We start from the raw sequence: 138598 nt of genomic DNA, 5'->3' as shown, positions 1-138598 counted from the left end.
TCAAAGGCTTTGGCATAGTCAATAAAGCAGAAGTAGATGTTTTTCTGGAACTTTCTTGCTATTTTGATGATCCAGTGGATGTTGGCAATTTGATCTCTGGTTCCTCTGAAGCCAGCTTGACTGTCTGGAAGTTCACAGTTCACGTATTGTTGAAGCCTGGCTTGGAGAATTTTGAACATTACTTTGCTAGCATGTGAGATGAGTGCAATTGTGCAGTAGTTTGAACATTCTTTGACATTGCCTTTCTTTGGGATTGAAATGAAAACTGACCTTTTCCAGTCCTGTGGCCACTGCTGAGTTTTCCAAATTTGCTGATATATTGAGTGCAGCACGTTCACAGCATCATCTTTTAGGGTTTGTCATTTAACTCCTACCAATTAAGGAATGGCTATGTGACCAATTAAAATGTGTCCCTTCTACATGGAAGTGTGAGAAGCTAGCATATGCTGTGCTTTTCCACATTCTCCCCCTCTACAATGGCAAATGGCGATGTTCTAAGTAGTGGCTGCTCTGTCATCCTTAGGGGTTTCCCAGGTGGTGCTAGTGATAAAGAACCTGCCTGCCAGTGCAAGAGACATAAGAGATGCCAGTTCGATCCCTGGGTCAGGAAGATCCCCTGGAGGAGGGCATGGAAACCCACTCCAGTATTCTTGCCTGGAGAATTCCACAGACAGAGGAGCCTGGCGGGCTACAGTCCACAGGGTTGCAAAGAGTCAGACATGACTGAAGTTACTTAGCATGCACATGCTGTCATCCTGGGCCCTGAGGTTAGGCAATGATGGCTCAGAGCAGAGCCTCAGTCAACCCATCGTTGATAAGTGGGTTGTATAAATGCAATAGATAAATCTTTGTTGTGAAAAACCACTGAGATTTTGAGCTTCTTTGTGACAGAAGCATAACCTAGCTTCTTTGAATGACATGCCATGCTATATGCTTATTACTAAGATTATATGAAATAAAACATGTGGGACTTCTGGACACATAATAAGGATTGATTTCCTTTGTTTCAAAATCTCCTTCTTCCTTTCTGAGGAGTCATGAGCCCAGGGAAGCTCTTTTTTTTTTTTTTTTTTCAGGGAAGCTCTTAAACAGCCCAGAATGCTTGATAAGAGGTAAGAGAACAGAGACCACCACTCCACCACTCAAGCACAAATGGAAGATGAAAGGAAAAGAATACAAAGCAGCAAAGGGTCTAGATATATGACACAGAACAAGGAAGAGAAACAAGGTATTAAGGAAGGAGAGGCCAAGCATAAGGGCAGGGAAAAGAGATAGCTACAGAGGGTGCCTGAGACAGAGACAGGGGTGATTCTGAGAAAAATAGTGGCTGAGGAAAATGGAAACTATCTGTTCCAAGATGTTCATTTCAACCCCAGCAAACAGCATCATCTGTTAAAGCAGCTGAATGAGGGAATTTCCTGGAGGTCCAGTGGCTAGGATTCCATGCTCTCACTGCCATGGCCCAGGTTCAGTCCCTGGCGGATTCCACAAGTCATGCAGCCGGGCCAAAGCGAACTGGTGCTCTGTTAGTTCCTGGTCATCCATTCATCAGTCTTTCCACTCAACCATTACTGATCACCTACTGTGTGCCTGGCACTGCACTCCTGCTGAGTTTACTGAGATGAGCAAGACCCAGTGCTGGCCTTTCCTTTCAAGGATCCCCCAGGCTGGTGTGAAGCAGTCACCTGAACAGTTAGGGCACAGTTTGGCCTGTGCAGTGATGGAAGTGCCTACTAGGAACACAGGAGAAGGGGCACCCAGCTCTGCTCAGGAGAGTCAGAAAGGGCCTTCTGGGAGACATGAATCTGAGAGTCCTAAAGGGCCACCAGGGAAGCCCAAAAGGTAACTAGGAGTTGGCAAGGCAGGGCTGGTGAAGGCAAGCTGGACCAGCTAGTGGAGGTGAGCAGTGCCAGGCAGTCTGGTGTTGCTGGACCCTTGATCAGAGGCAGCAGGCAAGGGGAGATGTTGGAGAGGGCTCAAGGGCCTATCACCAGGGCTTGGTGTCTACCTGGGTGCGAGAGTGGGGCTGGGGTAGATTTGGGTGGTGAAACAGGGAAGTGACTCGGTCAGATTTCAGTTAAAGAGCTCTGCCTGCTGTGTGGACTGTGGGTGGAGGTAGAATCCCCCTCATTTTGGGGGGAGGAGCCCATGCCAAGAGGCTGGCAGGATCTTAGTTCCCCGACCAGGGGTTGACCTTGAGCCCTTGGCAGTGAAAGCATGGAGTCCTAACCACTGAGCAGTCAGGGTATTCCCAGGATCTCTTTTCATGAGATCTCCTGGGATTGGACTGAACACCCAGGTCAGGGCCTGCAGGTGCAAAAGATGGCCTAGGGGAGGATTATCCGGCTAAGTCTTAGTGAGCACTGCCACAGCTGGGCAATGATCTATGTGCTGCAAGTGGAGTAGGTACTTCACCCTCCCGACAAGCCTGTGATGAGGTTGGTATTCGTATCATTCCCCCATTGTGACCACGAGGTAACTGGGCACAGAGAGTTTAAATTATGTGTCTCAGCTGCACATTCTGGTGTAGGCTACCTGGCTTCTGGATCAGCCTGCCTCCTCAGGGTCTGCTGCCCTCTGGAAGGCAGAATGATGATGTATTGACATCCTGCTTCAAGTTTATGAAATCTTTCACATGGATGACCTCATTCCAGACATGCAACAGTAGCTTCTGTGAGTAGGTATTATTACTCACAGCTCAGAAAAGCTACCGAGATGATTTGTCAAAGGTTAGAATTTAGGTGGCAGAGACCCAGACTTGAGTCTTCTGACCCTGAGTCCAGTGTCGGGTCTCACATTCATTTGTCAGTCAATGCCACGGCCAGCCTCATGGTCAACAGGCCACGTGATTCAAAGGCCAGGGCATTTTCCACTCCTACTCAGCTACTTCCTGTTGAGGAAAATGCTTTTCTGAATGGAGGAAGACAGTCACAGAGAAATGTGTTGCCGGCATCAATTTCCTCTGATTGGGCAATGGTGTCCGCCATCTGGACCAGGTGACGTCAGCCGTCTGGATTTCAGCCAGTGTTCTCCCACCCAGGAAACTGACTTCCGGCCAGACTCCTAGCCGGCCAGCTCTGGCCTCCTGGAAGAGCAGACCTCTCTGTTTGCAAAGTGAGAGGCTTTAAATCAGATCTCAAGGAGGGTTTGGTATAGGGAAGGAGATAAAAATGGGGAAGAGGAGTTTAGAGGACACTGGCTAGGAATAGGCAAGGGCCCCCTCTGTGTGGGGTCTGGGGTCTTTCTTGGGGCTGATTCAGAGGATCCAGGGATTTGATGGGGAGGTTTAAAATTTTGTGACTAATGGACTTAACCAAATTGAGTGGCAGTGGGGGAGAAAGGTAAGCAAAGCTGACGAAATCTGGAAAAAGTTACACAGAAGGTCAAACAAGAGTCAAGAATAGAATGTTGTTCTCAATCCTCATGCACTTCTCTGTGGATGTTAAGTCTTGAATAAATCAGTAACACAGGAATAAGCAGCTCTTTAGTGCTTTACTTTTTGAATTACAAAAATGTACCAGTTTAAAAATCTAAACAATAGATAAATAAAGTACAAAGCTTAAGTGTCCCTCCCCCATTCCAAACACCTCTCTCCAGGCCTGGTTGATAAATGATGTTGTTTTAGCTATTCCATCAGCCAAAGTTCATCTCATTTACTGTTCACAATGACCCTATGAGGTAAGAACTATTATTATGCTTTGATTTTTATTTATTTATTTACCTGGCTGTGTCGAGTCTTAGTTGAAGGCACTCGGGACCTTTGTTGCGTCACGCAGGGTATTTTGTTAGAGCTCACCGGCTTCGTGGCTCGTTGGTTTAGTTGCCTGTGGCATGTGGGATCTTAGCTCCCCGACCACGGGTGGAATACAATGGCCCAGTATTGGAAAGTGGATTCCTAACCACTGGACCCCCCGGGGGAAGCCCCTCCAATCTGTTTTTTGATTCTAGCTATTTTAGAGGGTATAAAGTGGTATCTCATTGTGGGTTTATGTAAGTGTTTTTTTAATGGCTAAAGATGTTGAGAATCTTTTTATGTGGTTATTGGTTATTTGTATATCTTTGGAGAAATGTTGATACAGATCCTTTGCCTATTTTTAAATTGGTTTGTCTTTTTATTACCGAATTGTAAGAATTCTTTGTATATCCTACTAGATACAACCCCCTTAACAGATCAATGACTTACAAGTATTTTCATCTCATTCTGTGGGTTATCTTTTCACTTTTTTTAAAAAAAAAAGGTTATACTCCATTTACAGTTATTATAAAATGTTGGTTATATGCCCTGTGCTGTATGTCTTTATAATTTATTTTATATGTAATAGTTTGTACCTCTTAAACCCTTGTCCTTATATTCTCTCTTCCTAACTCCCTCTCCCCATTGGCAACCACTTATTTGTTCTCTGTATCTGTGAGTCTGCTTCTTTTTTGTTACATTCACTAGTTTGTTGTATTTTTTAGATTTCACAGGTTAATGATATCTAGTATTTATCTTTCTCTGCCTGACTTACTTCACTTAGCTTAATGCCCTCCAAGCCCATCCATGTTGCTGTAAATGGCAAAATTTCACTCTTTTTATGGCTGAGTAATATTCCATTGTATATACATACCATATTTTCTTTATCCATTCATCTGTTGATGGACACTTAGGTTGCTGCCATTTCATATCTTGGCATCTTTTCACTTTTTTGATGGTGTCCTTTGAAGCACAAAAGTTTTAAATTTTGGTGAAGTCCAATTTATCTGTATTATCTTTTGTTACTTGTGCATTTGGTTTCATAGCCAAGACAGCATTACCTAATCCACAATCACAAAGATTTGAGCCTATGCTTTTTTCCAAGAGCTTAATAGATTTAGCTTTCACTTTTAGATTTTTCATTCATTCTGAGTTAATTTTCTTATATGGTGTGAGATAGGGATCCAGATTCATTCTTTTTCACATGGATATCCAGTCATCCCAGTGTTACTACATCTGTTTTGCTTTGTTTTGTTTGACCAAGCTGCATGGCTTGTGGGATTTTAATTCCTCCACCAGGGATTGAACCTGAGCCCTCAGGAGTAAGAGCTCAGAGTCCTAACCACTGGTTGTTGTTCAGTAGCTCAGTCGTGTCCGATTCTTTGCAACCCCATGGAATGCAGCACACCAGGCTTCCCTGTCCTTCACTATCTCCTGGAGTTTGCTCAAACTCATGTCCATTGAGTCGGTGATGCCATCCAACCATCTCATCCTCTGTTGTCCCTTTCTCCTCCTGCCTTCAATCTTTCCCAGCATCAGGGTCTTTTCCAAGGAGTCAGTTCTTCGCATCAGATGGCCAAAGTATTAGAGCTTCAGCTTCAGCATCAGTCCTTCCAATGAATATTCAGGATTGATTTCCTTCAGGATTGACTCGTTTGATCTCCTTGCAGTCCAAGGGACTCAAGAGTCTTCTCCAACACCACAGTTCAAAAGCATCAGTTCTTCAGCATTCAGCCTTCTTTCTAGTCCAGCTCTCACATCTATACATGACTACTGGAAAAACCATAGCCTTTACTAGATGGACCTTTGTTGGCAAAGTAATGTCTCTGTTTTTTAATATGCTCTCTAGGTTGGTCATAGATTCTCTTGCAAGGAGCAAGTGTCTTTTAATTTCATGGCTGCAGTCATCATCTGCAGTGATTTTGGAGCCCAAGAAAATAAAGTCTGTCACTGTTTCCATTGTCTCCCTATCTATTTGCCATGAAATGATGGGACTGGATGCCACGATTTTCTTTTTTTGAATGTTGAGTTTTAGGCCAGCTTTTTCACTCTCCTCTTTCACCTTCATCAAGAGGCTCCTTAGTTCCTCTTCACTTTCTGCAGTAAGGGTGGTGTCATCTGGACCACCAGATAATTCCCAGTATGCCTTTTTACAGATGAATAAATTGTAAGCCCCATGAAAAAAAAAGTCCTTAATTTTGCCCACCTTAGTCCCCTCAGGATTCACTTAACCCCATACCTGATGTACATACAAGATGCTCAATAAATAATAGGGTGAGTCAATAAATATATTCATGGTTGAGTCTCAACAAGGTTAAATAACTTGTGTAGGTCAGTCAGCTGGAAACTGCCACACATTGTTCAATTCCAAGACTTTTCTTCGTTTCTAATGAAGAGTTTTTGTACGTCAAAGTTTCTGAAAGTTTCTCAGGCTACCAAAAGCTCTTTACCACCAGATTTCCTCAAAGTTTCATTTGCTGTCTCTCCCTGTAGCATTCCAATAACTCCAGTGTTTGTGAGCAGCCGAACTTCTTATATCTAGAGAGCCTCAGGCCCCCTCTGCCTCTGCCTTCCCTCCCCTAGCTAGAGCCAAAGACTCCACTTCCTTATAAATTTGTTTTATAGTTGGAAAGTTTTTCTAGCTATCTAACCACACCCTTCTGCTGCACAATTTTAGCATAAATCTTCATGAGTGTTTGATGTTTGGTATATTATGGGACCTGGTTTGATGCAGGAGGCACGTTGGTTGTGCAGGAAGCTCTGTGTGCTCTACTGTGTGGAGACCAGCCTTAGGGAAGCCCATTGTCCTTGTTCTGGTCCTGATGTGGAGCCCCCATTGTGGACTGTGGTTTTTGATTCTGGGTGTAGCTTGCCACCCAGAACGAAGCCAGCTGGCATAAACACCAGTATGGAACATTTAAATGGACTCACTTCTTTGGGGATGAGGACAAGGGTGAGCCCTGAAGAGAGAAAGAGGTATGCCCTTCAAAGTTTTCGAAGTTAAACTCAAACTGTAGTGAGAGTTGGGTTGAATTAGCAGCCCCCACTCTGACAGTGTTGAGTTTGGGCTCCCCCTGTTGGACCCTTTGAAAAATAATTATTTGAACTGGGGCTTCCCTGGTGGCTCAGCGGTAAACAATCCGCCTGCAAGGCAGGAGCCACAGGAGATGTGGGTTTGATTCCTGGGTCAGGAAGATCCCCTGGAGGAGGGCATGGCAACCCACTCCATTATTCTTGCCTGGAGAATCCCATGGACAGAGGAGCCTGGCAGGCTACAGTCAACTGGGTTGCTAAGAGTTGGACACGACTTGAAAAATAGTTACTAGAACTAATAATACAGGCAAAATTAAGACAAAGATAGGGGAACAAAAGAAAGGACATTTGAGAGCTTGCTATACATTAAGCATTTTGTTTGGGCCTCTCATTTCATTCTCAAAGTGATCCTTCAGGGAGTTTTTTTATCAATCCTAATTTGCAGAGTTGGAAGCTGAAACTTGCCCAAAGTCACACAAGTTTTTGAACCCAGAGCTCTCCTGACTCCCTAAAGTCATCCTCTTTCCAGGGCTCTGAGCCAAGGGAGCCGGAGCACACGAAGTCTTCTCCTTATCTTTACTTCCACCAGGTCTGTTTGCTCACTTTGTCAAGACTTCTCAGGGGCCCAGAGACACACTGGAAATCCTCCTGAATTGGTGTTTTGCTGGAGCCAGCTCAGACTGGCTGGTGAGAATGTTAAATATTCAGGAGTTTTCCAAGCTAATTGTTAAACCATTGGTAGTTGGAAATCAGTCATGGTAGAAGGGAGCATTTACACCATGGACCCCCCAGTATAGATTTACCAATATACCACTGTAACTAGACTCTCTTCTGAGGTTGTCAAAGACCCAACAGAGCATTAACTTTAAGTCCCAGACTGAGGGCTGAGGACAACAGGGTCTGCCCTCGGTGGTCACAAATTCCAGCTGTAGACTGAGGAAGATTGACAATGGATTGGAAAATGAGGGACTGCGGGCACATGGGAGAGACTTGTGAGGCTGTAGAATGTTGGTTATTCACACATGGGAAAAGTACCACTTTTTTTTTTAACTGAAACTGAAATTTTAATTAACTTATTTTTTATTTACTACTTAAAAAAAAAAGATAATTGACCTACAACCTGAAGTCAGGGGACTTCCTTCACTGGCTCAGATGCTGCAAAGAAATAGACATCTCCCGTAATAAGAAGAGATACATCCTCTGAGGGGAGGCAGTGGGAGGGAGCATCTCCATGGGGAGAGGAAGGGACTTCCCAGCCCTGCCACGGCCCCAGAAGTCTCCCTGTCCTTGTCCCTTTGTGCTTCTGAGCAACCACAGCTGAAGTCATCAGCACCACGGAGACTTTAAACAATTAAGCAGAACTTCTGTAAAGGCATAGAGTTAAGAGAGGGGAAAGCAAAGAACTGAGCAGCAGGTAACCCGATAATCTGATTCACCAGACAGACTCAGCTGATTCATCTTGTGCCCACAACCCATGGCAGGGATCTCTGCTCCCTGGCTCCTGACCTGCTGCCTCCGTCCCAAAGAAATGTCCAAGTCTTGAGGGAAACATGGAAGTTCCCACCCCTGCCTGCACAAGGTTCCCTTTCTTTCTTTTTTATTTTATTTATTTTTGGTTGTGCTGGGTCTTTGCTGCTGTGTGGGCTTTTCTCTAGATACGGGGAAGCGGGGACCACTCCCCAGTTGTAGGGTGTGAGCTTCTCACCGCGATGGTTTCTCTTGTTATGGAGCACAGGCTCTAGGGCCCTCAGGCTTCAGTAGCTGCGGGGCAAGGGCTCACTCCTTGCAGCTCCTGGGCTCCAGAGCACAGGCTCAATAGTTGCGGTGCACGGGTTTAGCTTCTCCACAGCAGGTGAGATCTTCCTGGATCAGGGATTGAGTCTATGTCTTCTGCATTGGCAGGCAGATTCTTTACCACTGAGCTACAAGGGAAGCCCTCAAGGCTCCCTTTCTGAGTTCTAAGCTCCACCCTGAGGGCCCCCTCACCTATGCCTATCGGTGCCAGACTGTTCATCTCTTTCAGACACCACGTTACTGCCAGGTGTATGATCTTGTCCTACAGGGCACAGAAAACCAGGTCTCCAGTTAATCCCCACACAGCCAGGGGTGGAGTGGGGTGTGGTCATTCCTTCCAGGAGTTGTTGACTCTCTTGAGGTTCAACCCAGGACCAGAGATTGTGATCAAAGGGATACCCAGATTGGATGGGTGTGCACAAGGCAAAATCTGTGAGCCTGACTTGAGAGTTAGGATTAATCAGTCCTTTCTGCAGGGCAGGCTTCCACCCGCTGGTACAGCTCCCAGGCGAGGCGAGCCTGGGCAGACCTCACGGCAAGGCAGACACCGGAAGAGGTGTGCAGTGGGAGGGAGACTGCTAGTTTCTGTTGAGAAGAGGTTGGCATCCATGAAGCTGACAGTCAGCTAACTGCTAGCTGGCGCACCACCTTCTCGAACCTTTGAGAGAACCTGCTCCCAATGCCTATTCACATCCGTTCATTCAACAAATATTTACTAAATTTCTCTTAGGCACCAGGTGCTACTGGTTAGGGCAAGAACAGGACAACTGTCTCACCTCCAAGGAGGTCACAGGACAGAGGAATGAAAGGCAGTGAAGTCATTAAAGGGAGATGGGTGTTATGAAGGAGAAGTCCAAGAAGAGTATAATGAAGTACCTAATTAAGTCTGGGGTGACAAGGGGTATCTACTGAAGGAGGTATCATTTAAGACACACCCGAGGAATCAGTAGGAGTGAAAATAGAAGCTCCATGAAGACGGGGACCATGCCTGACTTATGTACTCGTGCCTGTCTCTGGCATGGAGTAGGCATGGATACCTCTAGTTGAGAGGATGAAGGAATCCAGCCACATAAAGGGATTGTGTGTGTGTGTGTGTGTGTGTAGTTAACCCTGCTTTAGTTCTGCTTTGTAAACAGCTTTTATAAAGCTGCTGATGCTCTGTGTGATTAATGATAGATCAGAAAGGGATATTAATGAGATGTACACCATTAGAAGCAACTTAGTAATAGAACAAGCCCTGACATAGATTCCTTCCCATTTGGGTTTGAATCCTGAATCTACCACTTACTAGCTATGACAATGTGAGCTAGTTGCCCGCCACTCTGGTGCCTTGTTTTTTTGTAAATTTTATCTTCCAGTATTGCGAGGATGAAAGATAATGTATATAAATTGGAATGTTATTGTATACTATAACATTAATACTATATAACTGTTACTATAGTATAACTAATATAGATATTACGCTATAGATCATATATAGAATAATTTTATATATATTTCACATATAGTATGGTATAACAACAACTATTAATATAATTAATAACTATAATACTTGGTAGTTACCTTTGTTGTTTATATATACCAAAAGTGAAAGTGTTAGTCACTCAGTCGTAGCCGACTCTTTGCAACCCCATGGACTGTAGCCCACCAGGCTCCAAGCTTATATCCGAAAGAATATTGATAGCTATGAGATATAAACATGGTAAACCTGGATATTGTTTAACGAGAGTAAAATAACAAATCAAGTAGAGAGGGAAGTGAGGATGAGTATGCAGTGTTGGATAATATATGTGTAGAAAGAGGATGAGCCCTTGGAAGAGAAACCAGAAGCCTTTTCTAATGGGAAAGGGCTGCTATTCGAGGCACACTGGCTGCTTTTACCCACCTCCCTCCCCATGAGAAAAATCTTGTTTCAGGGAGTTCAGAATTTTTCAACCTCTAAGGCACGTTTGTAGCACATTTTGGGTGAGGGATACTGAAATGAAAAGATGGATGTGTATTCATCCATTGGCCATGCTTACAGAAAGAAGAGCAAACCCTTTTGACCTTTACAGAGATCTTCATATGTCTCCAAATTTGATGATCCATAAGTACTTCCCCAGATTTTCTGGGTCTTTCTGAATCCTATTTACATGGAGAGGCTGCTGATTCCTGCTATAGACTCTTACCACAAGTTAACCGCTGCTCTTTCACTTAAGTTTTGTATCTTACTCTGTGTAAGATTTTTGAGATGCCTGAAAACATTTCCTGAAATGGTTTCTCAAGTCTCTTTTCAAACATCTGCAATTATGTGGATTAAGAAAGCTAAAGTGCCATCAAGATCAAAACACCCATCTTTAATTTATCCCAAATTACATTTCTGAAAAACCATTAATTTTTCACAACTCTTCACATCTTCATTACTTCCAGCAACAGTGTTAATGATTAGTTTTTTCTTTCATGTGTGGGTGTGTGCATGGTTGGGTGGTGGTGGTGGCAATATATGCAAAGACACAAAGTTTTTTGTTTCGTTTTTGGCCTTGTCCAGTGGCTTGGGGAATTTTAGTTCCCCAACCAGGGGTCCAACCAGGGCTGCTGGCAGTGAGAGCGTGAGTCCTAACTACTGGACCGCCAGGGAATTCCCAGAAACAGTTTTTAAGGTCGTTTTATTTTCTGGTAGGTTTCTGCCTACTGGACCACTTGCTGAGAAACACAAAGCTGTTTTGGGAAGCCGGCTGGTCTGCTCTCTTCTCTCAGCTACACCCAGCTGGGTGGTTCCATTCCTGCCCGTATCTCAGCAAAGCTGCGCGTTCCCACGCTGTCAGGGGTCTTTACTGACGACTGAAGCAACCAGCATGATAAATCTGCAGATGCCACATGTTTACTGTACCGAATATTCATATCAAGGGACACAAACAAGTGATAAAGCCATGTGCTCCATTATTACTTCACTGATTCACTAAAATAATTCTAGATATGATGAATTGTAGCTACAGAGTGAAGCCCCATCGTTAAGTGTGTTTTGGTGGTTTGGGGTGGGGGGCAGATTAATGGGAACACATTTCAAATGTTGCTCCTTCACCGAGGAGAGACAGAACTCACATAACACAGTTTGCATCTTTGCCTCTTATGTAAATTCCTCTCCTTTTTCTGTCATTGCATCACTGTTGAATCTTCAAGGCATGACCCTTGTTAGGAAATTATGGAAAACATGCAATGACTCTATCATCACCAGTTACACTGTGCCTTCTTGCTTGTAAATGCACCCAACTTTCAGTCTCATTTGCTGATGATAAAATTGTTACAGGTCCAACAGCCTTTGTTCAGCTGGTGGATTTCCTGGAAAAGGATCCAAAATCGTAGATGGCCAGATGACTCGCTGTGAAGGGAGCAATGGCTTGTCACAGGTCACGTCAAAGACAAAGCCCTGACTGGAAGAGTTTGGCATCTTTTGGACATTTTTTCTTTACAAAGATGACAAATTTCTTTAGATAGGCTTCCTTTTAAACATTGCATGAAAGAAGCTTTGTTGATTGTGTCAGGGAGGTCTTTGACCCTCCAGAAACCTCAACCCCCCCATATTGGACTGAGGCTGTCCCTCCAGCATCTTTGCTATACAAATGAAACTGCAGCGATTACATGTAACTGCCAGGTGTTTGAAACAGGAAATAGGTAAGAGATGTATGTGTTCCTGAGAAGAAGGAATTAGGCTGCACTTGAGAGGAGGAGGTTGAGAGCATTATCTATTAGGTTTCTGAGCATATGAAAAGGCATGATGCATGAAAAGGACCTAGCCCAGAGTTGGCATATGATCCAGCAATCCCTCTCCTGGGCATATATCCAGACAAATCTATAATTTGCGAAGATACATGCACCCCAGTGTTCATAGCAGTTCTATTTACAATAGTCAAGACATGAAAATAACCTAAATGTGCATCAATAGAGGAATGGATAAAGAAGATGTGGTATATATACACAGTGGAATACTACTCAGCCATAAAAAAGAGTGACATAGTGCCATTTGCAACAACATGGATAGACCTAGAGATTATTATACTAAGCAAAACAAGTAAGAAAGACAAATACCATATGATATCACTTATGTGTGGAATAAAAAATGTAACACAAATGAACATGTCTGCAAGATAGAAACAAACTCACAGATATGAAGAATGGACTTGTGTTTGCCAAGGAGGAAGAGAGTAGAGAGGGAAGGATTGGGAGTTGGGGATTAGCAGATGAACACTATTCTATATAGGATGGATAAACAACAAGGTCCTACTGTTTAGCACAGGAAACTATATTAAATATACTGTGACAAACCATGGAAAAGAATATGGAAAAGATATATATATCTGAGTATATAAGTATATATATAACTGAATCATTTTGCTGTACAGCAGAAATTAACATAACATTGCAAATCAACTATACTTTAATAAAATTTAAAAAAGAAAAAAGAGAAAAGGACTTAGCCCAGCACCTTGCAGATAGAACTCAATAAATATAAAATTATTATTTACTTAGCAGTTTGGGCACTTTTGACTTCATGTGCCAGCAACACTTCCTGACTTGCTCATTTCCTGCCCTTCCTTGGGTCCTTTTGCTTGTCTTAAGATCTTCTCTCCCCTAAAATAATGAGTGTCTTCTCTACGTCACATCTGGGGTTTCAGAGCTTGGAGCAGTGAGGGACCTCATGGGTAGGTGTAGTAATAGATGGGGATAGTGGCTAACTCCCAAGCCTTCTGATTTAAGAGCATTCAGGCTCTGGGGACAGGGTTTACCTTTTTCGAAATGGAATCCTGTACATATTGCATTTGATGCTTTTGAATTGTGCTGGAAAAGACTCTTGAGAGTCCCTTGGACTGCAAGGGGATCAAACCAGTCAATCCTAAAGGAAATCGACCCTGGATATTCATTGGAAGGACTGATGCTGAAGCTCCAATACTTTGGCCATCTGATGTGAAGAGCTGACTCGTTGGAAAAGACCCTGATGCTGGGAAAGATTGAAGGCAAGAGGAGAAGGGGGTGACAGAGGATGAGATAGTTGGATAGCATCACCAACTCAATGGACATGAATTTGAGCAAACTCTGAGAGATGGTGAAGGACAAGGAAGCCAGGTGTGCTGCAGTCTATGGGGTCCCAGAGAGTTGGACATGACTTAGCAACTGAAAAATAGCAAAAACAACAATGTATTGTTTAGTTTACAGTTACTCCCATCTGCAGCGATACTGGTAGTGGTATTTGGTGGAGCATCCCAACTACCTCCGTTTCCAAAACACAGACCCAGTCGAATCAGGGACATCAGCTCACTTCACACAAGCAGAACGTGTTCATTTGGCATAGCCCGAATCATGCCAAAAGCCATGCCCCAGGTGGGCAAGAGCCTGAATGAGAACCACCCCAAAAGAATCGCCTGCCTGGGACCTTTGGACTCATTCTGAGTAGTTGAAAGTTCTACCTCCTGGTTCTCTCCTCTGTGGTGGGTCGGCCTGGGACTGGGGTGGAGGGTGCGGGAGTCTGCTGGGCTGGAGGGAATGGAGAAGTGGCTTTGTCTGTCGGACTCTTACTATGACACATACAGAGCCACTGGAGGAGTTGTCCCAGCCCTGTGGTTCTGGGCTCTGAAGTGGTTTTCACTTATAATAGCAGCAATGCTCAGGCTCAGGCCAGTGGGAATATAGGCTGGAATCTAGGAGCCTCTGACTTTTTTTTTCAGATTCCCCCAAATGTCTCATATCTTTCTTATGAGTTTACCTTTTCTGAATCAGGATTGAAATAAAGTCCGTATATTACATTGGTTGCTATGTTTTCTTGTTTCTTTTAATGTGTAGGTTCTCTCTTGCATTCTTTTTTTTTCTCTCTCTCTTGAAAGGTATTTGTTGAGGAAACTGTGTGTGGTGGAGGAAAGTGGGGGAGGCAGTTTCCTGTAGTTTCCCACCATCTGGTTTTGGCTGATTAGCTCCTCTGTCCAACAAATTCCCTGTAAATTGGTGATTTCATTGGTGATTTCCTGACTCAGAGTTCATATTTGCAGGACTCCTCAGAGAATGCTCAGAACTTCCAACAGAATGTATATAGTATCCGCTTGTCTTTCTTTCGGTGATGTTATCAGTTATCAGTCATTATTGACTAATCCATGATTTCACTGGGGGTTGCAAAATGGTGATATTGAAATTCTATCATTCTGCTCATTTACGACTGGATTATTTCTGTTAAGAGGAATTCCCTTATCAATCATGTGGTCATGTATGGTTCCTACAGGAAAGGCAGGATAAGTGTTGATTTCTCTTCAATCAGATCAGGTCAGATCAGACCAGATCAGTCGCTCAGTTGTGTCCGACTCTTTACGACCCCACGAATCGCAGCACGCCAGGCCTCCCTGTCCATCACCAACTCCCGGAGTTCACTCAGACTCATGTCCATCGAGTCAGTGATGCCATCCAGCCATCTCATCCTCTGTCGTCCCCTTCTCCTCCTGCCCCCAATCCCTCCCAGCATCAGAGTCTTTTCCAATGAGTCAACTCTTCGCATGAGGTGGCCAAAGTACTGGAGTTTCAGCTTTAGCATCATTCCTTCCAAAGAAATCCCAGAATTACTATTCTTATAAATACTTAAACTGTCCCGTGTTTGCCAGCATCACCTCCTTCTGATGTAGTCTCAAAAGATTTTGATAGTTCCTGAATTTCTGATACAACAAATATCCAAGCACAACTTGTGCATTTCCTTTTCCAGGTTGAGAACCAAACATTTCTTCAAGGTTTCTATTGATGCAAATGACAACTAGAGACCGTAGCCAGGGAGCAAGGGATGCTCATTGCTACTGGGTTGGTCTTTGTTTCTAGAGCCTTCTAATGGAAAGGAAATACATACACATATATTTAAAGATATCATCCTTTGTGTACACTAGTACTTTCAATTCCAAATAGAGAGTCTCATTGGGACTTCCCTGGCAGTCCAGTGGTTAAGACTTGGCACTGGCACTATACGGGGGGCACAGGTTTGATCACTGGTTGGGGAACTAAGATCCTGCATGCCTCACTATGTGGCCAAAAAAAAAAAAATAGAGACTCTTACTGTCTTATGTAACTTCATTTATCTTACATCTGTTCTTTCTCCCAACCAAATATCTCAGTTCCCAAACGCGCCATTTGCCTTATCTCTCAACATTGTCACCATTAATTGATTCAGTATATCTCACTATGGATATCCAGTCAAATTACTGTGGTTTAAAGTTGTTTGAAACAGTTCTGTCTGTGATTATACCACTAACTCACTGTGCACATAGATTCTTCTATTTTGCTCTTGAGTTTTAGGAAATGCTTTTTCAAGTTAATTTCATTTGTACTTAAGTAAAATATTTACACAATTCTAAATTCAGATCTACAAAACAAGATATATCAGAGAAACTTAGTTTCTATCCCAATCTCGTCTATTCTATTTCCTCCTTCCCCCATAGGTAGCCATTTAAAAAAAATTTTGGCTTCTGTTTCCATTGTGTGTGTATGTGTATATATATATATATATATATTCTTAGATATGTAGTAGCATAGTACTAGTGGTTCCTCCCACTTTTCATTTTAAAAGTATTATTTTTTTATATTTATTTATTTATTTGGCAGCATCAGGTCTTAGTTGCGGCATGTGGGATATTTGATCTTTGCTGTGGCATGTGAGATCTAGTTTCCTGACCAGGGATTGAACCCCAGGCCCCCTGCATTGGAAGGCAAAGTCCTAACCACTGGAGCACCAGGGAAGTCCCCCAAAGTATTATTTTTTTAAGGTGAGCTGTTTACATAGTTTCACTTTGCTTCTTTCTATTTCAAAAATGTGTGCTGGCCAGCACTCCATGGCAGTATATATATATTTTTTCATTCCTTTTTTATGCTCCTCAGTACTTGATACTTAATTTAACCAGCCTCTTACTGTGGGACATTTGGGTTATTTCTAGTCTTTTGCCATCACAAACAGGGCTGCAATAAATAACTTTATGCAAACACTTTTTTGTATATTTGTCAGTGATTTTCTGGGATAGTTTCCAAGAAGTGGTATAGATGGGCCAAAAAGGAAGTGTGTATGTAACTTTGCTAGTTGCTGCCAACCAAATTCCCTTCGAGAGACGTGGTCTCATTTTGCACTCCCACCAACAGTGTACTTGTTCCCTAGAGGTTGGCCAACAAAGTGTGTTGACAAGCTTTTGGATTTTTGCCAATCTGAGAGGTAAAAAATTATGAACTTAGTACAGTTTTGATTTGTATTTTTCTTACTGGAAGCAAGGTTGAACATCTTTTTATACAATATGGAGTGAGTGAAGTCGCTCAGTCGTGTCCGACTCTTTGCGACCCCATGGAGTCCTTTATATTTCCTTCTGTAACTGTTCATGCCTCTTGCAATTTTTAAGTTGAGTTTGTGGGAGTGGAAAAAAATTTCCTTTCTAGGTTCTTTAGCTGGTCTAATAATTAACCTGACATAGACAGGTTAATAAGAGAAAAACAGCCCCATAAAGATATAAGAGCCCCATAAAAATAAGAAACACAAAGGCAGTCACGCGACTGAGGCTTATATGCCATCCTGAGCTAAGGAATGAGATGGGGCCTGGGGCTTGAAGGGTAGATGGTCAATTCACAGGAGGATAAGAAGGGTAGATGTCTGGTGATTAGATGTTTGCCCTGCCAAGCAGGTAAGTCTTTCACATGAAAACTATCCCTGGTTTTAGCTCTCTCTCTGGGCCAGATCCCCTGCCTAAATTATTTAGGAAGTTAAGGGAAAGGTAAAAGCCTTTTCCTAAGTCTGCTGGGTCTTGATCACCTTCAGGTCAATGGTCCATATACCACAGTTGCACATTTTGGAGTGGCCTATTTTTCTCCCCTTCAACTGGTTGGTTCTTTTCCCTCCATTTTTGGAAGCTCTTTGTATATTAAGGATGTTAGCCATTTGTCTGTGAAATGTTTGTCATTTTACTTTGCTTGTGATAATGTTTTCTCTTGTAAAATTTTTTGCTGTTACATTTTTATGTAGCCAAACTTATCAATCTTTTCCCTCAATAGCAGCTGGATTTTTAGTCCTAGTTATGAAAGTATTCTCCACTCCCAAATAATAGAGAAATTCACCCATTTCCCCCTCCACTACCCTGTACTTAAATGGTTTCACTTAAAAAAAAATTCTATATGGAATTTATCCTTTTGTATGCTATGATAAATGAACCTTGACTTTTTTTTCATATATAATCTCAAATTTGATCTTATTAGCTCCCTCCCCCAGTCACCCTTCAGCTTGCCCTTTCCTGGACGTTTTATTCTTTTTGAGATTTGCCAAAACTGGACATGGATCAAAATAAACATCTTTTCAGCTCTCTGCATTTGTTTTCATTTTGCTGTCTGTTTTTCTTTCCTGGACTCTGTGATTTCTGCCCAGTGTTTTTCCAGCAATTCAAGGGATTTATGATCTTTTGGGCTTCAGGAAGAAAGAGTAGACTAAAGACCTGTTCAGAGAGTGGTTCAAGCTGGAGAGGTTGTGCAGACGCCCAGGAGGGCAGGCTCTGCTCGGAGGTGGGGTAGAAAATGACTTCCGGGGTTGGGTAGGGGTGGAAAGGTGTGAAGCATTCAGTAACTCAGTTTTTGTTGATGATCCATGTTCCTTGTTTCTACCATCTTTGGTCTTTCTTTTCCATCCCTCCGCTTCCTTACCTACTTTCACACAGCTCCTTGCTTTTCCCCTACTTCTCTTTGCAACAGCTTCTTATCCCAACCATTCAGCAAGCTCGAGGGTGCCAGCTGATGGCCTGCTGCCTGAATGCCTGTAGAAACATGCAATTTGCTAACAGCGTTTTTACAAAAAATATTGAACGCATTCCCAGCATTTAAAAGTGGGAGATTGCACATAAAAATCCAGATTTCAGGATTTTAAAAATTCAGGCTATCTGGCATGAAAGGGCCCACATTCATTGCTGGTAACAATTGAGCTGCCCGTTTCGGGTCACCAGAGTCTACCCGGTGTCCCCTGGCCTCCCTAACACCGAGGGAAAATGTCAGCTGGCATTTACCATTTAGCTTGAGCAGCTGTTTTCCCTCTAGCAGAAAAATTTCAGTCCTTACCCACTTGTTTACTCCAGAGTGGGAAAACAAAGAAACAGCAGGAGCCTTGTTTTTCTCAGCCTAGGAATGCTTTGTCATCATTTGCATTTCCTGCTTTGACCCTGAGGAGGCTGAGCTTGCAACCTTGGCTGTAACAAGGACTCAGGTCTCCTGCTCGCTTTCTCTCCCTCTCTTCCTTTTTCTTTCTCCATTGTACACTCTCCTCCCACCTTTTGTTCATATGAAGATTAGTATTTAATGCACTGCTATGACATTGAATAACTTCAGGACCACTACTGAAACTGTTCTGATTGTCAATCTTTAGAAACGGTCTTCAGAAATGGTTTTCAAAACCATTGTGTTTCTGCAATAGCTTCATGTGTGAAAGAAAATGAGAGCAGTAACTTTATCAAGAATCTAGCTGGCACAACACTGTATATCAATTATATTTCAGTTTAAGAAAACATAAGAATTTATTTGTATCATCAGCTAACAAGCTATTCATATGGGTGAAATCTGAGAAACTCGCTGAGCCAGGCCAAAGAGCCTTCTTTTAGGGTTATTATCAGCTGGGGGATGGCAATCGGAGGGTAGTAGCAGAAACCTGAAAAACAATGACAAATTAAGGGTTCTATTTTTCTGCATTTAAAATAACTCTTGGGATTCCCCTGGTGGTCCAGTGGTTAAGAATCTGGCTTGCAACCCAGGGGATTTGGGTTGGAGGTCTAAGAACTAAGATACCACATGCTGCGAAGCAACTAAGCTCCCACACCGCAACTAGAGAGTCCGTGCACCTCACTGAAAGATCCCGCGTGAAGCAACGGAGATCCCGCAACTGAGACGTGATGCAGCCAAATAAATGAAATAAATATAATACAAGTTTTAAATAACTGTCAAGGGGAGAACAGGTCTCCTACTAGGGACTTGGCTTCCTCTAGTTTCCTGAGCCACCATCTACAAGGCTGACTCTGTCCTATATTTAGTACATTTCTTAACTTATTTTCCTTTTTGACACTTAGACATCCTGACTATTTGTTTACAATCTGTCTCCCCTAGCAGACTGTAAGTTCACTGGGGGTCCAGACCGATGTCAGTTTTCTTCATTCTGAATCCCCAGCGTGGAAAACAGTGAGTGTTTGTTGAGTAAATGAATAAATGCTCTCAGCGTGGCTGTTGGAACTCAGGTCACCCCCTGAGTTTGTGTTTCTGGAAGGAAGAAGTGGGAGAGTAAAGGGCAAAAGAGGACCAAAGCCTGGAGTGTCAGCTCCAGAAGAACTCTTCTGCAGGTCCATTTCGTGACTTAGACTAACACTCCCTTAGCCAGAACTGTCACACGGTCACTCCTGCTGAATGGCAGGTTGATAAAAAAATTTTTTTTTGTTTATAGCACAGGAATATTAATAAGCAAAATAAAACTAGGATCTCTAGAAGGAGGAATGGGAAAACGGATCCCTCTCTGAATGCTAGGAGCTCCAGAGACATGGGACTCTTCACCATGACCCTTGGCCTTAGACTTTCTACTTTATTTACTCTTATGAGTAACATCAGCTTCCTTGAACTTCACCACATGGTGATTCCTTAATTTTGTACTTACTGATTATTTGTTGAGTTTCTAAGATGTGCTACTACTGCTGCTAAGTCGCTTCAGTCGTGTCTGACTCTGTGCGACCCCACAGACGGCAGCCCACCAGGCTTCCCCATCCCTGGGATTCTCCAGGCAAGAACACTGGAGTGGGTTGCCATTCCCTTCTCCAATGCATGAAAGTGAAAAGTGAAAGGGAATTTGCTCAGTCGTGTCCGACTCTTAGTGACCCCATGGACTGCAGCCTACCAGGCTCCTCCGCCCATGGGATTTTCCAGGCAAGAGTACTGGAGTGGGGTGCCATTGCCTTCTCCAAGATGTAATTACACATAATTCCAGGTAGTATGAGTAGTAAGAACCCCCTCCCCCAAATTTGTCAGTTGTTCTATTTTTAGGCACCCTTGGCTCAGCTAGTAAAGAATCTGCCTGCAATTCGGGAGACCTGGGTTCTATCTCTGGGTTGGGAAGATCCCCTGGAGAAGGGAAAGGCTACCCACTCCAGTATTCTGGCCTGGAGAGTTATAAAGACTGTGTAGTCCGTGGGGTCACAAAGAGTCAGACCCGACTCAGAGACGTTCACTTTCACTTATTCTTTTGAAACATTCGGCCGCTTAAGCTCTGCCCTACAGGTCCCTGGCTGGGTATGTGCGTACAAGTGTGCACGTGTGAGTGCACAAACCTGTGTCCACACGTCACAAAAAAGAGGAGGGTGTTAGCCCCTCCATTCTCCTTTCCTAGGGGGATGTTGTTGGAAACTGAAAACTCTTTGCCGTGCAAAAGGCAGGCATGTGCACCCCAATAGGGAACTGGAGGTGTGCACAGAGTTGGGGGTCCCAGCCTGTGAGCTCACAAAGGTGATGAGGAGGGCTGAATTCCAGCCTGGGCTCTGCTCTCTTGGTCTCTCACCCTGGCACAGGGCTTGGGCTGCTTGCCCAGAAGGGTCCCTTTTTCTGGTTTATGCCAAATGTGCCCTTCATTGCCATGGGTGTATGCTTATCAGCTGCCTGTGCCCAGAGGAAGGGCCCTTTCCTATTGAGGAGGAGTCTTTAAAATGTACCCAAAGTCTCCCTGTGGGCTGGCTGCAGCCTCCTCTCCTGTACCAAGGTCAGTAGATTTTGCCCCTGCTTGTTCTGAAAGCCAGAGAGATGGGTGAGTTGTCACTGTCCACCGCTCACCCCTTCTCTCCCCTCTTTCCTCTACTGAGTCAGTGTTGGACGCTGCCCTCAGCAAAATGCAGCCGAGCTCACGTGGGGTGCCGCCTGTGCTGTGCTCCACTGGAGGTCAAGGAATATCCCAGTCTAGCTCACAGCTCATTTCCAAATCGCCTCGCGGGTGTCTGACCTCAGCCTCCCTCATCTTAATTCTGTTTTAGAGAGTGACACCTGCTGATGTTAGCACCAAACTGGGGTGAGCTGTTTCTGGAGCCCCGTGTGCACGGGCCACACCTTCCAACTTGGAGAACTTGTGAATGTATGAAATAATCAGCTTTCAAAATGCTCAGTGAATAAGGAGAGTACAGAATATTAATAGTTACGGAGCAGACTGTTTTATTTTTTAAATGACAGATTAGCCTGTGTGTCAAATTAAATCTCAGAGAGAAGTTTTCTGTATAACAAAAATGTGAAAGGGGAGAGTCTCTGGGTGAGGAGGGTGGAGGAGAGGAGCCCTGCCCAGGGTGTACCTGCCTAGATACTCATCAGAGCCCCTTCAGGCACCTCCCTGTCTCTCTAAGGGTCTGTGGAACATGGTTTGCGTGAGTGCAGGGCAGTGGAAAGAACCCAGGCTTGGAGCTGGGAAATGGCATGAGTTCTTGCTTTTCTACTAATACTTTGAGAGGCCTGGGGCGAGTGAAACAACTCAGTCTCTCGTGTCATCCTCATGACACCCACGGCAACACAGAACAAGTCATGCAGTTGCCTGGAGCTTAAATGGGGAATTACTTCAAAAGATCTCCTCCTCACCTACTCGGAATGTCCTTTTTCAGCAGCCTCCTCCATCTCTTCATTTGCCCATGGATCTTGATATACTCTGGGGCGGGGCGGGGGTGGCGGTGGTGGGCAGAGCTGATTGCCACTTCAAACTCCATTATCCTCCTCTCCTTCTGCAATGGGGCCTCAATTTTACCTGGGTGTCAGTATGCTTAAAAACATTTCCTTAGACTCCCTTGCTTCTAGGGGTAGCCACATGGCTACTTGACTAATAAATCATTAGAAATGTGCTTTCAGGAATTTAGTTGCTTCTCTGATTGACTTTTTTTAAATGGTAGGGAAAAAAAATTTTAAAGTAGATTCAGGTGTGACATGCCTTTTGTCCTTTTCTCTTCCTTTCTGCCTGAAATGTGGAGGTGATGCCTGAGGGTGGAGCAGCCACCTTGCACCCATGATGCAGAAAGATAGACAGAGGGACGTGTAGCAGGAGAATGGATTCTCGGTGACTTTAAAAAAAAAAATTATTTACTTTAATTAAAGGCTAATTACTTTACAATATTGTGGTGATTTTTGCCATACATTGACATGACTCAGCCACGGGTGTACATGTGTCTCCCCGTCCTGAACCCCCCTCTCACTCCCCTCCCCATCCCATCCCTCTGGGTTGTCTCAGTGCACAAGTTCCATGCATCAAACTTGGACTGGTCATCTATTTCACATATGGTAATATACATGTTTCAGTGCTATTCTCTAATCATCCCACCCTCACCTTTTCCCACAAAGGCCAAAAGTCTGTTCTTTACATCTGTGTCTCTTTTGCTGTCTTGCATATAGGGTCATCGTTACTATCTTTCTAAATTCTATATATATGCGTTAATATACTGTATTCACGTTTTTCTTTTTTGTTTGTTTGGTTTTAATTAATTTATTTGTTTAGTTAGAGGCTAATTACTTTACAATATTGTGGTGGTTTTTGCCATACATTGACATGAATCAGCCATGAGTATTGCTGTTTTTCTTTCTGACTTACTTCACTCTGTATAATAGGCTCTAGTTTAATCCACCTCATTAGAACTGACTCAAATGCGTTCTTTTTTATAACTGAGTAATATTCCACTGTGTATATGTACCATAAGTTTCTTATTCATTTGTCTGCCGGTGGACATCTAGGTTGCTTCCATGTCCTGACTATTGTAAACAGTGCTGCAATGAACACTGGGGTACATGTGTCTCTTTCAATTCTGGTTTCCTCAGTGTGTATGCCCAGGAATAGGATTGCTGGGTCATAAGGCAGTTCTATTTCCAGTTTTTTAAGGAATCTCCACACTGTTCTCCATAGGGGCTGTACTAGTTTGCATTCCCACCAACAGTGTTAGAGGGTTCCCTTTTCTCCACACCCTCTCCAGCATTTATTGTTTGTAGACTTTTTAATGGCAGCCATTCTGACTGGCGTGAGATGGTACCTCATAGTGGTTTTGATTTGCATTTCTCTGATAATGAGTGATTATCTAATAATGAATTTTCATTCCAATCACAAAAAAAGGCAATGCCAAAGAATGCTCAAACTACCGCACAATTGCACTCATGTCACATGCTAGCAAAGTAATGCTCAAAATTCTCCAAGCCAGGTTTCAACAGTAGGTGAACCGTGACCTTCTAGATGTTCAAGCTGGATTTAGAAAAGGCAGAGGAACCAGAGATCAAATTGCCAACATCCATTGGATCATCGAAAAAGCAAGAGAATTCCAGAAAAATTTCTGCTTTATTGACTATGTCAAAGCCTTTGACTGTGTGGATCACAGCAAACTGTGGAAAATTCTTAAAGAGATGGGAATACTAGACCACCTGACCTGCCTCCTGAGAAATCTGTATGCAGGTCAAGAAGCAACAGCTAGAACTGGACATGGAACAACAGACTGGTTCCAAATCAGGAAAGGAGTACATCAAGGCTGTATATTGTCACCCTGCTTATTTAACTTATATGCAGAGTACATCATGCAAAATGCTGGGCTGGATGAAGCACAAGCTGGAATCAAGATTGCCAGGAGAAATATCAATAACCTCAGATATGCAGATGACACCACACTTATGGCAGAAAGAGAAGAACTAAAGAGCCTCTTGATGAAAGTGAAAGAGAAGAATGAAAGGTTGGTTTGAAATTCAACATTCAGAAAACTAAGATCATGGCATCTGGTCCCATCACTTCATAGCAAATAGATGGGGAAACAATGGAAACAGTGACAGACTTTACTTTTTTGGGCTCCAAAATTGCTGCAGATGGTCACTGCAGCCATGAAGTTAAAAGACACTTGCTTCTTGGAAGAAAAGTTATGACAAACATAGCATATTAAAAGGCAGAGATATTACTTTGCCAACAAAGGTCCATCTACTTAAAGCTTTGGTTTTCCCATTGTCATGTATGGATATGAGAGTTGGACTATAAAGAAAGCTGAGTGCCGAAGCATTGATGCTTTTGAACTGTGGTGTTGGAGAAGACTCTTGAGAGTCCCTTGGACTGCAAGGAGATCCAACCAGTCCATCCTCAAGGAAATCAGTCCTGAATATTCATTGGAAGGACTGATGCTGAAGCTGAAACTCCAATACTTTGGCCACCTGATGTGAAGAACTGACTCATTTGAAAAGACCCTGATGCTGGGTAAGATTGAAGGCGGGAGGAGAAGGGGATGACAGAGAATGAGATGGTTTGATGGCATCACTGACTCAATGGACATGAGTTTGAGTAAGCTCTGGGAGTTGGTGATGGACAACTGAGAAGCCTGGTGTACTGCAGTCCATGGGGTAGCAAAGAGAACACGACTGAGCGACTGAACTGAACTGAACTGATAATGAGTGATGTTGAACATCTTTTCATGTATTTGTTAACCATCTGTATGTCTTCTTTGGAGAAATTTCTGTTTAGTTCTTTGGTCCATTTTTTGACTGGGTCATTAATTTTTCTCTTGGTAACTTCTTTGAGCAGCTGCATCAGCTTTGGACTGTGTGTTCCAGTCTCCTTGAATATTTTATAAGAAAAATAAACTATTTGATTAAGCTGAATATAACTTTAACCAGGATACCCTCTCCCTACGTAGTTTTGTTTGGAGCTAGAGTAAACAGTGTCTGATGTGTTCCTGCCTTTCAGTGATGCTTCCCAGATGCAAAATCCATAAATATATTCAAGAGATGCCCAAGTTACCAACTCCCTCAGGAGCTGCCAAGGCCCCTGGGAAAACAGACTCAGACGCTGCTTCTCTGTAGGGGAATAGGACATAGCATTAAAAAAAAACTGGCTTCCTTGGGTCTTCCTTGCCACACACTTTCCCTAGTTGTGATGTAGGGTCTTAGTTGCCCCATGGCATATGTAATCTTTTCAAACCAGGGATTGAACCCATGTTCCCTGCATTGGCAAGTGAATTCTTAATCACTGGACCACCAGGGAAGTCCTCCACATAGCATTTTTAAGTTTCAGTTTCCTGCTCTATAACTGAGGAATTGGTAACTACTTAACCGGCCTAGTGTATTAAAAGCCCCAACCTCATTAGCAATTATAATCACTATCTGTATTCCTCCCTCTGCAGTTTTTTCAGGGTCTTTCCAAAGGGAGTTGGGAACATTTGCTGCCAAGTTCACCTTGGGAGGTGGCCAGGCCCGGATCATTCTGCCTTCGTGAAGTTTCACATCCTTCATTCAAGATTGAGAACTAGGGACTTCCCTGGTGGTTCAGGGGTTAAGAATCCACCTTGCAATGTAGGGGACATGGGTTTGATCCCTGATTGGGGAACTTAGATCCCATATGCCTAGGAGCAACTGAGCCCCTGTGCCACAACTACTGAGCCCACATGCTCTGGAGCTCAGTTGCGGCAACTAAGACCCAACACAGCCAGATAGATTTAAAAAAAATAGATCGAGAACTAGAGTATTCTCATTGAGTTACACATGGAATAGGTGGGCCTGGGGCGGTACTACGGACAACGTTCTTCCAAACCAGGAGAGACAGGGTGATACAGCAGTGATCTCTTGCTTAGTGAGCGCTGTCCTCCTTGGGGAGCTCAATGGAGGTGGAGCCACTTACACCCATAAACCCAAGACGGTGAGAAAGGGAAGTTCCAAAGAGGTTGGGCTGAGTGGGGACATATGAAGGGTAATGGACAGTGGTTTTGCCTCTCCTGTTCACCTCTTTTAATAACAATATTTTCATAATTGTCCTCCCATGACCTTACCTCTCTCTATCTCCCAGGGTATGTCTATAGTCTCAGTTTTGGGCCTTAGATATGAGACAACTTGCTTCCCTGGTGGTTCAGTGGTAAAGAATCTGCTTGCCAAAGCAGGAGACGCAGGTTCGATCCCTGAGTCAGGAAGATCCCCTGGAGAAGGAAATGGCAACCCACTCTAGTATTCTTGCTGGGAAAATCCCATGGACAGAGGAGCCTAGTGGGCTACAGTACATGAGGCTGCAAAAGAGTCACTAAACTACAACATGAGACAAGTTGAGACAACCTCCTTACTATTGTTTATCTTGCAATTCTCGGAAGGTATTCTTCTAATAGCCTTTTGCCATTTGTCACTGTTTTCTACCTATTCTCGGATGTCATCATTTTTTCTTGCTTATTTCTGTTATGTGCTCACTCCCAAAATGTGATCTCTCCTTCAAGGTCTGTCTTGGATGCCTTTATGAGGCCACTTGGATAGAGACGCTTCCGTTCTCCGGAACCCCATAGCCCTTAGTTTCCATGTCTTCTGAGATCATCAGCAAACTGGCATGTGCTTGCATTAGACTTATTGCCTACACCACCCTTCAGATTCCTTAAGGCAGGAATTGTCTTGTACAGAGGCCTGCCCTTGGCACAGTATACTTGCTTGAGAAGTTTCGCTAAGTTCAGCCGGAAGTTCCAGTTTGGGAAGAAAGGACAGACATACCGCAAGCATGATACATTGAAAGAAAGAAGAGACCATTTCCCGCTTTTTCTTGAGAAAGGTCTCCTATGTATACCTCTGCCACACAAGTGTGTGCATGCTCAGTAGCTCAGTCATGTCCAACTCTTTGCCGCCCCATGGACTGTAGTCTGCCAGGCTCCTTAGTCCATGCGATTCTCCAGGCAAGAATACTGGAGTGGGTTACCATTTCCTACTCCAGGGGATCTTCCTGACCCAGGGATCAAACCCATGTCTTTTGTGCCTCTTGCATTGGCAAGCAGATTCTTTACCACTGCTCCACCAGGGAAACCCCTGCCACTCAGATATAGGACAGGAAGTAAAAGGTTTGGCTAGAAATCACCTGCTCACAGAACTCTTTTCTTCAGGAGAAAAACAAGCTATAAAATAAATCACTACCACCTCTCATTTCCTGTAATAAATTCTGAATAACTCTTTTCTAGGGACCTGTTGAGTCAGAGGTTCACACCTGATTAGGTAAGTCCTGGGTGTGGTCAGGGAAGAAATGATTTTTTTTTTTTTAGTTTCTGCACCCAGCATCAGCTATTTATATATCAGTGATGCAAGTCTCCATATGTAGAATTCTTGATATTGTTCAAAGTAGTTTCATACACATGCCCAAACAGGACTGACCAGGGTTAGCTGTCTAGAAAAGGAATGTGATGGAGCAGGTTCAAAGGATCCCCCAATGCTTGCACTGGAAAAAAAAGCTTTCTCCAGGGTGGGAACACAGTAGGAAAGGAGAAGCAGGACCTCCCTGTTCTGACAGTGTTAGCACCGGATGGGACCAGTGGGAGAGAGACAACAGGTTGGAGAGTAGATTTGAGTCACTGGCATGTAAATTGGAATTAAAGAGCTGATAGTGGACAAGGTCACCCTGGGAGGGTGAGAGGAGGAGGGTGGACTGAGGATGGAGTCCCAACACCCAGACAGTGAGAGGAGGACAAGACCCCTGAGGAGGCAAGGAAGGGACGGCAGAGATTCTAGGAAGAAATGAGGGAGGGAGTTATGGAAGCCAAGGGAGTCGAGACTGAGGAGGGAGGGAAAAAGAGAGAGAGAATCAGCTCCAGTATATGCAGCACAGACTTACTGCTGTAAGAATCAAAATGTGTCCATTGGATTTGGAGTGGGGCCAAGGGTGAGATGAGGGGAACAAAAGTGGAGACAGAAGGTGAATTTTCCAGGTGCCGAGAGGAACAAGAAATAAGGAGAGTGTGGCAGACATAGAGGTCACTAACTGTCTGCTCCTAGTCTCCTCCTTCTTCCAGCAGCCCCACGTGGTGACTGAGCAGGCCCGGGGCGGAAAGGCCTGGCTGTTTCAGCCTATTTTGGTTTGCTCTAATTGGGAATACCTGCTCCAAGCACTCCACCAAGTTATCTGAGGAAGCATTGCTGGGACCGAAGCTTGGTTTCTCTCCTCCCTCTGCCCTGTTCTGCTTTCACTGGTATTGTTCCTTAAATGACATCTTGCATCCCAAACTCCACCTTGGCTTCTGTTTCCGGAGAGTCCAACTGCCCACAGAGCATGATGGAAACAAGGGAAGGTAAAAGAAGAGAGTAAAAGCAAAAATGAAGGTTTCTTTTTTCCCCTTTCTGTTCACTTGTCTTAAGAGTAGGAAGGATCCAGGGGAGAAGAATTGCCTGAAGACGCTGGCAAGAGACAGGAGGGCTGACCGAGCAAGGTCTTGGGGAGAAGAGGGAGCATGGACTTTAAGGCTAAAAAGTGATTGGCCCAGAATAAGAGGGACATGTTGCCCAGTCCCTGAGACTGAGGCTGAGGACATGCTGATGAGTTCATGTTGAGCATTTGGGAGTTGGTCAAGGAACACACTGCCAATGACTTTCGTTTCAGCACTGGGTGATGACTCTGTACTGGAGAGATAAAAGGAGGAATCCTTGAGGTTAAAGTGGATGAGGTGCCTTCCCCCACAGTGAGAGAGGATCTGGGGGAGGCAGATTTTAGCACAGCTGTAAACAGAGGAAAAACCTTGGGCAAAACTCATTAAACAAGAGAATGGCATCTGGGACAGAGAGGAACGATCCACTTCATCCCATGAGAATCTGTTTGGCCTGTTCAGATGGATTTTGGGTACTGATTCTGAAGTCCAATGAGTTTTCTATGTCTTAAAACTCTGCTCCATCCACATATTTGCTAAACACACACTTTTGTGTTTTACATAACACACAAGACATGACACAAATATTGAACAGGGCATGATTGTGGTAAGAACCTTCCAGCACCTTAGGTAGTGCTGTGTGTGCTCAGTCATATCTGACTCTTTGCGACCGCGTGGACTGTAGCCCTCCGGGTTCCTTTATCCAAGGAATTTTCCAGGCAAGAATACTGGAATGGGTTCCCATTTCCTTCTCCAGGGGATCTTTCGGACACAGGGATTGAACCCACATCTCTTGTCTCCTGCATTGGCAGGAAGGTTCTTTACCTTGGGTTACTATCACTTTATCAGCTCCAATTTCTCCTAACTGTACAATTGCCTATTCCAGAAGGATGTGATTTGAGATGTCATGAGATAACCTTAATCAAATGCAGACTGTGGTCTCTTATACTGCCCTCATTCTATCGGTCTATAATCCTGACAAGAGAACATGACGTGAGGAGAGTCTAGCATCACCTGCCCTCGCTGAGCCCCCATGAGGCCCTAGCAGCCTCGTTTGCTTCTCCTAAAGGCTCACAAAACATCTTTTTGTATCTTATTTGAGGATTTTTCCCTAAATGACTCAAAGGTCATTTTCAAGGTCACTTACGAGTAGTTTTTAACATTTATCTTCTTTTCCATCTTAGGAAATCAGTTGTATTCTCTGTAACCTCTCTCTGCCTGTCTGTGATTCCTCAAAGACTGTTGGCAGTGTGTTGGTGACACTCAGAGTTAATTCCTTTTTTTTTTTTTTTTTTTGAGAGCTCTGGAGTGGAATCCATCCAGACTAGCAAGTTTGAACACATTTAGAACAGCTATGTTTTCTCTTACGTTCTTTCTTAGGTGTTTGTTTCTGAATCCTGCTTACCACGTTTTTCTACCCTCTTCTATTCTAACGCCATGCTTCTAACTGAGAAGCTGGATGCACTAAAAAGATTCTGCTCTTCCTCTATCATCTGGAAACGACACATTTGGCCAGCAAAGGGACTAACTCCTAGCATGTCCTTTTTCCCTTTGTTGGAACTAGCTTCCCCTCCTACCAAGAGCAAAATTCCTTATCATTTCCTGCAGTGATCTGGACACCATCAAGCTCAACACCCTGCCATTTAACAGAGTGAATGATAATTCTAACGGTAATATGGGAGGAAAGTAGAAGACAAAAGGGAATTACTCTAAAACGACGCATGCATACTTTTTTTTCCAGCAGCTGCAAAGGCCGTGCCCCAGCTCACTGTGTAGTTTCTAATTTATTTGGCCACCAGAGGGCAAACTGAGTGCATTTTTTTAAGGAAGGGGGAAGGCTGCCACCCGAAACAATCCCAACAAAACACTATTAGATAATCATTGCTGAAAATGTCCACAAGAAAGCATATTCCAAGTGTCTATTCTAAGTTGATATTTTGATATGGTTTCCTCTCCATGAGGACATCTTAACCTTAAAATTCCTAAGATGGGCCTCCTGAATTTTCTTCCCCTCCCATGTGTGTGTGTGCATGTGTGTGCGTGTGCGTGCGTGTGCATGTGTGCACGCATGTGTGCATGTGTGTGTGTGCGCGCATGCGTGTGTGTGTAGAAAGCCCCCTGAGAGCAAGAATGGGTTGCCTATACCGCATCCAACATGTACTTCCCATTGCTATAAACGCCTCATTATTGAGCCATTGAATCTCCAAGTGGGTGAAGAGATCAACGAGGAATTAGTGCTAATCTTAACATTATTGGACTAAAACATGAATCCCATCTGTGAAGAGAAGGCTGAGTCCTATGGGAGTCTGAGGACTTCCCTCAGTTGAACCCTGAGGGTTAGGCTGTCCCTGCTGGTTGCATCTGAGTATGACTTGGTGCTTGTGGGGTTTGGAGTCCGAGGTAAGGGGTGCCCGAGTCTGCTGTGGGTCTTTGAGGCTGAGGAGGTGGGAGGAGGAGGAGGAATGAGAGCGGTTATGACAAGAGGGAACTGAGAAAAGTAAAAACATGCAGGGTTTGTTTTGTGTTTCTGTACACTTTTGACCCTGGGGAATTTTAAAGGACTTTTTCTAATATTTATCTTAGGTGGATGGCGTCATTCATTTGATACATATCCCAGGCACTATGTAGGGGTTGGGAATAAACAGTAAATGCTGCAGAGTTCCAAGCTTCAGGGAGGTTTTTTTTTGTTGTTTTTTTTTTTCAGTTTGGCTGTGCTGAGCATCATGTGGAATCTTAGTTCCCCAACCAGGGATTGAACCCTGGGCCCCAGCAGTGAAAGCACCTAGTCCTAACCACTGGACTGCCAGGGAATTTCCCTTCAAGGAGCTTCCTAAGTTTGTTTTTAGCCCCATAAGGACAGCATGGAAATCCCAGGAGAGGTGCTTTGACACCCCAGGAAACATCCAGGGTCCAGATGTGTGGATGGAGACACAGCTCCCAGCAAAAGCAGATTTTCTTGAAAACTGCTGAATGTGAGGAATAAGTCAAAATGGCAAACCTTCAGGAAAATACCCTAAATCATTTCTTATATAAAGGAAAACATTGAGTGTTTGCTGAAGAAAGCAGCATAACCACGCTGCAAAAATGTAAATTGATCCCTGGTGATTGCTAAGATCTTGATGATCTGATAAAATGGCACAAAAGGCAGAGCAAACACACCCTTGTGTTAAAGCCAGAAATTTCATCTAAGTCAAAGATGTTACGGAAGACAACTGGAGGAAATCAAGTCTGTTACCGAGTATAAACAAGGTTCTACTGTACAGCACAGGGAGCTATGTCAATATCCTATGATAAACCGTAATGGAAAAGAATATAAAAAAGAAAGGCTTAATAAACAAGAAGGTCAGACTGTGTAACACAGGGAACTCTAATCAATATCCTGTCATAAACCATAATGGAAACGAATATAAAAAAATGTCTATATGTGTATAACTGAGTCACTTTGCTGTACAACAGAGATTGACACCACATTGTAAATCAACTATACTTCAATTTAAGAAAAAAAGATCGTCTCTGACTTCAAGCTCCTACTGTTCACGGCTCAACAGGCTAATACATCGCACTTTGCTGTGGGCCCATCACCACCATCCTCTCCAGAACTCTTTTCATCTCGTATGACAGGCTCTGTACCCACGGAACAACTTCTCATTCCCCGTTTCCTCTAGCCCCTGGAAACCACCACCTTACTTTCTGTCTCTACAAATGTGACTACTTCTTGTAAGTGGAATCTTACAATGTTTGTCTTTTTGTGGCCAGTTTATTTCACTGAAAGTAATATCCTCAAGGTTCATCCACGTCGTAGCATGTGTTAGGACTTCCATTTCTTTCTTCCTTTATTATTTTTAATTACTTATTTTGGCTGTGGCGGGTCTCCCCGCTACACCCAGGGGCTTTCTCTGGTTGTGTCCAGTGGGGGCTGCTCTCTAGTTGCAATGAGTGGGCTTCTCATTGTGGAGCTGCTTTTGTTGCCGAGCATGGGCTCTAGAGCACAGGCTCAGTAGTTGTTTTCTTTTAAAGTTGAGTAATATTCCATCATATGTGTAGACCATGTTTTGTTTACTCATTTATTCACTGATAGACACTTGGATTGCTTTCACCTTTCACCTTTTAGCTGTTGTGAATAGCGCTGCTATGAACGTGGGCATATAAATACCTCTTTGAAATTCTGCTTTTGGTTATTTTGGGCATGTCCCCAGAAGTGGAATTGCTGGATCATATGGTAATTCTGTTTTTAATTTCTTAAGGAACCACTACTCTGTTTTCCACAGCGGCTCCATGACTTTACATTCCTACCAACAGTGCGTAAGTGTTTTAATTGCTTCGTATCCTCACAAACACTTGTTATTTTCTATTTTGATAGTAGCCATCCTAATGGTGAGGTGGCGTAAAACCTTCTTAAACACAGGTTTTCTGATAATTTTGATCTCCCAAACTCCTAACTTTGAATAAAGTCCTAAATTCCCTAATCACAATGTTTTTACCAAAGAATATTTTCAGGATACGATACCCCCCATGGTTAGAGAAAGGATATTCTATGTCATTTGAACAGTCTTTACCCAATATAAAGGTAAAAATTTGAATTCTATTTTAATTTTCTTTCATTATGAATGAAGTTGAACTTTTCCCTGTAATTGCTAGTTATGATTTCTCTGCTGTGAATTGGGTCTGAATTTTTTACATGGTATAATATAAAGCAGAAATAACTACTGAATGTTTTCTGTGTGCCAGCTACTGTTCTAAGAATTTCTCATGTAGTAGCGCAGTTAATCCCGACCCACCATGAGGCAAGTACAACGATTAATGTCATTTTTATGGAGGAAACAGAAGAATGGAGAGGTCAGGGAACTTGTCCAAGGCCCTACCCAGGAAGCCTGGATTCAGAGTCTGTGCCCTTAGCTACAGAGTGGCCAATATTTTCCTAACCTGCTTGATTTTTTTTTCTATTAACTATAAAATTAAAAAATAATTATCAGACTATTCCTTTCCTATTCCTATTCCTTGTTACCACATTTTTGGGGGCCATGCCCTTGGCAGTGAAAGCAGAGTCCTAACCACTGGACCGCCAGGGAATTCCCAGTACATTTTTTTTTCTTTCAGCCAGTCTAGAACATTCTATCCTTTTCGGATAATAGAAAATTTTTTATATTAGATGTTTATATATGTATTAATACATATTTTCTATCCTTTCTTTTTCATTTTTATGCAGACTATTATGCAAACCATTTTTAAAGTCTTTAATTTGTTACAGTATTCTCTTTTAAGTTTTGGTTCTTTTTTGGCCTTGAAGCATGTGAGATCTCAGCTCCCCAACCAAGGTTCGAACTCCCACACCTTGCATTGGAAGGTAAAGTCTTAACTGCTGGACTGCTGAGGAAGCCCCTGTATGTATTTTCCAAAGAATCTTCTCTCTGAAACCATTTATTGAATTACACTTTTTGTTCTATCGTTTTGTGATGGTACCTTTCTGCTGGTCTTTATCTCCTAATCGCTGTTTGTTTAATAAACGTTGTATGTTCAATCATCTCTTTGAGGATCCTGAAGTCTCTTTCTGGTCATTCTGTTTCTTTCACTTCATCTGGCGTGACTCTGCCTCTGGAGTATTGATGCTGCTGGTTGCTTTTCTTAGTATTAGTTTCTGTGGATTGTGGAATTTTAGTTTCCAAGTCATTTCCAGGTTTTCCATCTTTCTTCTCCGGTTCCTCGCTCCTCCTTGTCCAGTGACTGAGCAGTTGCCCACCCCAGGGCCCTGTCCAGTGTGAAGTCTTCTATGGCAGCCAAGGCTCCTGCCCTGGCCTGACCTGCCGATGACTCAGGTCCAGCCCCGCGGCCGAAAGAGGCTGGGTTACAGCCGTGTGCAGCACTGTATGCTCTGTAGGGCACAGTCCCAGGCAAAGTCAGTAGCAACTTATTTCAATCTATTTTTTTTTTGGAGATGATGGGAAGAGACCAATCACAGTTCCTGAATTTTTGATATGAATTGACTACTCTGGTCCCCCAGCTCAAGTGGGCAATTCAATTCTTTGTCATCACTTGACAGGACTTGAATTGCCAGCTGCCCTTGACTGTATCCAGACTCCAAAAAGTTACAGCATCAGCCTTGTTCATCTTTTGCACTTTTATATTCAATTCTGGGAATACCAGTGAGGATAGTCTCCCCTTGTTAAAAATGGATTTTTAATTTTATCTTACAGTTTATCGACCATTGCTTTGTACTGGAAGCCTTGGGTTCTCTATTCTGTCTCACTCGTGTGTCTGTGTCTTTATGTACAAGCATTTATTGTTGCTTTCTCTGTCTTATTTTTTCATTGTAGCTCTCTGCTATGAGTTAAGGAGCCTGTCTCACAAGTTCCTCCAATCATGTCCTGGCCGCTTTCTCCAGTCTGGATGAGGTAGGAAGCTTTACAGCAGTAATCTGACATGAGAGAGGAGGAAATGGTGCTGTCCCCCCACCCAATGTGAGGACGCATCAGTGGAGCCCTGGGGTTGCTCTTCTGAAACAGCAGGAAGGTTTCTCCTTGGAAGTTCAATGCCAACATGTCACCAGGGGTCTCCAGCCAGGCTAGATCCAGCACCAGGGAGTATAGCTGAGTGAACATTGGTGGCTTGACGTGGTTCCTAGATGGACAACCGAAGTTTAGAATCTGAGGGATTCCTGCAGAAAATAATGGTGTATACAGCAGCCAGGATGTACCTGAGGCACTGTGCACCATGTCCTTAGGACCCCTAGAGTAAATCGTCCAACATTCCACACTGGAGCCAGGGCACATCCATGGCTCAGGTCCGTCCCCCTCTCCTGCTGCGCCAGAATATTTCTCATGCCATAGGCAAGGTGATTGAAACACAGAGCTGCATACAAAGTGGTGCCTCTTTTGCAGCATAAACAGAACCAGATCTTCAGCTTGAGGGCCCTCATGGCTATGAATTCAGGGGCAGGGAGCAGCAGCCTCTGCTCCACCCAGAGGCCCTGGCTCCCTTTCTGCCACTTGGCCTACAATCAGGCCCAGTGGGGCTGACAGGTGCAGATATGGGGCAGGGTCCCCCAGTATGAGACACAGACTGTCTCTTGAGATGCCTGTGCAAGTCTGCCCCAGAAACACGTTCTTCCTGGAACTGGGTGTCATCTCAGGACAGAGAATATCAGGAGTCATAACTTGGCCTTGTGGCTAGTCTGCAGGTTGCTGGGCTTGGGCTTTGGGCCTGAGCCAGGACTTGCAGCGGGGAACCTCTGGGAGGGCCACCAGAGGGAGCCCTTTCCACATCTTAGATGTGCTGGTGCGCGCACCTGAGTTTCTACATGATGACTATATTGAATCGTGCCTCCATTTTCCTAATTTGTGTAGTCAAGCTCGTCTCTTGCCACGGTTCAGGTTCTAACTTACTTCGATGTAGTTATATAATGTTGAAATCACACATCACAGTGTGGGCTTGGAGAGAAACAAGAGGGGTTGCATGTGCCTTCACTCCCCAAATGCCACCCCCCGCCCCACCGCCCCCTGTCCACCTCACCTGGCAACCAAGGTCTTGAGGTCATCCTGAAGCTATAGTGGCCCCAGCAGCAGATGGAGAGGGACATCAGTGTAGGGAGGGCGCCTAGATTTGCTGCACGACCCTCCAGCAGACAGCTTTGCTAGGATGGAGAGCCCTGGCTGCTGGCAAATCCTTCCTGCTCTTTTTGGATGCTCTAGAGGCTGCAGGTGGGGCCACGAGTGGTTCGAGGAGGCTCAGGGAAGAATCTGCCTGGGTGAGAATAGAGCGTGGCTGTATCTGAGGAGGGCAGTGGCTGAGCCAGCTTCAGGTGTATAGGAGGGTCACTGGGGAGGGAGCTGAAAAGAAGGGCTCTGCAGGGCAAGATGGGACCTTTCCAACATGAACATCACAATGGGATTCTGGCTCCCTGTAAAGCACCTCACACTCCCTGGCTGGGTCACAACACTGAAGGGTGGTGCTGTTAGAAGCCATCGAGTAAGTCTAAAGGAATTTCAGGGTCTTGGGGGCCTTATTATTCTCTGGTGCAGGCTGAGAAAAGGCCAGGCCCTTCTAGAAAAAGAACCATGTCCAACATAGTCCTGCCCATGTTGTAGGTAAGAGATGGTAGGAGGAGGGAGAGATTGAGATGGAGAGAGGAGGCAGAAGGTAGGGCCTGCTGATCCTCTCTGGCTCCTATGTTTCAAACACTAGTCCCCCTGAGGGAAATGAATGGATTCAGGACATAAGCCCAGCACTCAGAGACTAAGAGCCACCCGCCCCCCCACTCCCAAAGGGAAGGGATTCCCTTGGAGTGAGAGTGAGGGGATTCTATGAGGCTGTGGACATTGTGGGTCCTAGAGGATGAGGGTCTTTGGGCTGAGCCCTGGGAAAGGGGCAGAGATGGCAGAAAGGTCTGTAACAGCAGGGAGACCTCAGTCTGGCTTCTTGGAGCCTGCGGTCGCTGAGGAGGAAGCAGCATGTGGAGCTGCCCACAGGGCAGAACCTCAGCTGCCTCACAGCAGAGCCCTTGGCCCCAGCTAGAGGCAGGAGAGCGGCTCCCCACACAAGAGTGCCGTGTCCCCCAGGGAGCATGGGAAGGAAAGTTGTAGCAGATTTGTGCAGTGGATACTTCTCAGTGAAGACAACATATCATCCTATAGCCCCATGTGACAAAGCAGTGAATCTGCAGACAAAAAATCAAATGGAAGAAGCCAGATCCGAAAGGGCACATAGTGTATGATTCGATTTATAAAAAGCTCAAGTCCAGACGAAATTGTAGAGACCAGAAGAATGGTTACCCTCGGGGGAGGGGAGTGACTAAAAGGAGGCCTGAGGGAGGCCCCTGGCATTTGGGGAATGTTCTATTCCTTAGTCTAGGTGCTGGTTGCATAGATGTGCTTGCTCGGTGTGTGAAAGTTCACTGGGATTTGTGTGCCTTTCTATACAGATGTTATATTTGTGTAAAACATTTTTTTTTAATTTAACTGCAAAAACATGAGACTCCAGAATGGAATGAGGAGGTAGGAACACTTTTCTATTATTTCAGTACCCATTGTGCTCCAAGTCCTCTTCATAGGATCTTTGCTCCCATCTTATCAAGAGGAGGGGAGGCAGCGCAGAATTTAAATCGTGAAGGACTTTTACTTTTCATTTTTGACATCTTCTGTGAATCAATATATATATATATTTGACCAACTGTTTAATGGCATCCTGAATTGATCTCATGCATTTTTCAGCTCCTGAGAAAACTAAAATGGATAAAATGGGGTTTGTGTTATTGTGAGCCTGCAATTTGCTTCCTCCTTCATAAAATACTAGCCGGACGTCCAGTATATGAGCATCAGCATCTGTAAATCCAGCAGCATGACCGGTGGGCTACTCACATCAAGCAGGCAGACACTGTTGATTAAGCTGGAGGTCTCCTTGATATCATTTCCTGGTCTCCTGGTATCGTCTTCAACTCCCCCAGTTTCATTGCTGCAGGCAAGTCTTAACTCACCTGGATTCACCTGGAGGAAGGGGACTAATTCTATCCACTGCTGGCAATTAAAGATGGCCACAAATGCTTTTGGCCACTTCTCCCATTGAGAAATGGGGTCTTCTTGAATCTGAGTGGGTTCTAGGACTTTTTGACCAACAGAAGTTGGTGGAGGCGATGCTGAGCCACTTTCTAGACCTAGGCAACCTCCATTTCTGGTCTCTTGGAACACTCTCTGGGAGCCCAAGCCACCATGCAGGAAGTTCAGACTCCCTGAGGCTGCATGCTGGAGCAGCCATGCCCAGCACCATGGTCACACCAGAAGAGCTCAGTTGTCCCCTCAAGGGGACAGAACTGTGAGGGAAGCTGTCTTGAACACTTTGGACTGGGCCATCTGCCAACTGAGAGTGATCCCAGTCCACATTGATAGGAGTAGAATTGCTGAAATGACAGGTAAAATCATGAGCGAGGCTGTTTTAAGTCACTAGGTTTGGAGCAGTTATGCAACAATAGGTAGCTGAAACATCTGAATTGCTATCTGGACCAGACCTTCCACGTCCTTGGTTCTGTAAGAATCCATCTCCTTGACTCACTTTGCCAATGTGGATACTACAGAACTTGCCAACCCTTCATTCCATTAGAATTCTTTTTGTTGCCAGGCTTGTGGCAGAATAATTTATTGTGAAATTATTTTTTGTTCTGTTCTTATTGCGCTATGTATGTTTCCCCCACTGAGAAAGTTATGAAGCTTTTGCTCTCAATTCTGAGCCTCTGTTTTGGGTATAGAGAGAGTGGGTGGGTGTTGGCATTTGGATTATGTGCAAACACCTAGGCTGAGAGAGACAGAAGTGGGCTGTGGGTATGTGCTGAGCAGCAGAGGCTGAGAATCTCTGGGATCTGGAAGAGTGGTGCCCTCCCCGAAATGAGTAGTGGAGTCCTAGATCCCTAATTGTGCCCAGAGCACACCCAGACTGGACCATAGCTGGGGAATGCTCAGAGAGGACAGAAATGGTTTCTCCCAGGCTGGAGCACAGAGGCCAGGGTCCCCAGGGGAGACTCTGCAGTCAGTGATACGGGCATCTGTAAGGGGCAATGCTGGGCCTGACACAGGGGGCTCCAGGGTTGACAGCAACCTCTGAAATCAGAGAGAACAACAGAAACAATGGCTGCTGCTATGGACTGAATGTTTGTGTCATCCCCAGAGTCCTGTGTTAAAGCCCTATCCCCAGTGTGATGGTGTTGTAATGGGTGGGAGGTAATCAGGTCTAGATGAGGTCATGAGGGTGGAGCCCATATAAAAAGAGGAAGCGATCAGAGCACGCCTCCCCTTAACACCATGTCATGTGAGGACACAGTGAGAACGTGGCCATCTGCAAACCAGGAAGAGAACTCTTACCAGACACTGAAGCTTCCAGCACCTGGACTCCCAGCCTCTAGAACTGTGAGAAAGAGACGAGTGTTCTTTAAGCCACCTTGTCTGTGGTATTTTGTTGCAGCAGCCTGAGCTGCCAGCTACCCCAGTTAGCAAGTCCAGGGACTTGCTCTCAGCTCTTCTGGCACTGCTTAAACCCCTGATGTTTTACAGTCTCCTGAAGGGAGGAGGGAGCCCCACTAATGACTAGGGTTGAATTTCCTTGCAGTCTGGCAGTTTGGGACACAGAACAGATTCCATTTAATTGAGAAAAAAATGAGGAATGTGATATTTCATGCACACTTTGTAACCAAAAATGATAAATGTAACATGCTTCTCAAGCCATCTGGAACATTTCATGGCTTTTCCTTTATTGCATTGAGGGCTCCTCTGGCCATTGAATTCTTGGTATTTTCCTTGGCAGGATTTTCGTGAAACGTCTCCAAGATTTGGATTTATTTAATTATTTAAATAAAAAGGGCATGGAAACTGAGGAGGGCTTGCTCAGAAAAGTAAAACCCAAATATTTTTGATGCATGTCCTTTGCTTTTCACTTACTGAACATCTGGCCTCTGGATTCTTTGATTTTAACAAATCATGTATGGAGTTTTTACATTTCCAATCTTTTAAAGAGATTACATTTATGTAGTTTAAAATGAAACACATATCAAAAGGTACATGAGAAACATCACTCCCATTTAGGTCCTTCTCTCTGTTTTCTGTCACTTTGCCCCGTAAGTAACCATTTTTAATATAATAGTGACTTTTTTACCCTTCCAAAGTTTCTTTGTGCAAATGCACTGTTTTTCTTTCTTCCTTTTTTTAAATACTTATTTTTGGCTGTGCTGGGGCTTTGTTGCTGCCCAGGCTTTTCTCTAGGGGCTACTCTAGTTGTGGTGTGTGGGCTTCTCATAGCGGTGGCTTCTCTTGCTGTGGAGCAGACTCTAGGGTGTGCGGGCTTCAATACTTGTGGCCTACTGGTTCAGCAGTTGTGGCTCACGGGCTCTAGAGCACAGGCTCAGTAGTTGTGGAGCACAGGCTCTGAAGCACGTGGGATCCTCCCGGACCAGGGATCAAACCTGTGTCTCCTACACTGGAAGAAAGATTGTTTACCACTGAGCCACCAAGAAAGCCCTGTTTTATTCTTTCTTACACAAAAAAGCATATTATATATAGCCTGCTCCTTCTTTTTTAAAAATTTAACTACTTCCTCTGGGTATCTTTCCATGTCAGAGCACATAAAACTCTTCCTCTGGTTTTTGGACACTATTCCATCGGTGTCCCCAACCTTAGCTCAAACAGTAAAGAATCTGCCTGCAATGCAGGAGACCCCAGGTTCAATCCCTGGGTTGGGAAGATCCCCTGGAGAAGGAAGTGGCAACCCACTCCAGTACTCTTACCTGGAGAATCCCATGGACAGAGTAGCCTGGTGGGCTACAGTAGTCTATGAAGTCGAAAAGAGTCGGATACAACTGAAGTGACTTAGCACACACATAGGCTGTATAGTAATACAGCTGGCCCTCCATAACTTCAGTTTCTGCATCCGCAGATTCAACCAACTGTGGATCACATGATATGTCTACCCCCAGAGGTTGGTTGAATCTGTGGATGTAGAACTGGCAAATACAGACAGCTGGCTACAGGACTTAAGCCTCATCAGATTTTGGGACCCCTTGTGGGTACTAGAACCAATGCCCCGCAGCTACTGTGGTATGACTCCATTATAAAATAGAGATGAGAGATGCTGACATATTTTGAGAAGTGTATCACAAAAACTTGAGTGTTTAGCAAATGCATTATGAAAAGAAATCAATCAAGTGCAAGTGGTTGAAGCATAGGATCCAAGCTTTCAGTTATTGTAAGAATTGAAACTGGATGTAATAAAAGTCCAGCCATTGTAAGGGAACTAGTATTCCAAAAGATGAGGGAAGCTGAGGACTATGTCAAGATACAAACATGAAAGAATGTCACAGTTTACTTATTCTTTGCCTTCTCTTAGGGATGGAACAAGATTAAAGATTAACCCAGAAAGCGTATAATAGAGTTGGCTTCCTCCCTTATACAATTCCACATTTTCATTTTCCACGTTAACATTCATATGGAATTGATTTTGAGTATAGAGAGAAAATCCTAATTGTTAATGTATTTCATATGGTTAGAAACAAAATACCATTTATGTAATATAATAAAATTGTCTTTTCCCACTAGTTTGAAATGTATATTTTACCATATACCTGTTGACCTAAAACAAATAAACTGCCAATTACTTCCCTAGCAAAGGTAAGTTTACTCTGGATCAGCAAAAAATAGCAATTCAGAGCCTGTAACCACAGCAAGCCAAATGCAAGTCCTTGAGCAGGAAGGAGAGGAAAACTCTTTTTAAAAGGGGAAAAGGAAGTTGGGGGGGCTGTAGTAAATAGAGAGTCCACTGGAGAAATTGAGAGTTCAGAGTTTAGTGGCTTTTGACATTGGCTGAGTTGTGACAGCCTCTCATTGGCTGAACTCTTGCCAGGAAGAAGAGGAAGTCTTTCTTCTTCCTGTTGGGTTTTGCTATTGTCATGGAGTATGAGAGCTCCCCCTTCTGGCCTCTTGACTATTTTAACTGAGGTTTCCATTTATAAATTTTTATATATCAAATTCTACTTTTAAAAATTTTAATTAATTTATTTATTTATTTATTGACCGCACTGGGTCTTCATTGCTGCACAGGCCTACTCTAGTTGCCCTGAGTGGGGCCTACTCTCTAGTTGCGTTGTGCGGGCTTTTCACTGCGATGACTTCTCTTGCTGGGAAGCAAAGGCTCTAGGGTGTGTAGGTTCAGGAGTTGTGTCTTGCTGGCTCTAGAGCACAGGCTCGGTGATTGTGTCACATGGACTTAGTTGCCCTGCAGCATATAGGATCTTCCCAGACCAGGAATTGAACCTGTGTCCCCTGCATTGCAGGGTGGATTCTTAACCATTGGGCAACCAGGGAAGTCCCAATATACCAAATTTTTACATACAACTTAGATCTCTTTGTGGGCTTTAGTCAGCTTCATTGGTTAAGCGGTTTAGTACCAACAAGACTTGATTTTAACTATCAGGTCTTTCCAGTGTATTTTAACATCTAGTGAATGACACCCTTTCATTTCTTCTTTTTTTTTTCCTCAAAATCTCTTGAAAATTTATTACATTAAAAGTCCTCTTACTATTGTAGTTATCTTATATTCAAAGATAACTTGGGGGAAATTGATGTATTTACAACATTGAGGATTCACATTCAAGTACTTGGGGTATTCATATTAATATTTATGGTCCTTCAAAAATATTTAACCTTCTTTCCAGGGATGTGAATGGTTGCCTTTATCTTGAGTATGTTTCTTACGTATTTTATATATCACTACTGTGAATAAGAATTTTCTGAATTATATTTTCCAACAGGTTGTTGCTGATAGAAAATCTATTGCTTTTATATATTATTTTGCAATTGTCCACATATCTGCATTTAGTTTTACAGTTGATACTCTTCGATTTTCTAGGCATATAATCAAGGCTATAAGTAAGAATACTTTGATTTTTTCATCCTTTCCTGTATAACCAATATACATTCAAGTTCTTTAATTTTATATTATCTTATTGTTTTGGACACGTTTGTCTAGGAAATGAAAATAATAGTTAATGATAGTGGCTATAGTGGGAAATTTATGTAATCGTAGGAATGTTTCAGTATATATTATCTGGGTTGTTGATTCTTTAGCATGATTTTTTTAAATGTCTTTTTATTTATAGGTTCCAAGAATTTTTTTTTGCATACTTATAATATTGTTCAGTTTTATTAGCTATCAATAATCTAGATGATCCTGTGGTTTATCTCCTTTGGCTTACAGATATGATAAATTTGTATATATTTTAAAATATTAAGCTATCTTTGCATTTTTGGTTAAAATAATCTCATACCAAAATTTCATCTTCTGGATCGAGACTCTGGAAACCTTAAAATTTCTTCCAGAAATTCTATATATCCAGTCAGCTCCCAGAAAACCTCCTATGACTAACCTCTCAGAAAGAAGATATATTTCCCCTTTGTTCTTCGTCCAATATCAAAGGAAATCTCCAAATTCCAAGTAGGTCAGGCTACTTATACAAATCAATTCTGATAAAATCATCATACAACAAACAACTGTTGTTTGCTAAGTGATTACTTGGTGCTAGGCACTGGATTAAGATAAATATTATTTTATCTAAGACTTAAAATTGCCCTTAGTTTCTCATCAAACGTATACTATAGTTGAGACGGTAGGGAAGGGGGCGGGGCACAACCTTTAAAAGAATGCCATAGCTACTAAGGCTATGACAGAATCTGGTTAGAACCTGTTAGGACCAAGATGGCGGCAAGATTCAACTTACGGTAGACCTTGAGCTTCATTACATGCTCATTGTAAAACAGGGTTCTTCCCTATCCCAGCCCCCACCCCGTGTCCTCAGTCTGCCTTTTGTTAAACTTTAGCCAAAGAATAAGTTTAATCAGAGAAGTAAGAAAGCAAAGCAAAGTAGTCAAACTGGACAAAGCAATAACAGTTTAGTCATTAAGCAAAGTCAAGGATCTTTAGTTTCTCCTCAAGGACAGGCATCTGCCTGCCGCCTTCCCCCCTCCCCCCTCCCCCCTCCCCCCCATTGCTGGCCTCCAAAATAAAGCAAACTTTCCACCAACCTTGCCTCTCTAGTGTTGTCTTTAGAGAGACGAGCAGCCTGGCTGAAGCCTACTTTCAGTAACACAATGACACCCACAGTTGCCATGACAGTTCCGAGGCTGATCATCAAAAGCCGAGTGGGCTTGAGACTTTCTGCCTCTTCCCTTAAAACAATTGAAATAATCCTTCCACTTATTAGCCAATGAAATTATCCAGCCCTTAAAAACTAACCACCCCGCATTTAGAGGCCACGTGTACCTTCTGAGACGGACCACTCTCTATCGACTGTGCATCTCTGCTCTCACTTTTCTATGGCTCTGACCTTGAATTCTTTCCTGCTCGAAGCCAAGGACCCTCACTTGGTGGCCCATCCCAGGAACTCACCGGAGACCTGGGACATGACCATCCTCTTGTGCCCCATTTTCCTGCAACCCCTTTATAAAAAATATTACTAAATCTACTTACCTATCATTTTGGCTGTCACTGGATTCCTTCTGTGCTGAAGGAATATAAAACATAAAGAACCTGAGCTTCATTAAGTCCTGAGACGAGCCATGTTAAAAAAAAAAAAACACTCTGCTTTTGATGATAATTTTCAAACCTACACAAAAATAGTAAGAGCACAGTGAGTCTCTTATCCTTCCCAAAGCTTCAACAACTGTCAAAATTTGGTCATACACAACTTAATCTACCCATACTACTTCCCCTCACCCCAACCCCACCCAGGGATCTTTTAAAACAAATTCCAAACGTCATAACATTTCATATATAAATTCTTCAACATTATGCCCAACTTGTATTGCGTCCCTAGAAGCTGACAGCATCATGCCAAACCAAAATTCTTTATAAGAGATTCTGTAAAGGTTTGTAACAATGCAATCCAAATTCATAGTGCAATGAACATCTGTAATTGCACAGTCCACAGAACTGGAGGAACTGTGTACTCTTTGAGGAACCCTACATGAATTTTGTTTCCCTTAACTGAGTTTTTGATAAGAACTGGAGGGAGGGAGTGATGTTCAAGGTTATATACTCCAGCAAAAACTTAACAATGCACCGCAACTACCGGGACCTCATGCCACAACTACCGAAGCCCGAGCGCTCTAGAGCCCGTGCTCTGCAACAAGAGAAGCCATCACAATGAGAAGCAGGATTTTCTCAGTCACTGGGAGTTGTTCACGGCATCGTTATACTTTGCCAGGAAAAGGCAAGCCTGACCACAGCAGGAATTAGACGGTGGGTCCAGTGCTCCCCTAGGGGGCCTGGCGCCCCACTAGCAGTGGCGGACTTTACAGTCACTGCCTGCATGTCACTCTGAGGCACTGGGTCCTCGGCTTCACAAAACACTCCTGGCTCAAGTTCCTGGCCACTCTTGCAAATGTTTTAGGCTTCCTCTTTTCGTTCTCTCTTCTTTGGCGTCACTAATCATAGGAGTGGGTCTTGCCCACTGTTCCTGATTTGAGGGGGTGAGCCAGAACTGCCATCTTTTCATGGGTGGGTCCCTTCTTTTATTCTTTTTGGCTGTTCAGCTTGTAGAATCTCAGTTCTCTTGCCAGGGATTGAGCTTGGGCAAATGGCACTAAAAGCCTGGAATCCTAATCACCAGGCCACCAGGGAACTTTTCAAGGGTTCCTTTTCCCCTCTCTCTGTCAAGAGGTCTCTAACACCTACACATGATGTTCTCCTTTCCATTCCAACATTTTCTGTGAAATTTACTGGCATGCTTTTGGAGCTGTCCACAATTCTAAACCTTGTGTCGGTGCCACCCCAAGCATCCTGCCCCTGAGCCCACAGATGATACTGTTGGTGCAGCACCAATAAGCTTTGTATCAGTCCCCTTCTCTTCCTCCTATGACTGTGCTACTCCTCCAGTGTCTTAGAGGAAAGTTCTAGCCAGAATATTAAATGCTTTATTCTCTAGACTGGCATACTACAACCAGAAATCATTTTTGGTCCAAAGGCTTTGGATTTTTGGTGACTCGTGATAACCATTTACATTGTTACAACTATACACTAGGTAAGAAAAATCATGGGGCATAAACGTGGAGACCATCAGCTACACAACAAACTCCTCTCTTCGTGGGGTACACAGACTACATTTCCCAGACACCCTTCCAAACAGGTTTGTTACACGATCAAGATATCACCAATGGAGACTAAGTTATCTCCAATGGAATGTGAGCAGAAGTGTACATACCAACCTCCAGGCCTGCTCTGTTAAAAAATCTCCCACATTCTCCTCCTTTCTCTTCCCCCTATGGCTGACTGGGAGCTTGACACCAAGGTGACCGTAAGTTGACATTGGCAGAGCCACTATCAGTCCAAGTGCCTGATAGACCATGAGGAGGGCAGCTGCTCTTGGACTGCAAACCTTCTTAAGACTGTTATATAAGAAAAAACTTGTATTATATTAAGTGCCTTTTTTTTTTAAATACCACAGCCTAGTCTATTCTAACTAATAGAAGGGAGAATGACAAACTATTTTATTTTCATTTTTCTTTGTCCCTTTAAACCCATTTGGGGAGACTCATTCTACTTCTGCTCCTTGATGGACATTTAAAACAGATTCCAGGCTTCCCTGGTGGTCTAGTGGTTAAGAATCTGCCTGTCAATGCAGGGGACACCGGTTCGATCCCTGGTCCAGGAAGATCCCACAGGCTGTGGAGTAACTAAGCCCATGTGCCACAACTACTGAAGCCTGAGCGCCTAGAGCCTGTGCTTTCCAACAAGAGAAGCCACCACAGTGAGAAGCCTGTGCCTTTTAACTAGAGAGCAACCCCCGCTTGCTGCAACTAGAGAAAGCCTGTGGACAGCAACAAACACCCAGCACAGCCAAAAAAAAAAAAAAAAAATCTTAAAAAAGAAACAGATTCCACATATGTAATCAAAGGTCACTTGGTTTAATTTCCCCCAAAATCCAGTAATTAAATGGCCTGGTTTCACGTAATAGTAAAAACTTCAAACTTTGTTTAAATTCAAGGCTTCTTCCTCTCTTTGTGCCACAAACAGACCAGCTGCTGTCACCTGGAACTGAAGTGTGTGGTGATCTCTCGTTTCCTGTTTCTTGCTTTGCGGCAGAAACTGCTATTGTCCCTCAATGTGCATTCACTTCTTCTTCCTTACTACTAAGACTCCCAAATTTTGGTGGACTTGTAGCCACCCTGAATAAAGACTACATTTCCCAGCACCCCTTGAAGCTAGGCGTGACCGCGTGACTAACTTCTGGGCAAAAGGGTCTGAGTAAAGTGAGTGATGGGAAGAACCCCTGGAGGAGGGCATGGCAACCCACTCCAGTATTCTTGCCTGGGGAATCCCCATGGACAGAGGAGCCTGGTGGGCTACAGTGCATGGGGTCGCAGAGTTAGATATGACTGAGTGACCAAGCACATAAGCACATAAACTGCGTGAGGAACTTTTTGGTAATGCTTTGACCTGCGGTGGGGGTGGTCCTCCCCTTCCTCTTTCCCTCTTCCCACTGGCTGGGACAAGGACCCAGCAGATGTGGTGGTGGGTCATTTAAACCTTTCAGGTAAGAATAGCATTCTAGCGAATGGCAGAACAGCCAGATAGAAGGATCCACCGTCCTCAACCTGGTGCAATTAACATATGCAGCCCAGGAGTCCTCATGTCAGAAACATTCCATGAAAAATACTTCAACTTTTATCTCTAACAGAAGCTTTTGCCCCCAGCAGCTGCACTTGTATACGAACTATTCAGTTCATCCTGGATGCATGCTTCTGTCTTTCCTGCATCATCTTGCTAGCTTACCTTGGACCCCAACAGGGTTGAGTGTGAGAGGGAGGGGCTGAAAGGGACCAGGAGGGGACTTATTTGACTAGAACTCCCGTGAGATGGCCTAAGTTTTTAGGCAAAGCTGATCCTTCCTTTCATCAGGCACTTTTGTGGATTCTTTCAGAGACAACTCCTTCCCTGTGCTAGGATTTCTCACTCCGGTGATTGTTCAATGTGGGCAAGTGCCCTGCTCAGGCTAGTAAACTATATTTCTTTCTCCAGTCTCTAGGAGTTGGGCAGAACTCCATCAGTTCATTTCAGTTCAGTCGCTCAGTCGTGTCCGACTCTTTGCGACCCCGTGAATGGCAGCACGCCAGGCCTCCCTGTCCATCACCAACTCCAGGAATCTAACCAAACTCATGTCCATCGAGTCAGTGATGCCATCCAACCATCTCATTCTCTGTCATCCCCTTCTCCTCCTGCCCCCAATCCTTCCCAGCACTAGGGTCTTTTCCAATGAGTCAACTCTTCGCATGAGGTGGCCAAAGTATTGGAGTTTCAGTTTCAACATCAGTCCTTCCAATGAACACCCAGGACTGATCTCCTTTAGGATGGACTGGTTGGATCTCCTTGTAGTCCAAGGGACTCTCAAGAGTCTTCTCCAACACCACAGTTCAAAAGCATCAATTCTTCGGTGCTCAGCTTTCTTCACCGTCCAACTTTCACATCCATGTATGACTACTGGAAAAACCATAGCCTTGGCTAGACGGACCTTTGTTGGCAAAGTAATGTCTCTGCTTTTGAATATGCTATCTAGGTTGGTCATAAATTTCCTTCCAAGGAGTAAGCGTCTTTTAATTTCATGGCTGCAATCAGCATCTGCAGTGATTTTGGAGCCCCCCAAAAATAGATTATGACACTGTTTCCCCATCTATTTGCCATGAAGTGATGGGACCAGGTGCCATGATCTTCATTTTCAGAATGTTGAGCTTTAAGCCAACTTTTTCACTCTCCTCCTTCACTTTCATCAAGAGGCTTTTTAGTTCCTCTTTACTTTCTGCCATAAGGGTGGTGTCGTCTGCATATCTGAGGTTATTGATATTTCTCCCGGCAATCTTGATTCCAGCTTGTGCTTCTTCCAGCCCAGTGTTTCTTGTGATGTACTCTGCATATAAGTTAAATAAACAGGATGACAATATACAGCCTTGACGTACTCCTTTTCCTATTTGGAACTAGTCTGTTGTTCTATGTCCAGTTCTAACTGTTGCTTCCTGACCTGCATACAGGTTTCTCAAGAGGCAGGTCAGCTGGTCTGGTATTCCCATCTCTTGAAGAATTTTTCACAGTTTATTGTGATCCACACAATCAAAGGCTTTGGCATAGTCAGTAAAGCAAAAATAGATGTTTTTCTGGAACTCTCTTTTTCTATGATCCAGCGGATGTTGGCAATTTGATCTCTGGTTCCTCTGCCTTTTCTAAAACCAGCTTGAACATCTGGAAGTTCACGGCTCACGTATCGCTGAAGCCTGGCTTGGAGAATTTTGAGCATTACTTTACTAGCGTGTGAGATGAGTGCAATTGTGCAGTAGTTTGAGCATTCTTTGGCATTGCCTTTCTTTGGGATTGAAATGAAAACTGACCTCTTCCAGTCCTGTGGCGACTGCTGAGTTTTCCAAATTTGCTGGCATATTGAGTGCAGCACTTTCACAGCGTCATCTTCTAGGATTTGAAATAGCTCTACTGGAATTCCATCACCTCCACTAGCTTTGTTCATAGTGATGCTTTCTAAGGCCCACTTGACTCACATTCCAGGATGTCTGGCTCTAGGTGAGTGATCACACCATCATGATTATCTGGGTCATGAAGATCTTTTTTGTACAGTTCTTCTGTGTATTCTTGCCACCTCTTCTTAGTATCTTCTGCTTCTGTTAGGTCCATACCATTTCTGTCCTTTATCGAGCCCATCTTTGCATGAAATGTTCCCTTGGTATCTCTAATTTTCTTGAAGAGATCTCTAGTCTTTCCCATTCTGTTGTTTTCCTCTATTTCTTTGCATTGATCGCTGAGGAAGGCTTTCTTATCTCTCCTTGCTATTCTTTGGAACTCTGCATTCAGATGGGAATATTTTTCCTTTTCTCTTTCACTTTTCACTTCTTTTCTTTTCACAGCTATTTGTAAGGTCTCCTCAGACAGCCATTTTGCTTTTTTGCATTTCTTTTCCATGGGGATGGTCTTAATCCCTGTCTCTTGTACAATGTCACAAACCTCCGTCCATAGTTCATCAGGCACTCTATCAGATCTAGTCCCTTAAATCTATTTCTCACTTCCACTGTATAATCATAAGGGATTTGATTTATGTCATACCTGAATGGTCTAGTGGTTTTCCCTACTTTCTTCAATTTAAGTCTGAATTTGGCAATAAGGAGTTCATGATCTGAGCCACAGTCAGTTCCCAGTCTTGTTTTTGCTGACTGTATAGAGCTTCTCCATCTTTGGCTGCAAAGAATATAATCAATCTGATTTTGGTGTTGACCATCCAGTGATGTCCATGTGTAGAGTCTTCTCTTGTGTTGTTGGAAGAGGGTGTTTGCTATGACCAGTGCATTTTCTTGGCAAAACTCTATTAGCCTTTGCCCTGCTTCATTCTGTACGCCAAGGCCAAATTTGCCTGTTACTCCAGGTGTTTCCTGATTTCCTACTTTTGCATTCCAGTCCCCTATAATGAAAAGGGGGACATCAGGCTCACCAAATCCCTCCGGGTAATGCTTTTGGACAGGATCTAACATCTCACTGCATCAGGCTTCACATCTGGTCCACAGGAAACATCATAAATTCAGTGCTGGAATCTGGGAAGGCTGGCAGCTTCTCAGCCCAGTAACCTCTCTTGTTCCACCATCAGGGCAGCTAGCCAGTCTGTTTTTTATGATTTTCAGACTGAGCCAGCCACCAGTTCACCCTGTCCTCCACACTTCAGGGAACACACAGTGAACTCTCTGAAGGATACTATGAAGCCCCTTTCCCTGGGCTTGAAGGGAAGGAAAGGCCTGTCTCAGATTTCCTCAAGAAGCTGAACAGCTACCCCCTTTCTTCTCCCACCTATAGTCCCAGCTTTATAGGGACATTCCCGGCTCGGCACTGTAAAGAGGCTCTGGCCCCTTCCTCAAGATACCTTTCTTCTTGAGGAAAAGATTCAAATTTTTTTGTTTTGAAGCTCATTTGTCTTGAATAAGAGCTCATTTGTCTTGTTTTCCAAACACCAACCCCACCCACTTACCTCTTATCTTCCAGGGCATCATTGACAAATGAACATGTCCAGAAGCTCTAGTGAAACTGCATTCTGTTCTTCTGTTTGAACTTCCAGCCCACCTTACCCAAGGCTGCCTGCAGCAGGACTCCGCCACTGCCACTGTCCCCGACAGAACAAGGGACTCTCTCACCCCAGTGGTAGTCACTAGTCTGTGGTGCAAGCAGTATTTCAAGGTTGAGTTAAAACATGTAGCCTGAGTTTCCCTGGGTCTCACTAGCCTATGGGTGGGGTGCATGTTCAGTCACTTAGTCGTGTTTGACTCTCTGTGACTCCATGGACTGTAGCCCACCAGGCTCCTCTGTCCATGGGATTGTCCAGGCAAGAATACTGGAGTGGGCTACCATTTCCTCATCCAGGCGATCTTCCTGACCCAGGGACCGAACCCATGTCTTCTGCATTGGCAGATGGATTCTTTACCACTGAGTCACCTGGGATATGCAAATAGGGTCATCTTAAAATAATAAGCCAAATTTTAGCTTCTCTTTTCAACCCTTGCAAAGTCCCCTTCTCTAAGTATTTCTGGGGGTCTGAGTGAGGTCTCACAGGTCTCACAAATCTAGTCATCCAGTATATGGTAACTGTCTCCATCTCCCGCTGAGCATCACTCTCTGAACTGGAGCCCTGAAGACGTCAAATCTGCAGGAAGTGGGGGTGTCTGTGCCTAGAGGGGAGATGCTTTTCCTCTCTTTTGTGATCCACTTCATCTTGCAGAGCTTGTAGGACTACAGCTTCCAGGTTGCCATTCAGCCTTCTTTCTGCCTAGGATGCAGGCAGGACTGGACCAGGGATGCTGTCAAACATCCACTGACTCTCTTAGTCACCAGAAATTTCCTGAATTTCTTGTCCGCGCTAGTCACATGGTGAACAAGATAAATGTGGTCTCTGAAACCAAGGAGCTTTCAGCCTGATGCAAAACTGAAAACCAAACACCCCCCACCCCTCAAAAAAAAGCACTTAAAATGTAACGTTCAAGATTTTGCTTTTATTGGGTCAAGTTCATTGTACTTGGCTGTTGCTTCTGCTTGGGTGAGTTCTGCGCATGCAGCCTGTCAACCCTCAAGCAAATAGAGGCTGACAGCGGCTTACCTAAGGCACTCCTCCTCACCAGCTGCCACAGGAATCCCCTGGGGCCCAGCGCTGGAGGTTAACCCTTACTGTGCTGTGAGTATCTGAAACTCTCCACACCCTGCAGTAAAACTGCTTAAGAGACTGGCCAGGCCACTGTGATAACTTCAAAAATATAAAAGGAGGCCAGAGATTTTCTAATCCTGCGGTAAGAGGGGTCAAGTCAGGGCAGACTAGGCACGGGGAGGTGTAAGACCTTGAGAGAAGGTAAATGAAGGGGAATTTGTACAGAGAGAGGGGTCAGGTTGAAGAAGGAGGTATGGGAGAAACTGAGGGCAGTCTTGGAGGCCTATTTTCTGCTGGTCTAGGGAACCAGAGAAGGGAGAGAGAAAACCTGGAAATGAACTTATAAACTAAAATTCCAGAATACATGAAAACTAACACTGAGGAAGGCAGCCAGCAACATCAACACTCCAGAGACAGATTCATGCCAGATGAAAAGAGTAGAACAACCAGAAAGAGACTTCAGTATCCTCAAAGAAATGATTGAACATATAACGTTCATTAGAAAAAAACCCACAGCAATTAGGAAATAAAGACTAGCAGAAAAGTACCATCACAAAACAATGGAAAAAAAAATATAATTCAACAACTATTTGGGGAGAAATGATTATTTGGGAAAATACATACATATGTGAAACATCTAATATACCAAAAATCCAAATATTTTCTATTATCTGAAAAGGAGAGGATGTTCTAAGCTGGCTAAAAGAATTAAATGGTCCAGTTAAAAAAAAAAAGGAGTATAGTCATAAATTTAACCACAATTTTGTTTTCATTTTTATAGTTTATGGAAAAAAATCAAAAGCAAACAAATAAGAAAATACTGGCCATGTTATAAGTAAGGACACAGTCTCTGAATCCAGACTTCCTGGGTAGGACCTTGGGCAAGTTCATTGACCTCTCTGTGCTTCTGTTTCCTCCATTAAGTACTAATTGCAGCTGCCTCATGGTGGGTCAGATTAACTGACCCAGTAACTACTCAGTTACTATGTGTGAAGCTCTTAGAACAGAAGCTATCACATAGCATCCAATAGCTATTTCCATTTTATTTTGCACCATGTAAGAAATTCAGACACAAACAATTCACAACAGAGAAACCATAACTAACAATTTAGTGAAAAGTTCAACTTCACTAAATAATGTAAGAAAATTAGAATTCAAATTTTACCTTTCTAGTTGATAAAGACTTTAAGATGACAGTATAGTATTCCTTCTCTAACCATGAGGGTTATGTTCCTAAAAATCTCCTTGAATGAAAACATTGTGATTAAAGCATTTAGGATTTTATGCAAAGTTGGGATAGGAGAGATCAACATCTTTAGTAAACCTATGTCCTGACAGGGTTTTATGCCACTTCACCATTAGGATGGCTACTATTAAAACAGAAATAATAAGTGCTGATGAACATATGAAGCAATTAGAACCTTTGTGCACTGTTGGTGGGAATGTAAAATCATGGAGCCGCTGTGGAAAACAGAGTAGTACTTCCTTAAGAAATTAAAACAGAATTACCATATGATCCAGCAATTCCACTTCTGGGGATATACCCAAAATAATTGAAAGCAGAGTCTCAGAGAGATATTTACACACCCATATTCATAGCAGTATTATTTACAATAGCCAAAAGATGAAAGCAGCCTGAGTGCATCAGTGAATGAATGAATAATCAGAATGTGGTTTCTACATAAAGTAGAATATTATTCAACGTTAAAAGAAAAAGAAATTCTAACACATATGCTACAACATGGATGAACCTTGAGGACATTATGTTCAATGAAATAAGCTGCCTCTAAAAGACGAATACTTAAGATTCCACTTATAAGAAGTAGTCAAATTTGTAGAGACAGAAAGTAGGATGGTGGGTACTAGGGGAAGTGGGGAATGAGGGGTTGTTTCACGGGTACAGAACCTGTCATGAAAGATGAAAAGAGTTCTGGAGAAGGGTGTGATGATGGTCTACAGCAATGTGTACAGAACTAACACTACATTTAAAAATGGTGAAGGTGGTAAATTTCATGTTATGTGTATTTTACCACAGTTTAAATGTTTTAAGATTTTATTTTTTATGTTTAAAAAGCATTCTTTATTTTTACTAAAATAAGCTGATAAAAGATTACAACTTTTACCAGAGTAACTGCTGACCAAACAACGATTGTCCATTAGCCCTCCCTTATTGGAGGGCGGCCTCCAAGTTCCTCCCTCTCCTGCAGTTTCGATGAGATGTTTGCAAATTAATTCCAGTTTATTACCGCTAATAGGCCTACAAAGAAGGATTTTGTTTGCATACAGTTCTTCATCCAAACACTCAGCGCCTTTCTAATTATCAGTAGGAACATATTATGTATTGCAATCATGTATTGCAGTTATGAAACAGAGAGAGTGTGGTCCAGGCAGAATGCAGTATCAAGGTCACAGCAGTAGAAGAGAAGCTTGTGCACTGCCCTGGGGTAGCCCGTGGTCCCAGCCCTGGGACTCCGATTTGCCGGAGGGGTGTGGAAAGAGGGCCCGGCTGGCTCTAAAGGGCACCTGCAGAAGGGGTGGGATCAGGAAAGGAGACCTGGCTTCCACTGGGACCCCTCCCTCAACCTGCAGTTCAGCCATAGATGAGAGTTTCCATTTCCTGGGTTTTAATGTCCTTCTTTTGTTATAAAGTGGAAAAGTTGGACTGAAGTCGGGTCCTCATTCCGTGACAAGACAACATGGTATGCGAGGAAAGAACATGGGCCTTAGGTGTTCTCTGTAATCCTCTTCCTCAATCTCCCCTACAGAGGTCCTTCCTGCCTGGAAGTCTGTCTCCCATCTGTCCCCACCTGCCTTTGGCGGCTGTCTTTACTCAAGCGTTCAACACTGCTCACTGAGACAGTTTCAATAGCCTCTCAACTATTTTTCCAGACACCAGTCTTGATTTTCTCCAACGCACCCTGGCACTGTCTCTAGCATCTTTCACTGTGGATGAAATTTCCAGCTTTATCGCAAGGGTGGGTTTGTTCTGCCTTATATACCATTTTATCAGATCATCAAGATATTAGCAATCACCAGAGAGCAATTTACATTTTTGCCACGTGGTTCCCATTGTGTTACTGTCTCCTTTCTTCAGCAAACACTCAATGATTTCCTTTGTATAAGAAGTGATCCAGTGGGAGTTTCTTGGTGGTTAGGATTGTGCACTTTTAACTGCTGTGCTGGGTTCAATCCCTGGTTGGAGAATTGAGATCTGCAAGCTGTGCATCAAGGCAAAAATGAAATGAAAAAAAGAAGAAATAAATGAGTTAGGATGTTATCCTGCAGGTTTCCTATTTTGACTTACTGCTCACAATCAGCAGAGTTTTAAAGGAATTTTGCTTTGGCTGGAGCTGGGTCTCCATCCACACATCTGGATGTTAGGTGGTCCCTGGGGCCTCAATGAAACCTCTTCTCTTGGGATTTCAATCTTGTCCTTGGGGGGCTAAAAAATTAACTTAGAAAGCCCCTTGAAGGCTGGAGCTTCATCTCATTTACTGTTTATTCCCAACCCCTAGACAGTGTTTGGGGTATTTATTGAGTGAGTGACTCCATCTATCTAAGATAAATATTAGAAAAAGTCCTTGAAGATTCCCCAGGGTCGAAAGTGTACAGAAGCACAAAACAAGCACTGCATGCTTTTACTTTCTCAGTTCCCTCTTGTCATAACCGCTCTCACGGCCCCTCCTCCTCCCACCTCTAAAGCCTCAAAGACCCACAGCAGACTCTCAGGGACCCCTCACCTCAGACTCCAAACCCCACAAACACCAAGTCATACCCAGATGCACCCAGCAGGGACAGCCTAACACTCAGGGATCAACTGTACTCGTCCTCAGACTCCCGCAGGACTCTCAGGACTTCTCTTCACAGGTGGGATACACGTTTTAGTGCAGTAATATTAAGATTAGCATTAATTCCTCATCGATCTCTTCACCCACTTGGAGATTCAATGGCTCAATAGTGAGGAGTTCATAGCAAAGGGAAGTAAATGTCAGATGCAGGTATAGTCAACCCATTTCCAATTCTTACTCCTGGAGCTTTCTATACACAAACAGGGAAGAAAAATCCAGGACTAAATAGGATTGCTGCTGCTGCTGCTAAGTCGCTTCAGTCGTGTCCGACTCTGTGCGACCCCACAGACAGCAGCCCATCAGGCTCTGCTGTCCCTGGGATTTTCCAGGCAAGAACACTGGAGTGGGTTGCCATTTAGGCTCATTTTAGGAATTTTAAGATGAAGAAAGGGATTTGGAAAAAAAGAAAGAATGGGATTTGTCTGTATCTTGATGGTGAGAAAACCATAGAATATCATCTGTCACTTAGAACAGAGATAGCCCCAAGGCCTGGGCAGCGGGTGCAAACCCCAGAGACTTGGTACTGTTTGGATCTGGCCTTGAAAACCTTCAGAACCATCTTTCCTCAGGGTTTTCTGTGAAGGTGAAGAGTCTCCTCAGCTCCCAAATGACACCTAAAGGAACTGTGTTCTTGCCCCACTTGCCCAGGTGAGGAAAGGACACGCCAGCAAGCACACAGCAAGACCCAGTCCCTTGCCTGTCTCTTATCCTGTCCTGGACCTTCCCCACTGCTCAGCCCCCTCCAGCTGTGCATCCCAGAGACATCCAGCTGAGGTTCCTGCTGCATTTGAAGGTCATCCAGAGTCGAATACCAGCCCCGGAATTTAGCTTCCTGTCCAGGAAAACCAGCTACATAAATTGGTTTTTTTTGTTTTTGGTTTTTTTTAACAATTAGAATTTCAGATTTTCATTTTCATTTTCATTTGCTTACTTTCTAATTGTTCTGTTGCTTGGAATACAGAAACTTTCAGTCGCTCCCTCTGTGACGTGTCTATGGATGAGAAAACACACACTATGGAAACATCAAGAGAAGATACCACTTAATGGGGTCCCATGATTCTTTTATCAAGTGTGAGATTCTTTCACATTTTGAAAGTTTTCACTGTGTCAGCAAGTAGAATATTCTAGAACTCATAACGTCAGTTCAATAAATTAAAAGGCTGATTCCGTGATGGGGAGGATAGATCGCTGCAGAAAAGTTTCTTCCTCCACCTCCCACCTCCAAACTCCTCAGACTGGGGTTTTCAGGAAGCACAAGCCTCACTCCAGGTGGGAGCCTTGCTGAGGCTGGAGGAAGCCTCCAGAAGGTGACTAATACACTGCATCTGGCCGCCGGTTGTAGGCAGTGGCAAGTGGACAGGCAAAGTTTGAATGCTATTTTCCAGAGCTATGTGAACTTCAAGCTTCAGCTGATGGTCACGTGGTTGTGTGGTGGAGGCAGACTATTTATCTGATGAACGAAGAGAGTCAGCCAGCCCAGAGGATGACGTAGACCGCTTTGTCTATACCACTACTTGCCCTCCATTCAGGGCTCAGGTCATTATGAAGCCCTTGCCAGCGGGCTCTCTGGAATCTAGGTGATAGGGGCATGAGATGCCCCTTGGACACTGCTTCCCCCAGCCATGAATATGTCACAGATGGGAGTGTAGTTTATGGCATGATGCTTAAAATTAGACAGTTCGGAGTCTCAGGGTATGACTTTTAGCACCCTCAATGGGACACAGTGGTCTGTTTCAGGAGCATAGTGGCACAATTTAGCACTTGTGTGAGCCTCCTTTGATTAAAACATTACAGGCTCCCTCCCACCCCAACCTCTGATTGACTCCACACACACAGGGTGGTTCTGGGTCCTAGTCAGGCACTAAGAGTCCACTGTTTGTACTTAGCTTAGCTCCTCCCATGGCTGAAGAGTTGTGAAGTTCACGGTGGAAGGTCTCCAACAGATGCAGTTTTTGCTGCCCTTGTGATCTAGAGGGCATGATGAGCTATCCATCGATCTGCCAGTTCTTGTTTCCTGGTATGTGTATAATTTAGAATTAGAAGCACATAAAAAAAATAGCCTTATCACTGGCAACTCTGCCTCTAATTCCACTTTGCCTTTATTTTATTCTTAATGCATGCGTGCTAAGTCGCTTCAGTCATATCTGACTCTTTTTGACTCTATGGATTGTAGCCTGCCCAGCTTCTCTGTCCATAGGATTTCCCAGGCAAGAATACTGGAGTGGGCTGCCATTTCCTTCTCCTGACCCAGGGATCGAAACTTCATCTTTTACATCAGCAGGCAAGTTCTTTACCAATTGCACCACCTGGGAAGTCCTTTTATTCTTTATAACATTATGCAGTGGGGGCTTCACCAGCTGGCACTAGTGGTCAAGAACCTGTGTGCCAATGCAGGAGACATGAGAGACATGAGTTCGATCCCTGGGTCAGAAAGATCCCCTGGAGGAGGACATGGCAACCCACTCCAGTATTCTTGCCTGGAGAATCCCATGGACAGAGGAACTTGGTGGTCTACAGCTCATAGGGTCACAAAGAGTCAGACATGACTGAAGCAACTTATCATTATGCGAATCTGATCATGTCCAGACTCAACTCTTAAAAACACTTTCCAGAACCTACTGGATAAGATCCAAATCTCTAGGCGTGGTGTGCAAGTCCTTTCAAGAAAGCCTGTCCAATCTCATGAACACGTTTCACAGAGGACAATTTTGGCACTCACAAAACGGCCACCCTAATTTCTTGCTAGCAAACTTTTTAGAAATTTTATTTACTGGTTCAGTGTTGTCCTTTCATATATTCAGAGAAGGCGGTCTCTTCACAGACAAAAGAGCTATATTACTATGATGGCTGTCCAGCCACGCCATTCCTCTTGCCTCAATGGATTTAGGTGCATGGTTCTGGACCCATTGTGACATGGTGGGTATTCAGTGGGGAGTTGGCTGGGGCACTTCCAGGAAAGATTTTATGCCTCTGGACATTATTTTTTTTTTCTTAATTTTAATTGTTAATTTTTTTTGGCTGTGCTAGGTCTTTGTTGCTGCAAGCAAGCTTTCTCTAGCTGCAGCAAGCAGGAGCTACGCTTCATTGAAGTGCATGGGTTTCTCACCGCAGTGGCCTCTCTTGTGGAGCACAGGCTCTAAGGAAGCAGGCTCAGTAGTCATGACTCGAGAACTTAGTTGGTCCTCAGCATGTGGGATCTGCCTGGACCAGGGATCGAACCCGTGTCCCCTGCATTGGCATGTGGATTCTTAACTATTGGACCACCAGGGAAGCCCTCTGGACATTGTTGAGGATGCAGTATCTACAGTTGAGGTGGGCAACCAAAGTCTATGATGCTGAGCCCTGACACACTGAGGATGGGAAAGCAGACAGATGGAAAAAAACTGGTCCTTGATGATACTAGAAAGCCACTACATTAACTGAGAGCTCTTTTCTCTGGGAAACTTTTTAACTCAGAGCCTTTTGTTTATTTTGTTTTTTTTTTGTTTACCCAGCATCATCTTTCACGATTCACCTTTCCTTCTACTTAAAGCCTGTGGTGGTCTCTCTCACACCTTCATGTTCTCCCCCCAATTCTCAGAAGTCCAGAGGTCCCAGGCTCTAACTTCCTTGCACTGGATCTTCAGGGGAGGGGAGGGTTTGGACTTTAACAGAGATTCCAAAGCTATAGCTTTCCTTTGGAGACTCCTGAAGGGCCAGGTTTAGCTCTGCTCTGAGGGACCTTTTGGGAAGAAATATAATTCTCATGAACTTAAGTTATTTTTATTACAATTATGTGCAAATGCAGCTAACTATGAACGCTTCATGCTTCAGGACTTAAACAGTCATAAACTCAAAACAAAGCTGCAATAAATACAAACACCAGTAGAAAGATAAATTAAAATAAAAGTAATTTGATGTGATGGGGACTTCCCTGGTAGCTCAGATGGTAAAGAATCTGCCTGCAACGCAAGAGACCCTGGTTCAATCCCTGGGTTGGGAAGATCCCCTGGAGATGGGAACAGCTACCACTCCAGTATCTTGCCTGGAGAATTCCATGGACAGAGGAGCCTGGTGGACTCCTCTGGGGGAGTCTATGGGGTCGCAAAGAGTCAGAAGTGACTGAGAGACTAAGCACAGCATAGCAATTTGATGTGATGAACAGTGTTTTTCTGAAATGAAGTTGCTGTTGGCAACATGAACTCGTACAGGTACAGCCTAACTGGTTCTTTTGCAGCTGACATGATATTCCACTGTGTGCCCAGCATGACTCAGTTCTCCCCCGACTTGTGTCTATTCAAATAACTAAGAAAATTTTGTCAGTACATGCCCCCTGGACTTCACTTGGTACAAACGCAACTCAGACAATTAAAGAAGTGCTAACTTGACCATCAGCAGGTAAACATACAACAGGAATGCAGGTACTAGCACGCAGGGCCCTAGATCAGTTACGTAGTATCCAGACATGCTTGAAACACTTTCCCCAAAATTACCAATGAGACGAATACATGGGATTTAATAATCTTCACAGACAATTCATGGGATCTCAGTTTGAGAAACATTATCCTACGGCTGACCTTGACTTCCAGTATGACCTTGAGCAAATTGTTAGCCATTGTTCAATCTCTGCACACTGTTTGTGCACAAATGAGAATAATTTGGGCCCCAAGAATAGAAACATTCTTGGGAGACGAAGAAAGTTATAGAGGAGTTAAGGACAATGTCCCAGGGTCTTCAAGGGCGATAAAGGAAGGGGTGAGGGTTTATGACAGATCCCTAGAGTTGAACCAATAATGGTAGCTGAGACACTCCAATCCAACTTTGACTTTGTAGTCAAAAGGACTTGGGTTTGAACTCTAGATCTGCCAGTTGCCTGGAGAAGGCAATGGCACCCCACTCCAGTACTCTTGCCTGGAAAATCTCATGGACGGAGGAGCCTGGTAGGCTGCAGTCCATGGGGTTGCGAAGAGTCGGACACGACTGAGCGACTTCACTTTCACTTTTCACTTTCATGCATTGGAGAAGGAAATGGCAACCCACTCCAGTGTTCTTGCCTGGAGAATCCCAGGGATGGAGGAATCTGGTGGGCTGCCGTCTATGAGGTCGCACAGAGTCGGACACGACTGAAGCGACTTAGCAGCAGTAGCAGCAGCAGCCAGTTGCCATGTATATGTCTTTGGGCAAGTTCCTGACTTCTCTGATCCTGTTTCGGCCCCTGTAAAACTGGAAGTATCTCAAAATGCCACATCACAGAGCTGTGGTGAGGGCCAAGAGAGATGATTCTGGCAGGTGCTGAAGACAGAGCCTGGCACCTACCTAGCAAGGCTCAGGAATCAGCTCTTATCAGGCAGAGGCCAGGGGTTGCTGAGAATGCCACAGGCTTTGGCAAAGGATGATAGCAAAGAGAAAGTGAAGATTCTAAGATTCTGTCTATAAATAACAATATTTCTGCTATGTGACTGTGAAGATATTTCGCCCTAATGAGCCCCGCAAGCTACGCTGAGCTTCCGCTCAGCCTTTGTCTTTTCTCCTCCTTGGCTGCCTCTCCAGAGCTCGGCCCCGCCGGGTTCCGCGCCCGGGCTTGAAACTCCTTCCCTCCAGGCTTTCACAATTATTCTAGTGTTGGTCACCTGTGCGGCGAGCGCCCTCCCGTGGTTTTCCTGTTCATTGCTGGGACCGTGAGGTCCACAGAAGACTGAAGGAAGGTGGGGTTTCCAAGGCGGGCAGGAGTCCAGCGGCTCCGGCCTTTGCCTAGCTGGGCTACTCCGGGAGCCATTCGGCACCTCTCTCCTGGCCCCCGCCCCGCCCGCTCTTGGAAGAGAGAGGCGGAGGAATCTAGAAATCCTGGGTGGGAAGCAGCAACTCACCACAGATCTAAGGCAAGTTACAACCTCCCCGGTTGCCTTTTTATGAAGCGCTCTGCCCCATACACCTCAGAGGCCTCAAGGGGACTACCAAGTGATCGGTGAAGACGCGGGGAGAGTGCCTAGCATGTGCTTTTCTGTAGGATCTCACTATTTGCGTATGGCATTCCTGGCTGGGCATCTGGTGGGGGGAGACCCCAAATGGAGGTGGACAAGAGAAAGGTGTTAACTCCTCCCTCCTCCTCCGTAGCCATTACTCTGCGCTGTGTATCCGACATGTTATTGCCAGAAACCACATACCTCACATCTAATCATGCCATGCGGTGTTCCAGCTCAGAAGCCCAACGCCCTGCCTCCTCACCTTCAGAGTAAACCAAGCTGCTACTGAGATTACCCACCTCACTCTACCTCTCTGGATTTACACGGGCAGATTCTGTCTTCCAGTTACAGCTGCATTTCCACATAACCCACTTTTATATCTCTCTGCTATTGTTCCCGAAGTCTCTTTGGCCAGGGATGGCCTGGACTCATTTCTGCAGATCTTTGTCTGATTTAAAACCCACTTCAAGCTCCAGCTCATCCATGATGTTGTCCTTGATCTTGCCTCCTCCAGAACTCAGGAGGACCTGGCCTGCCCCTCTCCTGGGTTCCCACAGCCCCTTCCAGCTCTGACTATAGCACTGGTCAGGGTGTCTTCTGTGATTCTGTACATATACAAGCATACACACATACATATATAAATACATATTTTACACATGTATATACTTGTCTGGCTCCCCCTCTAGACTGTAAATGCCCAGAGGATGCAGAGGGGGTTGTATTCCTCAATATATCCTTCACAGCTCTTACTGTCAGAACCCTGCCCTACACAAACCTTTCATAACTGTGGGATGAATTGGGAGGTGGAACTCAGGGACCCAAGTGACCCATAAGAAAAGCCACAGATGGAGATCCTGTTAGTGGGGTTTCGATGGTTGTCTCCATCAGTGGGGCCTTTATGCCATCCCACATTATCATCCCAGCAGACCCTGGGAGTGGGTACTTAATGCCATCTTTCTGATGAGGAGACTGGGAGGCTGTAGGACTCAGCCAGAGGAGCTAGATGGCAGATGGCAGTTTGGATCCTTGCTTCTCAGCAGCAAAGCCTGGCTTTCTCTCCTTCCCTTTTGGTACTTTGCTTTCTCTCACGTGAGACCTCATCACTGCTCCCTTCTGGCTCTACTCCCTCCAGGCCTAATCAGGCCCCTTTGGCTTTGGGGAGCATATTTTACAGGTCAAGAGTACATGTTGACTGATGTTGATGTTTGTACTTCAAAGATGATTGGTCAGAATATGTCTGAAAGTGGGATTGTTCTTGAAAACCTGAATGTGCCTATAGGGCCTGGGTGCTTCTTATGCTTTGGTGTAACTGGTGGGGGACACTCACCGTATAATACTTTGGGGGTAGCCAACTAGGATGCTGGTATTCTCGTTCTCCCCAGAAGGGAAGAGAGAATTCCTGAGGGAAGGAAATGAATTGCTAGGGACCCAGGAGGCGGCCTTGGATGGACCACTGTTAATCTCTTCTCGCACCTCCTGTCTGTCTGTCTATCTTGCCTGGATTCTCCCCTTCAGCAGGACGTATGCCTGTTGCCTAAGCTCTCAGCCTCAGGCTGCCGTGGCTGCTTTCTCCCTCGCTGCCTCGTGGCCTCCCTTCGCCTCCCTTTGTCTGGGGTCTTTGTCTGTGGTCCCTGCGGTCCACAGTCCTCGGCCTCCCCTCCCTTTCTCCCCGGCCTGGCTGCTCCCTCCCTCTCTGCGGGGGCCGGGAGGCTCGGCGAGGGGAGCGGGCTGGGTTGCCATGGTCACATCGAAGCCTGCCGCAGCTGGCCCGGGCAGCTGCTCCTGGGGCTCCGGATGGGCGGACAAAGCCAGGCGGCCTTGGCAGCCCCAGAGCCGGAACCCCAAAGCCCTGAGGCAGGGGGGGACTGCGACCCAGGAGAACCCTGAGCTGGAGGTGAGAGGGAGGAAGCCAGAGCCCAACCGGGACGGCAGGAGTGGGGACTGGCGCTGGGCCCTCCCTTCTCAGGGAGGGACCGGGCAGTCCAGGCTGGAGGTGTAGTGGGAGGAGGGGAGTGCGGCCGAGCCCACGGGGTGGGGAGGAGGGAAAGGATGGAGAACAGAGTTGGGGCCGAGGTGTGGCAGATGGGCTAGGGCTAGGCTGTTTCCAAGGGGAGTTCTGGGACCCTCGTGCCCTGACACCCAGAGGCAGATTCACTTCAACCTTTGGAATTGGGGCCCCTGAGCCCCTGGTCTGTCCCTTAGTTTTCCCTTTCCATTTCAGCCCCTTACTCTTCTCTTCTCCCAGGTCCCTTCCTTTCAATCCCTATCTTTCCATCTTCCTCTTCTCCCATCTCTGGGTTCCAGCCGCCTTTTTTCCCCTTGGTGTATCTGCTCCCCTTTTGAGGCCCCCTCTTTTCTCTGTCCTCCTCTCTGAGCATCCCTCTCACCCTTTCCTGCCTCCACTCCAGTTCTCTCGCTTGCCCAGCCCTTCTCCCCAAATTCCGGTCTTGGTCTTCCCATCTTCTGCTATGCACCCTCTGTCTTCATTCTCCCTTTCCTCTCTCTGATCCCCAGTTCCCCTCTACCACAGCCTAGTTTATCCCCTGCTCTCAGAGTTCTCTCACTGTGGCCTCATCTCTCTCCATCCCCCAGGCTGCCCACAGCTGAACTCTGTCTCATCTTTCTCCCTGTGCTACATCATCTCTTCCTCCTCCTCTCGGGCCTCAGTTTCCCAAGTGGACTTGCTGGCATCAAGCTCTCACACCCGGGGCCTTCTCCACCCCCTCACCCTGCCTCCCACCCCCCAGAGGATTCTCGCTCTCCCCAGCTGCTGACCCAGCTTGCTTGTCCCAGAGGCAGCTGCCTCTCCCAGGAAGGGGACAGCGACTTGTGTGGAGGGCCCATCCTGTCTCTCACTGGTCCTGCTGGGCTTCCCTGTAGTGGCCCGGTGGTCTTCAGGCCAGAGCTGCTCTCTCCTACGTGCTTCTCCTCACATTTTCCCCAGCTGTTCCTCCGCTTTCCTGGGCAGCAGGAGGCCATTGGCTTGAAGGGGAGGGAAGCCCAGAATGGAAGGATGGAGGGAGGAGGGTTGGAGGGTCCTCTGGGGGCTCAGGAGGACATGGGGGCCTACTGGAGTTGGGAGTGATTCAGGAGACGTGGGCGGGCTCTGGGGACCACCGACGGCTGTGTGGATACATAGGTGTGTGGATACACTCGGTCTTGGGTACACTCTGGGGGCCTGGATGGCAGGGACTTCCCTCTCTGGCCCCTGAGAGTCTCGGCTCAGAGCCTTGCATTCCAGCCGGCTCCAGCCCCCTCTCCGCTGTCACTTGACTCCACTGGGCCCCAGTCCCGCATCCCTCCCACTCCTTTAGCTCTGGGCTGGGATGAGGTGGGCATCACCAACTAGGAATGTCTCCTGGGGGACAAGAGGGAGCAAGGGTTTCAGGAGTCTATGGTTTCTTTGACTCTCTGCAGTGGACTCCTCGGTCTGGCACCGCCATGCCACCTGGCCAGGGTCAGCGTGCGCCTGGGGTGTGGAATGTCCCACTGGGGTGTGAGGGCTGTGGCTCCTTCCCTGAGGGATCTGGCGGCAGTTCAGCCCGGCTGCCCGCCCGGGGCTTCCCGGGAGCAACAGCCCCGGGAAGGAGGGGCCGAGAGTCCACCCAGGTGAGGTTACCCGGGAAACCTTGGCCCCACCCCCGGCGGGCCCCACCCCCGGCCCTGCCTCTCCGGGCCCAGATTCCCCTGCGGCCGACTCCGGAGGGGGAAAGTACGCTGGGGGAACCTGGGGCTTTGGTGGGAGGGGACGGAGAGGCAATTCTACGGGGCTGTTTGTTAGTGAGTCCCTTAGCAGTTGGGGTTCCCGAAGGTTTGTGGGTTGACCCGGGGTTGCAGTACGTGCCCATGTGTGCCTTCGCCTCTCCCAAGGGCCCATCTCTTCCTGGTAGTGCCCTTGTGTACTTATCCGGGACGTCGTGTTTCTTTCTTGGGACTGTTGTCTGGGTCTGCACGTAGGGTGAGTTTCTATCTACCTGCTGTGAGGTGCAATGGGGCAGAGATCTGCAGTGGCGTGAGGCCCCACCCTACCCTGCAGGTGATTGGCAGGTGTGGGGTGTGGAGAGAGGTGGTGGGCCCCTGGTAGCCCCTGAATGGGGTGGAACACCTCCCCGCACAGCTCTTGTGTCCTGCCCACCTCACCCAGCAGCTCTCTGCTCTTTCTCTCACACTGGATCTGTTTACTCGTCTCTTGGCACCCAACTTCTCTATACCGCTCCTTTTTGACTGTGTGATTTTCTCTTTGCCTTTCTGTCCTCCTCCTCACCCCCGCCGCTCACCTGTCCAGGCCTGTCCTTGCCAGCGATCGGACCTTCCGACCCCACCAGGGTCAGAGCTGCCTGGGCCTGAGGGGGCCCTGCCCTGAGGAGGACGCCGAGGCTTTGAGCAGGTAGCCAGGGGAACCAGGGCCTCGGAGTCTGGACGCTAAGGTCCTTGAGAGAGACTGGGAAGGGCCTTGCTGGCTTATGGCGGGGAACTGGAGGGTGGAAGTCGAGGAAGGGGCTGGGAGAGGAGGAGCCAGCCCTCAGGTGGGCTGGGTGTAGAGGACCGGAGACTCAGAGCGGTCAGAGAGAAGCCGAGCCTGGTGATGTGAAAAGAGTAGGTCTAGGAGGCCGGGTTGGACAGGTGAGCCCCGCTCCCTTCCCCCATTCAAACTCCGGCGCAGCGCCGGGCCTGTGGGAACGCGCTCCTTCCCTGTGCCCTGGGGCTGCTCCCCTTCACCTCCCTCTCTAGGAACTGAGCCCAGAAAAGGGGGGTGGGTGGGTGGAACGGGGGGCCATCCCGTCGTGGGGGCAGGGAGAGAGGGAGGCCCTGAGCGGTCCACAGCTGGCCCTCGCTGCGGCGATCCTCCTTTGTGGGGCTCCGGGGGGTGGGCCGTGGGCGGGTGGAGAGGGGTGGGCGAGCCGAGCTGGTTACCTGGGGGAGGCCGCGGCGCGCGGGGGAATGCGGGTGGGCGTGGCGGGGCGGAGGGGAGCGCGGGGCCCGGAGGGCGGCGCCGGGCGTGGGAGCGGCAGGCGGGGACGGTCCGGCCCGGGCGGGGGAAGGGAGGGCCGCGGCCCCGGCGCGCGGAGAGCCGGCGGAGCGGGGGAGCGGGGAGGGGGAGGCGGCGCCTGGGCTCGAGCCGCCCCAGCCCTGGCTCCTCTCCCCGGAACAGGCCCCCGACAGCTGCTCGCGGGAGCCGCCTCCCGACACCCGAGCCCCGCCGGCGCCTCGCGCTCCCGGCTCTTGGCTCCCTCCGCCTCCCCCTCCCCGCGCCCCGCCGCCGCCGCCGCCGCCGCCGCCGAGGAGGCCCCGCTTCGGGGTCGGACGCCCGGGTCTGCGGCGAAGAGCGATGAGAGGTAGGGAGAGCGGCGGGAGGACCCCGGCGGGGTGGAGGGGCGAGGGCGGCGGCCCGGGACTCCGGGGGCGTACGGTGGCCCAAGGATGAGGGCCTGGGCGGGAGGCAGGACGTTCCCGGGCTGGACTTGGTTGTCCAGCGTTGCTAAGTCAGTCCCTGCCCGCCTCCCCAGCGCTCTGGCTTACTGCTCGGAAAATGCGGGCGGGGGGCCGGGGGAGTGGGGGGACCCCTGACCTCCTAGAAAGTGTGTTCCAGTCTTGAGGAAGGACCCCCTAACTCAGTCTGGAAGGAACTGCACCCCAGGAAAACAGGTGTTCATATGTTCCCCCCGCCCCCCATCATCTCCCAACTTCCTGGAGAAGTGGGCCTGTCCTCCCACTGGGCCAGTCTCTGCGGGCATCTACTCACTGTTAAGCCTGCTCGCCCAGCCAGCTCCCAGTTGGGCAGCCTGGCCTCAGGCCAGCAGAGAGAGGGCCTGACACCCTAACCTGCCAGCGACAGGCGCTCATTCAGGCTGGATGGTCAGCTGGTTCTGCCAGGAGATACTGTCATTGCCCAGTGAGCACCATCCTCAGTGTCCCTCCCCTACTCCCTCCTCTCCAGCCTTCACCCTACAGGTCCCCTGCTGGTGGACATTCCTTTCCAGCACCTCCACCCCCAGCCAGACTCACTGTTGCTTTTGGCACATAGGTGTGCCCAGAATTGAGTGGTACAGTGGAGACAGGTGAAAGCTGAGCCTATGGGAAAGCAGAGAAATGGCTTTTCTTATCGTCACTCCAGCCACCCAAGTTTCCTTCTGTTCCCCACTCTCTTGACTTCCTTATGGTCACCTTGAGTATTAGTGGGTGGGCTCCAGTTCACTTGGGATCCTGTGCCCAGGGACCCGAGTGTGTGTGTCTCACACTGTCCTCTGATCATAGGAACATGTCTATCATGTCAGGTTCACAGGTGTCGGAGGATGGCTAGTCACTAAGTGGACTTGAAAGAATGCAGAGGTGTGGATGGAGCTGATGTGTGCACAAGTGTCTGTGTTTGGGTTGGGGGGATGTCTATGTATGTAATGGATTTATGAGACTCTCTGGAAGTCTGTGAGACAGAGGTTTGTGTATGTGTGTGCGTGTACCCTACATCTAACCCCAGTGTTTACATCTGGCTCTCTAAGTTTGAGTGACCACGTGTGTATGTGTGTGTGTGTGTGTACAGAGCTCTGTGGGTGTTGTCTGGAGTCGGGGTTGGGGGTTGGGAGAAGAGGGTGATGGGCTTGCAGCAGAGTGTTCCAGCCCCTGACTTGTAATTGGTTGTGATGAGGTTGGGAAAGGTCTTCTGGGCCTGTCCTTGGTGCTTCTGACCCAGTGGAGAGAAGTGGGGTGACAGGGTGTCAGAGAACAGATTGCCCCAGACGCCTCTGTGCATTTCTCCGCTTGGCTCCGTGCCCTGCGCTTCGAAGCCTGCTCTGTTTACCTCTTGCTTTGTGTTTCTCGCCCTGTCTCCCCCTGCCTTCTTTCCTCTGCCTGTCTTTGTATCTCTGCCCCAGGCTCCTCTTGCTTGCTCCGTCTGGCTGCGATGACTCATCTGGGGTAGGCATGAAGGTTACTCAGGGGAACAAGGGCCCCGCTGTTCCCTGGGGAGGTGGGGGGTGGAGAGCAGCACCCAGGAACGCCAGGCTGCCTGCCTGGGGCTCCGGCAGTCTGCTCTGGGTGTTGGCTCCCTGACCCCCAAGGGACCAGGTGTGATGCTTCTGGTTCCAGCTCTCTTTTGATAGCTGGGTCCCCCCACAACTCAGTAGCCCCTCAGCTGCTGCTGCAGCAGAGCTGTGGGGGTCTCAGCTGCCTCTTACATTCCTGCCCTAGAGCATTGTGGGAGCAGCTGGAGGAGGACAAAGGGATGGGGGAGTGTCCCCCCACTCCTCCTACCTCCTGGGGTGACCTGGCTTCCCTGTCTTTAGAACCGCCCTCATCTCCAAGGCAACTCAGCCTTTCCCTCTGCCCTGGGCTCTTCCTTCTGAGGCAGCCCTCTTCAGAAACTGGAACTGGGGGAATAGGATGTCAAGATCTTAGGAAGGGAAGGCAGAGCAGGCAGAGGGGACCTGATGGCAGAGAGGGTAAAGGTCGGAGGGGTGGCACTAGGAGTCCCAAAGAATTCCACAGCCTGGAGAACTGAGTGCTGACCTCTGCTGGGAAGAAGACAGGTCAAGATAATTTGGTCTGGCTCTGGGCCTGGGACTGAGGCTGGGGAGGGTAGGTACCTGGGTTCATAAGGAATTGTAGTTGAAATGGTTTTCAGGGGTGGGGTGGGGCAAGCTGCCTGGGGCCCAGTGAGGAAGACCCAGGATTCTTGAGCTGTAACAGGCACAGGTCACCTGGGGATTGCATTAAAATGCAGATTCTGATTGTGTGGGTCTGAGAGTCTGCATTTCGCCAAGCACCCAGGTGTTGCTGAAGCTGCTGGGTCAGGGGCCAGCATGGCTGTGGCGGGCACTGCGATTGGGAAGTGCTGGGATCCCCCACTTGTTTGAGAATTCTGATCTCCTAAGTGGGGAGGGAAACCAGCATTTAGCTCTGTGTCTGGCACATGGGGAGCATTCTAAAAATACCGCTGATGCTGTTAAACAGCGACTGTTGTGGTCATTTTGCTCCAATTATCCCCAGAGCAATCCATTCTGTCTCTCCCATGCTGTTGGCCGTGAGCCAGTCTCCCTGATTGCCCTTACACTAACCTTCCCCCCACCCTTATGTCCCTTGCAGAGATGCTGCCCCCGCCCCCATAGGCCCAAGGGATCTGGAGCAATGGGACCAGGGGCCCTTTCATTTCTACTGCTGCTGCTCTTGGTGGCAACTGGAGATGCTGACATGAAGGGACATTTTGACCCTGGTGAGGAGACTGGCTGTTGGGTCCCTGATGGATGGGGCTTGGGAGACTGAGTCGGTGGCCTTGACCCTCCATATGCCTGTGTTCACCCAGCCAAGTGCCGCTATGCCCTGGGCATGCAGGACCGGACCATCCCAGATGGTGACATCTCTGCCTCCAGCTCCTGGTCAGACTCCACCGCCGCTCGCCACAGCAGGTACCTGGCACACCTGGGGCTGTCCCGGAGGGAAACCCCTGGGGCTGCTGCTTGTGCTTCCAGCCCTCTGACCAAGTCAAGAGGCTTCTGAGAGGGCCAATGCCAATGGCAACCCCCCGGCCCAGTTTCAAGTGTCCGGGTGGGGATTAAATACTGGAGACAGAGGCAGACCTAGGGCCAGGTATCCCCTGTGACCTCCTGCCCCCTCCCAGGCTTGAAAGCAGCGACGGAGATGGCGCCTGGTGCCCTGCAGGGCCGGTGTTCCCCAAGGAGGAGGAATACCTCCAGGTGGACCTGCGGCGGCTGCACCTGGTGGCACTGGTAGGCACCCAGGGACGGCACGCAGGGGGCCTGGGCAAGGAGTTCTCTCCCAGCTACCGACTGCGTTACTCCCGGGACGGCCACCGCTGGATGGACTGGAGGGACCGCTGGGGCCAGGAGGTGAGGCTGGGGGGATAGCCCCGGAAGTCTAGGTCCCCTCTGTGCCCCAGCTGTGTGCTGTACACTAATGACTCTGCAGTGTGTGCCCTCTCTAGCCTGGGCATCTCCCCTGAGCTCCATCAAGTGTTGCAAACCTGACCACTTCCCACCTAGATGTGTAATAGGCTTCTCAAACTTACCATAAACTTCTCAGGTTGAACTTGATCCCCATTCCCACCCCAAACCTCCTCCGCCTCCAGCATTCTCTAACTCAGGAAATGGTACCACTGTAAGCTAAGATGCTATCCCTGATTCCTCTTTTCTTTCCACCTCCTACTTTAAAGCATCAGCAAGGCAAGTCTGTTCTGCCTCCATGATATTTCCTGAAATCTGCTCACTTCTTAGCACGTCCATCTCCACTGCCCCAGGCCAGGCCCCACCATCCCCTGCTTAGACGAATGCAATAGTCTCCAAATGGCTCTCCTTGCTTCTTTCTTTCCTGAAGTCATCTCCACCTGGAGGCTACATCCAGGGTGCCTGAGAAAATGCCAAGCAGATGCCTCAGGCCTGGCTCACTCCCTCTGCTGGCTTTCCTCCCCGCCAGCACAAAAGCTGAGCTCCCTCCTGGGTGCAGAAGCTCAGCCCAGGCTGGCTCTTGTCCACACCCCTTAGTCCTCTCCCTGTTCATACAGGCCATGCTGATTTTCTTGCTGTTCCTGGAACATTCTAGGGCTCACCCCACAGTCTCAAGATACCTTCACTTGCAAGTCTCTGTGCCTGGAAAGCTCTCTCTCCCCAGCTGTGCCCAGGCTTTCCTCCCTCCATTCAGTTCTCCCCCAAGATATCACCTCCTCAGAGCCTTTTTGGACTCCCCACCTCCTGCTGCCTCTTGCTTGTAGAGCTGCCTCTCCTCTTGGACTCTACAGGGGAGGGATGGATGCTCACCCCCTAGAGGCTGTGCCTGGCTGGTGCAGAGTAAGTGCTCAGCCAGTGGCTGCTGAGTGAACAGAGGGATTGGGGTGACGGAAGAGGGAAGCCAGAGCAGGGGTGCAGAGCTGCGAGGGCCTGGGTGGAATCCGGGCACAACAGGATGAGCAGAGCCAGGCAAGGAAGGGATGGGAGAGCTGACGCTGGAGGTCAGGACAGACGGTCCGGCTGGGAGGGGTGTCAGAGGGCTCTGCTGCAGCCCCTTGACGTATTGAAGGCCCGGCTGTACCCCACGGCCCCGGGTGCTTGGTGCCACCCTTTGTGGGTCTCTCTGTGACCACTAAGGGCTGGGCCAGGAAGCCCCTGGTGGCTGGGAAGTTAGATCTGATCTGGAGCCTTCTTCTCTCATCTATCCCATGTCCTGGCCCACAGGTGATCTTAGGTAATGAGGATCCTGGGGGAGTGGTGCTGAAGGACCTTGGGCCCCCCATGGTGGCCCGACTGGTTCGCTTCTATCCCCGGGCAGACCGGGTCATGAGCGTGTGTCTGCGGGTGGAGCTCTATGGCTGCCTCTGGAAGGGTGAGTGTTCAGACCCCAAGAATTCATTCCTGTCCTGGGGATGGGGGAGCGGGGACAGGGGAGCGAGGCGTCCAGGATCCTCTCTCCTGTTGGGAAGCTGTCCCTATGAGTGAGGAGGGGACAGGCAAGCATTGCCTCTGCCATGCCAGTGGCCTATGGCAGCACTTGAGAGAGGGGCCTGAAACCCACCCAAGCCTGACACAGGGGTGGGGGAGGGAGGCTAGAGGTTCTGTGCCCCTAACGCCCCTCCTACCCCCACCCCAGATGGACTCCTGTCTTACACAGCCCCTGTGGGGCAGACGATGTACTTATCTGAGGCCGTGCACCTCAATGACTCCACCTACGATGGATATACCACGCACACTGTTGGCGGGTGAAAGAAGCGGGCCCCGCAGGACACGGAGCCTGGGGTGGGAGGGTGGATGGGGTGGGTGGGGCAGGGGTGTGGTTAGCTGTCTGGGCAGGGAGAGGGCGGAACTGCAGAGAGGGATGGCTTGGGTGGGGCCTCCAGGGACAGGACCAGGATTGAGGGGTAGCAGGGTGACCACTAGCTCATGTGATACTTGGTGCGAATTAGGAAAAGGCGAAGACACTTAGCTCCATTGTAAATCGTCACAGTAAATACACACATTGTGGGTTGAGCGGTGTCCCTTAGAGGCGGAGCCTTTGTGTAACATGTGACTGCAAGGTGCTCCACCCCACCCTCCTCCCCGGGTGTGGAGAAGAGAGAGCTGTGTGAGGCTGGGGCGAGGGTGAGGGGGTTGCTGGGCCAGGCTGGCCAGATCACTGGGAAGCAGGGCTGTAGAGCACCCAGACAGGTGACACTTTCTTCTCTTCCAACCTCTTCTTCCTCGGCCCCCTGCTTGCCAGGCTGCAGTATGGAGGGCTGGGCCAACTGGCAGATGGTGTGGTGGGGCTGGATGACTTTAGGAAGAGCCAGGAGCTACGGGTCTGGCCGGGCTACGACTATGTGGGCTGGAGCAACCACAGCTTCCCCAGTGGCTACGTGGAGATGGAGTTTGAGTTTGACCGGCTGAGGGCCTTCCAGGCCATGCAGGTGGGTGCGGCCAGCTCCCAGGAAGGGCTCTGAGACCAGGCTGGGTGCCCCGGGGTGCTCGCTTGGGCTCTCCTGGCCTTGACCTTGTGTCCCTCCTCCCTTTCCCCCAGGTCCACTGCAACAACATGCACACGCTGGGAGCCCGCCTGCCCGGTGGGGTGGAGTGTCGCTTCAAGAGGGGCCCGGCCATGGCCTGGGAGGGGGAGCCCGTGCGCCATGCTCTGGGGGGCAGCCTGGGGGACCCCAGAGCCCGGACTGTGTCAGTGCCCCTGGGCGGCCGCATGGGCCGCTTCCTGCAATGCCGCTTTCTCTTTGCGGGGCCCTGGCTACTCTTCAGCGAAATCTCCTTCATTTCCGGTAAGCCCCTGGTCTCTGCCCAGTTCCAGGCCCCTGGGATTGCTAACCCGTAGTGACCCCAAATAGTCATTCTTGGCAGCAACAAGCCTTTCCAAGCAGGGCTGTGCTTAGTCACCCAGTCGAGTCTGACTCCTTGCGACCCCTTGGACTGTAGCCCACCAGGCTCCTCTGTCCATGGGATTCTCCAGGCAAGAACACTGGAGTGGGTTGCCATCTTCTTCTCTAGGGGATCTTCCCAACCAAGGGATTGAACCCAGCAGGGGGCCCTAACTAATTTGAACCCCTCTTCCCCATTTCTCCCTGCCTATCTCAGTCTTTCCTTTATGAGCTCCTCACTCTTGACTGATGGTGAGCAGTATGACTGTGGTTGTTAAAATATTGAAATATTCTGTGCTGTTTGAGAAGTAGCCTCTTCTCTGAGCCTCCTGAGCCCCACCCTGGGCTCCCCCTGAGTCCAGCTTCTCCCCACAATCCAGCAACTAAAAGGTTAACACCTACCACAGCCACAACCCTCCAGGATCCTATTCTACCACCCTTCCCAGTGGGTTGCTGCATACACTGAGTATCAGCCCCGCTGCCTGTTGTTTAGTTGTTCAGTCGTGTCTCTTTTGAGACCCCGTGGACTGCAGCCCACCAGGCTCCTCTGTCCATGGGATTTCCTAGGCAAGAATACTGGAGTGGGTTGCCATTCCCTTCTCCAGTGGATCTTCCTGACCCAGGGATCAAACTCTGGTCTCCTGCATTGCAGGTGGATTCTTTACTGCTGAGCCACCAGGGAAGCCCTGCTCCTGCTTCTAACCAAACAGCAGGTCATTCCTGGCTCTCGTGCATGTGTGCCTCCCTTTGGTTGCCCCCTTATCTGACTCCCTCTTTTTTCTCCCTTCTCCCCAGATGTTGTGAATGACTCCTCCCTGGCTTTGGGGGGCACCTTCCCACCAGCCCCCTGGTGGCCACCCGGCCCCCCTCCCACAAACTTCAGCAGCTTGGGTGAGCCGCCCTCGGGCCCCTTAAAGGCGTGTGGGTCCTGTGCCACCAGTCGTCCCTGGGGCCCCCGCAGCATGGGTGGGGGGTCTCCCATGGTCCTGACCCTTGTGCTCCCCCCGCCAGAGCTGGAGCCCAGGGGCCAGCAGCCTGTGGCCAAGGCCGAGGGGAGCCCGACCGCCATCCTCATTGGCTGCCTGGTGGCCATCATCCTGCTGCTGCTGCTCATCATTGCCCTCATGCTATGGCGGCTGCACTGGCGCCGGCTCCTCAGCAAGGTGGGCGATGGGGGGACGGGTGGGATGCGGGGGCAGAGAGTGGGGCTCCTGTGTTAGTTCGGGGTCCAGCAGGGACCACAGAGCGCAGTCGAATGAGAATAATTAGAGGGAGGCTTAGTAAGAAGCCCACATCGAGAGACTTGGGCAGGGGGTATGTAAATCAGAAGCAGTGCAGTTCCTAGGGCCTGCTCACCGCAGTGCTGCCCCCATCCCTGGGCCTGTGGGTGAGAGGAAGAGGCAGTGACGGGAACCCAGGAGGAATCTAGGAGGAGTGTGGACAGGGCGCCTGAGTCAGGCAATGGACATGGGTGCCGGGAGGCGGCTCACCTGGGTCCATCCCTTGGGGTGAGGCTGGGAGGCTAAACTCCCTGATCTCACTTCCTGCCTGTTCTCCAGACTCCTGCTGGGGACCCTCTCTGGCCAACCCAGACCCAGCCCGCTGATGTGGCCCACACATCAACCTCTTGGGGCAGAAGCCCAGTGGGAAAAGGTGGCAAGTGGAGCTAGAGGGGCGACTGGAAGAAGTGGGGCACACCACCACCCCTGCCCACATCTTCTGGGCGAGAGTCCAGTGGTGGTGATAACGTGTTAAAGTTGATAGTTATGAACTGGTAGGATTTGGGTTGGAACCACATTGTGGGACTTAAATGCACTGAAGCCTGTTTCTTTGCCGGTGAGATGGAGTAATAGTAGACACGATACAGGCCTGTAGTGAGGCCTGAAGGAGGGCACACGTGTAGAGCATTTAACAAACAGCTGAGCAGTAGCTGCGCTTAATGTTTCCTGTTCCCCACGACAAGGCCGAGCGTAGGGTATTAGAAGAGGAGCTGACGGTTCATCTCTCTGTCCCCGGGGATACCATCCTCATCAACAACCGCCCAGGCCCCCGAGAGCCACCCCCTTATCAGGAGCCGCGGCCTCGTGGGAATCCACCCCACTCTGCTCCCAGTGTCCCCAACAGCTCGGGTAAGACCTGCCTTTTTCCAGTCCCACCTCCATCCTCTGCCTGTCTTCCTAGTGTGTCCTTTCCTCTCTCCTTTACCGTTCCTTTCTTTTCCTTTACCAAACTGTCTTTCCCAGTTTCAACTCATTTTTTTATTTCTGTGTCCCTGGTCCCAGCCCTCTACGTTACTCATGTCCCTAGTGTATAATTTCCCTCCGGAATTTCCCACAGTTCCTAGAGCTCTCATCCTGTTACTGTGTCCCCCACACACCCCACTCTCTTCTCTGTTGTGTCTTTTCATTGTGTCTTCCTGGCTCCTCTCCTCTCCTAGACTCACCATGTTCATTCTGTCCGTCTATCTGTATTTATATATCCATTCTGTCATTTTTCCATCTGTTTGTCCATTGATCCATATATACTCATGCATCCATTTGTCCATCCATCATCCATTCATTAGCCATTCATCATCTGTTTGTTCTTTCATCATCTATCCATGCACTCACTCTCCATCCATCCACATACATTCATCCATCCATCTACCCGTCCATTCATCATCTATTCATCCATCCATCACCTATCCGTCCAGTTATCCAGCACCCTCCAGATCCTTGTTTTACACAGTCTCTCTCAGTACATTCGGTCTCATCAACCCTAGTCTTGCCCTGTTCTGTGTCTCCCTGTCTGTCTAGCCTTGAGTCTCATCCCTTCCCCTTGTCTCCCCCCGCCCGCCCTCTGTCTAGCCTTGAGTCTCACCCCTTCCCCGTGTTTCCCCCCCTCCTTCTCCCGACAGCGTTGCTGCTCTCCAATCCGGCCTACCGTCTCCTTCTGGCCACTTACGCCCGCCCCCCTCGAGGCCCGGGCCCCCCCACACCCGCCTGGGCCAAACCCACCAACACCCAGGGTAAGCCCCTCCACCCCTAGGCTCTGCCAGGCTCCTGGTACCTCTACTGGGGCAGGGAAAGTCCTCAGACCTTGCTCTCCCTCCTCTCCCGACTGTGGCCTCTTCTGCTCTCCTGAGCTCCCAAGGAAGAAGCTTTTATGCCCATAGTGCTCTTCTGCTGCTGCTTGGTCCTTTTTAAGGCCGTTCCCTTGAGCTGAGGAGTAGAAAGCTCCCTGGTTCTCAGCTTGGTTCCCCTCCTCCTGTCGCGCCCATCTCTTGAGCTCCCAGAGCCAGAGAGGAGGATGCTGCGGTGGCTCCAGGCTCTCTGTAAGCCCCCCTTCACTCTCCCCTCTCTAGAGCCGCAAGGAGGCCCTCTCCCCAATGTGTCCTCTCTCTGCTCCCGCCCCCGCCCTTCCGTCTGCTCCTCCTCTCCCCTGTGTTGCCTTCTTGTCGCCTCTTCCCCAGGGCTAAGCGGGGACAGCTCTGCTTCCTCTCCTGTCTGTAGATTCCATGTTGTGCGGGCTGGGAGGCACTGTTTTCTCCCTCCATGTGCCCCTGTCTCTCCTTGTCTCTGAGCTTGGTGTGTTGGGCCAGGGAGGGTTTGGGTAACCATGGCAGAGAGGATGAAAGGATGAAAGCAGGGGGTAGCCCAGCAACGTGAATGGCAGTGGCCGGTGGTGAGTGGGACAAGGGTTTGGAAATTGGAGAGTCACCAGATGGCTGGGACCATCCTTCTAGTGGTGGGTAGAGGAATTCCACTTTCAGCCAAGACTTTTTCATGGTCCTGGACTGTGCTAGGATCCCTAGAGAACATGAGTTCATGACCTTCTTTGCTTATCCATTTCCACTGCCTTGAAAGCTCTCTAGCAGCTCTTATCCCGTGCCAGCGCCTCCTCTGTTTTGAGGCTGCTGGGTGGAATACCAGGAGGTGGAGGGTAGGCCCCATCTCTCGCCCACCTGAGAGGCAGGGGATGGGGCCTCTGGGCGGCGGGGGATGTGGAGAACCTTGGCTCTCAGGGGCTGTTCTTGATGCCTCTTTCTGTCTTCTTTCCCTCACCCCTCCAGCCTGCAGTGGGGACTATATGGAGCCTGAGAAGCCAGGTGCCCCGCTTCTGCCCCCACCTCCCCAGAACAGCGTCCCCCATTATGCCGAGGCTGACATTGTCACCCTGCAGGGCGTCACCGGGGGCAACACCTATGCTGTGCCCGCGCTGCCCCCAGGGGCGGCTGGGGATGGGCCCCCCAGAGTGGATTTCCCTCGGTCAAGGCTCCGCTTCAAGGAGAAGCTTGGCGAGGGCCAGTTTGGGGAGGTAAGTAGGATTCCTTTCCAGCCGTCGGTAGTGGGGCTGCACGCCACAGCCAGGCCTCCCCTTGGCCAGCAGCCTGTCCTCCGTGGCTGTGTTGTTCCAGTTGGCCCTGTCACCTTGGTGAAGCTCGAGGCTCCTAGCAAATCGCCTTCTTCCTCTAGGTGCACCTGTGTGAGGTAGAGAGCCCTCAGGATCTAGTCAGTCTTGACTTCCCCCTCAGTGTGCGCAAGGGACACCCTTTGTTGGTAGCAGTCAAGATCCTACGGTCAGATGCCACCAAGAATGCCAGGTGAGGACCAGGGATGGCGTCTGGAAGGTGAAGAGTGAGAAGTGATTGAGAGAAACGTGGAAGAGTGGGGAGAGTGGCTAGGGGCTAGTGAGCAGGGGTGCGGGGGTGCTAGATTAGAAACTGCAGGGCAGCCCCTCGGTGACCTGCCACCTTCTCCCTGCTTCTCCAGGAATGACTTCCTGAAGGAGGTGAAGATCATGTCGAGGCTGAAGGACCCAAACATCATCCGGCTGCTGGGTGTGTGTGTGCAGGACGACCCGCTCTGCATGATAACCGATTACATGGAGAACGGCGACCTCAACCAGTTCCTCAGTGCCCACCAGCTAGAGGACAAGGCGATGGAGGGGCCCGGGGATGGGGAGGCGGCCCAGGGGCCCACCATCAGGTACACACACAAGGGGGTCTCACCTGCTCCCCTCGCCCCAGCTTAGAGGGAAAGGGGAAGCACGGGGTGGGCAGACAGGCAAGGTTCCAGGAGGGGGCCTGGGATGAGACACACGTGGCCGTGTTCATCTGGAACTCGAGGGGCAGGAAGGCCGGAGATGACGACAGTGAGGGTGGTGCAGGTCAGGAACTGCCCTGTGCTCTCTCTCCCTCACTCTCTCTCTGTCCCTGAGTGTAGACGGGAGCATAATAAACATGGTATCTCTTTGGGGTCAGATGAGCGTAGAGAAAGGTTGAGTGGGCCTCCACCTGGACTTTCCATCTCTGCCCCAGGAGGAGGGAGAACCCAGTCCTGGGAAGCGGGCTCTCCTTCATCTCCCAGCAATCTGTGAGGTGGGCACGGGTCTAGGGCTGCCCCATGACCCTCTGTTGTCGGCTCCCGTACCCAGCTACCCGATGCTGCTGCACGTGGCGGCCCAGATCGCCTCGGGCATGCGCTATCTGGCCACACTCAACTTTGTGCATCGGGACTTGGCCACGAGGAACTGCCTGGTTGGGGAAAATTTCACCATCAAAATCGCCGACTTTGGCATGAGCCGGAACCTCTACGCTGGGGACTATTACCGCGTGCAGGGCCGGGCGGTGCTGCCCATCCGGTGGATGGCCTGGGAGTGCATCCTTATGGTGAGAGGCCCTTACAGAGGTGGGCAGGGAGGGGAGGCTGGGGCAGCACTGACTGCCACTCGGAGCCCTGGGATCTCATTCAGTCACCTGCCTTCCCTGGACTGCAGTCTTCCTCATCACTAAAGTGAAAGTTTGGGCTAATGTTCTACAAGGTCTCAAGGGACTTGAGGAAGAGGGAGTTATGGTGTGATGGGGAGCAGTCCAGGAGCCAAGATCGAGTATGAGTGATGGAGTCAGGGTAGCAGAGAGAAAGGAAGATAAAGAAGCTAGAGACAGATTGGGAATCAGGACCAGAAAATGGAAAGAAAGATGGATAGAAACGGGAAGAGGTGAGGCGAGGACTAGAGCAGCAGAAGGAAGGCAGAGCCAGAGGAGAGGAGTGGGCTTTGTGGGAAAGAGGGCCAGCTAAGGAGGGTGGAGTGTCGGCGGGGGGGGAGTGAGTGGGGTGGGTGGTGATGCTGAGTGGACAGGGTCCCAGTGGGGAGAGGAGGAGGGTCTCTGTCATCTGATGGCTTTCTCTGCCTCTGTTGCCTTACCACACACCAGGGGAAGTTCACAACCGCCAGTGACGTGTGGGCCTTTGGGGTCACCTTATGGGAGGTGCTGATGCTCTGCAGGGCCCAGCCCTTTGGACAGCTCACTGATGAGCAAGTCATCGAGAATGCAGGGGAGTTCTTCCGGGACCAGGGCCGGCAGGTGAGAGCAGAGGGGAGGGAAGATGGGTCCGAGGGGCCAGAAGGGCCAGAGCCTGTCATCTTAGGGACTAAAGACCATTTGCCTGCCTTTCATCCATGCTGCCACAATGCAGGTGTACCTGTCCCGGCCCCCGGCCTGCCCGCTGAGCCTGTATGAGCTGATGCTCCGGTGCTGGAGCCGGGAGCCTGAGCAGCGACCACCCTTTTCCCAGTTGCATCGGTTCCTGGCAGAAGATGCGGTCAACACAGTGTGACTCACAACACCCAGCCGCCCCCATCCGGGGGATTCAGGGGAGGCTAGTGGCACTAAACAAGAGGAGCTTACGGCACCCCCACTCCATTCTCCCTCCTGACCTCCCTTCACCTCTGAGAGGCAGTGTGGCTGAAGGTGGGCTGGGCCTGCCAGGGAGCTGATGCCCTCCCTTCCCCGGACACGCTCTCATGCCTCCTTCCTGCTCCTCTCCTAGAAGCCCCTGCCGCCCACCCAGCTGGCCCTGTGGATGGGATCCTCTCTGACCTCCTTGAGCCATCCCTTGGGGAGGCTGGGAGAAGATATAGGGCAGACACTGGACCTGGCCCACTGGCGCACCTGGGCCCCACTGGACAACACTGGTACCTGGAGAGAAGGCTGCTGCCCTCAGCCTCTCTCTTTCCGTCACACACTGGACCCCACTGGCTGAGAATTTGGGAAGTGAGGAGGACAAGAAAGGGAGAAGGGGGTTCCCTTGTATCTCCTCCTGGAATTGCCCTCAGCTTTGGCCTTTCCCTCCTCCATCCTCTGAAACACTGGACTTGGGGGTGATCCCCACCCCCACCCTTCTGCCTCCCCACCTCCCACCTGCCGTGTTGTAGCTAGAACTTCTCCAAGCCTGTATGTTTCTGTGGAATAAGTATTGGGATTAGCGGGGAAACAGAGAGCAACGGCCTGTGGCCCTGGGGTTGGACATCTCTATCGTAGCTGCCACATTGGTTTTTCTATAATCACTTGGGGTTTGTACATTTTGGGGGGGGAGAGACACAGATTTTTACACTAATATATGGATCTAGCTCAATGCTATTTTAATCCCCTGCACTAGGCAGGTAATAATAAAGGTTGAGTTTTCCACAGCTGCGAGTGGGCTTCTTGGGGTTTTGTCAAAATTTGCCTCCCGCTCCCCCACAACCCATTTCCTTTCTTCCTTCCCCCCTTTTTTCCTTCTTCTCCCCATTCCATTTCCTAACGTGTTTTGCCCAGCAGAGTGTTCTGCTTCTTCAAAAGCCAGACCCTTGCCTGTGGGACCTAAGGTCCCACATGAACATGGAGGTCTGCAGGAAGCCTAGAGGGAGGCTGACCCATGGACCCCTTTGGCAGTCTGGAGAGGTCTACTGATTCTTCCTCAGAATTATGTTTTAAAACCTGTTTAAAAAACATTACATATATATGTACATACATATATGTAATATATATACACATATACAATTATGACTACATGTATATAAAACAGGAAAGCAATTGAAAGTTGACCAAAATGTTAATAAAAGATACAGTAATGTGTGCTGCTTTAAAAAATACTTAAGAAGAAGACCTAGCAGCAGGTATAATAATTACTGACATTTTCAAAAAAGTAATGAGCATAAATGATATTCTGAGATTTCTACAGCTGTAGTGGGAAAGGAAAATAGCCATGGTGTCTATCAGTGACAAGTCACAGGTACTGCTAATATACTGGGGCTTTTGCTCAGTCATACTTGGAGGAAATGCTAAGTTTCAGTTAGAGGATAATAAAAATAGAGGTGTAATTTTTTTCTTGCCGAGATTCTAGGAAACCCTCCCACATCTTAGATCCCTGGGTCTGGAAGCCACAAGTAGAGAATCCCTGGATTAGACTGATCAAGTGTGCAAATAACCCAACAGGTGTGAACTATTTGAGAGCCAAACCAAGAGCATAAATGATCTCAGAGGCCTGGAAGAATGAGTCACAGCCACCAGGAAAATGTTTAACAAAGAGTTCAAATTTGGTTGGAATGAAAACAAAATATTCACTGTAAATATTGTAAAAGGCAGACCCATCTTGATGGCAGTTCATGTGAAATAAAGACACTGGGTCTCAGTTGATGACATTCACAAAATGAGTTAACTGGATAATGGAGTGACAATAAAGATAATTTAGGTTGTATTAATAGGCCCTTGGGGTTCCAGGTCACAGATCTGAGACCTGCTGGAAACTACACAGGTCAGATCACTATGACCCACAATTTAAGATAAGTACTGACAGAATGAAGAACTCCCAAACCTCTGACCTTGTAAGTCTTAAGCTCTACACCTATGCAATCACCTTGGGTTCATTTGAATTTAAGTCTCAGCAGGTTCAAACCTGCTGCTTGTCTGTGGTTTTCTGAGAGCTGCACAAGACCAAAACCTGGGGATCATCCTTACACCCCTTTTCCCCTACTCTCATCTCCCAAGTCCAGTCTACCAAGAAGCTCTGTTGCCTTTGCTTCCCCAATTCCCCTTAAATATATCATTTCTGTTTCCATCCCCATCGGGACACATGCTACCTCCGTCTTGCCTGGACCACTGCAGTAATCTCCCAGGATCTGTTTCTGTTCCTCTCTGGTTTGTTTAAGCCAGTGTGATCTTTAGGCATGCAAATCTAAACCCACTCCTTTATTCCAAACCCTTTAATGGCTCCCCATGGACCTCAAAATAGAACAAAATTTTGGGCAAGTTTGCTCCCCTACCCCTACTTTGTGCACTACTGGCCTTCTTTCAGTCCCTCCAATGGACACAGTCCTTCCTGCCACATGGCATTTGCAGCTTGCTGTTCCTCCACCTGGAACATACTTCCCTGGTGTTTTTGCCTTGTTAACTCCTGCTTGTCCTTCAGTAACCTTCCCTGACTTGCCCAACCAGGTCAAATCCCCGCTTGATGGTCTCAGAGCACATGACTCCTTTGTAGCACTACAGGTATGAATTTACATGTTTTTAGTTATTTTTTAGAAAATAATGACAATGCTACTTACTGAGCACCCTCTATGTGCCAGGCTGTTGTTCAATTGCTCAGTTGTGTCCAACTCTTTGCCACCTCGTGGACTGCAGCACGTCAGACTTCTTTGTCCTTCACTATTTCCCAGAGTTTGCTCAAATTCATGTCCATTGAGTAGTGATGCCATCCAACCATCTCATCCTCTGTCGTCCCCTTCTTCTGCCTTCAATCTTTCCCAGCATAAGGGTCTTTTCTGGTAAGTTGGCTCTTCACATCAGGTGGCCAAAGTATTGGAGTTTCAGCTTCAACATCAGTCCTTCCAATGAATATTCAGGACTAATCTCCTTTAGGATTGACTGATTTGATATCCTTGCAGTCCAAGGGACTCTCAAGAGTCTTCTCCAACACCACAGTTCAAAAGCATCAATTCTTCGACACTCAGCCTTCTTTATGGTCCAACTCTCATATCCATACATGACTACTGGAAAAACCATAGCTTTGACTAGATGAACCTTTGTTGGCAAAGCAATGTCTCTGCTTTTTAATATGCTATCTAGGTTGGTTATAGCTTTTCTTGCAAGGAGCAAGCATTTTTTAATTTTATGGCTGCAGTCACCATCTGCAGTGATTTTGGAGCCCAAGAAAATAAAATCTGTCACTGTTTCTATTGTTTCCCCATCTATTTGCCATGAAATAATGGACCAGATGCCATGATCTTCACTTTTTATATGTTGAGTTTTGAGCCAGCCTTTTCACTTTCCTCTTTCACTTTCATCAAGAGGCTCTTTAGTTCCTCTTCACTTTCTGCCATAAGGGTTGTATTATCTGCATATCTGAGGTTATTGGTATTTCTCCCGGCAGTCTTGATTCTAGCTTGTGCTCCATCCAGCCCAGCATTTCAAATGATGTACTCTGCATATAAGTTAAATAAGCAGGGTGACAATATACAGCCTTGATGTACTCCTTCCCCAATTTGGAACCAGTTCATTGTTCCACAGCCAGTTCTAACTCTTGCTTCTTGACCTATGTACAGGTTTCTTAGGAGGCAGGTCAGGTGGTCTGGTATTCCCATCTCTTTAAGAATTTTCCACAATTTGTTATGATCCACACAAAGGCATTAGCATAGTCAATGAAGCAGAAGTAGATGTTTTTCTGGAGTTTTATATCTTAGTTAATTCAACATAGGAAGTAGTTATTGCCATTTCGCAGAGAAGAAAAACCTCTGTTAGGTTAGCAATATGCCCAAGGTAGCACAGCTGGGAAACAGAAAAACTGATGGCGAACAGCCTGTCAGCTCCTGTCTCTGTTCCTTCTCTCCGGGTCACCTGAGGGGGAAAAGACATGAGCTCTCCATTACCCATCATAGGAAGTTTTCATACACAGAGTGGATAGCCCTAGTCAGGGAGCTCTTTCCATAATCGCAGCTCCAAGGAGCCCAGGCTGATTTTCCTCCTGAAGACCGGTTCTAGGAACTCAGACTGTGCTCAGCTGGACATCGGACCCCTTGCATCCCTTAAAGCAGGACTCTCCAAGAGAACTCTGTGATCAAGGTCTACAACTGCACCATCTAATAGGTAGCTGCTAGCTACATGCAGCTATTATTTGAAATGCTGCTAATGTGACTGAGAAACTGAATTAAAAATTTTATTTTAGTTAATTTAAAGAGCCACAGGTGACTAGCAGCTCCTGTTCTGGACAGTGCAGACTTAGTTTTCCCTACATGTAATGTAGGGAACCATGATCCAGTCCACCCAGCTCCCCTTGCTTGTTTTGATTAAAATGAAGTATACGGCCTATTTCAGTTTTACACACACGTAAATGCACACTGGAGTAGGTGTGCCACTTTGTAATCTACTTTTCTCTCTGCCATTATAGGTGGTCCACAGTTCAGGCCAGGACACAGTGACCTCCTCTGCAAGTGTTGCCTGGTATTCTATATTTCAACTACCCACATTTTATCTAACCAGTTCCCAGTGATAAACATTTGGGCTGTTTCCAATGTTTTTAGGCTACAACAACAAACACAGTTTAGTAAACATCTTTGCATGTATATCTCTCTACACATGTCGGAGAATTTCAGTGTGCTACCTTCCTAACGGGGAGTTGCTAGGTCAAAGGATAATCATTAAAACCATTGGTATATACTGCCAAATTACCCTTAGAAGGGTATGCCTATGTCAACTTTCCACAAAAGTATTATGAATATGGTCAAGTGCTCATGTATACTGAACCAACAGTGAGGTTGTCATTATTACTATCATTGCTAACTGGACATTATTTATTTAATTGACTTTTCCTTAATTAACAGTGAATTCCCTTGTGGCTCAGACAGTAAAGAGTCTGCCTGCAAGGAGGGAGACCTGAATTTGATCCCTGAGTTGGGAAGATCCCCTGGAGAAGGAAATGGCAACCCACTCCAGTATTCTTGCCTGGAAAATCCCATGGACGGAGGAGCCTGGGGGCTACAGTCCATACGGTTGCAAAGAGTCGGACAAGACTGAGTGACTTCACTTTCACTTTCAATTAAGAGTGAAGGTGAGAGTTTCTTGGACTTCCCTGGTGGCTCACCTGGTAAAGAATCTGCCTGCAATGCGGGAGACCTGGGTTTGATCCTTGGGTTGGGAAGATCCCCTGCAGAAGGGAAAGGCTACCCACTCCAGTATTCTGGCCTGGAGAATTCCATGGACTGTATAGTCCATGGGGTCACAAAGAATCACTTTTGAGAGTTTCTTCATTTGGTTACAAGGCACTTGTGTTTATTGCATTTACCATCTGTTATTTCTTAGTATTTCTATTATATTGTTTCTTTTTCTTACTGCTTTTGAGAGATAAGTGCTCTTTGTATTTTGGCTATTTTATCAACCATTTTTTCCCAGATTACCAATTCAGTTCAGTTCAGTTCAGTCGCTCAGTCGTGTCCGACTCTTTGCGACCCCATGAACTGCAGCACACCAGGCCTCCCTGTCCATCACCAACTCCCAGAGTTTACCCAAATTCACGTCCATTGACTCGGTGATGCCATCCAACCATCTCATTCTCTGTCGTCCCCTTCTCCTCCTGTCTTCAATCTTCCCCAGCATCAGGGTCTTTTCAAATGAGTCAGCTCTTCATATCAGATGGCCAAAGTATTGGAGTTTCAGCTTCAACATCAGTCCTTCCAATGATCACCCAGGACTGATCTCCTTTAGGATGGACTGGTTGGATCTCCTTGCAGTCCAAGGGACTCTCAAGAGTCTTATCCAACACCACAGTTCAAAAGCATCAATTCTTCGGTGCTCAGCCTTCTTTATAGTCCAACTCTCACATCCATATATGACTCCTGGAAAAACCATAGCCTTGACTAGACGGACCTTTGTTGGTAAAGTAATGTCTCTGTTTTTTAATATGCTGTCTAGGTTGGTCATAACTTTCCTTCCAAGGAGTAATCATCTTTTAATTTCATGGCTGCAGTCACCATCTGCAGTGATTTTGGAGCCCCCAAAAATAAAGATTATAATTTGTCCTTTAACCTTATTTAACGTCTGTCATAAAGCAGCTTTGCCAGTCTTGTGTCACTCTTTGAGGATTTTAAACATTGCTCAAGAAACAGACCAACAAAACATGCATGGGCTGGCTACAAAGTGTAACAAAGGCTTAGTCTTACCATTTTGATTCCTGGTCACTTGCAAATGTACTTCAAATCCCAGTTCCAGCACTTTGTAGCTATCTGATTACAATCACAAATTTCTTAATGTCAATGAGTTTCCATTTTCTAGTCTGCAAAGTGGGAATAACAAAACTTGAAAGTGAAAGTCATTTAATGGTGTCCAACTCTTTCCGACCCCATTGACTATACAGTTCATGGAATTCTCCAGGCCAGAATACTGGACTTGATAGCCATTCCCTTCTCCAGGGGATCTTCCCAATAAAACTTGCCTTTCAGGAATTTGGGGGAACATGTAGCTCTGGCTTTTACTGAAGAAGTTCCCTCACCCCATAATAGTTTCATAAATCAAATCAGGCTAAACAATTTTTCTTTTAAAAACTGCATTTATTAGGATATTCAAATTAAACAGGAAGTGCTGAAACCAATACTTTGGCCACCTGATGTGAAGAACTGACTCATTGGAAAAGACCCTGATGCTGGGAAAGATTGAAGGCCGGAGAAGGGGATCACAGAGGATGAGATGGCTGGATGGCATCACCAACTCAATGGACAAGAGTTTGAGTAAGCTTCAGGAGTTGGTGACTGACAGGGAGGCCTGGCTGCAGTCCATGGGGTTGCAAAGAGTCGGATACGACTGAGCGACTGAACTGAACTGGGGAGGTGGGTGGAAGCATGAAGGATATGAGAACATTTGTGGAGGACTTGGGCTTCCCTGGTGGCTCAGACGGTAGAGTTTGCCTTCAGTGCGGGAGACCCTGGTTCGATCCCTGGGTCGGAAAAATCCCCTGGAGAAGGAAACATTCTTGACTGGAAAAATCCCATGGATGGTGGGGCTTGACAGGCCCCAGTCCATGGGGTTGCAAAGAGTCAGACACGACTGAGCGACTTCACTTTAGGTACTGAGGAAGGCGCAATGGATTGAATTAACTCCTAATTCGAGAAAATGCTCTGGAAAGTGCATTATTCCAATTTTATGGGAAGCAACTGAGCTCAAGGAACCCAGTTTCCTGCGTCTCGACACGTAAGTGCCTCACCACCAAGCAGTTTCTGCACCTCCGCCAGGAAGCCCTCGGGGTATTTCTACTCCCAGAGTCCCCACTCGAGTTCAGTCAGTTAGACTCCGCCGTTAGCCGAGTGGGTAGATAGGGAGGCGGAACCAAGCAGCCAGACCTCTGGTGCTCCCGGCTCTCTTAAGTACAAGCCAGCCTCTCTCCGCTAGGCTTCCTCGCGGTGCCTTTTGGGAGTTGTAGTCAGACGCGCCTCAGCTTGCTCCCGGGTGAGGAAGGACAAGACTCCAGTTCCCAGCATGCCCTGCTGTGGGCGAGTGCAGCGCCGATTTTTATCCTCCCCACTTCGCCACTCCTTCCCTTCTCTTCTGAATCCTCCAATCTGAACTCCAATCGGTGAAATTTTTCGTCTTCTCCCATTTTTTTCCCTGTCATTTTCCGCCATCCTTTTTCCTCTTCCCGGGAGCCACTGGCTCCGTTTAAGCGACGGCTTGTGACTCGGAGTGCACGAGGAGGGGATCGACACTGAGTTACGGTAAGGGTGCAGGGAGAAAAGGGGTGGTGGAGATAGGAGGGAGAGAGTTGAGAGAGGCGAGGACTGGGAAGAAAGTAGGGGACAAGTTGGGAGATCGTGCGGCGTAGATCAGGGTGAATGGGATGAGTTGGTCTTCGGTGAGAGAAGAGGAAAGAAGTGGAATTGGATTTGGGAGACATGGAGGGGAAAAATAGTTACTGCTGTGCTCAGCACGAGGTGGGGCCAAGAAGTAGATGGGAAGAACATACAAATTTGGAACTTATAGGCTGATCAGACCAAAAGAGGCAGAAGGGAAAGAGGGTTGGGCTCAAACAAGTATCTTTGTCACTGCTTAAGTAAAGATGAGACAGTTCATTGAAATATCAAGTATTTTTGCAAATATGGGACAATTGACAATTTTGTCATCTAGAAATTGAGAGAAGACTGGTGTTTAGGCCAGAAGTGAGGTGAGAAGGCAGGAAAAGAGGGGAGGCTGGTCAGGACTGGGAGAAACAAGAGGAGGTGAGTGACATGAAAAAGGAAACCATAGATGAGTTTTCATGGGGGCCAGTGGATCGGGAATCAGAATTAGAAAGGTGAGGGGTGACACTGGCATGGCTTGTGGGGGTACACTAACACTTGGATCTCTCAGGTGATGGAGAGCACCCCTTCCAGGGGTGGACTGAATCGAGTACACCTACAATGCAGGAACTTGCAGGAATTCCTAGGAGGCCTGAGCCCTGGTATATTGGATCGATTGTATGGGCACCCTGCCACCTGCCTGGCTGTCTTCAGGTGAGGACCCCCCTTCATGGTAGGGTCCATGGCAGGGAAATGTAATGGGGCCTGCAGATTGAAATAAGTTATTGTGGGTAGAAGCTTAGCCCTGGTGGGCTTGGAGAGTAAAGTGTGTCAGGCCAAGCCAGATAGAGGATGTGGGGGCAGCAAGACAGGTAAAAGTGTTGGGGGGTGAATGTGAGAAGTTTGAGAGGCCATGGATGGCAGGGATGCAGTTCTAAGACAGTCTCTGATATTAACATTGTCCCTCTCCCTGCTTATAGGGAGCTCCCATCTTTGGCTAAGAACTGGGTGATGCGGATGCTCTTTCTGGAGCAGCCTTTGCCGCAAGCTGCTGTAGCCCTGTGGGTGAAGAAGGAATTCAGCAAGTGAGTCTCTCCTGCATTTTTAGCCAGATACAAATTTCTCAACAGCTAGGCTTCCCAAACTGCTATTCTTGGACCACTTCTAGGAAATATTAATGGGGACACCAACAACTTATAATTAAACACATTTGGGAAATTCTCATTACTGTATTTTGCCTCTCGGAGAGTTGTGATGTCTGTTACAAGGCTCTGGTAGGTGTTACAGTAAAGAAGCATTGCCTTAAGACACATCTCACTCTGTGAAATGGTGTTCCGAGGACCACCAGTTTAGAAAAGGCAGAAACTGACACCTTTGTGGGTCTCCTTCTTTCTGTTCCCTAGTCTTCTCTCTCACCTCTCTGCTTCTGTTCCAGAGCTCAGGAGGAAAGCACGGGGTTGCTGAGCGGCCTCCGTATCTGGCACACCCAGCTACTCCCTGGTGGTCTCCAGGGCCTCATCCTCAACCCCATCTTCCGCCAAAACCTCCGCATTGCCCTTCTGGGTGGGTATGTCACTTCCGTCTTTTCCTAAATTGGGTAGGGGACATAGTGATTGAATTGCTGGCCGGGGAGCTCCTGAGGGGCCTCTCTGCAACCTTGCAGGCTCCACTTTTGGAAGCTCCTTTAAGAGTAAGTTGGACCAGATGGAGCTACATGGTGTAGAAAATGTCTCCCACTCACGGTCCCTGGGGATGAGGGTCAACTAAGGGCAGAAGCGTGGGTGGGGAACACAGGTAGGGTTCCTTACTGTTGGCCATCCTGGCATAGGGGCAAGGCCTGGTCTGATGACACAAGTCAGCTGGGACCAGACAAGCATGCCCGGGACGTCCTCTCACTTGACAAGTATGCCGAGGAGCGATGGGAGGTGAGGACTTGGGACTCTGTGGGTGTCTCTGCTTTTGTTCCCGCTTCCCACAGCCTTTAAGGCATCCAACTCTGTTCTCTTCCGTTCCTCAGGTGGTCCTGCACTTCATGGTGGGATCCCCCAGTGCAGCCGTCAGCCAGGACTTGGCTCAGCTCCTCAGCCAGGCTGGGCTCATGAAGAGGTGAGGCAGCCAGAGGTACAACAGCTCTGTTTTGCCATGTCCTTGAGTCCCTGCTAAATTGAGTCCACCTTGGGTCAGGATTGGAGGGGATTGACTGAAAAAGGTGGGCTGAGGGACGTCCCCGGTGGTCCAGTGGCTAAGATTCCACGCTCCCAATGCAGGGGACCTGGGTTCAATCCCTGGTCAGGGAACTAGATCCCACATGCCACAACTAAGAGTTTGTATGTCACACAAAGATACTGCTTGCCTCAACAAAGATGGAAGATCCCGCATGCTACGACTAAGACCTGGCATGGCCAAATAAATAAATATTTTTAAAAGGAGAGTAGAGCAGAATATGGCAAGAGATAAACCAAAAAAAACCAAACGTGGGCACACAGGTGGGACGGTGGCCTTTCTCTGCACACCTCTGCCATGAGCCCTGTCTGTCTCCAGTGCCGAACCTGGAGAGCCACCCTGCATTACCTCTGCCGGCTTCCAGTTCCTGTTGCTGGACACCCCAGCCCAGCTCTGGTACTTTATGTTGCAGTATCTGCAGACAGCCCAGGTGAGCAGGTCAGGGGTGCCCGCCAGCACGCTCTACTCTTCCCCAGACCCACTGAGGGACTGCTGCCCACAGACTCTGTTCCCTGATTTTCTCTCATTTCCTCCCTCACACCCCTCCCCCTTTGTCTCTGCCCATTCCTCCCTAGAGTCGGGGCATGGACCTAGTGGAGATTCTCTCCTTCCTCTTCCAGCTCAGCTTCTCCACTCTGGGCAAGGTAAGCAGGGGGCCTGAGTGGGCGAGATGGGAAGAGAGTAAAGAGATGGGAAGGGGAAATGAGGTAATGGGGCAATACAGTGGAGGATAAGAATGAACAAAGAACATGCAGAGATGGGAAAAGAGGGAGTGAGTGTATGGGATTGAGAAAGGGAGAATGGGATGTGTTTTGGACCCCAGCTGGCCACTCCTTTTCCCCAGGATTACTCTGTGGAAGGTATGAGTGATTCTCTGTTGAACTTCCTGCAACATCTGCGTGAGTTTGGGCTTGTTTTCCAGAGGAAGGTATGAACACCCAGACACATGGCCTCTACTGAAGAGACAGGGTGGGATGGTGCCTTGGCCTTTAAAGGAGAGTGGGGTCTTGGGAGGCAGTCACAAGAAGCAGTTGCCAGGACTGAATACTTATCTCCCTTGAGGGAGAGAAGTTGGGAGCTGAGGTCCTGGGCACTGGGAGGAATCTGATGTTTCAGGAGGAAGATGTAGGGCAGTGAGGCCTGAGAGAGGGCCTGTGGCCTTTCCCTTCTCCTTTTCAGAGGAAATCTCGGCGTTACTACCCCACACGCCTGGCCATCAATCTCTCGTCAGGTGTTTCTGGGGCTGGGGGCACTGCACATCAGCCAGGCTTCATTGTTGTGGAAACCAATTACCGACTGTATGCCTACACGGGTGAGGCTGGACAGAGGGCCCCTGGAGAGCAGGCTGGTGGGGAGGGGAGGAAGAAGCGGGAAGAAGCAGGAGGGACTGCCAGCTTCTGGTCACGTACGCTTGTAACTTGGCGGTTTACAGAGCTCTCTGAGGCTTGGGGGAGCCTAGATGGTGGGAACCCTCCTAATCCTCTTTTCCTATCTTCTGGTCAGAGTCGGAGCTGCAGATCGCCCTCATTGCCCTTTTCTCTGAGATGCTCTATCGCTTCCCCAACATGGTGGTGGCACAGGTGACCCGGGAGAGCGTGCAGCAGGCCATTGCCAGTGGCATCACAGCCCAGCAGGTATCCCTGCTTGGGGAAGGTGTGGGTGGAAAGAAAGGCTGCACGTGGGTTGTAGGTTACGGGGTGGTCACCTTCCAGAAGGCTAGCGTGGAGTCTGTTACAGAAGGTGGTGGTGAGTTGTCTGCGTGTGAACATCAGGTCATGAGAAGTCAAGGTTCTCAGTGTGGGGAGAGGGAGACCCTCCTACAGAAGACACGTAAGGAGGAGCTATAACTCTGCATTTGTATCTCAGCACCACCACTTCCTAGCTGCACTGGTGGCCTAGTTGTTTCTCTTATCTGAGCCTCAGTTTCCTCATCTGGAAAATGGAGATAATGACAGTTCTCACTCAGGGCTTCTGATAGATCTCACTTCAGCTATCAGGGCTTCCCTGCTAGCTCAGTTGGTAAAGAATTCACCTGCAATGCAGGAGACCCCAGTGCAATTCCTGGGTTGGGAAGATCCACTGGAGAAGGGATAGGCTACCCACTCCAGTATTCCTGGGCTTCCCTTGTGGTTCAGCTGGTAAAGAATCCGCCTGCAATGTGGGAGACCTGGGTTCGATCCCTGGGTTGGGAAGATCCCCTGGAGAAGGGAAAGGCTACCCACTCCAGTATTCTGGCTTAGAGAATTACACGGACTGCATAGTCTATGGGGTCGCAGAGTCGGACAAGACTGAGCGACTTTCACAAAGGGTTGTTGAACCAAGTCAGTGAAATACAGGTAAACCATTTAGTTCAGAGCCTGCCATGCAGTTAGTGCTCAAAAATAATAGTTGCTATTACTTTAAAGAAAAAAAAAAAAAACTATGGAAAGGGAAAATATGCCAAAGAAGCAGCAGCAGACATCACCAATGGGAGCAATACCTAAAGACAAGAGCTATGGGATGTGTTGAATTGATAGGCATATGCCTATGAATTTTTAAACAATCAGTTGATGTTCAGTGACATTAGAAGACAGGTAGCTTTTCTGCTTTCTTATTTGAGAATTCTGTGCAATGAGAATTGCACTCATTGAGAATTTATTTACTGCCATTGATCCCAATTCTTGTCTGTTTTCCTAGATCATCCATTTCCTAAGGACAAGGGCCCACCCAGTGATGCTTAAACAGGTACAAAAATGAGGCTGGAGGGACAACAGCTGCCGGAGGCTGAGAGCCCTTGGTACCTGGTGATGAAGTGATGGAAAAGAGAAATGGAAATCCAAATCTGGGGAATGAGCGGAGGGCTGGGGCTGCCTGGAGCAGTGCTTCTGAACCTTACAAGGGCCATCCCTTGCCCCTGCAGACACCGGTGCTGCCTCCCACCATCACAGACCAGATTCGGCTCTGGGAGCTGGAAAGGGACAGGCTCCGGTTCACCGAAGGTGAGTGGCTTCTGGTGGGTTTTTTTGGTCATTGGCCAGAAGAAGGACAATTCAGTCTTGGTGAGCTGAAAAAGCTGTTCATGCATTTTATTTTTTGTTTACTGCATGGGCTAGTAAACCCATGCATGTTTTATTTCGGGATGAGTTGATGGCAGTAAATAAATTCTCGAATGAGTGTGATTTGGATTCAGCTAGAAGAGGGAAATTGGAAGGGATTCAATTCAGTTCAGTTGCTCAGTCATGTCCGACTCTTTCTGACCCCATGAACTGCAGCACACCAGGCTTCCCTGTCCATCACCAACTCCCAGAGCTTACTCAAACTCAGGTCCATCGAATTGGTGATGCCATCCACCCATCTCATCCTCAGTGAGTCAGTTCTTCACATCAGGTGGCCAAAGTATTGGAGTTTCAGCTTCAGCATCAGTCCTTCCAATGAATATTCAGGACTGATTTCCTTTAAGATTGAGTGCAATTGTGCCGTAATTTGAACATTCTTTGGCATTGGAATGAAAACTGACCTTTTCCAGTCCTGTGGTCACTGCTGAGTTTTCCAAATTTGCTGGCATATTGAGTGCAGCACTTTCACAGCATCATCTTTTAGGATTTGAGGGATAATTCATAGGGATAATTTCTGTGGTTTTGGTTAGCAATGGGTTTTCTTACTGTATTATACTGCCTTCCTGAATATGGCTGGGTCATGCTAGTGTTAAGATTTAAATGTGGGTGGCAAGCCGAGACCGCTGGTTCCCTGAGGCTGGTTCCCTGAGGCTGCCATCGAGGGGCTCCCACCTCCCGTTCTCACCTCCTCTCTCTCTCTCTCCCTGCTGCACCTGACTTGCGGACCCTAGGCGTCCTGTATAACCAGTTCCTGTCACAAGTGGACTTTGAGCTGCTGCTGGCCCACGCGCGGGAGCTGGGCGTCCTGGTGTTCGAGAACTCGGCCAAGCGGCTCATGGTGGTGACCCCGGCTGGGCACAGCGACGTCAAGCGCTTCTGGAAGCGGCAGAAACACAACTCCTGAGAGTGCAGGACTGGACCTGGGCGGGGCGCACCCGGGAAGGCGGGCTGCGTGGAGGCTGGCGCGGCCTCAGAACTCAGGTGTTTTTTTTAATTCACACGTCGGGACTCTTCTAGTTTAATAAAATTGTGAAAGTGAACCACACTACCCCCGCCACCTCCCTGGGAAGCCTCCTCTCTCCGCGCCGGCAGCGCTCATCTCCGCGTCGACAGCCATTGGTTCGCGAGAAGGAGGAGGTGTGGCCGAGGCCAGCTAGTGCGCATGCGCCCGGGCGGGGCTCCGCCTCAGCGCCGCGCGGCTAGCGAGTCACGCTCGGGCCGGGTTCGCTGGTTCCTCAGTACCTGCCGCCGCCCCCCTACGCTCCACGCCGCGGGGCGCCCTGAGATAGCGGCGGGCTCACCGGGTGAGCGCGCAGCGGGCCGGCGATCGGGGAGTGGGAAGTGCTGGAGGATCAGGACCCGCGCGGTGCGTCGGGCGGGAAGGCAGATCAGCACGCGGGCTGGGGGCAGTGCAGATGGCCTTTGAGGAGGCGGACAAGTAGTGATCCTGGTGGGACCTCTTGCTGGCTCTGATGTCCATCATCTGCCAGAATCCCTGAGTCCTTTCCCTCTCCTCTGTGTCTACGGTCACCCCCACATCTCAGCTGAATAGGTTGAGGGCCTGAGACTTACTCTGTCCCGGAAGAGCGCTGCTAATTAGAAGACCCTGTCTACTCTAGTCCTCACAGAGGGAGGGTTGTGAGGGATGGGCTAGATACTTTATCAATCATTGCTGGAGGGAGGCGGGAAGAGGCGGGGGTAAGAGGGTGTGACTTTGGGAGTTGTGACCCTCCCTCACCACCATACCCTCCCAATGTGCTGTAGCTGGAACAGACTTTGGCCCCTTGCCAAGCACTCCCGATGCCTCATTTACCTCTGACCTCTTTTCGACCACCGCTTTGGGGCTTGAGGCCCTCACGGGGCCTCCCCAGGTCCCGTCCCCTTTCCACCCAGTCAGAGCCAAATGGATCAGCCATCTCCCGGAGGAACCGTGAAGCCAAACAGAAGCGCCTGCGAGAGAAGCAGGCATCGCTGGAGGCTGGGATAGCCCCCAAGAGCAAGGTTAGGAGTCCCGACAGCTGGTCCTTGGTTCTCTGAGAAATCTTGGGAGAGCACTGGAGGACAGACTGGCTGGATTCCAGATGCCTGGGGTATCCTGAAATTGCAGCCCGCATTCTGGTTCCTCCTCTCTGCAGTCACCTGCAGAATCCAGTAAGGCCTGGACCCCTAAGGAGAGAGTGTTGTATGAAATCCCCACGGAACATGGAGAAAAGAAAGGTAACTAGGAAACCTGAAGGCCTTTTCCCTCACATTTTGGTTGCCCATTCGGTCTGCTGAAATGCAACCTGGGAACAGAAGTCAGGAGTTAGTGGGGCTCTCCTCTGCCTCCTAGATGTCTCCCGACCCCTGCCTCCTGCATACAGCCCCCAGTACGTTGAGGCTGCCTGGTACCCTTGGTGGGTGCGAGAGGGCTTCTTCAAACCAGAATATCAGGTTAGTACCTGGCAGGGAGGAGTGCTAAATGATCCCCAGGACAGAATGGCCCATAAGATTGGTGGGCACGAGTCTGGAGCTCACAGCCTACCACATTGCTGCTGCTGCTGCTTCTAAGTCGTTTCAGTCATGTCCGACTCTGTGCGACCCCATAGACAGCAGCCCACCAGGCTGCCCCGTCTCTAGGATTCTCCAGGCAAGAGTACTGGAGTGGGGTGCCATTGCCTTCTCCAATGCATGAAAGTGAAAAGTGAAAGTGAAGTAGCTCAGTCGTGTCCGACTCTTAGCGACCTCATGGACTGCAGCCTACCAGGCTCCTCCGTCCATGGGATTTTCCAGGCAAGAATACCTGCCGAAAAGCAGGGAAAGCTTATCTTCTCCCCCTGGTGTCTCAAAGGTTATCCTCTTCCCTGTTACTTGCCAGACTTTTTCCTATAGTTCTTTCTGCTTTGGAGACACCAGAGGGTGCTATTCCCCAGGGAACATCCAGTCCTCTCTTGCCATTTGACTTTTCTTTCCTTCTAGGCCAGGCTGCCCCAGGCCACAGGGGAGACCTTTTCCATGTGTATCCCACCCCCTAATGTCACAGGCTCCCTGCACATTGGGCATGCGCTGACCGTGGCCATACAGGATGCTCTTGTGCGCTGGTGAGAGGGGAATGGGGCTGCATGAGTTCTTGGAGGAGAAAGAAATTGGGAAAGGATGAGGCTAAATGAACATGTAAAGCCATGGATTCCCATGAGGGTTTTTCTTTCGCAGGCACCGGATGCGTGGGGATCGGGTGCTGTGGGTCCCTGGCTCAGATCATGCAGGGATTGCAACCCAAGTATGTCTTTTGCCACTCATCCCTTTACTTGAGTGAGATTTCTTCCCCCAAAGTGACCTGATTCTCTGCCCCCTCATCTTACTGTAGGCTGTGGTGGAGAAACAGCTGTGGAAGGAGCGAGGCGTGAGGAGACATGAGCTGAGCCGGGAAGACTTCCTTAGGGAGGTGTGGAAGTGGAAGGAGGAGTGAGTATGGGGGGCAGGGCAGGAGGGGCTGAGACAGCAGGTTTGGATCTGGGCTTCCCAGCCCCTCTCCTAACTTGTAGTCAGGGCTTTTCCCATTCAGCTCTAACTTCCCGTGGGAGTGTAAGCTCTGAAGTCCCTTAGCATTTGGTGGGGTCTCCAAGCTTGGTGTGTGTGCATTTGTTGTGTATTGTATATGTTAAAATGCATATATTTATGTGTAAGTGCATATATATATATATATGTACACATATATATGGGCTCCCCAGGTGGCTCAGTGGTAAAGAATCTGCCTGCCAATGCAGGAGCCACAGGAGACACATGTTCAGTCCCTGGTTAGGGAATATCCCCTGGAGGAGGAAAAGGCAACCCACTCCAATATTCTTGCCTGGAAATTTCCATGGACAGAGGAGCCCAGTAGGCCGCAGTCCACGGGGTGTCAAAGAGTTGGACGTGACTGAGTAACTAAGCATGCATGCGCTCCCCCATATATATATATGTGTGTGTATATATATATATGTTTTTTCTTCCATTTATCCCATTTTCCTTTGCTTGGATTTCATCATCTCTCCTCACCTGTTCCCACTTTGCATCCTCTTGAAATTACCCTTTTTCTTCCAGGTCTGTTATCACATGCTGTCTTCTCTGTAAAGCTTCTTTGTGTTTCCCACAAATCGGCTGCCCCTTCCCCTTTTACTAGAAATGTTATGTTTCTTTCAATATCACAGAAAGCCATATACTGGGCCTGTGTGTCTCCATTAGCTTCTTGAGGCTAGATCAGTCTCGAACTCACTCCAGAGTCCAGCACCGCTGGGGCTTCACTAGGCCCGGGACATAGTTGATGTCTGGGACATGTTTGCTGACCCAAATCTGTCTGGGCACAGGAAAGGTGGCGAGATCTGTGAGCAGCTCCGAGCGCTGGGGGCCTCCCTGGACTGGGACCGAGAGTGCTTTACCATGGATACCGTGAGTGTTCGGTGCTGTGGTCCCTGTGGGTGTCAGGGAGGTGTTCAGAGTTCTGTGCAAGGAGGCGGGTTGCTGTGTATGCTAGGGGGGCCAGGGGGACGCCTGGGCCCCTGGCAGGGGGTGGGCTGAGAGGAGGCTGTTGGATGTGGACACTCAGGTCATCCTAGGGCTCCTCAGTGGCCGTGACAGAAGCTTTCGTGCGGCTCTACAAGGCTGGGTTGTTGTACCGGAGCCGGCAGCTGGTCAATTGGTCGTGTGCCTTACGCTCCGCCATCTCGGATATTGAGGTGAGGCAGAGGAGAGGCGGGTTTGTGAGAGCTCTGAGCCCGGGGGAGAGCTCGGACTCTGGAGCCAGCCTGCCGGGATTCACATCTGAATCTGGCCACCTCCCAGCGATGTGGCTCCTGACAGGCTGTTAGCCTGTCAGCCTCAGTCTCCTGGGTCTGTAAAATTCAGGGCTGATGGAAATACCTGCATCACAGGGGTGTTGTGAGAATTCAGCGAGAACTCCTAGGAGGCTGGCATAATACCTGCGTGTGGTTTAAGTGCTCAGTGAATATTTACTTCTGTATTTTTTGCTGTGCTGGGTCTTCCTTGCTGTTTGTGGGCTTTCTCTAGTTGTGTCGAGTGGGGACTGCTCTCTAGTTGCGGTGCCCAGGCTTCTCTTGTTGCAGAGCACAGATTCTAGAGCGAGGGCTTCGTAGGTGTGGTGCGTGGGCTTAGTTGCCCTGCAACATGTGGAATCTTCCCACACCAGGGATCAAACCCATGTCCCCTGCACTGGCAGGCGAGTTCTTAACCCTTAACCCATGGAAGGGTGATCCCTTCCCCGGACCACCAGGGAAGTCCAGTGAATATGTTCTTTAACTGTGACGGCACAAGGATTAGGTGAGGGGAAGGAAGTGGCTCCCAGGTCCTCTGAGTGGCTTTTTGATGGATGGCAGGGAGGCCGGGGCTATGGATGAGTGGAGGTGGGAAACCAGTTGTGAGCCTTGCAGAGAGGCTGCTCTCTGACCCTGCCTCTTCCACGCCCCCAGGTGGAGAGCCGGCCCCTCCCTGGCCGCACGGAGCTTCAGTTGCCTGGCTGCCCCACCCCCGTGTCTTTCGGCCTCCTCTTTTCCGTGGCCTTCCCCGTGGATGGAGAGCCTGGTGAGGGTAGTCCTTGGAAGGGTCACCCACTTAACCTCTGCTTCCCCTGTTTTCTTGAGCCCACCTTGGGCTTTTGGAGGCAACCCACCAGCCTGTCTTCCATGTGACTTGGATGGAGGGGCATAGGGAACCTTGGAAGTATTGCGTCCTGGAGATACTCACCCTGGGTATCCTGGGCCATGTAAGAAAAGTGCACGCAGTCACTGCCCTGAGGGAGCTTAGTGTAATTCCACAGCAGGCTGCTACCCCTAAAAGAGACAAAGGGTTAGTTCTGAAGTGTGGTTTGAGCAGTAAGTATTCCCAGGGGTTTGGAGAAGGGAAGATGGATGAGCTGGAATAGTCAGAGGTTTCTTACAGGAGGGACTGGTGCTGCGTCCAAGAAGGCACAGCATTTATGATAAGGGCACCAAGCAAAGATTCTAGTTGGATTTATTAACATTCTACTCTTGTCTCCCAAGCGGGCTGTTGAGGAATTCTGTAGCCCCAGACATCCCCTTAGGCCTCTGGTCATTAGCTTAGCAGAAACCCCAGGGTCCTATAGACGTTGGTCCTTGTTTTCTCCAGTTACTCCTGGGGGCCTGCTCTACCTTGACCATCCCTGCCTCCCACCTTTTCCAGTTCTCCCGACTTTAGCTGTGTCAGGAGTACAAGGTGAGGGCGAGGACCACCTTTAAGTGATTGAGTTTTGTCTTCAGATGCAGAGGTTGTGGTGGGAACCACGAGGCCAGAGACGCTGCCTGGAGACGTGGCTGTGGCGGTCCATCCTGATGATTCCCGCTACACGGTAATACTCAGTGCTCCCTGCGGCCTGGCCTTCCACCCCCATACTTTCTCTTCCCTTCCTTTTGGGATCGCAGCTCCTCCTCTCTGCTCCTTTTTCCTTTTCCTGAAATTTCCCTTATCTCAGCTCTCCAGTGGCTCTGACTCAGGTCCCTTCTCTTCCTGGTGTTACACTTCAGCTCAGGGCTGGCAGACTGTGGCCCGTGGGCCAGATCTCCTGTTTCTGTATGAGCACCCTCGTTCCCTATGTATCATCTGCAGCTCCATCATGTGTTGTCTAACTCTGCCATGGCAGTGGAGCAGAGTTGTAGAGACTGAATTTTCCTCCTGGCTTGCAAAGGTTAAAATTCTTACACTCTGGCCCCTTAAGAAAATGTTTACTGAGCCCTGCTGTAGGTCTTTACCTTCTGGTTTTCACCCTCGTATTTCCAGGGTTCTCATGCCCAGCCCAGACCCTTCTACCCGACACATGTGTCTGTCCTTGATCCCTCTCCCTTCCCTTTAGCATCTACATGGGCGACAACTCTGTCATCCCTTGACGGGGCAGCTTCTCCCTCTTATCACAGACTGCACTGTTCAGCCACACCTGGGCACAGGTAAGTGGGGGCAGGGCAGAGACAGGAAGTCAGGGCTTCTGGGGGAGAGGGGAGGGGAGAGAACCAGGAAGAGGCAGAAAGTAGGGGAAGGGTGGTCTCAGTGGATAGTGGGGGATGAGAGGGAGGGATGGGGTAGCGTGGGCGATGGTGACACGTCTGGAAAAGCAAAAGCCAGGGTCAGGGTCCGGTGCTAACGGCAGTCCTGCTCCCCTAGGGGCGGTGAAGGTGACTCCAGCGCACAGCCCTGCCGATGCTGAGCTGGGGGCCCGACACGGCCTGAGCCCCCGGAGTGTCATTGCGGAGGATGGGACCATGACCGCCCTTTGTGAGGACTGGCTGCAGGTGGTACCAGCCCAGTGATACCCCGTCCTTTGAGGGCACCCTCTGCCCCATCTCCCCTCCCCCACCCTCTTATTTTTCTAGTAGCCTTTAAGCTTTATTTTTGCTACTTTTCTGCAGGGTCTTCACCGATTTGTGGCCCGGGAAAAGATTCTGTCAGCATTGAGGGAGCGGGGCCTGTTCCGGGGCCTCCAGAACCACCCCATGGTGCTGCCCATTTGCAGGTAAGCCTGTTTTCACTCCTTTCCTCTGACCGCCCCCAGAAGGGGATGGGCGAAGCTTAAGAGTGACTGCAGGATGGGCTGTGCACCCCTCAGGCTAGAATACGAGCTCTGTGTCTGTGTTGTTGGCTGCTATGTCCTCGGCACTGAGGGCCTGCGCAGTCGGGTCCTGTGTCCCTTTCAGCCGTTCCGGGGACGTGGTAGAGTACCTACTGAAGAGCCAGTGGTTTGTCCGCTGCCGGGAAATGGGGGAGCGAGCCGCCAAGGTGAGGCTGCAGTGTGGGGAGGGCCTGGGGCCTGGGCGGGAATGAAGAAACAGGGAGGCTGGGGCCCTCTCTAGCTATGCTTGTTGAGGGGAGAGCTGGGGGGATGGAGGCAGGGTGCCCAGAAAGGGCTGGCTTGCATCTTCACTCAAGTCCAGACTCTTCTCAGGAGGCTTGGGAGGTTCTTTCTGAGTTTCAGAACCATCTCAGAGACCACTGGTCCCATTCATGGGGATCAGGGGTGCAGGTAGGGAACCACCATTAAGGTCCTTCCCCCTCCAGGCCGTGGAGTCGGGGGCCCTGGACCTCAGTCCCTCTTTCCACCAGAAGAACTGGCAGCACTGGTTTTCCCACATTGGGTAAGAAGGGGAGCTCTCAGGGGAGGGGGAAGGGGGCCCACTGATCATACTAAGAAATCACTCATAGGAAAAAGGAAGAAAAAAAATCACTCCTATCCTCTTGGCAGGGACTGGTGTGTCTCCCGGCAGCTGTGGTGGGGCCATCGGATTCCAGCCTACCTGGTTGTAGAGGAACATGCAAAGGTCAGTAGGAGAAAGTGGAAGGGAGGGCTGGGTTTGGCCAGAAGAGCCTCAGCACAGGAGTCAGAGGGCTTCCAGCGCTGGTCCCAGCTGTGCTTCTGATCCCACACTACTGTTGTGAGAGCTCAGCTTCTGAGATGGCATTTCTTCATCTCACCACCAGAGGGCGCCAGCCTTTCTCAGCCCACCAGAGACCATGAACACTCAGTGCTGTCTCACACCTGTCCCGTGCTGTTCTCTCTCACTGCCCCCTACTCCTTACTTCTGCAGGGTGAAACGGAGGACTTCTGGGTGGTCGGGCGGACAGAGGCTGAGGCCAGAGAAGTAGCTGCAGAATTAACAGGGAGACCAGGGGCGGAGCTGACCCTGGAGAGGGGTGGGTATTCCACCTGAGGTGGGTTTGGGGAGGGAGCAGGTACTGAGGTGGGAAAGGTGGGGTCGGGGAAGCTGGGAATGGGGCAGAGCCCTGGTCTCTGTGAATGAGGGTCGGGCTGGAGAGGTGGGCAGCAGTGGGCTGAGGTCCTGATGCTGAGGTTCCAATTGTTTCCATTCTGTATTCCAGACCCTGATGTCCTGGACACGTGGTTCTCTTCCGCTCTTTTCCCCTTTTCTGCCCTGGGCTGGCCCCGAGAGGTGAGGTGGGTTGAGAGGAAGAGAGTGAAGGTGGGGATGAGGAAATGACCCCCAGGGCCCCTCAGAGAGTCTTATGAAGAGCTGGAGGCCCCAGGCTTGGGCCTCTCACTGTTTATCTCTTTCCTCCAAGACCCCGGACCTGGCTCGTTTCTACCCCCTGTCACTTTTGGAAACGGGCAGTGACCTCCTGCTCTTCTGGGTGGGCCGCATGGTCATGTTGGGGACCCAGCTCACAGGGCAGCTCCCCTTCAGCAAGGTAAAGACCCTTTGGTGCCCCGCCCTTCTCTGAGACTCCCCAGTCTCCTCTAAGCCCTGTCCTCCATTCTAACCCCTTGTATGGGGTTTTCTGGGTTCCCAGTTCCTTTGTCCTGATTCACTTTCCAGCCTAACCTCTAATCCCTGAAGGACAGCCAAGGGCCCTCCAGAGGAAAGTTCTTTAGGCCACACTTCTGACCCCCTCCATGCCTCCAGGTCCTGCTTCACTCCATGGTCCGGGACAGGCAGGGCCGGAAGATGAGCAAGTCCCTGGGGAACGTGCTGGACCCACGGGACATCATCAGTGGGGTGGAGCTGCAGGTCAGGATGGAGGGCCCCAAGAGGCATGGGTTTTTCCAGATAAAGGAAGGGGAGCTGAAGGGAGGGGCTGGCAGGAGTGCTGGAACTGGGAGGGCCACTAGGAGGGACCCTGGTAGGGGCAGGGGCTTCCACTGAGGCCAGTGAATTACTCACCCACCCCAGGTACTGCAGGACAAGCTGAGGGATGGAAACTTGGACCCCGCAGAGCTGGCGATTGCAGCCTCAGCGCAGGTGAGTCTGACCTGTTCCAGCCTCTAGTTCATGGCCGCCAGTTAGTTCCCTGTGCAACCTGCCTTCTGGCCCTGCAGCCTCACAGGCAGCTGCCACCCTTCTTCTTTCTCGTTGCAGAGAAAGGACTTCCCTCATGGGATCCCCGAGTGTGGGACAGATGCTCTGAGGTTCACCCTGTGCTCCCATGGGGCCCTGGGTAAGCCTGGGTGAGGGCAGCGGGCAGTGGCCTCTGTGTGGTGGGGCAGAGCCGCGGAATCCCCTGCAGCTGCCACCAGTACATGCTCCCTACCTCCACTCCCTCCCAGGAGGTGACTTGCACCTGTCCGTCTCTGAGGTCCTGAGCTTCCGACACTTCTGCAATAAGATCTGGAATGCCCTGCGCTTTATCCTGAATGCTCTTGGGGAGGAATTCATACCCCAACCTGCGGAGGAGGTAAGACAGAAAGAGGAGATGCTTGGGAGCTGGGTAGTCCGACATCTGAGTCCTGGAGGAGGCGTCTGGAAGGAAAGGAGGCAGTTGGGTGGGAATCGAGTTGTCCCAACCTGAAGCCCCCTCTACCACAGCTGTCCCCCGCCTCCCGCATGGACACCTGGATCCTCAGCTGCCTGGCCCGCACGGCCCAGGACTGCGAGCGGGGGTTCCTCACCCGCGAGCTCTCGCTCGTCACCCACGCCCTGCACCACTTCTGGCTGCACAACCTCTGTGATGTCTACTTGGTGAGTGAGGCGGGGGCAGGCCCCCTGCAGCCCTGCTCCCTGTCCCCTGGCAGAGAGCTCTGAACTGGGTTTTGAATTCCTCCCTCAGGATAGGAAGAGAGATGAGATTGAGAAATCCCAGTTCCCCTCTTCTCTGGGACTGGTCTGGGCACTGTTCCCTGCCTGTCACCTGAGGAGCAGGGAGAAGGGGACACTTCTAGAAAACTGAGTCTGACAACACAGGGCTGGGAGGCTTGTTGTTCACTTGCTAAGTTGTGTCCATCTCTTTGCGATCCCGTGGACTGCAGCACGCCAGGCTACCCTGTCCTTCACTATCTCCCAGAGTGTAATCAAATTCATGTCCATTGAGTTGGTGATGCTATCTAACCATCTCATCCTTTGCCTCCCCCTTTGACTGAGCGATTTTCACTTCACTTCTCCTTTTGTCTTCAATCTTTCCCAGCATCAGGGTCTTTTCTAGTGAGTCAGCTCTTCGTATCATAGATGGAGATTGTTTTCAGTTCCTGTAATTGCTGCCTTCGGACCCTAGGCAGGCTGGGAGCCGACAGGGAGCAAGAGTACCGGTCTTTAGACCCAGGGATTCTCTCAAAGGAGGGCTTGTTTACCATGGAGTGTCAGGTCCCACCCCCAGAGCAGCTCAGGCAGGCAGGTTTGGGGGAGGGTGGTGAGCGTGTTCATTTCTTGTCCCAGGTGATCCTGACACTGTTGGCTGAGGACCCCTGTCCTAGATTTCTGTTTCTCAACTTAAAAAAAACATTTCTGTCTCTGTGGTTAAAAAAAAAAAAAAACACAAAACTCAATGCTTTTCATTCTAAATGCAAACGTCCCTGACAGTTTTATTCCTCACCCACCCCCGAGTCCCTGCCCTGGATTTCCCCTTGTCGCATGCTCCCTACTGTGTCTGGGGACAGCTCATGGTCTCAGAGATGCTGGGTGCTCCCGTTTACCCACAGCATCCCCACTGGCAGGGCAGCGAGTGTGTGGAGGAAGGGGGTGGCCATGGCTGCCCCCTGACCATTGGCTTCCTCCGTAGGAGGCTGTGAAGCCGGTGCTATCACACTCTCCCCGCCCTCTGGAGCCGCCTCAGGTCCTGTTCTTCTGCGCAGACGTCGGTCTCCGCCTCCTCGCCCCGTTGATGCCTTTCCTGGCTGAAGAGCTCTGGCAGAGGCTGCCCCCCAGGCCTGGTGGTCCCTCTGCCCCCAGCATCTGTGTTGCCCCCTACCCGAGTGCCCGCAGCTTGGTGAGTCACACCCATGGAGTCTTGGAGTGGGATTACTGGTAAAGATTCGGAGGGAAGTCTTCTAGAAGGGCTTGCTGCTGTGGGGTCATTGACAGTGCTGGTCTGTACTTTGCTGTGGAGTCTTGAGGAAGACGGATTGTTCCTGCAGGGCTGGAATAACTCTAAGGTGTCGGGGGCAGTATTAGCAAGTGGTTGAGAGCAGGATGCTGTCACCAGACTGACACTAGCTGTGTGACCTTGTGTCAATTTCCTCTATCTTTAAACCGAGGACAGTAATAGTACGTATCATGGTTGTGATGAGGATTAGATCTTGGTAATAGGATATCCCAAAAATCTTAGTGTAGTTTTAAGCTTTCAAATGCTACAAACTCACCCAAAAATCATTTTCAAGTTTAACCAAGTTTCTTTTTTTGCTTACTGGGTTTTATGAGCTTTGAATAATACCTTTTAAATTATCATGTATTTTTGGTTGTTTGTCATCTTCGGTCTAAACATTGTCCATGGATCATCTAAGACCTTCTTAGATGATGCCCTAGTTTTCGCCATGTTCCATTCCTTGAGGTGGTGAATTGTGTGTGTGGTGGAGAGAGCAGGTCATTGCTCTAAGGAGATGGGGGTGGGTGGGTGGAGGTCAGAGCCAGGAGAGTTGAGACCGAGTCTCGGGGGGTCCCACTTACCGACCCTGGATGTACACCTCCAGGAGCACTGGCACCAGCCTGAGCTGGAGAGGCGCTTCTCCCGGGTTCAGGAGTCCGTGCAGGTGCTCAGGGCTCTGCGTGCCACCTACCAGCTCACCAAGGCCCGGCCCCGAGGTGAGGCGGGCCCCAGGCTCCTGAGTCCCTGCAGACAGGAGGATCTGATGGGGAAGAGGGTGGAGCTGGGAGGGCAGGGCCCAGAGTTAGGAGGTGTGGGAGGAAGACCTGGGCCCTCCACCTGACGGCTCCCGTTCCTCCCCAGTGCTGCTGCAGAGCTCAGAGCCAGGCGAGCAGGGCCTCTTTGAGGCCTTCCTGGAGCCGCTGGGCATCCTGGGCTACTGTGGGGCGGTGGGCCTTCTACCCCCTGGTGCAGCAGCCCCCTCAGGCTGGGTCCAGGCCGCCCTCAGTGACACCAGTCAGGCGTATATGGAGCTGCAGGTGAGCAGAGGAGACTGGAGGGGGCAGGGAGGGGCTGAAAGGATGTTGGGAGGAGGGCAAGGGGGGGGTTCTGTAAAGTGAGGAGGGGTCTTGGAATGGTGGCGGGTGAGCGGGAGGGAGTGTTGGGTGGATGGCAGAGGTCTGAGCCTTCTTCCTCTGTTCTTCCACAGGGCCTGGTGGACCCCCAGACCCACCTACCTCGGCTGGCTGCCCGAAGACACAAGTTGCAGAAGCAGCTTGATGGCCTCCTAGCCCGGCCCCCATCCGAGGGACAGGCGGAGACTCAGAGGCAGCAGAGGGTGAGGCTGGGGGAGCCACTCAGGACGCCGGACTCCCTGAGGGAATGGGGTTAGGGGCACACAGTGTCGGGTGGTTCCCCTGCCTCCATTCTCAGCCACTTCTTTCCTCGCCCAGCTTTCTTCCCTCCAGTTGGAGTTGTCAAAACTGGACAAGGCGGCCTCTCACCTCCGGCAGCTGATGGATGATTTTCCAAGCCCTGGGAGCTCACCATCCCCGTGACTTTCCTTCCTCCCAGACCCGCCTTTGAGGCCTCTGGGGACAGACCGGGCAGCGTCGGGGTGTTCTGTGGTCCAGCCCCTTCGTTTTGTCAGTGAGGAAACAGACTGGCTTGGTCAGATGACTGGGTGACCTCGAGACACTCACGTGTGTGCCCTGGCCTCCCTCCTCTGCAATCCCACCTGGAAGTTTGGGAAGGAGGCCACTCAGATAAACTTAAAATCCCAAACGTGTCTGCTGTGGTCCTTTTATCCTTTCCCTTAGCCCTGACTTTCCCACCTCTTGGTTGTTCCTGACTCTGGTCTGGGAAAAGCGGGACGGCCTCCTCATGCTCTGGGCCATGGTGGGAGTGGGTGCTGGGCGGGGCCTCCCTCACTGGAGGAGAGATGCTCCCGAGTAGGGCCTGAGCACAGTGACCCGGGTTCCACTTACTTCCTGCACTTACGGACAGTGGCCCGACTTCTGCAGGCTCTTCCTCTGCTTTTCACCAAAAGGGAGCTTCCCCGCTTCTTGGCCTTATCTCCAGAGGTGCTGAGGGGATGGGGGACTTTCCACAGGCCTGGGGAGCTGCAGGCTGCTCTGGGGATCGAGTTCCTCCCGCTTCTGTGTACCTGAGACCTCAGTGCTAGGGACACACCGCACAGCCTCAGACAGGGGTACACACATGCAGACGCCCACCTAGCCACCTTACACACCTTGTCTCGGTGGTGGAATTCAGGGGCCTGCCACCCAAGTGACATTCTGTCTAGCAGCTCTGAGAATTACTGTATGTGGTGGGCCTGGCTGGGTCCTCTGTGGTGCCATTTATTCCTCCTGAGAACCTCATGAGGTGGGTGTTTGGTCCATTTTAGAGCTGAAGAGACTTGCTCAGGGAATAAAAGGAACTAGTCCACAGTGTCAGCTGGAATTACTGGCGTTCAGCCCAGTAAGTTAGGTGTCAGTTATCTGCCTGCTGTAACCAAGCTTCAGAGATAGTGGTGGCTAATCTACAAAAATATTGAATCACTATGTTGTACATCTGAAACTAATATTATGAATCAGCTATACTTCAATTGAAAAACAAAAAATAAGTTATTTTTAAAAAGCAACAAAGATAATGGCTTAGACGAGATAGGTGTTTCTTTTGCTGGGCGGAAGCAGTGCAGGACTCCGCAATGGAGGATTCCGTATCCCCTTTGATCTTACATTCCTGCCATCTTGATACACTCTTCCCAACTCTGGGTCTAAGGAATGCTCCCACCGGTATACCACATCCCACCAGAGGGGAAGGAAAAGGAGGGAGTGAGCTCCTTCCTTTTTCTTGAACACCTATTACATGCTGGGCTCTATTCTGAACCCTTGGATTTATTAATGAGAGAAACAAAAATCTTTGCTCTTTTGTACTTTGATTTAGGCTTCCCTGTGGCTCAGATGGTGAAGAATCTGCCTGCAATGCAGGAGACCCAGGTTCGATCCCTGAGCCGGGAAGATGCCCTGGAGAAGGGAATAGCAACCCACTCCAGTATTCTTGCCTAGATAATTCCATGCACAGAGGAACCCTAGTGGGCTACACAGTCCATAGGTTGCAAAGAGTCTGACACGACTGAGTGACTACACTTTAACTTTTTTTTCACTTTGATTCTAGCAGAGAGAGTCAGAAAAATACACATGTAAAATAAATAAAAAATTAAACAACAAAAACTGTACTGTCTGCTCCTCCATCCTTTTGGAGATCCGGACATTCAATCCCTCAACTTGTTTGGGGTCTATTCACCTGACCCACCAGCCCACTGGTGCAGCCTAGGGGTCAGTCATGAAATACTGGGGTCCTACAGAGCCCCCAGCTACCTCTCCTCCTCCAGGGGTAGTAGTCGCAGGACAGTTGTCAAGGAAACGATAGAAATTTTGTTTTGTTATGCTTTCGTATCTTCAGGGATGCTCCATTTGGAACTGTTGCCTTTCCCTTGCTCCAAAGGAGTCGGCCTCTAGTTCCATGTGGTGGTGAGGCTGTGCGGTTGGGAGCGGGCTGGTAGGACAGGTACTGTGGAGAGCAGGAAGCAATCATACCAGTAGCCCTTCATGGTCAAGTCTGGGCTGCATGCTTGCATTTAGAGTCAGCCAGTAAGAGGTCAAGAGCATCTTGAGTGTGGAGTAAGATGAGTGCCTGCCTTAAGAACAGCAGGAGGTGGGGCTTCCCTAGTGGTCCAGTGGTTGGGACTCTGTGTTTCCACTGCAAGGGGACCAGGTTCGATCCCTGATCTGCGAACTGGGCTCCTGCATGTCGTGCAGCCAAAAAAAAAAAAAAAAGCAGGAGAAGGAAGAGCCCTAGGGGACTAAGACTTTTATACTGGGGCCAGGTTTCCACCCTAATAAAAGTTCCTACCACCCAGACCCACTTATCTGACAGGTACCATGGTAAGTGTCCTTGATAGCTTATCCATGGAATCCTCAGGACAATCCAAGGAAGCAGGTACTACCATTATCCTCATTTTGCTGGTAAAGCAATGGAGACTGGGATTTCCCTGGTGGTCCAGTCTTAACAGACTTTGAGCTTCTTTTTTTTAATGGCTCTTAAAATCTTTTTTTATTGAAGAATAATTGCTTTATAGAATTTTGTTGTTTTCTGTCAAACCTCAACATGAATTAAAAATAAGGAACATGTCACGAATTTGCATGTCATCCTTGCACAGGGGCCGTGCTAATCTTCTCTGCATTGTTCCAATTTTAGTATATGTGCTGCTGAAGCAAGCACCAGACTTCGAGCTTCTAATCTGGGGCCTGGGTTTGATCCCTGCCCAGGGAACTAAATCCCACATGCCTCAACTAATCCCCAGAGCAGGAAAAAAAAAAGTTCTGGGAGAATAAGAAAGTCATCTAGGACATAAGCATAGGCCTGTGGGATTACACATTCCCATAGGCACCCATGCTGTTTCCCCGCCTGTTCTGCCAGGCTGGCCATCCTCTCACAAGCTGAATCCCTCATCTCTCACATCAACAGTCCCCCACCCCACCTGCTACCCTGACTGACCTGTGTGGATCCCTGGGCGTGTTCTGCCCACATCCTTGCCTGAGGTTCCTGAGCCCCCAGCCCCAAAGCGAAAGCAAAGGGAGAGGAAATGAAAATCTTGCTTAAGCCAAGGCATTTGTCTGGTGTCAGACGTCTCCATTGCTAATGGACCTCAAATGACTTAACCCTCTCAAGCCTCGATTTCCTCATCTGTAAAGTGGGATAATGAGATCTATTATGCTACGTGGGAGCTTGCTGCAGGCGTTGACATGGGAAAGCCTCTTGCCTGGAACAAAGCAGGAATTCAGTAAATGTTCCTTTATTCCCAGGTGCTCTGAGGAACTCAACTTGAAGTGCATGTGTGTGTGTGTGTGTGTGTGTGTCCCCAAGTAGGCCTTTGGCATGGTGCTAGGAGAGAACACATCCACCGGGGAAACCCTCTGCTTAACAAGGGAGAGTCAGAGACTTGAGTATCCAGTTCCCTTTTCCTGCCATCCCCTCCGCTCATGAACCCACAAAGTCAGGTCACTGCATTCAGCATATTTACTGCCACTGAGCAGGGTGAGGGCCTGTTGGAAGACAGGGTCGGGGCATGGCGCCTGCTCTCCGGGGACTGGATGCCCCAGCTGAGAAGGGCACAGGCTTCGACTGCTCTCAGACTCTGCAGGTGACGTGCTGTGAGGACCCTGCTTGATGCAGGGTGACGTTGGTCCCCAAGGGGAGGTGGAGGAGGAGGCAGAACTGAGGGATACAAAGGGCCAGAGGGCGAAGTGTAAGATGGCTCTCACTCACACCTGGAGGGGCCAGCCGCCCAGACCAACACAGAAACACACTCCAAGTTCACACAGCCCCCTCTGTTTCCCTCCCAAAGGACTACCTTCTGGAGAAAGTCCAGGAAGCTGGAATTGTAGGAGGAATTTGCCAGAAGGGAGTTCTTCAACTTCAGTTGCAAAGTCATTCCTGGCCCTAGGGATCCAGATGCACAGCTGAGGACCCAGCTGCCAGGAACAGGCTCCCTCAGGGGTGCGGGCGCCCCTCCTGCCCCACCCCAACCCAAGGTCTTTCATCCCTTCCAGACCCTCTTGCTGCAGTTCAGCCCTGAGCCCTCAGGACCTCAGGACTAGGGTGCCTCCATGTCTCTCTCACCCACTTCTCGTCTTGGGGGCCAGGTGTGTAGCCCTCCAGACTCACCTGCCCCCTGTGAGCTGCCGATGAGGGTCAGGAGGAGGACGAGGGGCAGCCCAGCCCCCATCGCGACTCTACCCCCTCGCTTCTCAGATGCTGGAAGAGATGTCTGAAGGCCCGCTGGCCTCTCCTCACCGGCCTGCCTTCCTGCTCCCCACTCAGTCCTGAGCAATGGTGCGTGTGGGGTGATGGGAGGGTGGCTGGGCAACTGGATTTTCCAGTTCTCTCAATAAGACTCTGAGGACCCAGGAGAGGGCCATTCACTGGGCTGTTGGGGAAAGGGAGGGTGGTCCCCTTTCCTCAATCCCGTGTCCCACTTCTCCCCCACGTCTCAAAGCTTGAGAGGGAGTGGGTGCCCCAGGAAGAGAAGTTGGGGAGGCGTCCCTTTGTGCTGGTGTCTGGGCCCCACCCACGCCTGGGCCTCTCATTGCTCTTTAGGGATTAATTATTAACTGCGATTAATTTCTATCAGCTGTGCCACCCAAGGGCTCAGGAATGTGGGCCCAAAAGGGAGGGGTAGATTACACCGAGTTCTCCCCAAACTCATGTCCTGCTCCCTCAGCTGCAATGACTTTCTGGGTGGGGGGAACTTTCATCTTTGAATATTTTGTTTTAGTCTCTCTAACATATCCTAGCAACTTGGGCGGAGATGCAGTTTCATCAAATATCCCCATCACGTCCTGCCTTGAGCGCTCACGCAAAAGAAATCCCTTCATCCTCCCAGCCAAAGCCCTTTCCCAAATCGCTCAGAATGGCAAACCAACGACCGGATGGAGAGGGAATTTGGAAATCTGTCTAGTTTACCTCCTTTCTTTCTTATTTATTTATTTTATTTGACTGCACTGGGTCTTAGTTGCGGCATATGGGATCTAGTTCCCTGACTAGGCATCAAACTCCAGGCCCCCTGCATTGGGAGTGCGGTCTTAGCCTCTGGACCACCAGGGAAGTCCCTACCCTCTTTCTTTAAAAAATAGGAAACTAGGGCTCAGAGAGGGTAAATGACTTATTTAGGTCACATAGTAAGTCAGTAGCAGAGAGATTAGAGATAGACCAGGCTGTCATGATGCCAGACACAGGGATAAGCTCAACAGATTGACAAACTAGTCGTGTAAACCCTCTAGAATACACAAGGGCACATGCTGTTTTATCGTCTTAGTTGCCTCCCTATGCGTCTTCTCTCCCTTTTCCCCCACACCAGTGGGCCCCTGAGTAGACGGATGGAGACAGAGAGGATACAGGGCAGAGTCAGGGAGAAAAGCCAAAAGCAGGACCACTAAGATGCAGAGACTGTCTATACCATAAATACTGCCTATAGAGACACTGTCTATACCATAAATGTAAATAATGAGCAACCCAGGGGCTCTCAGACGTGTACTGGACAGCCGGAAGCCCAGATTGGGAGGAATTCATGGACAAAAGGCTCAGCAGACATAGGAGGCAGGAGCAGTGAGGGGGAGGAAGTGGGAACTCAGAGAGGTGCTTTGGGGGATCTGAGTCCTCCTAAGAGGAGAGTGGGAGCGCTCATCTTTTCATGTCATCATAGCTGAGGCTGCTGTGTGCTGGGCACCTTAGAAACATTATTTCCTTTCATTCTTATTATGGCCCTCTGAAGTAGGTACTGCCTTACCCCAGTTTTAGGGGTGAAGACTTTGATAGGTCACACGACTCGCCCGAGAGTGCACAGCTTGGAAGTGGTAGATTCCAGCACAGTGGATTCACAGCTGGGTTCTGAACTTGCTTATCCCTCTGCCCCTGAACAGACGATTGTCTTGCCTGGTGCCCCTCTCCTCTCATTACCCCTTCTCCGCCAAAGGAATGGAAAGTTCTGTGGGCTGCAGCCACTGTGAAGGAGGGATGGTTCAGGTGTTCACCCTCCTGCCCTGCCATGGTCTCTCCTGAGAATCAGATGAGGTCCTCAGGCTGTGTCAGTCATTCTTTACCCTCTGCGTCCCCAAGGGACCCATATACCTCACCCCTCCATGGTCATATTTCTAGGCGCACAAGGACCTTGGGATAGGAGACCTGGGTCTCTCCCCCTTCAGAGAAGGTCCAGAATAGGGACTGACTCTGACCTGGGGGTTAGATCCCGAACCCGGAAAGAGCCTGAGAGCCTGGAAGGAGAATCCTCAGGTTCTTACTCACTCTCCCCCTCGCCCAGTGCTTCCTGGAACCAAGCTGGGATAGATTAATCCCCTGGGGACAGCTGGGTGGCCTCTCCCTGGGAATGAAGATCCCAGTGTTGATGGAGGCCCTGGCACACCTGGCTCTCCTGAGGCTCCTAATAGGGCCTTAAAGCCTTTAAAGAGCCAGGGAGACGGTCCTGGAAGCGCATCTCAGCGGCGCCATGGCTGCTGCACTGGTGCTGCTCCTGGGCCTGCAGGCCTTCGCTGGCTGTGGTGAGCACGGGGGCTTTAGGGGCAAGATGTGGACTCGAGGTCCAGGGAGAGGGCCAGCTCTTCTAACTCCATCTTCTCATTTTTCTTCTGCCAACAGCTCAGCTGATCCCATCGGGGACAGCTAACTCTGGAGGTCTCCCCACCGTCTCTGCTGGTCTCCCCACCATCGCTGCAGGTCTCCCCACCATCTCTGGGGATGTCTCTGCTGGTCTCCCCACTGTCTCTGGGGATGTCTCTGCTGGTCTTCCTACTATCTCTGCTGGTCTCCCTACTGTCTCTGCAGGTCTCCCCACTGTCTCTGGGGATGTCTCTGCAGGTCTCCCCACTGTCTCTGCTGGTCTCCCCACTGTCTCTGGGGATGTCTCTGCTGGTCTTCCTACTATCTCTGCAGGTCTCCCCACTGTCTCTGCTGGTCTCCCTACTGTCTCTGCTGGTCTCCCCACTGTCTCTGGGGATGTCTCTGCTGGTCTCCCCACTGTCTCTGGGGGTGTCTCTGCAGGTCTCCCTCCTGTCTCTGCTGGTCTCCCCACTGTCTCTGGGGATGTCTCTGCTGGTCTCCCTACTGTCTCTGCAGGTCTCCCCACTGTCTCTGGGGATGTCTCTGCTGGCCTTCCTACTATCTCTGCACGTCTCCCTACTGTCTCTGCTGGTCTCCCCACTGTCTCTGGGGATATCTCTGCAGGTCTCCCTACTGTCTCTGCAGGTCTCCCCACTGTCTCTGGGGATGTTTCTGCAGGTCTCCCTACTGTCTCTGCTGGTCTCCCCACTGTCTCTGTGAGTTTCTCTACAGTTTCTTCAACACCTGGGGCTTTGCCCAGTAATCCTCAGACTTTAAGTCCAGCCATTTCTGGCAGCCCATCAGGAGCAGCATCAGCGTTGCCAGGTGACACTTCTGTTGCTCAGTGCATCTCTGAAGAGCTCTTTAGCTTTGCCTGCAGCTCTGGGTGGGGGCTTCCTGTGCTCAGCCATGAATAAATTGTTAGCTCCCAGAGCCTCACTGAAGCAGTCCTGGCTTTGGTGGCTATACAAAGGCCCTCCTTCTGCTTTTCAACTTATCAACTTTTTCTCTTGTAGTTAGTGTTTTTATATCCTGCCTAAGACATTTTTTTTGCCTAATTCAAGGTCATGAAAATATTCTCTGATGCATTCTTCCAGAAGCTTTACTTTCAAATTTAGAATCTTTGAATCTAAGAATCTTAGCTTTCAAATTTAAGCCTATGACACATCTCAGATTAATTTCTGTGTATGGAGTAAGGGAGAGGTCAAGATCCCTTTTCTCCTCTTACAGATAACCAGTTGCCCTGGAACCACTCATTTCAAAGACTCTCCCTCTCTCCCCACCATTGAAATGTGTGAGTCCCTTTATTGAAAGTAAAGTGACCAAGGCTATTTCTGGGCTCTTCTGTCTGTTCTTACTCCGGGGCCACAGTCCTTAATGTCTGCAGCTTTGCAGCCAGTCTTAGGGTATGGTAGTATAAGCCTTCCACTTCTGTTTTTAAGACTGTCTTAGCTTTTCTCAGTCCTTTTATTTTCATTTACCAAACACTTGCCCTCAACTGAGAGGGCACTGGATGGAATTTCTGCTTCTGTTCTCGCGCAGACATCCACCCGTTTTCCCCTCTGCCCTTCTAGGATCTGCCTCCCCAACAACAGTCCTTGGAACTGCTTTACCCATGCCTGGGGCTTCCACAGCAGGTGGGGCTGTCGCAGGCGGTTCCGCAGCCACCACAGCTGGAGCGGCCACCGCCTCCTCTGGGCTCAGCGTCCCGACCAGTAAGGCGCTCTTGTTTGCATTGGGTCACTGACCGGCAGGCACCCCAGCTCCTGGAGAGGAGTGTGAAAGTGTGAAAGTGTTCATCATTCAGTCATGTCTGACTCTGCGACCCCATGGACCGTAGCCCACCAGGCTCCTCTGTCCATGGAATTCTCCAGGCAAGAATACTGGAGTGGGTTGCCATTGTAGGGACAGGCTTAAGGCTTGCTTTCTACTGTGTTTTGAGTACACCTAAGAACATCTCCAGTTCTTCAAAGGGTTTCAGTACCCCTCAAGCCTCTGGTCACACCAGAAGCTGGATGGCTGTTACCCGATTGCTTCCCCAAAAGGTTTCCGACTATATTCCTTGTGGCCCAACCTGTCTTTGCAGGGCAACAAATATCCCCTCCCGAGATCCTGTCCTCCTCCCTCTGTCTCCTTCCTCCCTCCCGTTCAATCCAAATCTCCCCACCAGGCAGTCTGAGGGCAGGAAACGAGCAAAGGGAAAACAAGAGGATTGGCTCTGACTCCCCTTAAAGATCAGAGTCAGGGTGGGGTCGTGAGGAGGGCAGAGGGGGCAGCCTCTGAATAAGATGAGGGAACTACCGGCAGGGCGGGACTGTCAGAGTGCAGAGGCATGGCAGATGAGAGAGGCCCAACAACAGCCTGGGATATGGAGGACGGTTCAGAAAGACGGAGAGGCGTGGATGTCAGTGAGGACTTCAGAGACTGACAGATGCGTCCACAGGTGTAAGGGAAGAAGTGAGTGCGGTTTGGAGTGAAGCCCTTTGAAACCCCCTCCACTGAAATTCTATTCCCAAGATGACAAGACACCGAGCAACGTGGTCTCAGAGTCACGTAGACATCAGAGTCACAGAAGGAAAGATGCAAAGTTACAGAGGGCAGTGGGGAGTCGGGGGATTGAGGTCCCACCTGCCTCGGTCACAGCCCCTCTCTGGTCCTCAGGCCCGAAGCCACAAGAGAAGGGCTCTGTCCCCGACTGGGCCATCGTGTTGATCACTCTCTCTTTGGTAGCAGCAATTGTCAGTCTACTGTATGGTATCAAAAAGGTGAGTGAAGCTGTGGTCCAAATGTGTGGGTCTCTGAGGCCAGTGGGGCTGGCCCTGGTGCCCCAGAAGGACAGGGGCTTCAGGGGAAAATGACAGCTTACCACACTTAGGGAGGGAGGAAGGGGGAAAGGGACCCCAGTCCGGGTGGCTGAGAGGAAACATCGATTGGGCAGGGATGTGGGGTTGGGGCCACTGAAAGAGAGGCAGGGGAACACTGTAGGCTGACCAGCCCATGGAGGCACTACATTTAGCTCTAGGCAGTGAAGAGTCAACTTCATGGAATTACATTATAACTTGGGTTTTGAATCCTGGCTCTGTCATTACAGCTGTGTGACCTTGTGCAAGTTACTCAGCCTCTCTGTGTTCTGTATTACTCCATTTAAGTAATAACTGACACTTAAATAGCACTTATTCTGTGCCAGGTATTGTACATATCTTAGCTCACAGCAACCCTGTGATACAAGCAATATTATTGTCTCTTATTCTACGGATGAGGTAATTGAGTCCTGGATAAAATGAGAAGGATATTGATAGTATCCAGCTCAAAGGGCTGTTGGGGGGTAAAATGAGCTTACACATGTAAACCGCTTAGGTGCTTGGCACATAGTAAGTGAAGTGAAGTCACTCAGTCGTGTCCAACTCTTTGCGACCCCCTGGACTGTAGCCCACCAAGCTCCTCTATCTATGGGATTCTCCAGGCAAGAATACTGGAGTGGGTTGCCATTTCCTTCTCCAGGGAATCTTCCCAACTCAGGGATCGAACCCAGGTCTCCTGCATTGCAGGCAGATGTCTTAACCTCTGAGCCACCTGGGAAGCCCTGGCACATAGTAAGTGCTCAGCAAATTAGTCTGGTTCATTATCCTTACTGTTTTTGCAGAAAGAGGAGCTCTGAGAACCTGAGTTGTTGAGGGAGGCCGCAGTCCATGGGGAGAGCTGAGGGCTGGGCAGCTTAGTTAACCCTTCCTATCCATCCCTCATCTCATAGGCCTGCGAGTTCCGGAAGGAGATGAATATGGGGTGTGGTTGTGGCTCTGTGACCCCTTATGGCTGCCACCACGAACCCACCAGCCAGCACTACTCCGTCAAGTGAAGGGGCACGACTGGGATCGCCTATGCCCCTCTCCCGATGGCCTTCCTCCTTCCTTCCCTGAGCAGACTCATTCAAGTCACTCAAGACTCTGATGCAGTTTTCTCATCTGTAGAAGGAAGGACCAGGGCACCATGGTCTCCAGGGGTCTTCCAGCCTTTATGGCATCCCGATCTGGGCAGTGGGAACCTCCTCTCCTCATTCTTTCTTCCTGTTCCCATTCTCTTCCCCAACTATCAGAGAACTTAGCTGAGGACACTGCTTGGGACCCCTGGGGAACAGGATGGGGGTCCCCCTTTCTATAAGGAGCCCCCTTGGGCTGGCTCCTGACCCTCTTGAGACCTTCAATTCTCTCACCTCAGTACAGGTGAGGAACCCTGCTCTGTGACGCCCCCTGCTTAGACCACTCCAGGTGGGTGGTGGACACAACTCTTGCTAAATAAAACAGTAGTGCTCCCCTGGTCTCCCAGCCACTGTGTAATTATCCAAGTGCTTTGCCGTCGGGCAGGCACCGACCAGGTCTGGTCTCTGCCTCTTACCAGATATGTGACCTTGGGCATTTAAATCATTTCCCTGAACCAAGCTTGTTTGTTCTCAAGCTGTAAAATGAGGCTGACATTGCTAACCTCATAAGTTACAACAAGGTAAAGTGCTCGGCACATATCTCTGTACCTAGAACAGCTCAGACATCAGTAGCTGGTAGGGTTGTTTTGTGACCCTCTCAGCCCAGGTTGTGCAGTGGTATAGAATCTCCTGCCAACACAGGAGATGCAAAAGACACGGGTTTGATCCCTGGGTCAGGAATATCCCCTGGAGGAGGAAATGGCAACCCACTCCAGTATTCTTGCCTGGAGAATCCCATAGACAGAGGAGCCTGGTGGGTTGCAGTCCACAGGGTCGCAAAAGAGTCGGACATGACTGAGCCATCGTGCACACACAACCTAACTATTACAGCTCAGACACAACAACCTCTTCTGACATCAAGAGCCTGCACATACCTCTAAGTTCCTCCACCTCTGATGCGTGTGTCCTCTGGGGGACGTTGTGGCTAAAGAAGAATGGGGAATATTTATTTACACAGTGAAGGCAGAGAGTCTCAACCTGAGCACCACTGATGTGAGCTGGAGAGTTCTTTGCTGTGGGGCTGTCCTGTGCCTTGCAGGATGGCCAGGACCCCCTCTGGCCTCTACCCGCTGGGTGCCAGGAGCAACCCCCTCCAAGGTGGGACAAGGTTGTCTCTAGACATGGCGAAATGTCCCCAGGGGACAGAGTTGCCTCTCCTTGTTGAGAACTTCTCTCCTAGAGACCTGGGTCCCTGGAGGAAAGTGTGGGGGTGGGGCCAGATTAGTGGAAAGGGGGATTTTCAGTCCCTCCTGGGTCCAGATGGAGAGGCAGAGGAGGTCTACCTCTGCCTCAGTCTCCCTACCCTACAGGACGCATTGCCTGGGAGGCAGGCTACCCAGTTCTGAGCAGTCAGGCTTTGGTCTGATTCCATGGAGCCTAATTACTTGCCTAATCATGTTAATGAGCAGCTGGCCTCTCCTCTTCCCTTCCACTCCAGCCCTGCCTAGGTCTTAGGGACCAATCATGCCCAGTACTAGATGGATTCACAAGTTCGGCCCTCTAGTCCTCCCATGAGCCCCGTGGCCCCAGGGCCCTGGCACCGTGCCCTCCAGGTCAGGCCGTCTCCACCCCCTCTGCCTGCTCCACTCACCCCTAGAGGTAGGAGCCAGCCCTGGCTTCCACTCCGTTCAGCCGAGTCAACACGATTGACTGCGTCCCGTGTGCCAGGCCCTCACTCTGGTGCTGGGGCTGCAGCAGCAATCATGGCAAAGACCTGGCCGGCTGCTGACTCCCCAGTAGAGGAGACCCACCGTAAACAAATTAAGTGAGCAATAGGGGTGGTGACTTGAGACCCCCGGACCCACAGCTTCCTCTCTCCTTAGAATCCCAGGGAGCCTGCCCTCCCCCTATGCCAGCCCCAGGCACTGTCTCCTGGGAGCGCAGTATATGAACTTTGACAACCTCTGAGCTAATGTTTGCTTCAGGCAGGGAATCAGGACCAAGGGGAGAGGGAGACTCCAGGGAGGTCCTAGACGGACTGGCCGCCACCCCTGCTGAGGGATACGTCAGTCCCTGGGGTTCCATGTCTGCCTTTGTCTCCGTCTCCACCTGTCCCCACCTGGTGTGTCATCTCTGGACACCTGGAAGCACCTGTCTTTGCAGGAGCCAGACACTGGAGGGCTTTCCCCGTCTCTGCTCTTTCACCTCATACTCATGGGCAGCTCCACCCAGGGCAAAAAGAGTGAACGTGTGTGAGTAAGGGGTGTGTGAGTAAGGGGTGTGGAGAGCTGGGCTGACGTAAGAGAAGTGGAAAGCAGAGGGTGCAGCTGAAGAAGAATCAGAATTTGAATCTCTTCCCAAAACCCAGGCATCCAACTGTCCCCCTCCCCCTCCCACCCCAGCCAGATCTCAGTCTTTCTAGAAGCCACCGTCTGCTCCCCACCAGCCCAGAACCCCGGACGCCACCCACCCAACCCCCACAACCTCTGCTGGGGCTGGGGCAGGAGTTGGTCCCTCCCAGTTGCTTTTCCCTGCCCCCAGATCCCACCCCTTGGGTAGACACACACGTTCCCTGCTACATGACAAAGCTGCTGTGGTCTCCCGTTATCAGGGCACCCCCGCAAGGTGGGGCGGTTCCATTTGTTTAAGATTTCAGCCTGAGGAGCCCCAGCCCCCGTGACGTCAAAGCTGGGCCCATATAAGCTGAGGGGACCCCAACCTACGGCCTCAAGCAGCCATCCAGCTCCGACATGGCCCAGCCAGCCCACTGCATCCGTTCCGTCTTTGGCCTCCAGTGCTTCTTCCTTTTCCTTCTCACCTCTCTGGAGGCAGGTAAGATGCCCTCAGAGGCGAGGGGTCACCATCACACAGGGGCATAGAAAACAGAGAGGAGTTGTTTCTTAGCATGCCTATGGTTGACCAATCGCAGAAATGAACAGCAAGTGAATATGTGGTGGGAAGACGGGTGGGTTCCGAGCTGCTGCATGCAGTTGTCTAGGGTGTACACGGCTCAAATTTGCCAGCTGAGGGGCATGTTGGAGATGAAATACAGCCTATGCTCTGCTTCGCTCTGCTAAAACGTGGCCTGTGAGGCTGCAGACACCAAAGTGGGGCTTCTTCCCGTCTGAATGAAGACACTGGCTGCTGGCAGTCCTGGGTGGGCAGCAGTGGGGATCTGACACTCCCTGAGCATCTGCTTTGTGCAAGGAATTCACGGATGCTCAAAGTACTTCATCTCGTTTCATGTCCTCCAATCTCCTGAGGTGATTAATGATATCCCATTTTATAGTGAGGAAAGTGAGACTCAGAGAGGTAAAATGCTTGTCTAACATCACAGAGGCAAGCGGGGATCCCGCCACACCACCCCCGCCGCTGTCCTCAGGGCGCATAAAGAGCATTTCTTTCCTTGTTCTGCACCGACCTGCCTTCCAGCCCTGGCTCCGGCCCAGGTGCTTAGTCTGGGCTTCTGTAAAATGGGAGGATGCACCAGGCCAACTGGTTACCACACACCAAGTGTCATTCTAGGCATTTCATCTACATTTATTTACTTAATCCTCATGACAACTCAATACGGTGTGTGGTTTTATCCCCATTTTACAGTTGGGAAACATCCCAAGGCTTTGGGAAGAAAGTGAATATAGAAAAGTGTGATGATGGCCGGTATGGGAAAAGAATCTAAAAAAAAATAGAAGAGTGGAGATATATCTGAGTTGTACACCTGAAACTAATACATTGTAAATCAACTATATTCCAATAAAAATTAAAAAGAAAAGTTTGACAAGCCAAATAGATCTCACCAGGTAAAGTGAAATTGCAAAATCAGTTCACTTAATTAAGAGAGAGTTCTGGGACTGAAACTGGGGAGTGGAGATGCCCAAACATAGGGGGCTTTGGGAGGGGCCTGGGCAATTCAGAGGAGGGTCTTTACAAGGTAGACAATTGGCAGAAACAGGTTCAGAGGGACTCTCTACATATTGCATAGAGTCATTCACGGTAATAGCCTTGATGATCCCAAACCAGGGCCCAGAAAGGCCTAAGTATGGACACTCTAGGTCAGGGAAGGCAGCTGCTTTTCCTTCCAATAGTGTTTGACTGAAGGTGACGTTTATCCTTCCCTGAGCTCAGGGTCACGTTGAGGCTGGAGGGGCTGGGGGCAGGTGATGGGGCTGATGGTGGACAGCAGGGGCAGGGGCCAAGGAATCTCTCAGTGTCTCCACCAGGTCTCAGCAGTGCCGTGATTGGAGGCCCTTCCCCGCCCCTCCCACCCACCCCTACCTCAGAGGCACCAGAGCCGCCCTGAGCCACCACCCCAGTCTCACCCACCTTCTCTTCCCCTTCCCGTTAGGCTGGCTGTCTGACCTGCCACTCTCCAGCCCTCTGTCACGCTTCTGCCCAGGGAAAGGATCCTGCAAAGACAGGAGGGAATGAGTCTCGAATCAGCTCCGCACACATTCACTTATTTTTTTTCCTTACATTCACTTTTGAGGGAGATTTACTCTAGGGCAGTGGTCCCCAACTTCTTTGGCACCAGGGACCAGTTTTGTGGAAGAAAATTTTTCCACAGACCGGATGGTGAGGGGGGATGGTTTGGGGATGATTCAAGCTCATTATATTTATTATGCACTTCATTTCTACTATTATTACATCAGCTCCTCCTCAGATCATCAGGCTTTAGATCCCAGAGGTTGGGGATCCCCGCTCTAGGGCATAGGACAGGTGCAAGGCAAACTTGAAATCTGAATTCTGGAGCAGGACACGGGCTCCGTGGGTTTTGGTCTGGGAGATGGCCACGTTAGAGCTTGGCTGGCTGGGACCGAGGGGATGGTGGGGAAGGAAGGGCCCCTGGGTGCTCGGATCCTGCAGAGTGGAACAAGGTGGTGATGGGTGGGGAGGGCTTGAAGCTGGGGTGAGGTTGGGAGGGAGTCAGGGTGGAAGTGGAGTGTGAGTCAGGGCCAGGACATGACTGTGTCCAGCAGAGAGTGAGGCCAGGGTGGGGAGGGAAGAGTGTCAAGAGGAGCGGATGAAGACCTTTAGCCCATAGCTCTGGGGTACGCCCTGTCATTTACCCACGGGACCAATCAATACTCAGCTGCAGATAACTAGATCCTAGAACCCCAGAGTCTGCATCATGCAACCACAGAACCACAGGTGCAGAATCTAGATTAAATCATCACTGCAGAAAGCACAGATGGGGCTGAGGTCCTGGGGAGAATCTAAAAAAGACATTTTCCTACAGTAAGTGTCATTTGATTTAATTTCTATTACAAAAATAATATATTCTCATCCTAGAAACTGGAAAATGGGAAAAAATAGGAAAAGAAAATCTCTTCTAATAAACCCCAGTTGCCCAGTCAAATATTTGAGTGTATTTCTCTTTCATCTTTTTACTATGTCTGCGTTTTAGGTCCCATGTTGCACTTAAACTATATAGACACTTTAACAAGCAGGCAAATGGAGTAAGCCATTTTTGAGGGGTGGGACATCAAGAAACATCAGAAATACTCTTTTGGGTGAGGCTGTTATGACAGAGGCCCCATGGCACAAGTTACTTAGTAGGATGTCCATATTCTTTTCAAACTAGTGAAAGAAGCAGATATAACAGACCTTTGGAACTGTATGCACAGTTTTGATATTGTAAGATTTGTTTTAATTCTTTTATCCAGGCTGAGTATCTACCTCCAGTGTCTTGTGCTAAAGCCAAGTTTTCCTTTGTCTATACCTCAGTGACCAAAACAGTTCTCTTCAGATCATTTTTATAGTCAGTGAAATGAATATCTCATGGTGAAAACTTTCTAGGAAAAGCAAGTTGCTACCAATGGTAGATCTACTGGGCAGAAGACATGGTCATCTCCACCCTGAGGTTTAGTCACTGATTTTCCTCAAGACTCAGGACCATGGGTTACATTGAGCTTCAGCTCCAGATTTTATAATCAATGGTTCCACGGCTATGTGATGTAGATCTGGAATTCTAAGATCTAGTTTTCTAGGTCTAGTTATTGACTATGTGACTCCTGTGGTTAAATAACCGGTATCCCAAAACTGGTGAGTGAGAGGTCTTCTTTCCACATCTTTTCATCTCAGGGCTCCATTACTTAACCCAGCAGAAGTTAAACCTTAGTCTCCCAACTTTCGGAGGTCACAATTATGTTTTTTTTTTTTTTTTTTACTCAATATGCATAATGAAAAGCTATTGGCATGGCTTCTGAAAAGTTTTCATCAGTCTTAAAAAATTCCCTCATTTATCTATTCAACAAATATTTATGAAGTGCCTCCTATGGCCCAGACATTGTTCTAGACTAGAGACATAGGGATGAATAAAACACATAAAGTCCCTGCCACTGGGGGAGTAAACTGCACTTACTATATGTTAGAAAGTGATGAGTGCTCTGTTGATAAAACAGGAAGCAGCTCAGGAACGTGGAGGGCTGCCATTTTGAAGGTGTGGTCAAGGTAGGCACAGAGGTGTAGAAACCAGGGCAGGTAGAAGAGACATCTGGGGCTGCAGAAGGCTGGAGGGCAAGGCCACAGGCTCGGCTTCCCTTACTACCAAGAGAAAAACAAGAAAGTCTGAGATTGTTTCAAAGACTACTACTTCAAAGAGTCTTCTACACTTCAGCACCTTCAGTGCTCCATACTTCCTATAGTCTTCACACTAAACTGGTAGGTTGACATCGTTATTTACTGTTCAGGACCTGAGCCGTCAGAGCATTTAAGTGGCCTGAGTGAAGATGTAAAGCTAGTGAGGGATAGTGCCTGGACTCCATCCTGTCCTCTGACTCCTTAATAAGGCCAGTGGAATTGGCCATTCTGAACTGCCTGTCTGCCTATTTCTTCACTCCATGGATATTTTAGTCATCCCTTATCACATTTAAAAGCATCTGGGGTGTAGTGAAAAGCCTATCTTTGCCAATTACTCACCCTCTTTGAACTCCCTTTTTTCACCTGTAAAATAAGATCATATACTTGCCTCACAAGTTCATGGTGAAGATTAAATGAACAAGTATGTGAACAGCATCCTTCAGGGGTCCCACCAATGTCAGTGTTCTTTCTTCCCCAAGAGGCTGGGCTGACTTATGGGCTATATCACCGACTCAACGAACATGAGTTTGAGTAAACTGCAGGAGTTGGTGATGGACAGGGAGGCCTGGCATGCTGCAGTCCATGGGGTCACAAAGAGTTGGACACGACTGAGCGACTGAACTGAACTGAGTGTGGTCTTTACCAGTAAAAGTCTGGGCCTGGGAACCCAGAATATGTGTTTCAGTTCTGGCTCAACCTCTTATCTGCTGAGTGTCTTTGGGGAGATTGCTTAACCTCTCTTAGCCTTGCTTCCTCATCTATAAAAAGGAAAGGATAATAAATTCTCAATCTCAAAAGGTTGCTGTGAAAAGTAAATGCGTTAATACATGTCCTCCTTCATAAGACCTGCCTGTCTCTCAGTAAGTGTTCCAGAAAGGTTGGCCATTGCTGTGGCCAAGTCACCATTGTGTGCAAGTCATCATTTCTCCAAGAGACTCGAGTTTCTTTGCTGTAAAACAGGGACATTGACAGTTTCTGAGATGCCTTGTGGGGAGCTGGGAGATCAATTACCTTAGAAGACAACCCAGAAAGAATGGCTATGAGGCAACTGGCAGAGTGCCTGGCCCCAAGAAGGGCCCCAGTAAACGATAGCCATGGGTTTCCCTTGTGCCTCAGTGGTAAAGAACCCTCCTGCCAATGTAGGAACCACAGGAGACATGGGTTCGATCCCTGGGTCAGGAAGATCCCCTGGAAGAGGGCATGGTAACTCACTCTAGTATTCTTGCCTGGAGAATCCCAAGGATAGAGGAACCTGGCCAGCTACAGTCCATGGGGTCACAAAGAGTTGGACACGATTGGGTGACTGAGCACACACATACACACGCATGATCAGTATTGTTGCCAAGAAAGTCAGAGAATGACTCCAGCCAGTGAAGTGAGGGCCTGATTGTTCAGCCCTCCTCTCTCCCCACAACCTCAAATCCCATCAAGGGACTTGGGCTTCCCTCCCACTCTTGACCCCTTCTTGCCCACCCATATTTCTTTCAAGGACTGAGTTCCTCAACCGTCAGCCCTCCTAAGCAGTCAGCAGGCGGGTGTGTGGATTGTGGTTTCCTGTGATTGGGAGTGCATCCAGGTTCTGGTCGCCACCTTGAGCTAAAAGAGCCTGGAAATGTCAGTTATGTAACGACGCTGTGTCTCACTCCTCAGTGCTCTCCTGGCCCTTACTCTCCTGGTTAGATATCAGAGACATCTACTCTGCCTCCACTGGTTGTTCTTCCATGGAGTTAAGGCCCATATCTGTTCACTGATGGGGTTCACACCCTGTCCTTAAACATATTCGGTCCCTGCCAATCCAGCGGCCTCATTCACACCTCCTAGGACCCCCAGGTTAATCTCTTTCTCTTTCAAAAGGGCCACCTTCATCTGTCTCAGAGGGCTTCAGGTGTGTGAGAAGGGGGAGCCAATGGGGAACCATAAGGGTTGAGTCCTCTCTTCTGCTTCCTGGGATCCAGATCAACCTTCATCATCAAAATGAAAGTTTCCCAACCTGCTCCTCTACCCACCCTCTGTCCCTCTTTTTATATTCTCGTGAGTCACCAGTGTCTACTTACTGTGGGAGGTTTTGCTAGAGGTCTTCCTTAGTCTCTCACACACTTACATCTTGAATGGAGCTGGACTATTATGGAAAGATGGAGATTAGGACACGTATTCCCTTTCCGCTCAGCTCTGCCATGGAAAGACAACTCTATTCCATAAGTATATAATCTCTAGTGCAATACTTGCAAAGCAAAATACCAGTCAATAATTCCTCTCAAAATCTTACAATGTGATAAACTGGACAGGGGTAGAGGTTGTAAGCTCAGTCGCTCAGTTGTGTCCAACTCTACTCAACTCCTGGACTGTAGCCCACCAGGCTTCTCTGTCCATGGAATTTTCCAGGCAAGAATACTGGAGTGGGTTGCCATTTCCCCCTCCAGGGGATCTTCCCGACCCAGGGATTGAACTCGTGTCTCTTGCATCTCCTGCATTGGCAGGGGGGTTCTTTACCACTGTGCCATGTGGGAAACCCGGGTAGAGGTTAACAGTCACACAAACAACTGGCATGTCACGTTGAAGGTAGCAGGAAAGAGTAACTAACAAAGAATTTTTTGAGCACTGAGATGAAGTTGGAGCTTATTTGCTGAGAAAGATGAGGAAAAAGGCCATAAAGCTAGGAAGATCAAAATTGAGGAGTGAGAAGCAGAGGTGGAGAGGAGAGAGGCGGCATTCCTGCTGAAATGCCACACCAGAGGTCCAGAGAGTGGAGGTGAGAACGGGAATGAGATAGCAGGGTATTCCAAAGAGACTGGCTGGGGAGACATAGCTGGGATAACAAAGGGAGCCCTACAGATGACATAAGAAGGGAAACAGGGAAGAGCATGGAGGAAGTTTCTTATTTGCCTCTCTCCCTTCACAGGTGCTGCCACACTTCAAGAACGCCGGAAAACTGGCGAATCCTCAATCTTTCTGGCTCCAGACCTTGGTTCCATTACCTTGTCTAACCACACTGCTTTTCATTCAGAATACAGCTCTTCAGACGCCCTGATATCTACAGAAACCCATAAGCCAAAGCACCAATGCACTACCACGCACCGCTCCAAGCTGGCTCACCAAAGCTCCACAACCCAAGTTGCTCCTCCTGCTTCTGAACAGACCTCCAGCAAACAAAGAATAGGGCCAACTACCAAGAACGAACATGCTTCTGAACCTAATGACACCACTAATACAGATAGGGAAACACATACAACTCCAGTACCCAACAGAAAGAATACCACTTGTCTTAAGAGCACAACAAGCAGATCAACAGTGACAAGCAAATCAGCCAAAGGTGTAACACCAAGTAGCACCTCAAACAAGACTACTGAAAAGACAACACAAAACCTAGGAAAAGGGAGTGACCACAAGCAATCAACCACAGGGGGCCATGAGTGGACCACAGGAACCCCAGTAAAGTCCACAGAACATGAAGCAAAGACCACAGGGGACAATGAGAGGGCCACTGGAGCCTCAGAAAAGTCCACAGGACACGAAGGAAAGACCACATCAAACCATGAGAGGCCCACTGAAACCTACAGAGGAAATATCACACGGGGCCAAGAGAACACCACAGGAACCCCAGAAACGCCCACAGAACATGAAGGAAAGACCACATGGACCCATTGTAAGACCACAGGAGGTTCAGCAAAATCTACTAGACATCAAGAAAAGACCACGTCGGTCACTGAGATCATAAAAACGTCAATAAAACTCACAGCAAAAAACACAGCAGCCACAGAGAACATAAGACCTACAGTGAAAGTCACAGGAAATGCATCTATCAGCACTAGATCTCCTTGTACCAGTAACAAGGCTCCCCGGTGTGTACGCACTGGTTCCTCTACACCCCCCACGTCAATTGTGTCAGACGCCCCCGACAACAAGAGCCATACACAGCAGAACAAAAATGACTCACGAGTTGTCCCTGAGGGAGAAACGGAAGGGAGTGATTCCTTCCCTGCATGGGCCATAGTGGTCGTGATCCTGTTGAGTGTGATTCTCCTTCTGGTGTTCATCAGCCTGATTGTCCTGGTAAGGGAGAGTAATGGCCAGGGAGGGTGAATCCATGGAACAGGGAGTTGAGATGATATATGGATCAGAACTGGAGGGAATGATAAGTCAAGGAAAAGCGGCATGGTGTGGGAAAAGATAATAGAGGGAATGTGGTGGTGGAAACTATGGAGAAAAAAAATAGATGCATGGGACATGAAAAATGGAATTGGGAAGCAAGCAGTGACTGAGAAAAAAAAGCTGTGAAGCAGGGAAAATGTAGGGGTTGGAGACAGAGTCTGGGGGTAAGAATAGGCGACATTCGGATAAAGAAAATAGGACAGAAGAGGAAACTGGAAATGAAGTCTGGAACTCTATACTGAATGTGGGACTGGAATAAGGATTAGGATTTGAATGGAATCTTGGGAAAGGAGCAAGTCAAAGGTCCAAGGTCAGGGAGAACAGAATTGAGGACCTGAGATACGGGTGTTGATAAAGGCAAATGGCATGGCAGATGGTACTCACTCCTCTTTTCTCCTCCCAATCACAGGCCTCCTACTTGGCTCGAACATGCCGTGCACTGACCCAGAACACTGAGAATAATGACTCAGAGAATGTCGGGGGCTCCAATTCCTACCCAGTTTACTTGATGGAGCAACAGACTCTCGGCCCATCCCAGACACCTGGCCCACGATGATCATTCAGAAGTCGCTCACCTCTAGATTTTCCATGACCTATCCCTTTCCTGGATGAGACCCATAACAGGGACCCACAATTGTGAGTCCCACAAGTGAGACCCACAGTTCCTATTTCCTGGACTCCAAGAAGGGCAAAGTACTGAGAGTTAACACGCTAACATTTCAACTGCTGTGCTCTTATTTAAACCAGTCAAGGCGTGAGATGATAAGCAAAAAGGATGTGAGTTTGGGATGGATGTATGGGGTGGAGATCAATATAGGACTCCGAGTCCTTGGAGAGGGCAGCACAGTTGGGGAGTCCTGGGAGGGGGCAGCACAGTGGGGGAGCCTTAGAAAGCAATGCTCCAGACCTGACCGAGTCAGGATTATAGGCAGCGGGAGTCAAAAGACAGAGCCTGTGGGTTTCAGGACCAACCTATATTATTTCCACCTCTCACTTAGAGTTTCTGTGTGGACAGCTTTGTCTCTCAGTTCCTAGGGCCCTTGATTTTTTTTTTTTTTAAATAAAAAAATATTTAAAAGAAATGAGAAGAAAAGAGGATTTCTTTCTCCACCCTCTACATTCTCAGAAAAATTCCAGGAAAGATCATCCCACAGAATGATATCTCCCACCTAGATGGCTTGGCCCTCTTCCTTCTGAATCCCTTAGTTTTTCTAAATGTCTACAGTGGGCATCCTGTTGCTGGGTTGTGAGTGGGCATGCAGGGAGGGATTTTTGTTTGGCCTGCAGTCTCTTCCATGGATCTCCACCCCAGGCCTTCCTTGACAGTGTTCCCCACTCATCATTTATTTTTCTTGTGTCTTCCCCTAAAGCCCCAAAGTCTTGGCTTTTTCCTGTAGACGTCACCCATCTTCTCTACTGCCCCTATCCTCTCTCCTCACACCTTCACCCCTGATTCTGATTTTTCTCCTTACAGACATTTCATCTGGGTTTTTCTCTCCAATTTATTAAAGTTCTTTCCTCTATTACTGATTGGGCAGAAGGAGAGTCAGCTGATGACAGATAGCTTCTTTCTATCCATTGTTCTTTCTATAATAAAGTGTAAAATAGTTATAAAATAAAGCATAATAATTACTGGACTATCAGTTGGGAGAAAGTCCTGACATGTTCCTGGCTTTAGCTGTGACCTTGCAGAGAACCTTGAGCAGGAGTGGCTAGAAGTCAGGGATTCTTTGGAGGGTAAGGAAGAGAAGGCCGAATCTCCATTGCTCCTAAAATGGCTTATTCCTGGATTTCGAGAAGAGCCAGCCTGAATTCATGCTTGGCTCATTTGAATGGTGACAAAATGAGGAGAAAATGGGTTAGTAAGCAAGTATTTCTAAGTACCTATTATACATTCTGTTGAGGACTACAAAAAAGTATAAGACATTGCTCTCATCTGAGACACCAAAACAGGAAAGTAGGAATTAATTCAATAAGAGTTATCACAAGGCAGTACTACACAAAATAAAACAAGACTCCAATTAATTAAGCCCAAATTTATGCACATCTGCCATGTCCAGTACTCGTTAAGACAGCAGCCCTGCTCTAAAATCATTCTGTGTCCAGACGTAGGTCCCGACAGAACATCTGCCGGTCATCCATGTAGCCTTGGGTCTCACCCTTGCTAGAAGAGGATAAGGCAAGAGTGAGAGAGAAAGGCAAGAGAAAGGCTCTCTAGGTTTGCCAAAGGCCTTCCAACCTTGACTCCGTCCAGAATCAAGCAGCAGGGTCGTGGGCAGCTTTTTGGCAACCCCCTTTGCAAGAGGCTGGAAGGCCATCATGGACACCACTCCTGGTCTGGATTTTCCTATCACTGGATCATCTGCCAGGACCCAGCTCTGGGCTGGGAGGGCCCTCAGGCCTGAGGAGCTCTCTGCATCTCCCGCTGCAGATCCCTAACGTGGGTTCTGAAAAGCAGGCAAGCCAGGTGCAGAGGGGGCCCCAACATATGTGCCTGGAGAGAGCCTGGAGGCAGAGAGGGACGCCTGGTTTCCAGAGAAGGCTGGGATGCTGTAGGAAGAAAGGAGGAGGCAGCCGGGTTTCCAGACTCTTGACAGATGGTGACTGATCATGTGACAGCTGCCAGGACAGGAGGTCACTCGCCCTGGGAGGAAAGCAGATACCCCCTAACCCCAGACTCTTAAACACTGAATTTTCCCAGCCCGGACCCTAATCAAAGAACTTAAACAAAACAGAGCAAAACAGCCAACCCGACCAATGCCTGCCCCTCAAGGCACCAAAATGGAGCACTCGGGGTCAAAGGGCCCGTGTTTGGGGGAGTGGGGATGGTTCTTCATCTCCCCAAAGCAAACGGGGACTACGGGCCCCAGGGCGCGGCCTTGAAGGTCTCCCTTCTCACTTGTCTCTCCCAGGATAATGATCACTTGGAAATCGAAGGACAAATCCTTTAACAAGATCTGGAGCTGGGCTCGGGTTAGGAAAAATTACTTAAGGAGTGAGTGGCAAGCCAGGGAATCGGCTCCCGGCTCACAGGCTTATCGCTGCCCCCGCTCCCGGGGCCCCAGTTCCGGGGGAGAGGAGAGCACTGCCCTGGCCGAGGGCGCCCAAGACCCCAAGGGCTGGAGGGGGCTCCGGGTGCGAGAGCAGCCGGGGCGCCGGGTTCCCCAGGCGGGGACGCGGCCCTCCGTCCCTGGAGGCCACACTTGACCTGCGGCTGCGGAACTCGCTCCCTAACAGCTCAGCGTCAGCCCGAATCCGGCTCACCATCTGGCGGAGGGCGACACCAGAGGGCGACAGTCCCCGGCTGCGGACTCACCACCCTCGCTTCCCCCAGCGGAACGCCCGGCTTATCTGGCTCCGGAGGATGCCCTCCAACCGCCCTGAAGCCCCTCTGACGAGGAAAAAGGCGGTAGGGGGCTGTTTCAGGCGAGTCCCCTCTCCTGGCCTCAGCCACAGTCGCTGAGAGCCCCACAACCTCCACGTAACGTCTGTGCCCACGACACGCCCTATTTGGTTTTTGGCTGTGCGGGAAAGCTATGGGATCTTAGTTCCCTGACCAGGGATCGAACCCCAGCCTTTTGTGCTGAAAGCGCTAGAGTCTTAACCACTGGACCACCGGGAAAGTTCCGGCACCCTCTATTCTGATCTCTGAATCCACCCAGGCCTCCTCCAAAGTCTCTAAGACTACCGGGCCTCAGCAACAACATCCGTGTCCACCGCAGCCTCCACCATCAGGACCACAACATCTGAGAGCACCATGGCCTCCGCCCCCAATCCTGAGAGGAGGACAGCTGCTTACACAGCCTCTGATACCGCAGCTGCTCGCTTCAGTCGTGTCCGACTCTGTGTGACCCCAGAGACGGCCTCCCACCAGGCTCCCCCGTCCCTGGGATTCTCCAGGCAAGAACACTGGAGTGGGTTGCCATTTCCTTCTCCAATGCATGAAAGTGAAAAGTGAAAGCGAAGTCGCTCAGTTGTGTCTGACTCCTAGCGACTCCATGGACTGCAGCCTACCAGGTTCCTCTGTCCATGGGATTTTTCCAGGCAAGAGTATTGGAGTGGGGTGATACTGCAGCAGTCTCCACTAAAACCTCTGCCCCTGCCACAGCTACCACAGTGCCCACTGAGACCACCACAGCTTCCATGGTGGCATCTGTGCCCATCACAGTCTCCACCAATGAAACCACCACAGGCTTTGAGACCACCCACCATGGCTTCTACCATAGCCTCAGGAACCCCTGTGGAGTCTGTGCCCACCCAGGCCTCTGAAACTACTGTGGCCATCTCAAAATACTGAGTATTGGTATTGGTCCAGAGGATGTGAAGGATACTTCACAAGTCAAATCTTGCTTGTTATTTGTCTTTCCAAATAAAGTGCTGGAACACAGCCACGCCTATTTGTTTACATTTATAGCTGCTTTCCAGCTACTTTGCATAATTGTGACAGAGACTGTGACCAAATGGCTTAAAAATCTACCATCTAGCTCTTTACAGGAAGAGTTTGCCAACCTTGCTCTAGTCCAAGACCAAAACTAGTTTTTTTTCATACTCCGGCACTTGCTGTTAAAAAAACCCATCTCTGCACTTGCCATCAGCACTCATAATGGAACTGATTCTACCCACTTTGTTCCGACACCTTCTGCTATTCCAGTGACTGAGACTGTTCTATCAGCATAGCCACTTCCCATCTAAACACAACATTGCTGTGGACACCACCATCTCTAATGCCTCTTCTATATCAGGTCCTCCCCCCTTGTCTGAGTCCCCTCTCCTCCTGCCCCGGCCCCTGGGGTCACCATCTTCTTCATGTGGATCAGGTTCTTCCACATCTATTTGGAGCACACTCAGCTCGACTTTGTTGATCACCACGAATGTGTTCAATTTATATCACCTCTGCTCCAAGTCATGACCATTGCCTCATCCATGGGTAAATCTTATTCTGTCATCTCTTCCTCCAGCACTATCCTTATACCCAGTGACTAGATCACAAGAGTATCAGACCCTGTTCCTGCACACCCTCTTCTCTGTGGGTGGCCACTTCCATAATTGAATAGATCTCCCACTTCTCCATCAGCCATGGTCACATTTCCTCAATCTTCTGCCTCCACCATCCGCAGTACCATCCATGCATGTATTCTACCTCCTCTTCTGAAAGACACTCGTCTCCATTCTGGGGACTGTGGCCTCGGGAGAATCACTTTCTACTGTCTCTCTTCCCACCGCAACACCTCCCCTCAAACCAGCACCACAGTTGTGTTAGAGTCAACCCCTCTGCTCTAAGGACACCTGCCTCTCCATTAATTTTCTCCACTACAAGTCCATCATGTTGGGTAATCTATTTCCCAGGCACTAGGATCCCTGCAACAAAACCCAGATATCCCCATTTCTGTCACCCCCGCTCCTGGAGTAAACTCCACATCTCCTGCTACCAGCAATACCATCCCTGGGATAGCCCTGATGCCCCATATACCTCTGGCCTGGGCACATCCATTATTGGAGCATCATCCACCACCACAGTGCCAGGTACTAGGACCACCAGGACAGGATGTCCCCACGAGCCAACCAGCAGTCCTGGAATCAGCACCATCTCTCATGAAACAAGCCCTGTCAGCATGGGCACAAACATAAGTTAGTGTGAACCACATGCCAACCCATGTGCTTCAACCGAATGGATATTTGCAGCCTGAGGCATCACCCTCATTTCTCTGGCTGCAGCTGTGGCTGAGTTGGACTAACGCAGGACTGAGTTTTGTCTGGTGAATTACTGTGCACGGAGAGGGGGGGACCCACCTAGAAGATGGATCATGAATGGGAACAGAATAATAGAAATGGGACCAGTAAGACATTCAGAACGAGAAAGCAATGTGTGGCAACTCACGCATGCTAGCCTCATCAACACGAGATCAGCGGGAGCAAACTTGTCTCACTAAGTCAGATTTATTGGCTTGTTGTACCAAAAGAGACTGTACACTAGAGGGACTAAGGAGCTTCTTATCAACTAAGGAAGAGGCATTGTAGTGTTGAGGAAAGCGTGGAGTTTGGGTGCAAGTTAAATGAAGCAGTTTTAATAAGCTTAGAACAAAGCAGGACTGTGTGTACAAGGATCCACAGCGACGGGAGACTGTGAAGTAGACCTGGTTTCCTTGGAAACTGTATAATTACAAGAGACCTGGAATGTTATTCAGAAAGTCTCATCTCCCCCAGGGTAGGAATTCCAGGCTGCTTCTCTATGGCAGAGTGACTTAGATTCTCCAGATAAGAATGGGCTATTTCCTTCTTACTGATTCAAATGGCAAATTTTCAATAGTCTATGATTTCACAGAACTAAATTTTTCATTGACAAAATCATTGAAAGTGAGTAAGTCACTCAAAGAAGGGGGCTGTTTTGATGCTTCACAGCTGCAGTGTGTCCTTGGGAAAAATACTTTCAGTGATCTTTGCATCTGGTTTGATCTACATTGTTATCCCAGCCTGGTGAACTATAAGATAGACTGTTACCTTCTCCGTCAGAGTTTTACTTTCTCACATGACATAATACAAAGGCCACAAGAGGGAGCAAAACAGAAAATATAAATGATAGATTATACAGCAAGAAGTAGAAAAAAAGAAAACAAAGATGAAGTGGCGGCCCAAGAGAAAGGTAAATGCATGGGTCTATGTGGTGTGAACAGAGGCGAGGATAAAGGAAAGCATATCTTTTTTTAAAAAAATAGCTGGAACTAAAACTAAGTGTTAATTTTAATTCTGGAATTCCTAAAAAATAAAGCAAAAAGACAACTACACTGTAATGTATTCCTTCTGCCAAACTAAAGACACAAGAGATTTCCTGAGAAGCAAATTGCATTTCCAGAAAAAAGGCACTCTCAAAGAAATCAAGAAATTTATTACATGAATCCTGTAATGAGACAGCAGACTCATAATAGAGTCCGTCTTCCACTATGATTTTGTAAAAGATCCAAAGCACATATAAAAAGGGGCATTTCTTAAATTGATCTTATCTAAAATCCAGCCCACTCAAGTTCTCCATTTCTCATTTCAGGAGCAATATTTAAAATATTTACCGGCAGAATGGCACAAACCTTGGTTTTGGTGCAGAGCCTGAGAAGAATCCTACTGTGTCTGGTTATTTCTTTCGTCTGACTGTGGCAAGTCCTGGGGTCCTGAGGGAAGGTCTTTGATTGGAGGGACTTTGCTCAGGGGGCTGTGTACAGTGGTTATTTATCAACTGGTAGAGAAGAATTTTAATATTTTAACAACTGATGTGACCTGACCTTTAAGCATAGATCTGGGTGTAAGTCTAGAATGGAGTATGAAGCACTATAAATTCAAAACATCTTCCCTACGTCCTGAATTCCAGTAATTTTAAGGTGATGTCTGGCTGTGATTTTCATTTTGGTACTCCCAGGTAGATCCTCAAGTGTGGCTGCCATTCATGTTGAACATGCCCATCTAAGAGTGTGACTGTAAAGCTTTAAATAAAATAACATTTAGCAGTTAAAAAAAAAAAAAGCTGGAACTATGCACTAAAAAAAGGATCTTTAGAAGGGATGAACATTTGGCCCCCAACAGATTTTTCACTATCATAGATATCCCTACATGCTAATTCCCAGGATGAGAGTAAGGGGCTCTTTTCCCCTGTTTTTATTATTTTACCTAAGTGAAAAGAAATTCACTTTTGTAGGTGCCTCTTGTGTGTGTGTGTTAGTCACTCAGTCATGTCTGACTCTTTGTGACCCCCAAGGACTGTAGCCCACCAGGCTCCTCTGTCCAGGGGATTTCCCAGACAAGAATGCTGGAGTGGGTTGCCATGCCCTCCTCCAGGGGATCTTCCTGACACAGGCTCCGAACGTGGGTCTCCTGCACTGCAAGGCAGATTCTTTACCATCTGAGCCACCAGGGGTACCTCTTAGCACACATCAAATAAGTTGGACACACTAAGGGAGGGTAACAAGAAAATACCCTTAGCAAGGACAGAGCCCCATTCTTGTATAGAGGAGGCTTCTGAGCTTTGAGAGCTGACCTATTTGGAGGCCTAAAGCCCCCTGCAGTTCTCTGGGGGTGGGAGAGGAGTGACAGCCACATGCCAGTGGCAGAAGGCGTTTCTGCATTCTATTCTCCATCCTAGTTTTAACCCTCTAATATATCTTTCTTGTTTAATTTTTTTTTAATGTATTTATACTGTCTGGGGACTTCCCTGGTGGTCCAGTGATTAAGAATCTACCTTCCAATGCAGGAGATGTGGGTTCAATCCCTGGTCGAGGAACTAAGATCCCACATGCCACAGGGCAACTATTATAAGCCCATGAGCCACAACTATAGAGAAGCCCGTACACCTCAACGAATACCCAGTGCAGACGAAATATTTAAATATATATATATATCTATACTTTCCTTTTTTGGCAGTATGTATTCCTGAAGTAGACTTCAATGTATGTAGGATAAGCCAGAGTAAATACACAATAAATAAATGAAAAATCCACACACCAGCCACAAATGGCTGGCATAATTTATAATCAACATACTTGCATTTCTTATTTCAGATTCTCTGATCCCTCCCAGTGGGGAGAACAAAATGTGACTTACCAGCCATGAACAATCCTCTAATTGTTTAAGGTAAAGATGTAATAATAATAACTAGTACTTTATTAACTGTGTAGGTCCTGGTCTAAAGTACAAAAAAGCATTGTTTCTCCTTAATTCTGCTTACTCTTATTATTCCATTTTACAGGCTAGACACTGCAGTCAGAGACTGAAGGCGCTTGTTGAAGATCACAGGGCGAGGTGGTGACAGAACTGGGGCTCTAACTCAAGTCTGCTTCACAGGAGAGTCTGTGCTCTTAGCCTCAGTGTTTAAAGCTGGTTCTCCAACTTTTAGTTCTTAATGGGCCTTCCTTTATCTTAAAAAATAATTGAAGTGTAACTTACAAGAAGTGCACAGATCTCAAGTGTACATCTTGATTATTTTAAAAATGTGTACGCACCCGAATAACCACCAACCCATTCAAAATAGTGAACATTCCTAGCATCTGAGTAGTTTCTGTGTCTACTCCCTGTCAATACCTGCCTGACCAACTATTATTCTGACTTCTAATTTATGAACTCTCATAAGTTTCTTGTTTTTACTTGCCCTCATCAACATGTGACTTTCTTGGCTGATAAACACAATGAAAGCCTCCCTATTTCTGGGAGACTCTTGGCTGTGGATTTGCCAAGGTAGAGGGCAATGATCGTAGCATTCATATAGAGAATATGTAAGTGCAGTAATCACTGTTACTGTTTTCTCAGAGATGCTGAAAAAAAATAAGAGGAAGAGAGATACACACCAAGAATGGATGAAAAGAGAAAATTTGTGATTTTTGGCAATCCAAGTTTTAATGATCTGAAAGAAAAGGATTTAACTTTAATAATATATATATTTTCTCTTTTATAAGAACTTTTAAAATAATTTTATTTATTTGTTTTTGGCTGTGCTGGGTCTCTGTTGCTGTGTGGGCTTTGCTCTAGTTGTGGAGATCAGGGGCTACTCTCTAGTTTCAGTGCTCGGGCTTCTCATTTCAGTGGCTTCTCTTGTGAAGCACAGAATCTAGCAGGATGCACGGACTTCAGTAGTTGTGGCTCTCGGGCTCTAGAGCTCTAGAGCACAGGCTCAACAGCTGTAGGCACGGGCTTAGACGCGCCGCAGAATGTGGGATCTTCTTGGATCAGTGATCGAACCCGTGTCCCTTGCTTTGGCAGGTGGATTCTTTACCTGCCACCAGGGAAGCCCCTAGAAGGACATTTCTATTTCCCTGATAAAAAAAGAGGCATTTACAACCTCCATGACCACAGAATTGACATTGGTCTGGACCTTGACTCAAGATTGGGCTCTGGAATGTTCCATGGCCTAGAAAATGAACTGGATCATGGAGGAGCATAGGCTTTAGACACAGGGTAGGCCATGGACAGTGCCATGAATTGATGAAGGACAGGGAAGCCTGGCATGCTGCAGTCCACAAAGTTGCAAAGAGTTGGACATGACTGAGTGACTGAACAACCACCAAGGAGGTGGTTATGGCATGAATCCTGGAGGAAGTCAAAGACATGGAAGGAGCCATGACAAGGGGCATAAAGTGTATCACAG

The 138598-nt window shown here is 48.7% G+C and overlaps 6 protein-coding genes and 1 non-coding gene across 43 annotated transcripts; 5 read left to right on the top strand and 2 right to left on the bottom strand.

The window, feature by feature from the left end:
• Positions 1–27503: 27503 nt before the first annotated feature.
• DDR1 (discoidin domain receptor tyrosine kinase 1) lies at positions 27504–81444 on the top strand. Of its 13 annotated transcripts, none has more exons than XM_086369495.1 (19): positions 27504–27532; positions 34983–35060; positions 70236–70362; positions 70453–70555; positions 70768–70996; positions 72335–72482; positions 72747–72855; positions 73353–73539; positions 73650–73896; positions 74788–74883; positions 75004–75155; positions 75956–76121; positions 76889–76999; positions 78044–78288; positions 78447–78574; positions 78744–78959; positions 79408–79642; positions 80189–80338; positions 80451–81444. In XM_086369495.1, the coding sequence occupies exons 3-19, from the start codon at positions 70278–70280 to the stop codon at positions 80589–80591; spliced, it is 2748 nt and encodes a 915-aa protein (XP_086225621.1). In that variant the 5' UTR covers positions 27504–27532; positions 34983–35060; positions 70236–70277; the 3' UTR covers positions 80592–81444. The 13 variants fall into 13 exon arrangements, with proteins under 13 accessions (XP_086225621.1, XP_086225624.1, XP_086225611.1 ...); XM_086369492.1 differs by lacking the exons at positions 27504–27532; positions 34983–35060 and adding exons at positions 65841–65868; positions 66442–66543; XM_086369491.1 differs by lacking the exons at positions 27504–27532; positions 34983–35060 and adding exons at positions 65861–66192; positions 66442–66543.
• Positions 81445–87845: 6401 nt separating this feature from the next.
• Positions 87846–94914, top strand: GTF2H4 (general transcription factor IIH subunit 4). Of its 5 annotated transcripts, none has more exons than XM_086369499.1 (14): positions 87846–88491; positions 89123–89265; positions 89532–89636; positions 89987–90118; positions 90380–90476; positions 90569–90657; positions 91093–91204; positions 91350–91418; positions 91619–91702; positions 91954–92086; positions 92278–92408; positions 93451–93498; positions 93674–93752; positions 94601–94914. In XM_086369499.1, the coding sequence occupies exons 2-14, from the start codon at positions 89126–89128 to the stop codon at positions 94771–94773; spliced, it is 1392 nt and encodes a 463-aa protein (XP_086225625.1). In that variant the 5' UTR covers positions 87846–88491; positions 89123–89125; the 3' UTR covers positions 94774–94914. The 5 variants fall into 5 exon arrangements, with proteins under 5 accessions (XP_086225625.1, XP_086225629.1, XP_086225628.1 ...); XM_086369503.1 differs by having other exon boundaries at positions 88065–88491; positions 89987–90114; XM_086369500.1 differs by having other exon boundaries at positions 88169–88491; positions 89179–89265.
• Positions 94915–95051: 137 nt separating this feature from the next.
• Positions 95052–107438, top strand: VARS2 (valyl-tRNA synthetase 2, mitochondrial). Of its 18 annotated transcripts, none has more exons than XR_015152128.1 (30): positions 95052–95173; positions 95634–95870; positions 96005–96086; positions 96202–96302; positions 96828–96949; positions 97062–97128; positions 97216–97313; positions 98195–98276; positions 98444–98563; positions 99314–99425; positions 100121–100209; positions 100711–100801; positions 101016–101143; positions 101261–101364; positions 101546–101627; positions 101907–101983; positions 102091–102166; positions 102434–102539; positions 102726–102801; positions 102927–103052; positions 103268–103372; positions 103535–103603; positions 103721–103799; positions 103909–104036; positions 104168–104320; positions 105354–105560; positions 106261–106372; positions 106518–106693; positions 106864–106992; positions 107108–107438. XR_015152128.1 is itself a non-coding variant. In XM_086369474.1 (30 exons), exons 2-30 carry the CDS (start codon positions 95670–95672, stop codon positions 107210–107212), a joined length of 3198 nt encoding a protein of 1065 aa, XP_086225600.1. In that variant the 5' UTR covers positions 95052–95173; positions 95634–95669; the 3' UTR covers positions 107213–107438. The 18 variants fall into 18 exon arrangements, 12 of the variants coding, with proteins under 12 accessions (XP_086225600.1, XP_086225597.1, XP_086225604.1 ...); XR_015152126.1 differs by having other exon boundaries at positions 95052–95235; positions 102726–102796; positions 103181–103372; XR_015152124.1 differs by having other exon boundaries at positions 95052–95235.
• Positions 107439–109833: 2395 nt separating this feature from the next.
• Positions 109834–109940, bottom strand: LOC147347129 (U6 spliceosomal RNA). Its single transcript, XR_015153296.1, has one exon. It is a non-coding gene; the product is annotated as a U6 spliceosomal RNA (small nuclear RNA).
• Positions 109941–110720: 780 nt separating this feature from the next.
• SFTA2 (surfactant associated 2) lies at positions 110721–111780 on the bottom strand. The gene is made up of 3 exons (XM_086369505.1): positions 111387–111780; positions 111073–111161; positions 110721–110936 (listed from the first exon to the last, which is right to left on the bottom strand). The coding sequence occupies exons 1-3, from the start codon at positions 111445–111447 to the stop codon at positions 110850–110852; spliced, it is 237 nt and encodes a 78-aa protein (XP_086225631.1). The 5' UTR covers positions 111448–111780; the 3' UTR covers positions 110721–110849.
• A 1920-nt stretch (positions 111781–113700) lies between these two features.
• On the top strand, positions 113701–118156 carry LOC147347127 (uncharacterized). 3 transcript variants are annotated; one of them, XM_086369469.1, is made up of 6 exons: positions 113701–113776; positions 113874–114038; positions 114093–114659; positions 115409–115549; positions 116496–116599; positions 117586–118156. In XM_086369469.1, the coding sequence occupies exons 1-6, from the start codon at positions 113725–113727 to the stop codon at positions 117688–117690; spliced, it is 1134 nt and encodes a 377-aa protein (XP_086225595.1). In that variant the 5' UTR covers positions 113701–113724; the 3' UTR covers positions 117691–118156. The 3 variants fall into 3 exon arrangements, with proteins under 3 accessions (XP_086225595.1, XP_086225596.1, XP_086225594.1); XM_086369470.1 differs by lacking the exon at positions 114093–114659 and having other exon boundaries at positions 113874–113951; XM_086369468.1 differs by having other exon boundaries at positions 113874–114659.
• Positions 118157–120427: 2271 nt separating this feature from the next.
• On the top strand, positions 120428–130021 carry MUCL3 (mucin like 3). Of its 2 annotated transcripts, none has more exons than XM_086369467.1 (3): positions 120428–120582; positions 127334–128379; positions 128888–130021. In XM_086369467.1, the coding sequence occupies exons 1-3, from the start codon at positions 120501–120503 to the stop codon at positions 129032–129034; spliced, it is 1275 nt and encodes a 424-aa protein (XP_086225593.1). In that variant the 5' UTR covers positions 120428–120500; the 3' UTR covers positions 129035–130021. The 2 variants fall into 2 exon arrangements, with proteins under 2 accessions (XP_086225593.1, XP_086225592.1); XM_086369466.1 differs by having other exon boundaries at positions 120433–120582; positions 127229–128379; positions 128888–129552.
• Positions 130022–138598: the final 8577 nt, after the last annotated feature.

The sequence above is a fragment of the Bos grunniens genome, chromosome 23 (genome assembly GCF_055505025.1).
Source record: "Bos grunniens cultivar Pamir isolate PY7600 chromosome 23, Bosgru_T2T1.0, whole genome shotgun sequence".
Classification (NCBI taxonomy): Eukaryota; Metazoa; Chordata; class Mammalia; order Artiodactyla; family Bovidae; genus Bos; species Bos grunniens.
The sequence above is the reverse complement of the archived record's forward strand: the minus strand, read 5'-3'. Positions and strand labels throughout refer to the sequence as shown.

What these genes read in the sequence shown, in the direction of transcription:
- DDR1 (XM_086369495.1), top strand. Translation starts at nt 70,278, where the DNA reads ATGGGACCAGGGGCCCTTTCATTTCTACTGCTGCTGCTCTTGGTGGCA. An exon ending in ACCGCCGCTCGCCACAGCAG is followed by an intron (nt 70,556 to 70,767) that starts GTACCTGGCACA and finishes GCCCCCTCCCAG; the next exon opens with GCTTGAAAGCAGCGACGGAG. An exon ending in ACCACGCACACTGTTGGCGG is followed by an intron (nt 72,856 to 73,352) that starts GTGAAAGAAGCG and finishes CCTGCTTGCCAG; the next exon opens with GCTGCAGTATGGAGGGCTGG.
- GTF2H4 (XM_086369499.1), top strand. Translation starts at nt 89,126, where the DNA reads ATGGAGAGCACCCCTTCCAGGGGTGGACTGAATCGAGTACACCTACAA. An exon ending in AGTATCTGCAGACAGCCCAG is followed by an intron (nt 91,205 to 91,349) that starts GTGAGCAGGTCA and finishes ATTCCTCCCTAG; the next exon opens with AGTCGGGGCATGGACCTAGT. An exon ending in CAGGCTCCGGTTCACCGAAG is followed by an intron (nt 93,753 to 94,600) that starts GTGAGTGGCTTC and finishes TGCGGACCCTAG; the next exon opens with GCGTCCTGTATAACCAGTTC.
- VARS2 (XM_086369474.1), top strand. Translation starts at nt 95,670, where the DNA reads ATGCCTCATTTACCTCTGACCTCTTTTCGACCACCGCTTTGGGGCTTG. An exon ending in CTGATGATTCCCGCTACACG is followed by an intron (nt 100,210 to 100,710) that starts GTAATACTCAGT and finishes CCTTCCCTTTAG; the next exon opens with CATCTACATGGGCGACAACT. An exon ending in TTGTAGAGGAACATGCAAAG is followed by an intron (nt 102,167 to 102,433) that starts GTCAGTAGGAGA and finishes TTACTTCTGCAG; the next exon opens with GGTGAAACGGAGGACTTCTG.
- SFTA2 (XM_086369505.1), bottom strand. Translation starts at nt 111,447, where the DNA reads ATGGGGGCTGGGCTGCCCCTCGTCCTCCTCCTGACCCTCATCGGCAGC. An exon ending in CGGCAGCTCACAGGGGGCAG is followed by an intron (nt 111,162 to 111,386) that starts GTGAGTCTGGAG and finishes CTGGATCCCTAG; the next exon opens with GGCCAGGAATGACTTTGCAA. An exon ending in TCCTGGACTTTCTCCAGAAG is followed by an intron (nt 110,937 to 111,072) that starts GTAGTCCTTTGG and finishes TGTATCCCTCAG; the next exon opens with TTCTGCCTCCTCCTCCACCT.
- LOC147347127 (XM_086369468.1), top strand. Translation starts at nt 113,725, where the DNA reads ATGGCTGCTGCACTGGTGCTGCTCCTGGGCCTGCAGGCCTTCGCTGGC. An exon ending in GCAGGCCTTCGCTGGCTGTG is followed by an intron (nt 113,777 to 113,873) that starts GTGAGCACGGGG and finishes TTCTGCCAACAG; the next exon opens with CTCAGCTGATCCCATCGGGG. An exon ending in TGGGCTCAGCGTCCCGACCA is followed by an intron (nt 115,550 to 116,495) that starts GTAAGGCGCTCT and finishes TCTGGTCCTCAG; the next exon opens with GCCCGAAGCCACAAGAGAAG.
- MUCL3 (XM_086369466.1), top strand. Translation starts at nt 120,501, where the DNA reads ATGGCCCAGCCAGCCCACTGCATCCGTTCCGTCTTTGGCCTCCAGTGC. An exon ending in TCTCACCTCTCTGGAGGCAG is followed by an intron (nt 120,583 to 127,228) that starts GTAAGATGCCCT and finishes CTCCCTTCACAG; the next exon opens with GTGCTGCCACACTTCAAGAA. An exon ending in TCATCAGCCTGATTGTCCTG is followed by an intron (nt 128,380 to 128,887) that starts GTAAGGGAGAGT and finishes TCCCAATCACAG; the next exon opens with GCCTCCTACTTGGCTCGAAC.